General features: G+C 36.6%; 2 long non-coding RNA genes across 2 annotated transcripts; one reads left to right on the top strand and one right to left on the bottom strand.

Annotated features, from left to right (window-relative positions):
- Nucleotides 1-10,728: 10,728 nt before the first annotated feature.
- LOC143682813 (uncharacterized) lies at nt 10,729-75,972 on the bottom strand. The gene is made up of 4 exons (XR_013175291.1): nt 75,713-75,972; nt 72,203-72,318; nt 30,456-30,593; nt 10,729-11,024 (listed from the first exon to the last, which is right to left on the bottom strand). It is a non-coding gene; the product is annotated as an uncharacterized LOC143682813 (long non-coding RNA).
- Nucleotides 75,973-76,084: 112 nt separating this feature from the next.
- LOC143682814 (uncharacterized) lies at nt 76,085-80,960 on the top strand. Its single transcript, XR_013175292.1, has 3 exons — nt 76,085-76,368; nt 78,058-78,199; nt 80,759-80,960. It is a non-coding gene; the product is annotated as an uncharacterized LOC143682814 (long non-coding RNA).
- The last annotated feature ends 63,219 nt before the right edge of the window (nt 80,961-144,179 follow it).

A 144,179-nucleotide genomic window follows, 5' to 3' on the forward strand; every position in this document is an offset into this window, starting at 1 on the left:
TCACATAACCATTAAATCACATATCATTGTTTTCAGACATACTGGGCACACAATATATAGTCTTGTTTCTTATAATGTTGAATATAAAGTAACTTCAAGTTCCTTTCTCTAGAATTATGGAAAGTAAACGCATATCCATGTCGATTCCCTGAATATTTTAAGTAGACAAACTACCACTCTTGATTCAGAAAAATAAGTTGCAACCTAAGAAAATATCTCTTCTGGAACTAGAAGGAAACATTTTAAAGCTTTTCCTGTGCAGGTCAGTAGCTTTAACAGAGCGAGCAAGAGAGGAGTCTGTGGTGACCAGTAAGAATTCATAATGCAATATTTCATTCTTACTCCCACGTTTACGGGTGTCCATCCCCTCTGACCCAGGACAAACAGATTCACATGTACAAGGGTGCATCGTTATAAACGCTAGTGCACATGTAATTATACATATTTAGTTATAGACAACTAAACATTGAGCACACTAATCAACAGTGAGATGGATAAGTGAAGAAACTGCATGCCTGTTAGAAAGAAGGAGGTCTGAGACAAGTGGTTAGATAAGTTCAATGGTTTTAGAACATATACACAAATATTTGAGACTTCCTATCAAGAGGTAAATCCAATTCTCTTCCCCTTAAAAATGAGCGGCCTTATAAACTTTCTAAAGAGCAGAATGCAGGGGAAATGACACTACATGACTTCTGAGACTAGTTTAGAAAGGGCAGTGCAGCCTCAGCCTGGCTCCTACTTGTAACACCCTCCAGGCTGCAAGGAAGTCCAGTTCATGTGGAAAGGCCACACGTAGGTGTTCTGGCCAACAGTCTGCACGGTAATCCTGGTGGACAGCCAGCATCCATCTCCAGCCATAAGAGTGAAGAAACCACCAAAAGAACTCCAGCCCCATCAACTGATAAGCAACAGAACACAGCCCAAACTACATGAGAGGCTCCGAGTGACAACCGATTAGCTGAGCCGTGCTGACTCCCAGCACCGTCAGACATGATAGTAATAAAAGATCATCACTTTTTAGGTGTTTAAATTTGGAAGGATTTGTTATAGCAGCTATTGGTAACCAGAATAATAAGTGAAGGTGATTAAAATAGAAGAGTTAAAAGAGTTATATGGGGTGTGATTGGCAAAGGATAGGAATAGGGCTTATTCTGAACTATTATTTCTCCATATCTGCTTTCCTTGAAATTGGAGAAAAGCTGATTTTTAAATTATTGTTTAGTTATCTTGTTTCTTCCCATTGAGTAACAGGAGCTTCATATAAAAATGATTTTTTTAATGTTTTATAAAAAAGAGAGATCATGTAGATTTTTATAACACAACAAGTTTTTTTATTACTCATTTGTTGAGTAGGGTACATTGCCTAATTTTGGAATACAATTCTTGTTTTACATTTAAATTAATAAGCACATCTCATGAACACATCGTGTTTACCATAACTAAGCCTAATTATTTTTATTCATGTTAAGCAACATTTATTAAGCATTTACTAAATGCTGGATAGTCTTCTAGAGATATAACAGCTGATAAGATATAATCATACCCTCAAGATGTTTGTAAGAGAGGCTAATTATAGAGACAAGTGAATGAGTGGTTATGACACATTATGCTACATCCTAAGAGCATAACTACAGGACAACTGATCAGCTCTCGAGAAACATACGGAATGTAAAGGAATTCCTAGAGGATTCATGGCTAGATTGATACCTAAAGGGGAACTAAGAGTTTCCAGTGAAGGTCTAGAGTTAGGTGGGGACATTTGGGAGAAGAGTTAGCAGGATATACTGACCTAGATGCAAGAATACAAATCAATGCTAGCAAGTATGGGGTCTCACTATGGTTGGGGCAGGAGTAGAGGAACAACAAGACAATACCGGGGGACTTCTCATTTATGCTAATAATTTTGAACTTTGTTCTGAGGACTTTGAGGAACAATTGAATGCTTTCAAGCAAGGGAAAAACAAGATCAAATTTGACTGCAACATGGAAAATGCATTTGAAAGAGAAATCACTAGATTTTGCAAATCAATTAGAACATAGTTGCAACAATTCAAGTGAGACAAGATAGAGGCTAGAGCTGGGTAGTGATATGGAAAGAATCACCCTGTGGGGAGGCCACAGAATATTTTTCATTTACAGCCATAGAGCCCCAATTCTGGAAAAAAAGCCATTTAGATGCAGATGAAACAGACAGAAAATTGATAACCTAATTTCAGGAGGGACAGATCCAGGGTATGTATTTTAGAGTACCAATGCCTATCCAGAAAGTGATACCCATGTGGCATTCTAAATTGAATGCCATGTGCATTGTAAAAGTAGGCAGGTGTTTTGATAAGCTAGCAGCAGATTTCAGCCACAAAAAGTCCCTGTTAATGAGAAATCTCTGCCACACCATAACTCATAGGAAAACAAAGATTGGTATATGTGTGTGTGTGTTTATCTGCGAGTCAAATGAATATTCATGCCTCCTGAGTTACTTTAACATTTTCACAGCCTGACCTTGGATGAAGGGGTCAGAGCACCACTCATTAAAAAAATGATAATCCTTTCCATCTGAGCCTACTTGGTATTGCAAATTGGAATCTGTTCAGCCCCTTTTGAGAAAGATTCCTCAAATTAGGACAGTACTAGGTGTGAACAATGCCAGTGTGCCTCAAATGAAATCAATACCTAGAGATACAGGAATTTATTTTTAAACATCACTTGTGTGTAAGTAAATGCATGTGTATATGATGTAAATACATTAAATAATTATATTGAAGATACATATGCATATCCACTGATGCATAAATATAAAGAAGGAGTAACTGAACCACTGAAGAACAGAATCTGCTTCCGTATAAATTCCGTATAAATTCAACCAGGAATTAAAGTGACTTTTTTGCCAACAGAGTTGCTGAAGGATAGGACAACTGCTTTCTTCTGCTGTTACCAGAACAAATTAATATTACTGTGGGGAGACAAAAGGAGAAATGGTTTGCAGTAATTCATACAATAAATAAACATATTGCTGGACTTATCTGTAGCTATTGCAATTGAACCAAGAATGCTTAATTTAAATCCTTTATGTTAATTGCTGAAATTGCCAGGGAATCATTAGGAATAAGTATTTATAGACATTCAAAATGGAAATTTAATGATGCTGTAGATTCCATATTTGTATTCTTCATTTCTCTTTATTTAAAAATGTTATTATGAGTAGAGTTTAGTCTAGGTTTTAGGAAGACAAGTCTGTATGATCACAGACCGGCAATCTGTTTGTTGGAGTCAGGAGTAAATATTCAGTATGACTAGAGAGCAGAAACTTACTATTTCATGAGACATTTAGCATGTTTTAAACTTTTAGCTACAAGTTTTGTTTTACATTAGTCCAACCTACAAGGAAAGTGAGCAAGAAACAAAATGTAGTCCACTTGCTATTTTCCAGACATTGTCACATTTCCTTATCACGATACAGTGAGTTGGTTATGATTATCATCATTTTCAAATGACTAATCATAGTCTCCAAAAGGTTATGCCACTTGGTCTTCTGAACAATAAGTTCTAAAGGTGGGAGTTCAAGTAAGATCTCTCTAGATTGGTTCCATAGCCTGTCTCTGCAGGGATATGAGCCACCTCTCCCTGCTCACCTCTCCAATCTCAAAAGGTAGTCAAGCTATTCATTTTTGCAGTTTGAGGTACAAATGTAAATAACCAGATGTAAATAACCAGAAACTGAAATTTGCAATTCCAGAATTGCATAGTTTTTGAACAAGAGTACACATCTCTTGAGCCAAGGTGAAAATCAATTTACTGTGACATCAGTCATAATAAACAGATACTTAATGGTCATGAGATTAAATGCATATTCAAACCAAACATGGCCCCTTTGCCATGTTTGAACTCTTGTTTGACTACCTAGAACAATACAGTCAATAAAGATTTGAACATCTCCCTTTTGAGTTTCTTTTGTAGTATCATCTTTTCATTCTTTTTGCTATAGTAGAAGTACCTAAAATAAAACAAAATTAAAACAAAATTGAATTCAAATACAAAAAAAGATAAATTATTACACCCAATTTAACATAATTTAATTCTTTTTAGCTTGGGTTAAGGCACTTCCCTCTTCTTTTCCAGGACTTCTTTTTTATTCTTGCAGATCAATTAGATCCTTTTACTCCATATACCCTTGGATCTATGACTGTTTCTTATCTGTGGGTACTCTGTCAACCATACCAAAACTGTTATTCTCACGTTTTGGGCCCTGATGATAATGTTTGGTTTGATTCTTTGCTTTAAATCATAGACAGTCTTCAGATTGAGATAGAAGTTGCTTTTTATTTTCAACTCAAAATATCCTTAATCTCTATTCATAGAATTTCTATGAAATAATATAATACATGAAGTGGACATCGAACCTAAGGCGTCACTCATATCCCAAGCGTCTCCTGGTTTTAGCACTGAAAGTTCATGTGCAGGAAAATTCTTCAGTCTTGGGAAAGATGGGATCAATATCATTTTCAAAGATATTTTTCATGTAATTATTTGCTTTTTTGAATAATTGTAAAGTATAGACAGAGTTGAAACTATCATCATGAGTTTGCAATATTGTTTGCATCCCAGTTCCACTATTCGCTCTGTGATTTAAGGTACCATGTAGACTTTTGGTTTTTTAATTTCTTCCTTGATAAAACAATGCCATTTGGCAAAATCAATTATCCATATACCTGTGCAGGTTTGAATCTGTTATGTGCCATAGAAAAGCCTATGTCCTCTTAATCCACTCCTGTGGGTTCAGACCTATTGTGGGTGGGATCTTTTGATTAGGTTGTTTTCATGGAGATACGACCAACTCAGTTCAATATGGGTCTTAATCCCTTTGCTGGAGTCCTTTATGTGAGGATAAAAGACAGATGAAACTCAGAGAGGTGAGAGAAGCTATGAAAGAAATGCCCAGAGATGCTTGGAGAGAGAGAGAGCCACTTTGAAACCAGAATCCAGAAGAGTAGGGTCAGCAGATGCTGCTGTATGCCTTCCCATGTGAAAGAGGAACTCTGGATGCCAACAGTTTTTCCTCAGACAAGGTATCTTACTCTTGATACCTTAATTTGAAAATTTTCATGGCCTTAGAACCGTAAATCTGCAAACTAATAAAACTCATTGAAAAGCCAACCCATTTCTGCTATATTGCATTCCAGCAGCTTTAGCAAAGCAAAACAATACCTATCACAACTTATTCATATCTAATAAATTCTGTGTACTCAGAGATATTAAATGACTTGCTCAAGATAATTATTCTCATGCCTGTTACCCTTGTATTACATCTTCTAGCTTCTGTGGTTCTGTAAGGTTTTCCGCCCATATATTATTTTCAAACATCATAACCTTTCCTTGCTGTTCCCTAAGCATCATCATCCATAACTTCCATGGTGGCCTCCACAGATGTCTTCTTCTCCAAGCAGCAGTCTATGTAACCTAAGAGGAAAGGGCCCTGAGATGGGAGCTGGCTCACCTGAGCCACCGGGCTTTGTGATTTGCAACCCGGGTAGCCTAGACTTCTTTTGTTTTACTCTCTAGGGCTCTCTAATTTCCCCAGTTGTTGGAGGGGTGATGGAACAATATCTTCTCTCATAATGTCCTTGCATTGTCTTTTCTCATACAAATATTAACATGGAAAATGAGCAGAATGGTTATTAGAATATTATTTTTGAAAAACACATGAACAATGGAGCATTGTAAGGCACCAGGATGGTAAGTCATCATTATCTAGAGAAAACCCAAGGAGAAATAGGTTGAGAAAACTTAGCTTAGATATAAAGATAATTGCAAAACACATACAGCTTATTATTAGCTCTTTAAAAATATCTACTGTGCATGTTCTCATCAAAATGAATTATTCAGAACTCCTGAGAGTTCTCGGCCTTGTTTAGAGAAGTCAACTGTATATTCATGGAAGTCCTTTAGATTACAGCCTTGTGAGGTCTATTGTGGTTTGATTTATCATGGTGTATGGTCTATCATAAAGTAAACTCTGCCATTCCATAAAATGGGCTAATATTGAGGCATCAAGATTCTCATTCTTCTTTTTTTTTTTTTTTTTGCTTTGTATGAATTGCCATCAGCTGATTGAACCAAAGTCACTGAGAATTGAGTTAGGGACACATTAATATGAATGTGAATTAAGTAGCATGCATTAAACAAGCTAATTGGTAACTAATGAGATAGTTAAATGCAAAGGAAAGGAAGATAATGAACAAAGTAGGAATGAACAAATTACTTTTTATGTAATAACTGGGATGCTCCTGAGATTAAAATGTTGGTTTTGTTAGGTGCATTTAGCAAGTCACTTCAGAATTTTCATATGATAGCAAGATGAAAATGCATGAATGTAACACCATACAGAGAAATAATTAACAAAGTTTTTGGATCCAATTTAAACTGTAGTTTCCTTCCTGATTCCAAAATGTTTTGAATTAACTGATGAGCTCATACAGTGAAATGATATAGAGAGGAGGCACCAAGAGTGAATTATACAAAATAAATTTTGTTCTGAAGAAAGAGCTGACACTCTCTGTGTAATCAGAGTTCTACTCCACAGGAAGCCCTCCCCACCCACCTCAGTCAACATTGCCAAATTCTGGTATTTATAATGTTTTTTTTTTTTAAGAATATATTTCAGTCAGAAGGGTTTATATCAGAATAAGCCATTACATTGTAGGGAGATGAAGAATGAAGTTCACAACCTTTCTGTTTTATCTTTTATTACACCCCGCCTAAAACTAGCTCCTGGGGTAGGGCCTATTTCTGCAAGAAATTCTTTTCACTGATCTCTTCTTTTTTGCTCCTATAATAGTCTGCATTCAAGAGCATGTAAGCACCTAATGTGCATGCACAGAAACTTCTTCATGGGAGAAGGATCTGGCTTCAGAGACCTGTGGGCTTCCACTTGACACCAGGAATTCTGAAGTGACTGCACTCAAAAGAAATCATTCTCTTTTGCAATGTCCTGATTTTAAAGGACAATTCACAGTTTATTTTAAGAGGCTTCAGACTCTAGGTGCTGGGTCAAGTTTAACTCTTCAGTTTATAGTTGGTTTATAGAGTATTACTTTGCAATATATTACCATGCTTATACGCATTATTAAATAACTCATTAAGTAAATCCTGCCCGATGTTCGCTATATATTATGCACACACTTTCTTCACTCAGTCCCTCTGTATGCATATATTCAATGCGAGATTTGAAATATAAATTGAATTCCTTGACAAGCCTTTTTACTCAATATTTAGACTACTAAAATCTCTCTATATATTTCTACACGTAATTAACTAACAATATATACACACTTGTAAATATATACAAATTTTCTTCTGATGTCTCACCTTAGTTTTTCTTTTCAATATTTCTGCCTAGTTCAGGCCAATCGTTACTCATTGAACATCTGCCACTGTCTATATGAACTTTATGGTCTAGAAGTGTCTATATTTAAAACTCCTCAGCACAAATCCCTCTACTTTTTTTTGACTATTATGTAACAATTATGCATAAGTAGATGGTAACAATTGCACAGGTGTGCTAGTTGATAAATGAACTCTCTGTTAGCATGCCTTTCATGATTCTATTTTCCCCTCATTTTGTCTTCTGCCATCTTTTTTGGAGCCTTTGATTTCTCTGTTGAATTTGACAAAATCTTCTGTGATTTGAAATTATTTCATTTGATGTCTGAGGGGTTTTTCAAGCGGGCCAACGTGGTTTCATGAGCATGCCAAATGTCTGCCCTCTGTTCTGTAACTATAGCCTATGAAACATTTGTAATAGGTTTACCATCTTAATGAATCACTAGATTAACTTGTTTCATGAATTTAAAATGAAATAATTTAGTGAGGAAGGAGTTTCTTGATAAGGTTTATCAAATATTATCTCACTAGTCTAAAGCATATTATCTGAGTTTAGATAACTTACAAATAGATATAAATATTCAGGTGGACAGGTCACATCAAGTCAATTAGTTTTAATAGAACATGACCATTATGTATTTTCATTTGATTATCATGATTTTTAAAAATAAAGTAAGCTAATATTTTTATATCCATTTTGCCTTTAAGGACTCTGAGTTAAAAGGTCATTTGCCTGAGGTTTCTGCTGCAAGAGAGTAGAATAACCAGAAAAGAAGACATTTGATAACAACTAAGCATCATTTCTTTAAAATCCAATAACAAAGTTTTTCTGTGAACGAATTTTTCAGAGCCATCTAGATTTAAAATTCCTCAATTATTTCAGTCCTACTATTGCACTGTTTGACAAATGGACAAAGGGAGATATTCATTTACAAAGAACATTAGTTTGGAATGTGGCATGTAGATCTCCTTTGGGAGAAACATCCACCATGATTTGTACAATTTATATTTCCTTCTCTGTGTTCCCTTGTTTCCTTTCCTCTCATCCTTATTGTTTTATTATAAAAAAACTTTTACTAAGCACCCAATTTAGTTGAAGTATGAACTTAGGAACTAGAGATAAAAAGTCGAATGGAAAAAAAGAATCTTTGATCTCAAGAAGCACACATTCTAGTTGGAAAGGCTAATAATTAAATTGATTATTCCACAGAGAGTACAATGGGAACAAAACGTGGAGGGTTAGGTGGTGTTTTAGTTTGCGAAAGTCACCAAAATGCAATATACCAGAAATAGGTTAGCTTTTAACAATGGGGATTTGTTAGCATAAAGTTTACAGTTCTGAGGCCATGTAAGTGCCCAAATCAAGGAATCACCAAGATGATACTCGGACTTTGAAGACAGGCTGCTGGCATTCTTAGCTCTTCTGTCAAATGGGAGGGCACGTGGTGTGTCTGCTGTTCTCTTATTTCTCTCCTGGGTTTCTTCCAGGTTCCGGGTTCAGAGGCTTCCTCTCCATTTCTGTGGTTTCTCTGTGTCTGGCTGTTCTCTCTCAGCTTCTCGGTGTGCTTCTCTGAATTTCATCTCTTATAAAGGACTCCAGTAAGAGGATAAAGACCCAGCTGGCAAATGCATCAACTGAAATAACCGAATCAAAAGGTCCTACCCAGAGTAGCTCTACTCCCATGGGAATGAATTTGCTTTAAGAACATGATGTTTTCTGGGGAACATATAGCTTTATCCGTCACAGGCTGGGGAGAAGAGAGAAATCGAAATCAAGTGTTGTGTGTATGTGCGTGGATGTTAAAGGTAAATTTTCACATCTGTTTCATTATGTCTTTCTTAGATAGGTGTCCTTAAAATGAATTATATCTATTGATGGTACATTATCTCATTGTACTTCATTTATTTTCAGTCACGGTCGTGGCGGATAATTGGGTAAAGATCAATTTTAGATTTTTTAAGCGAAACAGTTCCCTACTTTGGGCTTTCTTTCCATTTAAAATAAGCTTGGAAAGAAATGAAAAACAAGAGAGGAATTTTTTTTAACCCTTCACTGCCACTATTACACCAGAAAGCATTTCTTATAGGAATCACAGCCATACTAAGTCTAAGGATTATGAGCCCTTGGAGAATTAAAAACTATATTACTAGGAAGCACCCCAAATTTATTTCCATTTTGACTCTGATGATGCAACTTATTGTGCCCAGAAACTATGATATTTAACAATTTTGAGTAGTCATTTTATGGACTGTTTTGTACTGTAATTTTGAGAAAGAAGACCTCAGGTAGCATGCAATAAGAACAAACATGAATTGAAGATGAAATATATACTTTCAATTAAAAGAATCATTATATGTTGTAGGCATCTGTTCTAATTTGCTAAGTGCCAGAATGCAATATACCAGAAACAGAATGGCTTTTAAAAAGGAGAATTTAATAAGTTGTTAGTTTATGGTTCTAAGGCCAAGAAAATGTCCAAATTAAAACAAGTCTATAGAAAGGTTCAATCAAAGGCATCCAGGGAAAGATACCTTGGTTCAAGAAGGCTGATGAGGTTCAGGGTTTCTCTCTAGTGGAAGGGCATATGGCAAACATGGCATCATCTGCTAGCTTCTTCTCCTGGCTTCCTGTTTCATGAAGCTCCCCGGGAGGCATTTTCCTTCTTCATCTCCAAAGGTCGCTGGCTGGTGGACTCTGCTTCTCATGGCTGTGTTGTTCTGCTCTGCTCTCTCTGAATCTCTTACATTCTCCAAAATGTTTCCTCTTTTTAGGACTCCAGAAACTTATCAAGAGCCACCCAAATGGGTGGAGAAATGTTGTCACCTAACCCATTTTATCAACCACCCTTGATTAAATCACACCTCCAGGGAGATAATCTGATTACAGTTTCAAACATGCAGTATTGAATAGGGATTATTTTGCCTTTATGAAATGGAATTTAAATGAAACACAGCTTTTCTAGGAGACGTACATCCTTTCAAACCAGCACGGCATCTTTTCTTCTGAAGACTTTGCCTGGTATTTTGTGCACCACGGTACATTGAGGTTGGCTTTACAAAGAAATGTATGTGAACACAAAATAGGCCAGGAATTAAAATTTATGGCCACTATCTAAAGTGGTGCCCTTTAGGCTATTAATGGAATTTTATCACTGGAAGTAGTTTTTGAAAATACAAAAATCACTATTAACTTCATGTGAGATCTTTATACATAAAAATATACATGGCTATTGAAGCCATGTGAAAAATGTACATTTGATTGCTGTGTTTTCAACGAGTACCTCTAGTAGAGTATGTCACTAAAAATGCCTGTTCCCCCAGTTTAACATTCAGAGAATTCCAGCATTTTAAAACATGTTATTGTTACATTCGTTTATTTATATTTATCCCAGAAGAAATCTGACAAGCAGAAGAAATCAAAATCAATGTATATGAGAACCATGACTACTGATTCTTTTTCCGATTATGTAAAAACCACTGAAGTCCATATAAAGTGATATTGTCAGTAACTAAATTATACTCCTGATATGGATTACAGGAGTACTACAGGCATTTTAGCCTTCATTTCGTTATGGTTGCTATTTTTAATGAAAGGAATCAAGGAGGTCTTGAATTCTTTGAGCAATTCTCTCTTCCCCTTAAACCTAGAAATTAGAAAAATGCAAGAAAATTCAGTGACATCTTATCACACTAAGTTTAGAGACTCAGGGTTTGCCCCTGAATTTTATTTAAATGTATATTTGACCCAAATGATATCCTTAAATGGTTGGATTATACATTTAAAAATACTTTTAAATAATTGATATGCATCTATTAGTAAGTAAAGTTCTAGAACCCATCAAAAACCTGTCCAAAATTATACCCTTTGAGAATGGCAAAGATAAAATTTAAATCATATACTTAATTTCTAAGATGTGTGACCTTTCCATTTTTCTCCACTTCCTTTCACCTCTGGTCTTTTGATTACTGACCAACCTGGTAAAAATAGTGCTACTTTATGCAAAATGTTGGTAACAAGGTATACATTCCTGTTACTTCTTGCACGTAGGACAAATTATGCCATGGGCCATTGTATGCACTAATAAGGTCAGTGAAAACAATGTCTTTTGAATATTGAGTTAGTTCTATACCATGCACCAATCTTGTGGCAGGCATGAAGAAATTGTTTTGAAATTTATTTTACATTCTTATTCAAAAGTGTTTTCAAATCAAACATCCTTCAGACGTCCTTTAACTACTTTGCTGGGGCTTAAGAAAAATGCAAAGCAATACACTTTCAGGTGTACACTGTACAGTATAATTTGCATACAAATGCATTTTTACTGAAATAGATCAGGTAGGGTTTTAAATATGCCTCTACATTGAACTTTGAGGCATCTTGTAAAGTTGAATATAATATAAAAGTTTGTAATTCTCCCTAGTCTCACATACTCCATATGGAATAAGTTTCTGTTTTTCGGGTAGTAGGTACTATTCACTAAAGATGCTGCAGAAAGAATCATACACTTTAAACAACATTAATGAATCAGATTATTTAATATCACTTCATGCTCATGCCTAATCAGGACTTTCAAACTCAAGTACTAATATCTGATGCATATTAACGTGGGAATCTTAATGGAATAAGGAAATTGGAAGAGGTTTTCCTCAATGTCACATAAGATATTAGCAACAAAACATAATCCGGGTTACAGAATTTTAGCATTTTGATATGACTTACAGTATTAATGCATAACAATGATATGAAAGATAAGAAAAAATAATATGTAGGCACCTGACAAACTTTAGATGCAAATGGGGCATTTCTAAAAGTATCAGAGAGGCCAGATAGCCAAAGGGGAGACAATAGCTAAAATATCTTAAGTCAAGGTAATTTCAGGGTCAATAAAGCTGGTGAAGTGAATAACAATAACTGAAAACAATTCCTATAAGTTTACATTATTTTTAGAAAATGATAGAAAATAAAAACAAAGTTGTATGTGTTATTCTCTCAGATACCTAGAATCTTACTATGTTTCTAAGTAAATAGCTAATCATAGATTTGAAAAGTTGAAAAGACCCTATCAATTTGAAAGAGATTAAATTTTAACTCTAGATAGGGGAAATATTTAAAAACTTTTAATGGGCAGGCCATGGTGGCTCAGTAGGCAGAGATCTTGCCTGCCATTCCAGAGACCTGGGTTCCATCCCTGGTGCCTGCCCATGAAAAAAAGAAAAAACCAAACAAAAGAGACCTACGAGACCTATGATGGACGCAGGGCAAGATGGCAGCGTAGGAGGTGTGTGACTTAGTTTGTCCTCTAGGGAAGCTAGTAAATAGCCAAGAGCTGTCTGAAATAAGTGTTTTGGGACTCCCATGACTGAATATACATCTTACACAAGTTTGGAACAGGTGGGAGGGCTGAGATGACACTGCAGAACTGTAAGTCTTCCAAGCCATGGGGGTTGGCACCCCTTCTCCACTGGCATGACGGGCTCTTCTGGAGTTACTTCCCTGTGGGAAAAAGATGCAGGAGCAAGGGAAGGTAGCTCAACCAACTTCCTACTGTGGAATTAATCAACAAATTTGGATGGCTGAATACAAGTTCTGAGCACACATAAACCTGGAGCAAACATGAAAGGAACCTGAAGCTTTTATCCTGACAGAAAGGAGGCAGGGCTTATGGAAAAACAAACAAACAAACAAAAACCACACAACAGCCTTTGGAGTTGGTTGAGCTCAAAATATTGGAAAAGAGCTGTACCCCAAGAAAAGAGGCACATAGAGCTGGGTACAAACTCTGCTTCTTGATTGGCAAACCCAGAGGTCTGGGGTGCAGCTCTAAAATAAATTTTTTTTAGCTTCCCATTAAACAAAACTGAAGGCATTCTCAAGTTTCTACACTATCCCATGCAAGGGCAGGGTTAAGGTATGTCTGAGAAATGAAGTAACTAGTCGGAAGAAGGAGATAATTCCCTAAAGGGCATATCTTCCCCAAGAAAATACAGGGAAGGGCCCAGTACAAGTGGCAGCTCTCATTTAGAGAATTCAGAACCCAGGGGCTGGAAAACAGACACAGTTCAGGCCCACCTTCTGCCTAAGTCTTTGTCTCAACCATGCCACTGGCAAGGACCGAGTTTCTTGAAAATCAAAGGCACCACACCACTTTATGCTCGTGGAGAGCTATGGGCTGACAAGTGCCACCTCCTGGGCAGGATAGGACAACCACAGATTCAAGAGGCCACATAGGAAAGATAGGCAGCTGCTGGGTCTCATCATAAGGGAAGCTTGATGCTGATTACATGCTCTTCCTGAGTGCTGGGCCTGTTCTGTCTGGGAAAATCTGATTGGGGTTGATCCTATCTGCAAGGGCAAGAGCAAGAAAAACAAGAGCTAAAAAATTCAGTTAAACAGAAGCTATCTAGAGGTCTAGAATAAGTTGACCTGTACATCAAAGAACAGATAGAGAACAAAGCCATTTAACAAGAAAACCCTAGGTAAAAGAGAGAAAATGACCTCTAGAATAAACTAATCAAGGAAACCGGATGCCTAGACACCAGCAAAAATGAGTCATATTATGAAGAATGAATATATAGCCCAGTCAAGGGAACAAGCTAACATTTCAAATAACACACAGGAGTTGAAAAAGCTAATTAAAGATGTTCAAGAAAATCTTCTAAATCAAATAAAAAATCAAGTCAACAGGTTGAAGGAAAATATGTCAAAAGAGATGAAGAATGTAAAGAAGATATTGAGTGAACATAAAGGAGAGCTTGAAAGCTTGAAAAAACAAATGGCAGAACTTATGGGAAGGAGAGGCACAATTGAAGAGATGAATGGAGACCTACAACAGCAAATTTGAAGAGGCAGAAGAAAGGATTAATGAACTAGAAGACAGGACATCTTAAAGACTACACAGAAAAGAACAAAGAAGGAAAAGAATGGGTAAATATGAGCATGGTCTCAGGGACTTAAATGACAACATGAAGTGCACAAATATACATGTTATTGGAGTCCCAGAAGGAGGAGAGAAGGGAACAGGACCAGAAAAACTGATGAAAGAAATAATCACCAAAATATTCCCAATTCTTGTGAAAGATATAAAAATACAAATCCAAGAATTGCAGCATACCCCAAACAGAATAGATCTGTATAGACCAACTTCAAGACACTTACTAATCAGATTATCAAATTTCAAAGACAAAAGAGAGAATTCTGAAATTAGCAAGAGAAAAGAAATCCACCAATTAAGCTCAATAAGACTATGTAGAGATTCCTCAGCAGAAATCATGGAGGTGAGAATGTATAGTATGATATATTTAAGATATTGAAAGAGAAAAACTGCCAGCCAAGAATTATATATCCTTCAAAACAGTCATTCAAAAATGAGGAAGAGTTTAAATATTTTCAGACAAACAGACACTGAGAGAATTTGTGAACAAGAGACCTGCTCTATAAGAAATGCTTAAGGGACCACCACAAATACATAGGAAAAGACAGGAGAGAAAGGTTTGGAGAAGAGTGTAGAAATGGAGACTATTAGTAAGGGTAATAAGAGAGCACAATATTGTAATTATAATGAACAAAGCTGAGTGTGAATATAATTGAAAGAGGAAGGCTAAGGGCACTATGACATCAGAAGGAAAGAGAGGATAAGAACTAGGATTGTATAACATAGTGAAATCTAGAGTGGCAATGATGCTGACTAAATGTACAACTATAAGAATGTTTTTACATGAGGGAGAACAAATGAACATCAACCATTGCAAGGTATTGAAAATGGAATGGTATACGGAAAAAATACAATCAATGCAAACTGGGGTTTATAATGAACAGTAGCATTGTAATATGCTCCCATTAATTTTAACAAGGGAAACATACCAAAGCTAAATGTCAATAAAAGCAGAATTGAAAAGAGGGGTATGCGGTTCTTGAGGTTGTTATTGCCATTTCACTTTTTAATTTTTCATCCTTCTTTTTACCCTCTTCTTTCTTTGAGGAAGAAATGGAAATGTTCTCATGTGGTGGCAGTGAATGCATAACCATGTGATAATATCAGGAACCATTGATTGTTTGCTTAGGATGGGTTGCATGGTATGTGAATAAAACTGTTTAAAAATAAATAGAAAGATATAAGTGCTGGAGAAAATGTGGAGAGAGGCACCTATTCATTGTTGGTAGGGACGTAGAATGGTGCAGACCATCTGGAGGGCAGAGTGGTGGTTCCACAGGGGCTGAAGTATAAGGTAGCCATATGATCTTGAAACCCCATTATCAGGTATATATTTGGAAGAACTGAAAGCAGGGACATGAATAGACATTTGCACATTGGTGATGATAGTGACAATATTCATGATATGAAATGGATGGAGGTAGCCTAAAGGTATATCAATTGAAGAACGGAAAGGTAAACTATGTTGTATACATTCAATAGAATATTGAGCATTGCAAGGAGGAATGAAGTTGCAAGGGAATCAAAACTAGTTGAATGAAGCTTGAGGACATTATGCTGAGTGAAATAAGCCAGAAACAAAAGGGCAAATATTATAAGCTCACCAATACGAATTAACTTAATGTACAAACTCTGAAAACTGAATTTGGGGGCATAGGTTATCAGGAAATAGAACATGGGCAGAGATCGGGCATTTGATGATTAAGGAATAAGAAATGTTCAGTAAGGCTTATTGTAAAGGTTCCTAGACTGTAAGCTTTTGCAATACCCACATCTATCCCTGAGTTGTTAATTCTAAATTTGGAACTTTGGGTATCTATGTGATACCTGAAACTCAGAGTTAGAGTTCTGCAGCTTTGAAAGTCAGCATTACCAGGTACAACAACTATTAAAGAAGCCAAAAAAGAGATCAGACCTCAATTAGAGATATTAGTAAAGCTGATCTGGTTAGGACTAAGGGAAATCAAAATGCAGTTTAAAGAAGGATATTGACAGTGTTTTACAGCTTCAACTTCTGTGTGAGACCAAAGGAAAAGATATTTAGTTGGGACAAATTTATATTTTCTGTAGCACATTATCTAATTTAACCTGTTTGGTCAGTTTTTTTCAAACAATGTAATTACATGGATCCTTGAATAGGGAATGAGATTTTTTTTGTACAGGTTAATGTGATACCCTGATACTCCCACAGTAATTTGGGCAGGGGAGAAAAAAGATTTTCTCTTTTGCTCCAAAGTGGCTGCTCTCTCTAAGCCAACTGTGCTAATAAACTCACTATTCTCCCCTTCTACATGGGATATGACACCCGGGGGTGTAAATCTCCCAGGCAACATGGGGCATGACTTCCAGAAATGAACCTGGCCCTGGTATCTTAGAAACAAGAAAGACTTCTTGACCAAAAGGGAGGAAATAGTTGAAACAAAATAAAGCTTCAGATGCTACAAGATTTCAAGTAGAGTCAAGAGGTCATCCTAGGCATTATTCTATGCATTATATAGATATTCATTTTTAGTGTCTGGTGTACTAGAATAGCTAGAAGGAAATATCTGAAATTGTTAAACTGTAACCCAGTAGCCTTGATTCTTGATGACTGTATAATTAGACGGCTTTTATGATATGACCATGTTATTGTGAAAACTTTGTGCCTGCCACTCCCTTTATCCACTGTATGGGCAGATAAGTAAGAAAATAAAGACAATAAATTAATAAATAAATAATGGGGGGTGTTTTGGTTTGCTAAAGCTGATGAAATGCAATATACCAGAAATGGATTGGCTTATACAAGGGGGATTTATTAAGCTACACGTTACCATTTTAAGGCTATGAAAATGTACAAATTAAGGCACCAAGAAGAGAGTAACTTCTTGGAGGAAAGGCAACCGGCATCCAGGGTTCCTTTGTCAAAAGGGAAGGCACATGGTGATGTCTGTTGTCTTTCTCTCCTGGATTGGTTTCAAAATGGCTCTCTCAGCTCCTGTGGGTCCTTCTGGCTTCTACTGGGGCATATTCTTTCTTCAAACATCTGTGCTTTCACCAAAATATCTCTCTCCTGAAGGACTCCAGTGAGTGGATTAAGAACCACCTTGAATGTGTGGGGTCACTTCTCCATGAAAACAACATATCAAAAGTTCCCAGCCAACAATATGTCTGCCCCCACAAGATTGGATTGAAAGAGCATGGCTTTTCTGGGGTGCATAACAGTTTCAAATCAGTTACCACCCTCTGGATCCCAAAAAAGACATGTTCTTTCCATATACCAAATACATTCGTTTCATCAGAATACCAGAAAAGCCTTAAACCGTTTCAGCAAAATACAAATACAATACAAGGTAAAAAAAAAAAAAAAAAAAAAAGTACAAACTCTTGTAAAGATCAATTATAGGCATGGGTTGTTCTAAGGCAGAATTTTCCTCCAGCTGTGGACCTGTTAAACTTAGAACAGGTTCTAAATTTAGAACTTATGTACTTCCAATATGCAAAGGAAAGACAGTCATAAGATAAATGGTCCCATTTCTATAGGGAGTCATTGGAAGGGAAACAGGGATCACGAGACCTAAACACTTCTAAAAATCTGCAGAGCAAACTTCATTGGATATTAAGGTCTGAAGATCATTTATAGAATGACATTTGACCCTCTGGGCTTGAGAAAGTGACAATCCCACCCTTTCCAAGGGCTTATGCAATGGCCCTGCTCTCTCCAAACACAGGAGTGAGGGTTCTAACATTGGAAAACACTGGGGAAACCACCTTGCTCTCAATCCTCACCCTGCTCAAGCATCTGAGTGGTCTGGACTCTCTACAATCTCTAGGGTATATTCTCAACCCTTTCAGAACAGTAGGGTGGTAGCTGGGCTCTTCCCAGTCCTTGGGGAATGTGCCTCACCCCCTCTGAGGCCTGGGGAAACAAAACTGTTCCTGAACATTGAGGCGGAAGGCCTACCCTTTGTCTCTGGGGCAAACTCACCCTCCCCACTTGCATGGGTAGTTCCACACCCCTGGCCTGAGATTTCTTGACTCCAGACCTTAGCTTCCATGATTCTGCCTTTGAAATAATTTTTCCTTCAATTTGTACCTTTTCTGTCTCCTTAAATCCATACTGGCAGTGATTCTTTTCATACACAGCTGACAATTTTTTTTTTTGTCTTGACATGCAGCATATAGGAGTCAAAACCATCAGACAATAAGATTTTCCACAAATCCTTTCTGGATAACTTCATTTCCAATCCTGGCTGAAATGACTGACTGACTGTTTCCATGCTTGACTATATCCTCATGCAGGGCACTATTCCCTAGGGACTCATTTTCCTAAAGCTCAGAATTTTCTGAACCATCTATTTCTGGTTTCTTTGTACCCAAGAATTCAGTTCTTAACTTATCCATTTCTTCTCACATTTTACTATAAGCTACAGGTCAGAAACCAGGCTGTATTTTCCACATTTAGTTTGGAGATTTCCTCAGCTAGATATCCAACTTCATCACCTTCAAATTTTACCTTCCATCCAACACCAGGACTCAATTTTGTCAAATTCTCTACCGTTTTAAGACAAGGATAGCCTTTCTTCCAGTAGGCAATGACACATTCATCATTTCTGTCTAAGGCCTCATCAGAACTCTTTAGAGTCCACATTTCTATGAGCCATCTGTTCAAAGCAATTCAGGCCTTTTCTATCAAGCCTATAATAATTCCTCCAGAACCTTCTCCTTATCCATTATAAAGCCATTCCAGCATTTTTAGTATTTGCGAATCACAGCACCCGTACGAAATGTCTTTTGGTTTGCTAGAACTGCTGGAATGCAACATACAGAAATGGATTGGCTTATACAAGGGGAATTTGCTAAGACACAATTTACAATTCTCAGACCATGAAAATGTTCAAATTAAGGTACAAACAAGAGGGTAACTTCTTGGAGGAAAAGCAATCAGAATCCAGGTTTCCTTTGTTAAAAGGGAAGACACATGATAATGTCTGCTACCCTTCTCCCCTAAGTTGATTTCAAAATGGCTCTTTCAGCTTCTGTGGGTCCTTCTGGCTTCTATTGGGGCATATTCTTTCTTCAAGTATCTGTGCTTTCACCAAAATATCTCTCTCCTATAGGAATCCAGTAAGTGAATTAAGACCCACCTTGAATGTGTGGGTTCACTTCTCCATAGGAACAAACAAATCAAAAGTTCCCTCTCAACACTAGGTCTACCCCCACAAGATTGGATTGAAAGAACCTGGCTTTTCTGGGATACATAACAGTTTCAAACCAGTACAGGGGGAATGATGGCTATGGGATATTTGGGATGTTCTTTTTTTTGTTGGAGTAATGAAATTGTTCTAAAATTTATTTTGATGATCAATGCAAAACTATATGATGACACTGTGAACCACTGATTATATACTTTAGGTGATTATGTGGCATATGAATATATCTCAGTAAAATTGCATAAAAATCCTATGATATTTAGCTGTGGTCCCATAAAATGACTATTGCTTGATTTTTGCATTAGCAATACTATAGACTGACTATTCAGAACATCTATCAATATTGCTTAAAAACTTGTTTAAATGCATGATTGAACTGACTAGAAGAGAGATATTCTAAAAGGCCACAGATCACCAAGAAAGAATGTATGTTGGTATAGAGTGGACCCTGGCAATTACGTATGCCTGGGCTGTGTTCCTATATCACATGAGCCCCACAGGATTAGCTTTAGGGTTATGTATGCAGGGAAAAGAAGACAGAGCCTACAGCTTGCATAAAGTCAGAAACTCTGAAAGAGGACACACTCAATTAAAAAAAAAGGATCTAGGAAAATAATACCAACTTACGGAAGGAATTAAAAAATACTAATAATGCCCATACTTTGTTTAAAGGTATTTATCTATATTATTGTGGATGTTGAATTTGGTTAAAGGGAATAAGGTCTCCCATTAGAATTCATTCCCTAAACTCACCCTAATATGGGTTTGAGGCCAGTATTCTCAGTCTCTGTGTGACCTGAAAAATCCCAAGTCAAATAATAAGATGTTGAACAGTATACAAGTGCTCTTGATAAAATCATAGGCAAATCTTCTCTCAAAGGAAAGTATCTCAACAAAGTCACAAAAAATAGAAGAGAGCCATCATGAGTTAGCACTCCCAGCAACAACAATTTCATACTCAGTTTAGAATAATAAGATACTGATTACAAACATGTAGTTAGTATATTTAAAGAACTAAATGAAGATGGAGCAACAAGAAACTATAAAAATGTTCAAGAAACAAATAAAAGAGCTACATAAAATCTTCTATTAAAAATGAAAAACCTAATAACTGAAAATAGAAACTCAACAAATATGCTAAACCAAGATAATTCACAGATGAAGAAAGAATAGTGACCTGGGAGATGAATCTAAAGAATTTAGTGAGATTGTATTATGCAGAAAAAATGAGACATGCCATATTAAAAAAAGAGATTAACAATCAGGAAAATTTGAGTGGAAAGGGCAAGAAGTTATCTAACCACACTCCTGAAAGAGAGAAAAGAAAGAAAGGGGGGTAAGAGAGGAGTACTTTCAAATATTTCAATATTTGAAAATATAACAGGTGAGAACTTTCCATAACTGAAGAAAGGTATGAATTTTCAACCCTCAAAATGTTGAAAGGTTCCCAACAGAATAAGTTTCTATTAATCTATACCTATACACGTTGTAGTGAAACTTGAATATTTATGGAAAAGAGAAGATGTTAAAATTAACCAAAAAGAAAACACAATTAGATCAAAAGTTGACTTAATGACAGCAACAATATGAGTCAGAAAGGAAGGAATAATAGTTTCAATGTCCTGTGCAAAAAAAATTAACTGAATAATATAGCTGGAAGAACTATAAAGAAAGAGAATGAAATAAATAATTCTTTTGTCTCGAAAAAATTCAGAGATTTTACAATCAACAAATCCTTGCTAAAGCACCTTCCAAGTACATCAGGAAGAGAAAATATTTTCCAGGCGGACAGTTTGAGATGAAAGAACAAACATATCTAAACAAACATGGCTTTTTGAAATAACACCCTAACCTAATGTTAAAATGGAACAAAAGAGAAGTAAAATACAGGAAAAGGTATAATTCTGAAAAGGATTAAAGACCCTTTATTTCAGTAGTAGGTTGAAGACATTGTGGTAGACTGATTGATGTACCTCAATAAAAACGTGTTCTTAATCTTAATCCATGCTCCTGTGGGTAGGAACCAGTTTAAAAATAGGACCCTTTGAAGACTTATTATCAGTTATGGTGTGGACTCACTTGTCAATAGTATCTTCTAAGAGTCTAATTAGGTGTGCAGAAACTAAAATCGGGGTGGACCTTAATCCTATACTTGAGGTTTTATAAGTAGAAATTAGAGAAAGCCACAGAGAAAAACCAGAAGTCAGCAGGCCAGGAAAAGCAGGAGCTAGAGATTGCTGCGTTACCACAGACAGAGCAGCAAGTTAGCACCAGAATGCTAGAGACACTGTCTGAGAGAACGAATGGCCTCATCAACACCTTGATTTTGGATTTCCGCCCTCTCAAACTATGAGCCAATAAATTCTTATTGTTATGTCAACCAGTGTGTAGCATTTGTCGTAGCAGTCCTGGCAAGCTAAGACAGATATGGATTAACTTCAGACTTTGTTGGATTGTATGGTATGCTAAATTTCAAAAGTGACCATTAAAAGTATTAGATATAGCATTTATTTAAAGTGAGCAGAGGAGAAATAACTGGATGGAAGAACTTAACTCCAAAAAGGTGAGACTTTAAGACATATATAGACTTAAAAAATGCAAATAGGACAGTAATTTAATAAATGCAAATGGATTGTACTCTTCCTTTGAAAACTTCTTCAGAGCTGATTCTAAAAACTCCAATCTCACATGGCTCACAAAGAAGGAAGATAAAGCATAGTCATGGAAAGAGGATATAAGAAAAGGGGAAAGATAACATCAGACCAAAATCAACTAACTGAAAACTACAGTAGCTAAATTATTGAAAATGACTAGTAGGAAAAATATTTTGTAAAAAATGGATACATGCTTCCACTCAAAAGGTAGACACAAACGCTATACATTGTTCACACCTAATAATGTAACTTCACATATATAAAGAAAACAAACAAACAAAAAACATGATGGAACTTCAAAGTGAAATTGGGGGCAGAATTGCAATACACGTCTCCCATTAATTCTTATAGTAAGAAAATAAAGATGGCATGAAAATAGACAGTATGGGTCAAGAATTTTTGTAAGTGCAAATAACAAGTTTTATTTCATGGGTATTTGTTGAATCCCTCAAACAAGAATGGAAGGACACACAGTATTTTGTTCAAGCACACTGACTATAAACTAGGCCATAAAGAATCAAAGAATCAAAGTAGTACAAAATAGATTCCTTGACAAAAATGTTCTATGATTGGAAATAAACATTATAAAATAACTTTAAAACTCTTTTTAATGTGAGATTTAAAAACATATTTCTAAATCACTCAATTATCAAAGAGTAAGTCATAATATAAATTAGAAAATATTAGAAATGCCTAAAAGGGGTAGAAAAAACTTGTGGCTTTAAACACATATGTTCGAAAAGAAAAGAGACAACAATTAGTAGGCTAAATGTTCTATTTAGGAACTCAGGGAAAAAATAAATAATAATGAAGCAAAGATGAAAAATAAAAATAAATTAAAATACAAAAAAAGAAAAAAAAATTTGAAAAATAGAGAAGATTAATGAAGTTAGATCATATGGTTCTCAGAGGAGATTAATGGAATTGACAATGCCTTGAGTAAGATTGATTAAGCAACATATAGAAAAGGCTCAAGTAATATTAAGAAAGAAAACAACTACAAATGTTGCAGAAATTTTAAAAAGATAATGAAGGAAGATATGAATAAATTCACGGTAACAAATTTGAAAATTTAGTCAAAACAAACTTCTAGAAAAATGAAAATTACCAATACTTAATCAAAAGATAATAGAAAAATTGAAAAATTCTGTATTAAAAAATTTAATTGGTAGAGAAATCTTCCCACAAAGATTATAATGTAAATACATATATATATGTATATATATTTATACAGTAATTCTGAAAATCCAAAGAAAACTTAATTGGATAGTCTATAAAATTTTTCAGACAATAAAAAGCAAGTAGGGAATACTTTACTGCAAATTTAATATAGCTATTTATAACTTCCATTCCAAATCAGGCAAGGACAGTAACAGAAGGAAAATAAACAGATCAATTTTAGTCATAAAAACAGAAACTAAAAGTCCTTTTAAAAAGTAGGAAACAAACAATATTTTTAAAAGATTATACCATTATATAAGGGATGTGATATTGCTTTAGGCTTAGAAAATCTACTAATGTTATTCATGACATTTACAGATTAAAGGGGATAAATCATTCACACATGCCAGTAGAGGCAGGAAAGAAAATCATGATTAAAAAAGCTCACATAAAGGAATGGCAAGAATCTTCCATAAACTGACAAAGTTTGTCTGTACAAACTTAGAGCAAACATCATACATCAGTGAACTCTTAGAAACATTATCAATCAGGAACAAGACTTAGATGACCACTGTTAACATTTCTATTAAAAGTTCACTCTCCTGGACTTCTCATCAGTGCAATTGGAAAAGAAAAATGAAGAAAAGAAATAGACATTAAAAAAGAAGAAATGAAGATCAGATAGTTTAGATCAGGTTTGGAAAATGACAGCAGACCAAAATTGGCTTGCCACCTGTTCTAGATTGCTAGCTACTGGAATGCAACAAACCAGAGATGGATAGGCTTTTAATAAAAGGGAATTTACTGCTTTAGTTCTTCAGAGGAAAGGCAGCTAACTTTCATCTGAGGTTCTTTCCTACATGGGAAGGCTCAGGGTAATCTCTGCTGGCCTTCTCTCCAGGCCTCTGGGTTTCAACAACTTTCCCCGGGGTGATTTCTTTCTGCATCTCCAAAGGCCTGGGCTGAGGTGCGAGTGCTGAGATGAGGTATGCTGAGCTGCTTGGGCTGTGCTATGTTAAGCTCTCTCATTTAAGCACCAGCCTATTAAGTCAAACATCATTTATTGCAGCAGGCATGCCTCCTAGCCGACTGCAGATGTAATCAGCAACAGCTGAGGTTCATGTACCATTGGCTCATGTCCACAGCAACAGAACTAGGTGCCTTTACCTGGCCACCTAGTTCTCACACCACCTCTTTTTGTAAATGCAGTTAATTGGAACACAGACATGCTTATTCATTTATGCATTATCTATGGTTGCTTTTATGCTACAATTGTAACAGAGACCAATAGCCTAAAAAACTAAAATATTTACTATCTGTCCGTTTACATAAAAAGTATTTTAACCTTTGATCTAGAATCTAAAATTATGAGAAATAATAAAACACTTTCGCAAGTTTGTCAAACATCAATAAAAATGTATTCCTTTGTATCTATAAGCACTTAAATACACTTATATACAAATACATGCACACACAGTCACAAAATATGTTACAAATGGAAGCAATCTAATAGAATTTCTGGAATTATATTTTGAAGAAAGTAATTAACAATTAATCAAAGATTGTGAAGTTCATTGATGGAAAAACTAAACAGTGGAAAACTTGTCTCTATTGTCCCAATTCCAGTTGTTTCTTTATTAGAGAAGTTGTGGATTTATAGAACAATCATGCATAAAATACTTGATTTCCATAAACCACACAATTATTAACACCTAGCATTGGTGTGGAACATTTTTTACACATGACGAAAGCACTTTTTAAAAATTGTATTATTAACTATAGTCTATGGTTTAAGTTAGGGTTCACTGCCAAATTCAAATGTGATTGTAATCAAAACTGCAACAGAGGTTCTCCTGGAATTTGAAAATGTATTCTTAAAAGGTTTACAAAAGAGCAAAGGATTGGAAATATTCAATGAATTTCTGAAAAGAAAAAAGTTGGGAGATATTTTCCAATCAAATAACTTATTACAATACAATATTTAAATAAAAATGCTTCTGAGGCAGGAATAGAAAAACAGAAAAATAGGACAAAAAGAATAGACACATAGAAATATAGAAATTTGATCTGTAAAGAATGTGTCATTAGAGTTCAGGGAAGAAAAGATGTACTACTTATGAAATACTACAGAGAGAATGTTTATCCATAAACGTGCACAAAATCAATTTCAGACAAACAAATTAAATGCATAAGGCGATATCTAAAATATCTATGAAGAAAATGTTGGATAAATATTTATGAAATTAGGGTAGAAAATTATGTCTTTAAAAATACAAAATGCACAAAACATAAACGAGAGAATTCATACATCTGATTTGATTAAAACTAAAAATGCCTGCTTCTCAGTGTATATCATAAAAAAGGTGAAAACATAAGCTTGCTATGGAGAAGTTATTTCCAAACAAAATGTTAGTGAGCTAATAATATACATAGTTAGTTTTATATAAAGAGCCATACCCTAATTGTAAAAAGACAAAAGAAATTTCAATAGGAAAATCATCCCAGCAGAGGAAATAAAAAATGGCAAATAAACTTGCAAAAAATGTGCTCAACCTAATTAATTATCATTTAAATGTGCATAAAATTATACAATTTGGGCTGCGTTATATTCTCACCAGTCTGGCAAAACTTGAAAGACAAAATAACAGGTGTTGTTGCACTAGGGAACCTCAAAAACTCTTGTATCCTGTTGTTGGGTATAAGAATTGATATGTCTTATCATTCAGTTTCATTCCTGGATACACACCCCAGTAAAACTCTTATCAAATGTGCTGTGAAACATGCACAGGAACGTTTAAAGCAGCAGTGTGCATTGTTACAAATTCCTGCAGACAGGACAACTAAACGTATTACCCATCAGAATGAATTGTCCAAAATCTAATGGCAAGTGAATAAATCCAGTCACACAAGAGTATATACAGTATGATCCATGTATAAAATATTCAAAATCATGCAAGACTAAAGAAAGTCATGTTTAGGAATATGTATGTAGTGGTAAACAGTGAAGAAAATAATGAAATTGTCAGCCTAAAATACAGTTCAGTGTTTACCTGCTCAGGAGAGCAGGGGGAGATACAATTGATAATGTTCTGTTTCTTACCAGGAGTGTCTAGAAGCTGCTCATTAACTTTATTTTAATTTATACATATTGGTTAGTTATGCTTTTTTGCACAAATGATGCATTTTATAATGAATAGTTGTTAAACATGTGGAATAAACTAAATATTTATTTATTTATTAGCATGCTCCTAAAAGGGTGCAATTTAAAGTTTGATCCCCCAGGAAATCAAAGTTTATCTCCAATATCACATTCCAACAATGAGCAAGTCATTTAAAATCCCTTCCCTTCATTTCTATGCATACATCCATACACACACACTGTCATCAACAATTTTTTTGGATAGCTGAGTGCTTTGATGTGGCATTCAACCTCTAAATTTTACATATGGTTGGCTAAAAAAGAAGAAAAACAAATACGACCACATACCATTTTGTAATTCTTTGTTTTTCAGAGTCACATTGGAAAATGTGCTGTATCTATTAACCTTTTTGCAAAGAGCAAAAGGTAAGCTAGTTAACATTTGACAGCTTCGCAGAGTCTATCGACTTCTAATGAAAAATGCACTCTACCTCTACTCTCTGTATACCTGCCAGTTGCAGAGTTTGTTACAAGCAGAGCCATTACTATCCCTGTGTTTTACTTCCCCAGCCCCCATATTCTGCCAGTAAATATAAATGAAGCCGTAACTTGGCTTATTATCACATGAATGTTAATTCGCTCACTAAGTAATCCCATATTAGAAACCAACTCCAGTCACTTGTTAACGGTTTATTCTTTATGCAAAATGAATGCATAAAGTTCTTACAAGTAACTTTTGATAGTAATCTTCTGGATTGTCTAGAGTTAGCTAGCTTGCCTTTCAACACTAAACAAGAAAAGGCTAATGGAAACACATTCTTCTCTGGTTTTGGAAATTATCCAGCAGCTTCCTATAATCACAGAATGATTAAGAATGATGATAGTATCATGGAGTATTTGTGCAAGGGACAACAATGATGCTGGTGCAGTAATGATAACATGGTGGCAGGTTCCCAAAAGGAAAAAGATGAGAATAGTTTCCAGTCTAGAGTGTAATCAATCAGTAGGTGGATATCCTCCCTAGCATATAATTAATACCCTGGGATTTCACTCAGTAATTGGCTATTACATAAGCCTTAACTGTTTACTTGTCAGTTGTTCAAAAATCCCAGAACTAATTGTCAATCCTTTACAAATGCAGGCAACAGGGTTGCCTCTCTTTCCCAATTATTTTGAAGTGATTTGTATAATTCATAGCATTTGTGTCAGAATGATTTAAGCTTCAGGTAATTGCCATAGTTAGCTTAAATATAAACACATATTTTATATTTAAAATTTATATCTTATACATACTATATATATATACTTTTTATTTTACGTAAAAAAGAAGTCCTGAAATTAGTTTCCAAAGTTAGTTACTTCTGCAGCTGAATAGTTATCAGTGAGGACTCAGGTTTTTCCCTGTCTTTTAATGCTGATGTCCTTAGCCTGCTGAAATCTGTCCTTAGAATTGTCCCCTTCTATTCATGAGGGACCCACATACCATGACCTTAGATGATAATTTGCAAACAATTTTAAGCCACAAGCTATTGGATTTATTCTGTGTTTATATCCTTTCCAAGAATGGCACTCTAGCCCATGCCCCTGCCCCTCATCCTGCAAGAAAATCCCTCTCATGTTTTGATCAGGTCACTCCATTCCTACATCAATTTCCAGTAAGATGAATGGATTGACTTAGGATAATTCAGATTTACTCCCCAACTTCCCATGAGTTGGGGAGGGATGCGGCCTTCCCTGAAAGGTAGGATGTTCTGATATAAAAACAAACTCAGCATCATGGTGGGCTTGTGGCTATTAAGTAGGCAACCAAGAATGGCTGCCACATAAATGGAAAGGTCCTCTGGAGCTTTCTGAGCAGGGCCTTTGCCTAAATCTCAATTAAACCCAATCATCTCTGCTCATTTGACATCTATTACTTTATTTTCTTAATGATCTCCAAGAGAAATATCATTAAAATGTGTTTTTTAACAATATATACTGAAATCCTTAAGCCCTCCAGTAAAATCATTTATTCTTTGATTTAAAGATTAAAAAGAATACTTTAAATTATAGATTATTTGTAAAAGATCATAACAAAAGCAAAGAAGCCATTTTCTAGACACTTTGTAATAGATGTCACAGATGATACATAGATTTTTGGCTTCCCGTGAGAGGGAGGAAAAAACAGGGAAGAAAGAAGGAATCAGAATTTAAAACAATACATTTAGTATAAGAGGAATCCAACAAGAAATCTGGGAAGAGAGACTGAACAGACATTTGACTTTTATCTATTCATTATTCTTACCTCATCATGATTTAAATGGAAATATGTACTATAATCTGACTGTGGGAGTTGAAGGTAGAGAAATATGTGACAAAGAACTTGCTAAGGTTCTAGAAATAGATTTTTCTGTGCTTGCATGCATTTCTTAGGAGTGTGTTAAGTCTGTAAGTGGCTTGAACTGTGTATAGAGGAAGAGAAATATTGAGGAAGCAGCTTATTATTTATGGAGTGTCCATTGAATATCAGGTACAGCACTAGAAATTTGTATATACCCTTTTAAGTATATCTTGCATAATAAACTTGAAAGAGATGCATAATTACTGCCATGATTCAGACCAAGAATTTGCCCATCGGAAAAACTATGTAACCTGCCTAAGAGGTGTGTGTGTGTGACAGAGCTAGGACCAAACAAATGCCACTCTGGCCACACAGTTCATGCCAGTCCCAGGCCGTGTGAGATCCCAGCCCTCTGCTTTAACCTGCCACATTACCAAAAATGTCCAGGGGAAAACGGGGTCAAATAAGTAAAAACTCTTGGAAATGATATATTTTGAGTGCTCAACATTGACTAAATCAGTATATTGAGTAATGAAATAAGAGTTTTTATTTTAAAATTTTTAACATCTACCAAGAGGCTTTATGTAGAGCTCCTGAAATTAAATTTCTATTCTTCCTAATTGCTGTAAATAAACAGTAAGAAAGCAAGAGGCGAGTATATTTTTTAAATATCAAAACTAGATGTAGACATATCTTGCTTCTTAACATATTCTTTTTTATCTGTCTACCATTATGAAACATACACTTTTGCTAAGATGCCTTTTGACCCATATTTCCAATAAAAGAACTAAACACACAGGAATATGTACGTTGTAACTTAGACTGTTGAGAATAGAATGATGGGGAGGTTGTGAGTGGAGGAAGGTGACGGTGGTGACAATGATGGAAAAACACATCAACAGGAGGCGGTGGCTGGTACTTTTCCCACATGTTTCACATTGGAGCCCAGGGACAGGGGCTGGGTTGCTCACCACACCACACAGCGGGAAGTGTGAATCTGAGCACCACTGAAAGGGGAAATTTTTCCCAGTTTCTCACAATTGCCAAAACACCTGTGCAGCAAAATGCCTCTTGTTCAAAAATCAATATCTGAATGTGCTCTTAATTCTCATGTTCAGAGAGTCTGTTGGCCTGATGTATATTGCACTGTGGGAAAACATACATAAGCCAAATACTAAGAATAATTTAGAATATACTAACACAACTTATTGAAGGGTCCCACAAATGCATGACTCAAGGTTCATTCATTTTCCTACACAATGTTATTTTCTTCATTTGCTAATTCCATTGGACATAAGAACTGATAGGGACATTAGACCCGGTATTTGAAACTACTGCATTTATGGAAAACAAATTTAAGCAGATAAAATTGCAGTGAGAAATATGAATAAAAGCTACCTGGGAAAAGAATAGTTACTTGTAACAAGAACATATTAAGAGAGCATGGGGATATTGTCCATTTTAAAGTTATTCCATTAGCTCAGCAGGCAGAATTCTCGCCTGCCATGATGGAGACCCAAGTTCAATTCCCAGTGCCTGCCCACGCAAACATTAATTAATTAATTAATTAATTAAAAATCAAGTGATTCCACTAGCTTTAAATTCTAATAGACTAATATAGGCATTCAAAAGCCTTTTACTGGCATGTGACAAAACTGGCCAAAATGAAAACTTTCTCACCTGGGAACATATTTTCACCATGAAAGGGATTAAAGGATTGTTCTCTACATTGAGGGAGAACACATCATTAGGAGTTCAGTTGTCCAATTGTATTCCTATTTATCGGTCTTTGCTTCCAGGTCTTCATATATAGAGGACCTGTAATATAGAGGATATGGTTAGGAGAATCCCTTCTGGCTTTTTTGTCTTTTATCTAAAAGGTCTGTTATTAAATTAACTCAGCTGGAGAGAGTCAGAACCAACTCCTGAGAAACAATTCCTCTTTACCACTCCTATGGCCCTCACACTTTAACTTATAAGCATATAAATTCTGCTGGGGACACGGTTTTTATCTGTATGGCTCATTCAACAAATACTCATTGAGCATGTAACAAGTATCCTAAGGATGTAAAGGCAAATAAGTCAATCCAGGGCTAGTCTACTTGAGGAAAAGATAAGAAAGCAGGTGCAGGTAAAGACAGGAATGGTTTCTCAAAAACAAAAATTCAGTCATATCAGAAATTTGAATGGGAAATCAGCAATTCTGCTCAGATTTCACAGAGGCAGTGCATTTAGGATAAGCCTTAAGGGTAGGAATGAAAGGAGGAAAAGGATTCTTTAAATAGACAGCACTGGTGAAGGTGCTACATCATTAAAAGTATGGCATGTCTAGAGAACTGGAAGAAATTCAGTATGCCCAGAGCATAGGATAAGCCGTGTCAGGGCATTTGCATTTTGTCCTGCCCTTGAAGGTAAACCACTGAAAAAATTTAAATTTGGGTTGTGACAAAATCAGATTTCATTCATAAGGGGGTAAGATCACTTTGTAGCCTTACAATAGTGTCTATACATGAGGCAAAAAACACTGAGTAATGTACTTAGTAAAGAGAACAGAAAATGCAACATAAGGCATAAAGGTGATTATTTGGGCATAAGCAGTGCTAAAGTAGATTCTCTGTATGGTTCAATAAAGATGTAGGCTCCATTTCTCTCTGAGTCTACACCCTGGCTTCAGTGGGTTAACTTTTCCTTGGAGTGGCTTCTTTCATGGTACGAAATGAATATTGTCAGTAACTGAGATTGCACACTTGTTTTTTTAGCATTTGGGGAGATGGAGCATTTTACCCCACAACTATTAGACAATGATTCTGAGTTTTTCTTTTATTAACATAACCTGAACAATGCAGCATGAGGAACAAGATTATGCTCATAGGTTTATGCCAATCACATTCCATGCCTGGAGCTGGGAGTGGTAAGGATCCTTGTCAAATTTAGAGGATACTATACAATGGATCGACTTGGTTTCCAAAATAAAATTATAGGTGTAGTAAAAAATAAATAAATAAAAGAGTAACAAAGAATCACTGCTGGATAGGTAATCAACAGATGTACATAAAAGAATATACAATTGTCATTGTCCAGGCAAGAAATGACAAAAACTTAAATTCATGTATTGAGGGTAGAGATAAAGAGCAATGGACAGTTTTGAAAATGTGCCAAATGAATGAATTCGACAGGTATGGGAAAGGGGGAAATGAGGAATGACTACCAGTGTGGTGGTTTCAGTAACTGGAAACTAGATATTGGCATAATTCAGGGTATTAAAAGCAGAAAGAGTATCAAGTTTAGAAAAATGAGAGAGGGACTGAGACAATGAGTTATTTGGAATATATTCAATTTAAGGGCAAGTCCAAACTGACATGTCTAAGAAGTGATTGAATAGGTGGATATGAATCTCTAAATGCAGATCTTGACTGAACAAGGCCATAGATAAAAGTAGAGACGAATGATAATTCACATGAAAGCAGTGGATGAGAAGAATGGAGGTAGATTTGTTGAGTGAGAAGAGAAAAGAGCCAAGTTTAGAGCCCTGAAAATATTACAATTTAAGTGACTGATTGAACAACAGTAAAGTAGCACTGGAACTGAAAAAGAAATCAGTTCACAGAAAAACCCTAGGAGAGTGTATAGGATTTTAATGTAAAGGGCTGAAAGTTTCAGGAAAAAGAGAGTGATCAACTAGATACTAATGATTTTAGATAATAAGTGTTATAAAAAAGCATGTCTGAAGTAGAGGTGAGTTATTTTAGATAGAATGTTCAGTAAAGGCCTATCGGAAGAAATGATATTTGACTTGACACTTAATTGAACAAAGTAAGGAGACATTCAAAATCTCAGGGGAAGGGGCAGATTTTTCCAGGTAGACATAACAGCAAGTGAGGTGAGCTTGTCATGGGTAAAGAATGGCAAGAAGATATTATAGCTGGATCATACTGTGATACTTCTAGAGAGATAGGCAGTTTTTAGTGAATGGAGGGACCAAGGGGCTACAGAATTTATACAATAAACTTAACTTATATGTGATGGGAAATTGTTTTAAGATTTTGATCATAAAAGTAACATAGGAAAAGTGAGGGAAGATGACAGAATAGGATAGATCAAGTTCACCCCTGCTCCAAGAAACAGCTAGAAAAGTGACAGAAAAATGAGACAGTGATCCCAGGGTGTAATTCTACAACACATAGTGGGGCCCTGGTTGCAAAAGTTGAGGAATTGAGAGGCTAAGAACTGAAGACCATCTGGCTAGTACAAGCAGCCTAACATGCCCCTTTTCAAATGGAGGCCAGAGCCCTCAGCAGTGCATAGACAGGGAATCAGACCATTTGATTCTTACATCCTACCCCACCTGCTCTAAACATGTGCACATCCCTGCTGTGACACCCCAGCTCTGTGGACGTGCACATCAATGCCTTATCCCCCAGACTATGCACATGCACATGCCCACATACTTCCCGCCCCAGGACCTGCACATCTGTGACCCAACCTCTCGACCACTGCACCTCACCCACCCCACCCTGCACACAGATATTTGTGCCCTGAATCCCACACCCTGACACCCACGACCCCCTCACTCCACACACCCAGCCACAGCCTGTCCATGCACGAGTCCCTGCATACCTGCAGAGACCCCTAATCTGCCTCCCACCATGCCCTGCCTCTGTGATCCCCATGCCATGCCCTGCTCCTCTGCTCGAAGGTTTGCCTGAGCTTCCTCCTGCCCACATGATTCCTCCACCGCACTCCCACAACCCTGTGCTCCAAGACACAAGCATAGCATCCCCAGCTCATGCCTATCGCTGCCCTGTAAACCGTCACCACAATGATGTGCCCCACCCCATGCCCCACATCCTGACCCACACCCATCCTGCAAATATAAACCTTTAGACTGCTGAAGGAAATCAACTTCCAAAGTAACCCTACCAAAGTAACCTTCCAGAGTAACCCTACATGCCTCAAAGGCAACAGAAGATCACAAAGCATATGAAGATGAAGCTAGATATAGCCCAGCCTAGTGACCAAATAAAAGCACTGGAGGAGATGCAGATTTTGGAACAACTACTGAGAGATGTTCATATAAGCCTACTAAATAAAATCAGTGGGATGACTAATGACATAAAAGATACTGAGAAGAGACTAGAAGAAAGTAAAGATGAACTTGAAAGAATAAATAGAAAAATACCAAATATCACAGAGATTAAAGATGTTATAGACCAAATAAAAATATACTAGAGACACACAACAAGAGATTTGAAGAAGCAGAAGAAAGAACAGGTGAACTATAGAACAGTATATGGTTAACACATAAAAAAGCAAATGACAAAAAGATGGAAAAATGTGAATTAGATCTCAGGAAATGATGGAGAAAACAAAGCACAAAAAGATAAAAAATCATCAGCGTCCCAGAAGGGAAGAAAAGAGTAAATGGCTAGGAAGAGTAGTCGAAGATATAATGGAGGAAAATGTCCCAACACTTATGAAAGACATAAATATGTAAATCAAAGAAGCTTAACAAACCCCAAATAGAATAAATCAAAATAGGCTTTCCCCAAGACAAATACTAATCATTCTGTCGAATGTTGAAGAGAAACAGAAAATCCTGGAAACAACAAGAGAAAAATGTTCTGCTATGTACAAAGTAATCCACATAAGACTGAGTTTGGACTACTCAACAGGCATTATGGAGGTGAGAAGGCAGTGGTATGATATATTTAAGATTCCAAAAGAGAAAGACTTCCAGGCAAGAGTTCTGTACTCAGCCAAATTGTCCTTCAAATGTGGAGAGGGTGGGCCATGGTGGCTCCATAGGCAGGGTTCTTGCCTGACATGCCAGAGACTCAAGTTTGATCCCGGTTCCTGCCCATGCAAACAAAATAAAACAAAACAAAACCCATGAAGGAGAGATTAAAATTTTCACAGACAAACAAATGCTGAGAAAATTTGTCACAAAGAGGCTAGCCTTACAAGAAATACTAAAGGGAGTTCTGTCAGCTGAAAAAAAAAAAAAGACAGGAGAGGGAGGTCTGGAGGAGGACACAGAAATGAAGAGTACTAGTAAGGGCAACTTACAGGACAAAAAAAAAGAAGAAATCTATTTATAGATTTCACAAATAAAATCCAAGGTATAAGATGATGGATTCAAGAAATGCCTTTACAGTTATAACTTTGTAAATTAATAGAGTAAATGTACTAATTAAAAGATACAGATTGGCAGAATGGATTAAGGATTATCCAGCTATACACTGCTTACAAGAGACTCATGTTAGACCCAAGGATACAATGAACTTAAAGTGAAAGTATGGAAAAAGGTGTTTCATGCAAGCTGTAACCAAAAGAAAGCAGGAGTAGCCATACTAATATCAAAAAAAGAAATAGACTTAAAAGTAAAGACATCATAAGAGACAAAGAAGGAGACTACATATTAATAAAAGGGACAATTCACCAAGAAGAAATAACAATCATAAATGTTTATGCTTCTAATCAAGGAGCTCCAAAGTACATGAGCAAACATTGCCAAAACTGAAGGGAGTGATAATCGTTTCAGCTATAATAGTGGGAATCATCAATACACCACTCTTCTCTATAAACAGAACAACCAGACAGAGAATCAACAAGGAAATAGAGAACTTAAACAATTTGATAAAGGTATTAGACTTAAGAGACATATATAGGTAAACACCCCCAAACACCAGGATACACATTCTTCCCTAGTACTTATTGAAAGTTTTTTAGTATAGATCATATGCTGGGGCACAAAACAGATCTTTACAAATTTAAAAAGACTGAAATTATTCAAAGCACTTTCTCTGATCACAATGGAATGAAACTGGAAATGAATCATCACCAAAACCCAGAAATTTCATAAATAGATGGAGATTAAATAATGCACTCTTAAACAACCAGTGAGTCAAAGAAGAAATTGCTAGAGAAATCAGTAACTATGAGAAGCCAAATAAAAATGAGAATATGACATATCAGAACTTATGGGATGCAGCAAAGGCTGTGCTGAGAGGGAAATGTATTGCCTTAAATGTCTATGTTAAAAAAGAAAAAAGGATGAAAATCGAGGACTTAACTGCTTACCTGAAGGAACTTAAGAAAGAACAGCAAACTAATTCCAAAGCAAATAGAAGAAGAGAAATAACAAAGATTAAATAAATAAATGAACTGGACAACAAAAATACAGTAGAAAGAATCAATAAAACCAGAAAACAACAATCGATGAACCACTAGCAAGGCTGACAAAGAAAAAGAAAGAAGAGAGAGGATGCAAATAAACAAAATCAGAAATGAGAGCACAGTCATTTCCATAGACTATGAAAAGTAATAAAACAGGAAGATACTATGGACAACTATGCACCAACAAACTAGACAACTTTGATGATATGGACAAATTCCTAAAAACACAAACAAGCTACACTGACTCAAGAAGAAATAGAAGACCTCAACACACAAAATTGCAAGTAAAGAGATTCAATCAGTCATCAAAAGTTTTCCTACAAAGAAAACCCCAGGGTCAGATGACTTCATAGGACAATTTGATTAAACATTCCAAAAAGAACTAACACCAATCCTTCTCAAACTTTTCCAAAAAATTGAGGAAAAGGACCACTACCTAACTCATTTTATGAAACTAACATCACTCTAATATCAAAATTGGGTAGACATGCTATAAGAAAGGAAAACTACAGGCCATACTCCCTAATGAACATAGATGCAAAAATTCTCAACAAAATACTAGCAAATTGAATCCAATGACACATTAAAATAATTATACACCACGACCAACTCGGTTTTATACTAGGAATGCAAGAGTGGTTCAATACAAGAAAATTAATTAATGTAATACAGCACATTAACAAATTGAAAGTAAAAAATCAAATGATCATCTCAATTGATGCTGAAAAAACATTTGGCAAAGTTTAACATTCTTTTCCTAAAAAAAACACTTCCAAAGGTAGTAGTCAAAGGTAACCTCCTCAATATGATAAAGGGTGCATATGAAGAATGCCCTCTGTCACCACTAGTATTCAACATTGCAGTAGAAGTTCTAACCAGAACAATCAGCCAGGAAAAAGAAACAAAGAGCACCCAAATTGGAAAGGAAGAAGTAAAACTCTCATTATTTGCAGATGACATGACACTGTAATTGGACTATTTGAAAAATCTCCAACAAAGTTATTTGAGTTTATAAACTAACTCAGTAACATGGCAGGATATAAAATTAATGTGCAAAAATCAGTAATGTTTCTATTATACAAGCAATGACCTAACTGAGAAGGAAAAAGAATCCATTCAAGACAGCAACTAAAAGAATCAAGTATCAAGGAATGAACTTAACTAGGGAAGTAAAACACTTGTACACAGAAAACTACACAACATCAATAAAGAAATCAAAGATCTAAATATGTGAAAAGACATTCCCTGCTCATGGGTAGTAAGTTTAAATGTAGTTAAGATGTCAATTCTACCCAAATTGATCTACAGATTCAATGCAGTACCAATCTAAATTCCAGCAACCTACTTTGAAGACTTGTAAAAGCTAGTTATCAAATTCATTTGGAAGGGGAAAAGATCTCAAGTAACTAAAAAATCCTAAAAAAGAAGAATGAAGTGTGAAGATTAAACATGCCTGATTTCAAAGCTTTTAATAAAGCAACCATGGTCAAAACAGCATGGTACTGGCACACAGGTAGAAGTATTGACCAATGTAATCGAATCAAAACCACCAAATCTATGGTCATCTGATCTTTGACAAAGCCCCACAATCATTGAACTGGGGCAAATAGTCTTTTCAATAAAATGGGCATGGGAGACCTGAATATCAATAGCCAAAAGAACGAAAGAGGACCCTTACCTTATACCCTATACAAAAACTAACCTAACATGGATCAAGCACCTAAATATAGGAACCAGTACCATAAAACTCTTAGATGAAAATGTAGGGAAACATATTCGAGACCTAGTAATAGGAGGTAGCTTCCTAAACGTTACACTCAGAGCACAAGCAACAAAGAAAAAGTCAGATAAATGGAAAGTTCCCAAATCAAATGTTTATGTGCCACAAAAAAACTGTCGAAAAGGTTAAGAGGCAGCCAACTCAATGGAAGAAAATATATGGAAATCACATATCAGATAAAGGCCTGATAATTTGTATATATCAAAAAATCACAGAACTCAACAACAACGGAACAAACAACCCAATCATAAAATGGGCTAAAGATATGAATAGGCATTTTTCTGAAAGGCAGATACAGATGGCTCAAAAGCACATGAAGAGATGCTCATTTTCATTAACTATAAGGGAAATGCAGCTCAAGACTACAATGAGATATCACCTCACACCTATAAGAATGGCTGCTATTAAACAAATAGGAAACTACAAATGTTGGAGAGGATATGTAGAAATTGGGACACATGCATTGCTGGTGGGAATGTATAATGGTATAACTGCTATGGAAAACAGTCTGGTGGTTTCTCAGAAAACTAAATATCAAGTTGCCCTATGGTCTGGCAATACCACTACTTGGTATATATACAGAAGACCTGAAAGCAGTATCACAAACAGACATTTGCATACCAAAACTCATAGCAGCATTACTAACAATCTCCAAAAGATGGAAACAATCCCAGTGCCCAAGAGATGAGTAGATTAACAAAATGTGGTATATATATATACCACATTTTACATACATATATACATATATATATAATGGAATATTATGCAGGAGTAAGATGAAATGATGTCCTGAAACACATGACAAGATGGATGAACCTTGAGAACATAGTGCTAAGTGAAATAAGGCAAATACAAAAGGATACATACTGTATGATTTCACATTTATGACCATGGTAAAGGTAAAGTCAGAGGATTATAATATAGAAGATAAGGGGCCTAGAGATACACAGAGGCTAGAGATGGGTGAATGGTTACTTAATGAGGTTGAACTTAAATGTAAGGGAAAAGATAGATGGGAATGCAGTTCATTAGTGGGTTTATAAGTAATATTGCCATATTGAAGGTGAACATGATTTAAAAGGGTTGTAGAGAACCATATGTCCCACCAATTAACATTACAAATATAAATAAGTTCTTACATGAACTACTTCAAAGGTATGAATCTTGTACAAAGACTTCATAATATTAGGACATAGGGGAAAAAGTGTTATTGCATGCTGTGACTTTTTATTAACAGGAAAACATTAACAGTACCACAGCAACACCAGGGGTAAATAATGGGGGAAGGGACAAGAGTTAAGGGGGATTTCGGGAGCAGGAGCCCATCTTGCTGGCTGCTGAAGCCCTGGCTGGAGGACAAAGGCCAGAGCTTGGGTGCAACCAATCGCAGCCAATGCTGCTAGTTATCAGAGCAGAATGGGTTGTTAGTTTATTGGAATAGGAAAGCTGCAAAACACTGTAGAGTGTTCTGGTGTAAATAAAAAGAGGGAAAAAAAGTTACTCAAGTCACCGCTGCAGGATGTTGGGCCACCGTGGTTCTGTCTCTCCCCAGCAGCCATGAACTGGACTTCAATATGTGCAACCAGCCCTGGTTTCCATTGTTTGTGTTTTTTTCAACATATGGCAAAGGTTCAGGTGAACAATGTAGTGGTGCTGGATAACCCTTCTCTTTCCTACAACCTTGTCCAGTTCGAGATCACCTTTGAGTACATCAAGGACCTTTCTGAAGGAAGAAAAACATTTCTAAGCTAGAAAGTTACATTTAACCCAAGAGCAGAAATGTATAAAATGCTTAAATAAATTTCCAGGACACTTAATCACTGGTTTCTAAATAGTCTGAAAGAAGACTCTTTTCAGGAATGTGTTGAAATCAAATTAAAATAACTCCACATCGAAACAGATACAGAATACACTCTGAACTTGAAACACAAAAGTGGGCTGGGAAATAAGAGACTTGGAAAGGAAAATTATCTATGTGGGCTCTGCAGAAAATGAATAATACATCCAAGTTTTAGACTCTGTTTTAGTGGGTTCTGTTCTTGCAGGAGGACATATGTTTGTATTTCAGGGTGGCCTTGGTTGCAGAGGCTGAGGAGCTGAGAAGCAGAAACCTGGAGTTGATGCAGAGGTGCTGAGCCCTCAGGAGTGCACAGACAGGAGCAGGGGAGTAGGCCATAAGCCAGGGCTCATTCCTTGAATGTGCTACCCTCACCAGTGTAGCCCCTTGACTGGCAGCTCACACCATACCCCATGCACCCGAATACCATCACTCACTCTCTAAGCACCCCAGCCCACTACTCCCCAGTGCACATACCTGTCCCACATCCCTACCCCAAATGCAGCCCAACCCACCTCTCCTGCACCCCTCCTGAGCACTACCTCCTTCTCCCTGCCCCCTGTAGGCTGTTGCCAGCACATAAAGACTGCAGGCACTAACCTCCATACCTAGGCTACCCCTGCCCCCCTGCCCATAGTGTCGCACCACCCCACCCCACCCCCTCCTCAGCTTCTGCACATCAGTTTACGGTGCTCCTGATGCTGCACATGCACATGGGTCCCCAATCAGGTCCTTCAGTTCTGGGAACTTCAGTTTAGGCAGTCCAAGAACTGTGCATACACATGGCCCCCAGTCACACTTCCCAAATCTGAGAACGTCCTGGCCTGTGCTGCTGGATCACATCTGCCCCCAATCCGTGAAGGCATAACACTGACCTGCTGCTATAGCTCTACACATGTGCACCAAGAGCCCCATGCCTTAGACCAGTGTACACCATGGTTACGCCCCCTGGACAAGTGCACCCACGTACATACATCCCCCCTGGCTGCTGGGCACCCACGTTCAGAAGCATCAACATAACATCCCCAGCCTGCACCTATACCTACCCTGAAACAAATCATGCCACTGTTGTGCCCCACCCCGTATCCTGCTCCCTGCTGCACATCCATCCTGTGAGCAAGGCCTTAGACTACTTAAAGAAATCAACTCCCAAAGTAAATCAATCCAAATATTTACATGAGATGAAAACAACAGAAGATCACTAAGCATATCACAATGCAGACAGATATAGTCCTGCCTAACAACCAAATTAAAACACCAAAGGAAACACAGAATCAAAGATGGTCATACAACTCTACTTAATAAAATAAGTGGTATGGCAAATGACATAAAGGAGATCAAGAACACAGTAGAAGAGCAGAAAGAGGAATTTGGAAGAATAAACAAAAAAATAGCAGACACCACAGAGATTAAAGACTCTGTTGACCAAATAAAAACCATACTAGAGGTGCACAACAGTAGATATGAAGAGACAGAAGAAAGAATAAGGGATTTAAAGAACAAGATAACTGACTTTCAAGACTTAAAATAGTAAATGGCCAAAAGATGGAAAAATTTGAATTGGATCTCAGGGAAATGATAGACAAAACAAAATGCACAAATATAAGAATCACTGGTGTCCCAGAAGGAGAAGAGAGGAGTAAAGGACTAGGAAGTGTAGTTGAGGATATAATGGGGGAAAACTTCCCAACCCTTATAAAAGACATAAATATATAACTCAAAGAAGCCCAATGAACTCCAAACAGAATAAATCCAAATAGGGCTTCCCCAAGACACATACTAAACAGTCTGTCAAATGTTGAAGAGAAGATGAAAATTCTGAAATTGGTAAGAGAAAACCAATCTATTACATACAAAGGAAACCGCATAAGACTAAGTTCAGACTACTCAACTAGCACCATGGAGGTGAGTTGGCAATGGTATGATATATTTAAGATCCTGAAAGGGAAAGGCTTCCAACCAAGAATTCTGTACCCAGCCAAATTGTCCTTCAAAACTGAGGGAGAGGCTAAAGTTTTCACAGACAAAAAAGTCCTGAAAGAATTTGTCAACAAGAGACTAGCCCTACAAGAAATACTAAAACGAGTTTTGCCAGCTGGAAAAAAAAGAAAGAAATAAATAAAAACAGGAGAGGGAACTCTGGAGGAGGGCACAGAATTTAAGAGTACCAGTAAAGGTAATTTAAAGGATAAAAAGAAAAAGAGGGAAAAGAATAGATAGATCTTGACAAATGAAATAAAAAGATAAGATTGTGGATTCAAGAAATGCCTTTTCAGTATTAACTTTGAATGTTAATGGACTAAATTTACCAATTAAAAGATACAGATTGGCAGAATGGGTTAAGAAACATAATCCAGCTATATGCTGCTTTCGAGAGACTCATCTCAGACACCAGGATACAAATAGATCGAAAGTGAAAGGATGGAAAAAGATTTTCCATGCAAGTTGTAACCAAAGAGAGCAGGAATAGCTATATTAATATCAGACAAAATAGACTTTAAATGTAAAGACATCATAGGAGAAAAAGAAGGGCACTGTATACTAATTAAAAATTCAATTCACTTAGAAGATATAACAATTATAAATGTTTATACTCCCAATTAAGGAGCTCCAAAGTACATGAGACAGACATTGGCAAAACTGAAGGGACCAATATATATTTCACAATAATAGTTGGAGACTTCAATACACCACTCTCCCTTCAGTTAGAACAACCAGACAGAAGGCCATTAAGGAAATAGAGAAGTTAAATAACTTGATAAATTAATTAGACTTAACAGACATATATAGGTCATTGCACCCCAAAGCACAAGGATATACATTCTTCTGTAGTGTTTGTGGAACATTCCCCAGGATAGATCATATGCTGGGGCACAAAACAGTTCTTTTTAAATTTAAAAAGAATGAAATTATTCAAAGCATTTTCTATGATCACAATGGGGTGAAGGTGGATCTCAATAACCACAAAAGAATGAGAATATTTACAAATATAAAGAGATTAAATAACACACTCTTAAACAACCAGTGGGTCAAATAAGAAATTGCTAGAGAAATCAATAGTTAACTGGAGATGAATCAAAATGAGAATTCAACTTATCAGAATTTAAGGGATGCAGCAAAGCTGTGTTAAGAGGGAAATTTATTGCCCTAAATACCTATATTAAAAAGCAAGAAAAAAAAAAGAAAAAGAAAAAATCGAGGACTTAACAGCCCACCTGGAGGAAATTGAGAAAGAACAGCAAACTAATCCCAAAGCAAACAGAAAAGAGAAATAACAAAGATTAAAGCAGAGATAAATGAATGGGAGAACAAAGAACAATAGAAAGAATCAATAAAATTAAAAGTTGGTTCTTTGAGAAAATCAATAAAGTTGATGGGCATTAGCAAGACTGACAAAGAAAAAAAGAAAGAGGATGCAAATAAACAAAGTCAGCAATGAGAAGGGGTGCATTGCAACTGACACTGAAGAAATAAAAGAAATCATAAGAGTATACTATGAACAAGTACATGCCAACAAACTATACAACTTAGATGAAATGGAAAAATTCCTGGCAACACACAAACAAGTTACACTGATTCAAGAAGAAATAGAAGATCTCAACAAACCAATCACAAGTAAAGAGATTCAATCAGTCATCAAAAATCTTCCTATGACGAAAAGCCCAGGGTCAGATGGCTTCACAGGGGAATTTTATCAAACATTTCAAAAAGAACTAACACCAATCCTGCTCAAACTTTTTCAAAAAATTGAAGAAAAAGGAACTCTACCTAACTCATTTTATGAAGATAATATCATTTTAATACCAAAACTGGGTAAAGATGCTATAAGAAAGAAAACTACAGGCCAAGCTCCCTAATGAACATAGATGCAAAATTTCTCAGTAAAATGTTAGCAAATTGACTCCAACAATGCATTAAAAGAACTATACACCACAACCAAGTGGGGTTTATACTAGGAATGCAGGGATAGTTCAATGCAAGAGAGTAGATTAATGTATTAGAGCACATTAACAAATCAAAAGGGAAAAACCACATGATCATCTTGATTGATGTGGAAAAAGCATTCAACAAAATTCAAAATCCTTTCCTGATAAAAGCAATCCAAAAGATAGAATCAAAGATAACTACATCAATATGATAAAAGAAAATTATAAAAAACCAATAGCCAGCATTGTACTCAATTGAGAGTGACTGAAATCTCTCCCCTGTGGTCAGGAATGAGACAAGGATTCTCACTGTTCCCACTATTATTCAATATTGACTAGAAGTTCTAGCTAGAGCAATCTGGCAGGACAAAGAAATAAGGGGCATCCACACTGGAAAGGTAGAAGTAAAACTCCCATTATTCGCAGATGATATGATACTATTCTTGGAAGAGCCTGAGAAATCTACAAGAAGTTACTTGAGCTAATAAACAAATTCAGCAAGGTGGCAGGGTATAAAATTAATGTGCAAAAATCAGTAACATTTCTATATACAAGCAATGAGCTAACTGAGGTTAGCTCAGTTAAGGAAAAAATTCTATTCAAAATAGCAACTAAAAGAATCAAATACTTAGGAATGAACTTAACTAGGGATGTAAAGGACTTGTACACAGAAAACTACATAACATTGCCAAAAGAATTCAAAACAGGTATAAATAGGTGGAAATATGTTCCCTGCTCATGGATAGAAGGCTAAATATAGTTAAGATGTCAATTCTTCCCAAATTTCTCTACAGATTCAAGACAGTACCAATCAAAATTCCAACAACCTACTACGAAGACTTGGAAAAGCTAACTACCAAATTCATCTGGAAAGGAAAGAGACCTTGAATAGCTAAAAACATCCCAAAAGAAGAATGAAGTTGGAGAATTAATACTTCCTGACTTTAAAATCTATTGTAAAGCCACAGTGGCCAAAACAGCATGGTACTGGCACAAAGAAGAAGCAAAAACCAATGGAATCAACTCGACAGTGCAGAAATATACCACCAAATCTATGGTGAACTAGTTTTTGACAAGGCTCCCAAATCCTCTGAACTGGGACAAAACAGTCTTTTCAATAATTGGGCATGGAAGAACTGGAAATCAATAGCCAGAAAAATGAAAAAGGAACCCTATCTTACATCCTACACAAAAAATAACTCAAAGTGGATCAAACACCTAAATATAAGAACTAGCACCACGAAGTTTCTAGAAGAAAATGTAGGGAAACATCTTCAGGGTCTAATAATAGGAGGTAGCTTAATAAACTTTACAAAGCACAAGCAACAATAGAAAAAATAAATCAATGGGAACTACTCAAAATGAAATGCTTCTGCACCTCAAAAGAATTTGTCAAAAAGGTGAAGAGGCAGCCAAATCAATGGAAGAAAATATCTGGAAATCACATATTGGACAAAGGTTTGATTTCCTGTATATACAAAGATATCATGCAACTGAACAACAAAAGAACAAACAGCCCAATTACAAAATGGGTAAACATATGCATAGGCATTTTTCTGAAGAGCAGATACAGATGGCTCAAAAGCACATGAAGAGATGCTCATTTCATTGATGTAAGGGAGATGTAGATCAAGACTACAATGAGGTACCACCTCACACTTATAAGAATAGCTGCTATTAAACAAACAGGAAACAATAAATGTTGGAGAGGATGTGGAGAAACTGGGACACTTATGCACTGCTGGTGGGAATATATGGTGCAGCTATGGGAACTTTGGAAGACTGGTGGTTCCTTAGGAAACTAAATATTAAGTTTCTATATGATCTAGCAATAGCACTACTTGGTATATACCCAGAAGAGCTGAAAGCAATGACTAAACCGATTGCAATGGTCAGGTTTATGTGTCAACTTGGCCAAGTGGTGGAACCTGTTTCTCTGTTTGGGCAAGTGCTGTCCTGTCTGTTGCAATGAGGACATTTCATAGAATTAAATCATGATCATGTCAGCTGCATCCACAGATGATTCCATTTGTAATCAGCCAAGGGGAATGTCTTCTGCAATGAATGATGCTTAATCTAATCACTGGAAGACTTTTAAGGAGGATCCAGAAGAGACAGGGTCTCTTTCTGCTTCAGCCAGTGAGCCTCTCCTGTGGCGTTTGTCCAGACCCTCCATTGGAATCGTTGACTTCACAGCCTGTCCTGCTGATTTTGGACTCTGTGTTCCCATGGTTATGTGAGACATCTTTATAAATTTTATATTTGAGAGTGTTTCTTGCTGGTTCTGTTTCTCTAGAGAACCCTAACTAATACAACTTGGTACCAGGAGTGGTTCTTTTTTTTTGTGAGGGGGTTGGGGAGAAGGGCCGGCCAGCTGCCCCCACTTCCACCCACGTCCCCCAGGAGTGGTTCTTAAGAAACAGAATCTTAAAAATGGGTTTTTATGAATGGTTTTCTACTCTGACTGGACTCAAAGGCACTAATAACTCTGATTCTCATAATCAAAATGACACTGCCAATCCATGGAATGAGCTGGCAAAAGAGATAGTCAAAATATCACTGTTCAATTCTCCTAATGCTTCATTTGTGCAAAGCCAGGCTCTGGGGGATAATGTTTTTGAGAACTTTATGGAGTTTTGTGGAAATAAGAGGTATAGAGATGTTGACTGGTTGTTGTTAGATACACTGGATACATTAAGGAGTGAAAAGGATGGACTTAAGACTTCAAACGAGAAGCTAAAGCACCATCTGACAAAAGTAGAAGTTTCTATGGGTATCCTGAAGGAAAACCTTATTTCCTATAGCCATAAGCTTGAGATTTCTGAAATCAGGCTCAGAATTTCATTGTTAGAGTAGCAACTTCACAACATAAACTGAAATCTCAATGTTGCATGGAGTTTGCTGTTAAAGTGAGGGCATTGATTGGAAAGGAGTGGGACCCTGAAAAATGGGATGGTGACGTATGGATTGATAATGATGTTGGGGGTGAGGTTGAAACCCTAGGTCATGCTGAATCTTCTCTATATAACCCTGTAATAATCTGTCCTGAGGACATAGCCACCCCACCTCCAGCCTTCCTTGAGGGGTTAGCTATCCAACCTCTTCCTGAAGGGAGTAACCCTACAGTGATTAATCCAGTTTCACTAGATGACACTACAAATGAATATCCTGAAGCAAATGGCTTGGAAGATATTTCTAATTCTTTTCATGACCCACCCACACCACCCCTCATATCTTCCAGACCTATAACTAGACTAAAGTCCCAACAGGCCCCTAAAGGTGAGGTGCAAAGTATCACACATGAAGAGGTATGTTATACTCCAAAAGAACTGTGTGAGTTTCCCAATTTATACAGAGAGAAATCAGGGGAATATGTGTGGCAATAGACTTTAAGGGTGTAGGATGATGGTAGGAGGAATATAAGGCTGGATCAGCCTGAATTTATTGATACTAAGCAGGGATTTTGCATTCAATGTTATAGCATGAGGGGTTAGAAAAGGTATTAACAGTTTGTTTGGATGGTTGATTGAAACATGGATCAAAAGGTGGCCAACATTACCTGAAGCTGAAATGCCAGAAGTGCCCTGGTACAATGTAGATGAGGGGATCCAGAGGTTTAGAGAGATTGGAATGTTAGAGTGGATTTATCATGCAAAGCCTGCTCTTACACACCAGGATAGTCCAGAGAATGCACATTTTACCAGAGCAGTGAGAAATAAATTTGTGAGACTGTGCCATCATCCATGAAGAGCTCTGTAGTTGCACTTGTCCGTAGGTCAGATATTATTGTGGGAACTACTGTCACTGAGCCAGAATACTTAAACACAATGGGGATGACTGGATCCCTAGTTGACAGAAGCCAGGTGGCAGCACTTAATGGCCAAAGACAGGGTAGACGTGGCTATTATAATAGACTGCAAACTCAAAGCAGGAGTCAGAACTGTATGACTTGCAGAGATTTTTGGCATTGGCTAGTAAGTCATGGGGTACCTAGAAATAGAATAGATGGGCAGTCTACTAAATTCTGATTCGAATTGCATAAACAAAAGAGTTCTAGGTCAAGTGAATGGAAATCTAACCTGAATTACAGAAACACAGAGTCATGGCCCCTTAATCAATTTTCAAGCTTGAGACAGTTTACAGACCCAGAGACCCTTGAATGAAGGTAGGCTAAGTCCCTTTGGGGGAGAACCCTGTTACACTGCCACCAATTTATACTGTTAATCTTCCTCCAAGCCTCCCCCAAGTAGAATGATGGCCTTTTACCAGGATAACTGTGCAATGGGGAAAAGGAAATGATCAGATATTTTGGGTATTACTAGAAACTGGTTCAGAAGTGACATTAATTCCAGGGGACTGAAAACATCATTCTGGTTCACCAGTCAGGGTGGGGGCTTATGGAGGCCAGGTAATCAATGGAGTTTTAGCTCAGGTCCATCTCACAGTGGGTCCAGTGGGCCCCTGGACCCATTCTGTAGTTATTTCGCCAGTTCCAGAATGCATAATTGGAATAGACATACTGAGCAACTGGCAGAATCCCTGCATTGGCTTTCTAACCCATTCAGTGAGGGGTATTATAGTGGGAAAGTCAAAGTGGAAGCCACTAGAATGGCCCCTATCTAGCAAAATAGTAAATCAGAAGCAAGACCAGATTCTTGGAGGGATTGCAGAGATTACTGTCACTGTTAAGAACTTGAAGGATGCAGGGGTGGTGATCCTCACCACATCCCCATTCAACTCTCCTATTTGGCCTGTGCAGAAAACAGATGGGTCTTAGAGGATAACAGTGGATTATTGTAAGCTCAGCTAGGTGGTAACTCCAATTGCACCTGCTGTTCCAGATGTGGTATCATTGCTTGAGCAAATACATCCCCGGTACCTGGTATGCAGCTATTGATCTGGCAAATGCTTTTCTCTCAATAGCTGTTAGTAAGGACCACCAGAAACAGTTTGCTTTCAGCTGGCAAGGTCAGCAATATACTTTCACTGTCCTACCTCAGGGTTATATCAACTCTCCAGCTCTACATCATAATCTTGTCCACAGAGATCTTGATCATTTCTCCCTCCCACAACACATTACATAGGCCCGTTATATTGATGATATCATGTTGATTGGACCTAGTGAGGAAGAAGTAGCAACTGGTCTGGATTTACTGGTAAGGCATTTGCGTGTCAGAGGATGGGAGATAAATCCAACAAAAATACAGGGGTCTTCCACCTCAGTGAAATTTCTCGGTGTCCAGTGGTGTGGGGCATGTTGAGACATCCCTTCTAAGATGAAGGATAAGTTGCTGCACTTGGCCCCTCCTACTACCAAAAAAGAGGCATAATACCTAGTTGGTCTCTTTGGATTTTGGGGACAACATAGTCCTCATTTGGGTGTGCTACTCTGGCCTATTTGCTGAGTGACCAGAAAAGCTGTTAATTTTTAGTGGGGACCTGAACAAGAGGGGCCTCTGCGACAGGTCCAGGCTGCTGTACAAGATGCTCTGCCACTTGGGCCATATGATCCAGCAGATCCAATGGTGCTGGAAGTGTCAGTGGCAAATAGAGTTGCTGTCTGGAGACTTTGGCAGGCCCCTATAAGAGAATCACAATGCAGACCCTTTGTGATTCTTTTTGAAGCAAAAGCCTTACCATCTGCTGCAGATAATTACTCTCCTTTTGAGAAACAGCTTTTGACCTGCTACTGGGCCTTAGCAGAGGCTGAATGTTTAGCCATGGGCCGCCAAGTTACCGTGAGACCTGAGTTGCCTAGCTTGAACTGGGTGTTGTCTGACCCACCAAACCATAATGTTGGGAGTGTGCAGCAGCATTCTATTGTAAAATGGAAACTGTATATATGAGATAAGGCCGGAGCAGTTCCTGAAGGGACAAGTATGTTACACGAGGAAGTGGCCCAAATGCCCATGGTCTTCACTCCTGTCACATTACCTTCTCTTTCCCAGACTTGAGCTATGGCCTATTGGGGAGTTCCTTACAGTGAATTGACTGAGGAAAAGAAAAAGGCTTGGTTTACAGATGGTTCAGCACGATATGCAGGTACCATCCAAAAGTGGACAACTGCAGCACTACAACCCCTTTCTGGGTGTTCTTGAAGAACAGTGGTGAGGGAAAATCCTCCCAGTGGGAAGTACTTCAAGCAGTGCACCTGGTTGCTCATTTTGCTTGGAAGGAGAACTGAGCAGAGGTGTGTTTGTATATTGACTCATGGCTGCTGTTAATGGCTTGGCTGGATGGTCAGGGACTTGGAAAGACCATAATTGGAAAATTGGTGACAAAGAGGTCTGGGGAAGAAATATGTGAATAGACCTTTCTGATTGGTCTAAAAGCATCAAGATATTTGTGTCCCATGTGATTGCGCACCAAAAGGTGACTTCATCAGAAGAAGGTTTTAATAATCAAGTGGATAAGATGACCTGTTCTGTGGATGCCACTCAGTCTCTTTCCCCAGCAATTCCTGTCATTGCCCAATGGGCTCATGAACAAAGTGGTCATGGTGGTAGGGATGGAGGTTGTGCATGGGCTCAGCAACATGGACTTCCACTCACCAAGGCTGACCTGGCTACAGCCACTGCTGAGTGCCCAATCTGCCAGCAACAGAGACCCACACACAGCCTCTGATATGGCACCATTCCCCTAGGTGACCAGCCAGCTACATGATAGCAGGTTGATTACATTGGACCACTCATGGAAGAGGCAATCATTTTTTCTAACTGGAATAGACTCATACTCTGGATATGGGTTTGCTTTCCCTGCATGCAATGCTTCTGCCAAAACTACCATCTGTGGGCTTACAGAATGCATTCTCCATCATCATGATATTCCACACAACATTGCTTCTGATCAAGGAACACACTTCACAGCAAATGAAGTGTGGGAATGGGCATATGCTCATGAAATTCTCTGGTCTTTCCATGTTTCCCATATCCAGAAGCAGCTGGATTGGTAGAACAGTGGAATGGCCTTTTGAAAACTCTATTACGGTTCCAACTAGGTGGTAATATCTTGAAGGGCTGGGGTAATGTTCTCCAGGAAGATGTATATGCTCTGAATGAGCATCTGCTGTGTGGTGCTGTTTCTCCCATAGCCAAGATCCATGGGTCAAGGAACCAAGGAGTGGAAATAGGAGTGATACCACTCACTATTTCCCCTAGTGAGCCACTGCAAAAATTTTTGCTCCTGTCCCTGCGACCCTGAGCTCTGCTGGTCTACAAGTTTTAGTTCCAAAAGGGGGAGTGCTTCCACCAGGAGAAACAGCAATTATTCCATTGAACTGGAATCTAAGACTGCCACCTGGTCACTTTGGTCTACTCATACCCCTGGATCAACAAGCCAAGAAAGAGATTACATTATTGGCTGGGATGATTGACCCTGACTACCATGGGGAAATAGGACTGCAGCTACACAATGGAGGTAAAGAAGAGTTGTATTGGAATATAGGAGATCCCCTAGGGTGTCTTCTAGTATTCCCATGCCCTGTGATTAAAATCAATGGAAAACTGCAAAAATCCAATCCAGGCAGGATTACCAATGGCTCTGAAACTTCAGGAATGAAGGTATGGGTCACTCCACTAAACAAAGAACCATGGTCAGATAAAGTGCTTGTTTAGGGTAAAGAGAACATGAAATGGGTAGTGGAAGAAGGTAGTGATAAATATGACTATGACCATATGATCAGTTACAGAAATGAGGACTGTAATGCTGTTTTGTTCATGTTATACATCAAGTTTAAGAATGAATATTATCCAAGGATTTGCACCCTATTCTGGAGAGATTTAGTGTGTTTCCAGTTATATGCAGGACAGTTGAGTATTGTTAGGTGAAAAAAAAATGTGTTTTATTGTTTTTTATTTAGGAATTAGGTATGGTCTAAGGTGATATGTATAGCTGCCAAGTTGAGAAGGGGTGGACTGTCATGGTCTGGTTCATATGTCAACTTGGTCAAGTCTTGGTACCTATTTGTCTGGTTGGGCAAGTGCTGGCCTGTCTGTTGTGATGAGGACATTTCATAGAATTAAATCATGATCATGTCAGATGCATTCACAGCTGCTTCCATTTGTAATCAGTAAAGTGGAATGTCTTCTGCAATGAGTGATGCTTAATATAATCACTAGAAGCCTTTTAAGGAGGATTCAGAAGACACAGGCTCTCTTCTTGATTCAGCTGGTGAGCCTCTTCTGTGGAGTTTGTTGACTTCACAGACTTCCCTGTGGATTTTGGATTCTGTGTTCCCATGATTACGTGAGACACTTTTACAAATTTTATATTTGCGAATGTTTCCTGTTGATTCTGTTTCTCTAGAGAACTCTAATTAATACACTGATGTTTATTGCAGCATTATTCAGAATCACCAAAAGATGGAAATAAACAAACCAAATGCCCATCAACAGATGAGTGGATCAACAAAATGTTTATATACATACAATGGAATATTAGGCAGCAGTAAGATAAAATGACATCCTGAAGCACATGACAAGATGAATGAGCCTTGAGAACATAATGCTGAGTGAAATAAGCCAGACACAAAAGAATAGATACTGTATGATTCCACTTTTATGACCAGCATAAAGGTCATAAAGGTCATCAGAGGCTTATAATACAGAATATAGGGACTTAGAAATATACAGAAGCTAGAGATGGGTGAACCGTTAGCTAATGAGGTTGAACTCCAATGTAAGGGAATAGATAGGAGTGGTTCTCTAGTGGGTCTATAAGTAATATACCATATTGAAGATGAGCAAGATTGAAAGGGGTTGTATAGACATACATGTCTCACTAATTAACACTAGAAATATGAATTAGTTCTTGAAAGAATTACTTCAAAGATATGGTTCTTGCACAAAGGGTGTTGAAGTCCAGAGTACAAGGAAAAAACTGCTATTGCATGTTATGGGCTATGTTCAAAAGGAAAATATCAACACTACTACAGCAACAACAGAGGTAAATAGTGGGGGGAGGGACAAGAGTTAAGATGAGTTTTAGAGTTCCTATTTGGTGAGGGTGTGTTAAGTGTTTTCTTTCTCTTGGGAACTATGAGATTATCTAAAGTTGAGAATGTTTATGGACTGTGGACTTTGGACCCTCTACGTGATGCCTGATGAATGCAGTTGGCTGAAGGATGCACTAACTAAGAAGTAGATTGGTGAACGATGGTGTATACTTATGAATGAAGGTAGTGCTGCTACAAAAAGGAACAAAGTCGTGAGGCATACAATGATGTGAATGAACATGTGGGACATTTGGTGAAGCAAAATGAGCCAGAAATAAAAGAACAACAATGGTATGGTCACCTTTACAAAATGCCTATAAGAAAACAGGGACCTAGATGTGTAGACACATTAAGTACAGAGTTGTGATTTCGAGAGGCTGTTTTATATATATATATATTTAGAGATAAGAACTAAGCTGATCAGTTTGGGGCTAAAGTAATTCAGAAAACAGGGGTAAGAAAGACAGTGTCTATATTTTAGAACCACATATACTCTTTGAGACCAAAGGAAGAAAGGTTTGTTTGGTCTAGAACTGAAATTTTCTGTAGCCCATAATCTAACTCAACCTATCTGTATAGCTCATTTGAACAATTGAAACCAGGGAGCCCAAGAATACGAAAGAGGTCCTTTAGTCCTGAATAGGTTATTGTAATGCCTGGATACATCCTAGAGTACATTAAGCAGATAATCAAAAAGTATTGGAAATGTCCCTTGAAGGATGGGAGAAAGAATATGAAACTGTTAAACCTTACCATCAGGGAATCCCCGAATACTGTGTCAAACTTTAGGGACACCCAAATCAATAGGCCATGCCCTCGATCCTGAGGCTGACTCTTGTGAAGCTTATGTTGGTAGCAGAGAAGCTTAGACTGCCTATACGAATGCCTAAGAGTTACTTCTGGAGGACCTCTTTTATTGCTCATATATGGCCTCACTCTCTCTAAGCCCAACTCTGAAAGTGAAATCATTGCCCTCCCCCTACATAGGACATGACATCCAGGGGTAAAAGTCTCCCTGGCGACATGGAAATGACTCCCAGGGATGAATCTGTCCCTCACACTGTGAGACCAACAATTTCATCCTGACCAAAAGGGGAAAAAGAGTATAACTAATAAAGTATCAGTGGCAGAGAAAGTTCAAATAGAATCTGGAGGTTGCACTTACACAAACTTCAGATTGACATTGCTACCTATCATAACTTGCCAAACCCCAACCAGGACCATTCCAGCCAATCTGGACCATTCCAGAACACCTAGGGCAATATGTAAGATTCCACAAGGGTTCCTTCCATGCACAAAGTAACTTTCCAGAAACTATAACCTCCAGATAGGTCCCTGGTCTAGATAAGTCCTGAAACTTAAAGGATCCAGCCTCTCCAGAACATTAGATAGTTCCATTTTCCTACCCCATATTATTGACAGACCCTTCCAATATGAAAAATTTAGAATGGCCATAGCCCAAACACCCCTAAAGAGAGGGACTGAAAGATCAAAGGTGATGATGGAGTTATGCAGTAAGGATAGGATTTAACAAATGAATATGAATGCTGAATCATTAAATTATCTCTTTTAGTCTCCAGTGTCTTAGAGCAGCTAGAATTTTACTTAAAATTGTGGAATTGTAATCCATGTCAAACTCTGAAATATGTCTACAACTAATTATGGTGCTGTGCTTTAAAATTTATAGCTTTTTTGTGTATATGTTATTTTTCAGAAAAAAAGTAAGAAAAAAGTGGATTGTTTGATAATTAAAAAATATTTAAGCCTTCTAGCTTCCTATATTCTGGAGCAGCTAGAAGGAAAAACCTGAGAAGATTTTCCTGTAGCTACTTCTTTGAGAGTGCTTTGAAAATTATTGCTTTTTTATTTCTTTGCTTTGTGTATATGCTATACTATACAATAAAAAAGTAAAAAAAAATAAAAAAGAGTTAAGGGAAACTTTGGACTTTCTGTTTAGTGAAGATGTGTTTGTTGGTTATTTTTCTCTTGGGAACAATGAAATTGTCTAAAATTGAAAGTGTTGATGGACTGTTGACATTAGACATTAGACCTGAAGCCCAGTGTGTGGATGTGGCTGAAGGATGCACTGACTTAGAAGTATAATCACAAAGTTAGTGTAGACATATGATGGAATATTGTACTGCTACAGAAATTAATGAAGTTGTGAGGTATGCAATGTTGTGAATGAACCTGCGGGACATCTTGTAAGGCAAAATAAGCCAGAAAAAAAGAGTAAATATTGTATGGTCTCATTTAGAAAATACTTATAAGAAAATTGGAGCCTAGATTGTAAGCTGTTACAGCAGTCACTTGTAGTCTGGAGTGGTCATTGTTATTTCTATATTTTGAGAGGCTGTGCTATATATGTATAAACTAATAGTTAGAGAAAATGTGAAGCCAATCAGGTCAGGATTAAGGTAATTCAGAATATAGGGGTAAGGAAGGTATTGTCTGCATTTTAGAACTTCACCTACTCTATGAGACCAAAAGAAGAAAGGTTTATTTTTTCTAGAACCTAAGTTTTCTGTAGTACATAATATAACTCAACCTGTTTGGATCGATAATTTAAACAACCCAAACACAGGGAGCTCAGAATAGGAATGAGGGCCTTTAATCCTGTATAGCTTAATGTAATGCCCAGATACATCCCAGAATATGTTAAGCATATAATCAATAAGTATTGCAAAAGTCCCTTGAAAAATGGGAGAAAAAAATTTGGAACTTTTAAACTTTACCACCAAGGAAACCCCGATACTGTGTCAAACATTAGGGACACACAGGTCAATAGGCCAAGCCCTTGATCTTGAGGTTTGCTCTTGTAAAGCCTATTTATGTAGCAAAAAGCTTAGCCTAAGTACAGGTATACCTAAGAGTTATTTCCAGATGACCTCTATTATGGCTCAGATGTGGTCTCTCTCTTTGTAGGCCCAACTCTGCAAGTGAAATCATTATGCTCCCCCTGCACAGAACATGACATCAGGGGTGAAAGTCTCCCTGGAAATGTAGAATAGGACTAAAGGGCCTGGCCATAGCACCATAGTATCCACAATGCCATCCTGACAAAAAGGGAGCTAAGAAGTGTAACAAATAAGGTATCAGTGGCTAAGAAAGTTCAAATAGAGTTGAGAGGCTACTCTGGAGGCTACTCTTATGCAAGCTTCAGCTAGACATTGCTACCTATCATAATTTGCCAAACCCCAAAGAAAACCATTCCTGCTAACCTTAAAGAGCACCTAGGGCTGTATATGACATTCTACAAAGGTTCTATCCACTAGGTTTACTTTTCAGAAACCTCCAGCCTCCAGAGGGTTTCCTAAACCAGATAAATCCTTAAACACAGAGGGGCAAGATTCTCCAGAATATCAACTATTCCCATCCCCCTATCCCATATTGCCCCTTCCAATATGAGAAAGTTAGAATGGGCATAGTGCAAATATCCCTAAAGAGTGGGAGAAAGATCAAAGGATTAGATGGAGTTATACAGAAAAGGTCGGGTTTAACAAATGAGTATGATTGCTGAGTCATTATATTGATATTCCTTTTACTCTTCCATGCCTTGGAGCAGCCACTAGTAAAAACTTAAATTTGTGGGATTGTAACCCATACCAAACTCTGAAATCTGCTCTACAACTAATTGTTCTAGTGTGCTTTGAAATTTATTGCTTTTTTGTATATATGTTATTTTTCACAAAAAAAAAAGAAAAGGAAAGTCAATTGTGATGATGAATGCACAGCTATATGATGATACTGTGAATCACTGATTGTACACTTTGCATGGTTACATGACATATGAATACATAATATATGTCAATGAAATTGCATTAAAATTATAAAAAGGAAATGGCCCCAAATTGTCTATTGCCTCTTGCTTTACAAGCTTCTTCTTCGCTTGTATACTTAACAAATTTCCTACCTGTTTACTATAAAAAAAAGAAAGAAATTACTCCTTTTTCAAAATAATATGATTTGGATTAAATAACTTTGCAGTGAGTATATGATAAATACATATATATGGATATAGAGTACAGTAATAGATAGCAATGATATTGTTTAATTTTATGGAAGATTGTTTAATTTTAATCAAACTTTAGAAAGTGATTTTAATAATTTGAAATCAAAATAGACTAGGGGCTAAAAATGGCTCAAACATTTTTAATGCCTCTTAAATTATTGTAATTTTATTTTATTTTACCCAACAAGAGATCATACAGTTTTAAGTACAGTAGTTTGATGAAGCTGTTTTTTAATTAGTGTTTATTTGAACTGTGATAGTATATTGAGAATGCCATGACAATTTACATTTGCATAGTGAACAAAATATATTAAAAATTTTATAGATAACATAATAATTAATATGGCTTATATTAATTTTTGAAAATATGTGGAGGCTAAGAAAAGTTATACTTGTTCTAATAATTGCTGATCAAAAAAATAAAAGAAAAATGTTTCCTTAGTACGGAAGAAATATAAATCTATATTCCAAATATATGTTTTTCATGTCTTGATCATTTTATGGTGGTTTAATATGTTTACTAGTTAATATTTTATCTATTTGTGCCAGTATTATTTACTTTAAATCCCATGCTTAATTTGAAATCTAAAATGAGTTTATTTGAAATCTAAAAAGTTGATAAACGAAGAATGAGTGGCTACCACCATGAGCCAACAAGGTTCTTTACATTCTTTTTTCTTTTATTCCCCCTTTTATGTGCCTACAATCCTTTTGTATTTTCCTTTTAGGGTATCTTCTGATGAGGAATTAGCTTTGTGTTTGAATCTTTTAATTTTTTTATATGGATACAGAGAAATCAGGGTGCAACCAGATTTTGGTACCCAAGGAAAGAGGATTATTGTTTCACGCCCAAACTTTGTGTTTTAAACCCTTTCTCCTTGCTGGAAGGATTTATGAGCTCAGAGAGGTAGGTAAAAATGATTGGGTCCGAATTTTTACCTTTTTCTTAAATGAAAACAGGATGGTAATCTGAGAAGTTTAGATTTTATGAAGGAACATGATAAAGATATTATCTCTAATTTCAAACACTTGTTCCTATCATCTCTTTTTTACTCTTCTTTGCAGGGTTTCTCCAAGGTCTATTTAAAAATAGTGACACAGGTGAAGAAGACAAATGGCCGAAAGCTAGAGAATAAACAGAGTGCAAGAAAGTAGAGACAGAAGGTATATACAAGACTTTCAAGGAACCTGTCAGTAAAGAGGACTACAAAGACCAAGGGATAAACAAGGCAAATTTGAGGTCCATATGACTTAGCAACCAAGGTGCTTTTATATAGCGGCTCCGTAATCTTTAATAAATGGTAAATTTCTCTAATACCTAACTAGAATTTAAACCTCCTCTACCTTTTTTAATCTAGAAAAGATATGAGCACATTTATTTAGGAAGACAATTAAAAAGAGGAAGGTGCTGATAATATAGGGCAGAGAGAAAATAATTAATAGGTTATAATACTTGTAAAGGCAAAAGGCGATGGATCCAGGACTTAGGAAGGGAGAAAGACTTCTTTTCTATTTTAACAAACAGGGGAGGATGGGCCACGTGGCTCAGCAAGCAGAGTTTTCACCTGCCATGTCAGAGACCCGCATTTGATTTTTGTTCCCAGTGCCTGCCCATGCACAAACAAACAAACAAACAAAGCATAAGGGAAGAGAAGAAAAAAATTAAAAGGAACAGATTCTTTAAGTTTGCACATTTTAAAAATGAGGTTAAGAACATCCAATCTGATGCATTTCAATTTTCTTGAATGAGTAGCAAGCAGTATCATTTTTTGAGACTGGGGTGTAGGAGGTTGTCTCCAGATATTTGAGATCATTTCAGAGGTTTTTAAATTGTTATTTGGAGAATGCAAAAATGAGCAGAATGAGAAAACATAAAGGTTATGAGGATTGTTTGAGAAGACACATGCATTTTGTAGAATAAAAATGGCGTACAAAATGACCTAAATAAGAAATAGAAAACAGAATATCTGAGATTTAATCTTTCAGGAATCAAACACTTCTAATAATGGTAAGATCTGTAGTCTCACCTCATAATGTAGTACCGAAATGGAAGAAAATTGATTAGAGATGAAGAGATGAAAGTATCAAGGGTATATTGTTTGGATTATCCACACTAACTCTGAATAACCATAGGCATGGCTTTTGAAGTGTGTCCAATCACATTTATGATTTGGCTGGGTGGTAATTAGCCTTAAAGATGGACCTGATGATTGCTCCTTCCTAGTATTCCCCTAGAATCCTTTTATGCAACCCCCTCCCACGTGGAAAAGGATGGATCTGTGTAATCACTAGAACATTGTAGAATTAACTATACATACACAAGTCTCTCAAAGAAATTGTCAGTGAAGAGGCCTAAAAATTATGGATAAAAGACGAAGAGAGCTTGAAGTCCAAGAGATTGTGAATGTATGACTTTTGAAGTTACATCATAATGACACTGCATTCCCCACCAGTTTTTCTCTTAGAAAATTTGATCTAGAGGAAGTTACCATGTTGTGAAGACACTCAGGTAGCCCTACAGAGAAATCCACATTGCAAGTAACTGAGGCCTCTTAATCCTAACAAAGTCAGGCCTAACTTGGAAATCATGTGATTAAGCCTGTTTAGCGGTGGGTCTTCAACTGCAGCCAAACTTTCAGATGACTGCGGCCTTGGCCAACATCTTGACTACAACTCATAAGAGACCTTAAAAAGAACTACCCATATGAGGCACTTGTGGATTACTGACCCACAGAAACTGTTTGAGATAATAAATGTTTCTTATTCTTTTAAGCTAAGTTTTAAGATAATTTGTTATGCAGCAATAGATAATACAATGTTTGAAATCTGAAAGAGGATTGCTGTCATAACAAATAAGTAAAGATGTAGGAGCAGCTTTGAAACTAGGCAGTGGGCAGAATCTGGGAAGAGTGAGTGGCATAGCAGAGAAAACATGCAGTGCCTTGAACAGGGTACTAGTAGAAGTCTGATGCCTTTTGAAGATACTGCCCATGAAGTCTTCAAGGGAACTGGAGAAAATGTTATTGGAAACTGGAGGAAAACAGATCCTAGTTATATAGTGTTAGAATTTTAACAACACTGACACCACAGTAATGTGGTAGATATAAATTGAGTGATATAGCTAATGGTATTTACGGGCAGAATATTTCAGGTATCCATGTTTTTGTCTTTGCAATTTTTTTTTGATATTTATATCAAAATGTGATATGAGAGGGAAAAACTAAAGAAAGGACTATTAAATGAATAGGATCTAAGTCTTACTGGTTTTGAAAATTGTCATCCTCTCCAAAGAGCAAATAACATTAAAATAAGAAATGACTTTCAGTAAAAATAAAATCCAAGACATTCTTAGGAACACCTGGTCTAAAAAACTGAACTTATGACTATAAAATCCTTTGCTAAGAAATCAAGAAGGTCCAAGATAACCCATTAGAGTAGCTTTAAGGCAAGCACTAGGGATTTTAAACCTAAGAACATGTGTCCCTTTACACTTCTTGCAAAAGTCTGTAAATAAGGGCTTATCTCCAATATTTATGCGTTTTTTGAACACAGGAATGAACCCAAATAAGATTGACAGGAGAGCCACAGACTTTTTAAAGAGAACTATATTGGGAGAAATACTACCAGCCTGGAGAAAGTGGCAGAGACAGTACAAAATGTAAAGAAACTTTAGAATGTCATTCAATCTTTTATGGTCTGGAACTGGGATGAGAAAACAAGACAGCTGCAAACACAAGTGCTTTTTCATGGAAAAAGGAGGAAAGGAAGAAGATCAGAGGAGCTAACAAGAGCCCATGGGTCAGAGCCAATGCAAATTATTACCAGGACTTGAATATTAATCAAAGAACTGTCAACTTGTACCCAGGTGGGTTTCAGAGCGCCTATGGACCAGTAACTCTTATGTACCTAACATTTTCCCTATTTTGAATGAAATGATCTCTAGAAGTTATTCTGTGGCTTTTCCACCATTGCTGGTTGGGTATCTGAAGAACAGATAGCTTGTCTTTTTGATCCTTTCCTCCGATTATGGTTTCACAAATGTGTGTAGTGCCCTTCTCTTGCATAATACTGATTTATATAATCACTAGGGTTTTGCAGAAATAGTGGAGTGTGACTTCCTAGACTAGATCATAGAAGGCACTCTGGCTGCTGACTGTTTTTTCTCATGGATCACTCATTGGGGGAATCAGGCTGCCATTTCATAAGGACAGTCAAACAGCCACAGGAAGATCCTCATGGTGCAAAACGGAAGACTCCTACCAAAGTCTGTACTAATTTGCCAACCATGTGGGTGAGTCATCTTTGAACTGGATCCTCCAAGCCAAGCTCAGCCCTCAGGTAGTTACAGCCTGGACAACATCATGAGAGACACTAAACCAGAAGCATCCAACTATGTCATAGCTGGATTCCTGACACACAGAAAATTGATATAATAATAAATATTTATTGCTTTTTTTGTGCCACTAAGTCTTGATGTAATTTCCTATGCAGTAATGCACAACTAAAATATTTGAATGATTAGTGGATAAGAAAATGATGGATTAAGAGGATTTCAAATTCCAAGGATAATGGTCTCTTCCAAGAATCTATGAAAAATTCCATCTCAGGTGCCTAGATGAAGAAATTTTTCTAATCAGGAAAAGTCAGTGTTTCAGGAGTCTACAAAACTGGCACAATGGCTAAGGAATACATTTTGTTACAACTGTTTTGAATATTTTTACAGGTTGAAATGAATATGTGGTATGGTCTATGAGGTATATTTAGGAAACTATGATCATCCCTTCCCTTGTCAGTTAGAGTTAGCCAAAACTTATTTTTTCCAAAGAAAAATTTCATTTCACTGAATGAGGTAAATTGGCCTCACCTTTATCAGAGGACAGAGTAATTTTCCGAGAATTTGGGTGTCATTGTTTGACATTTCATACTTATTAAAATAGTGTTAGTCAAGTTGTGCACACTAATCAGTTAAGTATGAAAGAACATGCCTTTGCACTTTACCAGCCTACCAGAAAGAAACAATATGAGAATTCAAGCAACTTTTCAGAGATTTTAACGTTGAGCTGTTCATTAGTGTTTTTCAAAAATTTATATAATGCAAAAACATTTGTGAAGGGTCAACTGAGAATTCATTCAGACTTGTGTTTCCTAGCTATTTTATACAATTTAGCAAGAAAATATACATAAGCACATATAAAATTTTAAATATAAATCAAGGTCTTCATGAACACTAAGTGGTATATTGAAACTTGACTTAAAATTTCTCCTTTTAGTGATAAAATCTAACCTCGTATTGAACTAATATTTTAAACTTGCCTGTGGTAAATTCTCAATCCATACCTCAGATACACTGTATTAGAATTTCCAAAAAAGGACCCTGAAAATCTGTATATTTTATACACCCATTGCAATTCTTATGATTAGGAAAGTTTTGGAAGCACTAGAAAAATTAGACTATCAAAGAGTTGAGTACTCAGACCATGAAAATTCAGCTTCTGATATAAATTGCTTAACATTGTGCTATCAATCTATATTGTAACCTTTTAATATAAAATGCCATAAAAACTACATATATGTGTCTGTTATTGGATATATTCATTGAGTTGTTGTACCAGTTATGTTACATAAAAAATCATCTTCATCTTAGTGGTACAAAACTATAATCATTTTATTATGTTTATTGATTCTATGAATCAGAAATCTGGATAGGACACAGCGGTGCTGGCTTCTCTCTTCTCCATAATATCTGAGGTTCCAGCTGTGAAACCTAAACAGCTAATAGCTGGAATGATCTGAAGGCTTTTCCTCTCATATCTGTGATGTCTAGTTTTATAAAACTAAGTGACTGAGTTCAGCTGGAAGTTGTGGCCTGAGTACCTACGTACAGTATTGCCATGTGGCTTGGTGTTCCTCAAAGTCCAAAGTGTCTCAGAGTAGTCATATTTTTTTTACAGAGTGGTTCAGATTTCCAAGGGCAAGGCATCCAGTGAACAAGGCAGATCTTGCATGGTCTTTTCTGAAATAGCCTTGAAAATCACGCAGCATCACCTCTTCCATATACTATTAGTTACAATCAATGCATTAGATCCAACCTTCATGGGAGAAGTATTAAAGAATTTGTGGCCACCCTTAAAACCATCACAGCGGTAAAGAGAAATATAGAGATCCATGTGGGAAATTTCTCTCTTTATCAGGAACAGAAATACCTGTTATTCTCTTAAACAACTTATGTTTTACTTGTGAATCATGTAACTAATATGTATCTAATTTTTTTCTATCAGGCATACTTCCTATAAGGGCATAGGAATTAATAGCATACAATTTGTACACAATATTTTGTGAGGTAACTGTATTAGGTTCCCCAGGTTGCAATTACAAATTATCATAAAGTGGTAGCTTGAAACAATAGAAATGTATTTGTTCACAGTTCTAGAGGCCAGAAATCCAAAATCAGGATATTCAGCAGGGTTGGTTCCTTTTGGAGGGTCTGTTACAAGCCTCCTCCTAGCTTCAGGCAGTTGCCAGCTGCCAATGGTGTTCTTTGCCTTGTAGTTGTAGCACTCCAATCTCTGGCTCTGTTATCACATGGCTGTCTTTTTCTGCATATCTCTATGTGTTCTCTCTCCTTTTTATAAAGTCATCTGTCACTAGATGTAGGACCAATAGATTTGCATATAAATAAAAGAGTAGGGGGATTTGGGAAAAGATAATTCATAAGTATGTCCCATTATCTTTTGGGAAAAAAATAATGACCTACATTGGTCACTGCGGGGTGACCTACTAACCAAGAGGCCATATGGACTTGTTCAGGGGAGGTGTGTGACATGAGTTGCAGAATCTTGGGGTGGAGGGACTATAATAAAGAGATAGGTGGATAAAGAAACTTAAAACTCCATGTGGAGTATTAAAGGAAGAAAACAACTGAATTGGTATGATGGTTTGAAGCTATATTTACCCCCAAAAAGATCATGTTCTAAAATTTAATCCATTCTTATGGGTATAGACCTATTGGGACCTTTTGATTAGGCTATTTGAATTGAAATGGGACTCATCTTATTAAAGGTGGGTCTTAATCCTCTTACTGGAGTCCTTTATAAGAGAATAAACAAAAAAAGAAACACAGAAAAAGGCCCTAAAGAAGTTTAGAAAGAAGGACACACCAAAGCTAAGAGAGACACGAGCTAAAATAGAGAAACAGAGAGAAGCTCAGCAGAATTTTAAAGCAAGGAAACCCAGGAGAGAAGGACTACCAAATGATGCCATGTGCCTTCCTGTCTGATAGAAGAGGCCAAGATTCACTAGTAGTTGGTCTTCAGAGTACAGGTATTATTTTGCTGATGCCTTGGACATTTGCATGGCCCCGGAATGATAAACTTATAATTTAAATAAATCCCCATTGTAAGTGTCAGCACAATTCTAGTATATTGCACTTTGTCAGCTTCAGCAAACTAAAATAGGTAGAAAGAGCAAAGAGTAAGACTACAGTCTAGTGACCCTAACAGACAAAGGAAAATTTTCAAGAAGGAATCATTAGTTGTGTTACTTTCTTAAGTGAAATCAGGTTAAGAATTGGAAATTGAACATTTTTTTTTAATAAAGCTTAATATAGGATAACTTCTACCTCTGTCCAAGATAGAGTAACAAACTGGGTTTGCCTTCTGAACTGAAACAAACAAAAATGGACAAACTATATGCAGACATGGTTTTGAAAACACTGGGCATCAGGCAATAAAGGACAGTGATCACTGAAAAACAGGAAACAAACAAGATGGGTCCAACAGTTGTCCCAGCTTATTTACTTGAGAGGGTTTGCAAGTTGTGGCATAGGAGAAGAGGAACCACATGATCCTATCGAACTTCTTGAGTTGAAGAAATGAAGTGAGAGTCCTAGAAGACTAATGCAGCTACAGTTTCCAGTAGGGAACACAAGAGAAGAAACTGTTGCACATAGAAGATAATTCTGGAAATTTACAGACATCCCCACTCCCCACCATCTCAGGAATTCACCAGAGTATTGACAAGCACATGAGGAACCTACCTAAGGCCAGTGTAAGCACAACCCCCAAATAATCACAGTGCCAAATGATCACAGAAGATTGCAAAGAGTGTCTATTCCCACAAGCTATATTGGTATATTCTATAAACATGGGACATTGATTAAAGTACAATTACCTTAGCAGTGAGGATAAATTAGCTCTAGAATAAACAATGCTTGTGTTGGGCCTAACAAATCTAAAACCAGAAGACCTGATGGGATAAAACTCTTTTCAAACAACCAAACTGTTTCCCACAAGAAAACGCAAGTATATTTATAGGGTGAAACATATCTAGCACCCAACAAATGAGAATCAGGTATATAAAGGAGCTTGAAAATATAAGCCATAGTGGAAAGAAAAACCGATCAATTAAAACTAAGCTTGAACTGAATCAGATGTTAGAATAGCAGACAGGAGATTAAACATTCATTAAAATAGTATTCCCATTAAAAATGCCTAGTAGAGATATATATGACACAAAATTTAAGATCCAAATTGAACTTAAAAATATGAAAAACACATTATTGGAGATGACCCACAAACTGAATGGGATTGACAGATGTTTAAACACTGTAGAAGAAAAGATAAATGAACTTGAAGATATAGCACAGAAACCATCCAAAATAAAATACAGAGGGAAAAAATAAAGGATAAAAAATGAACACAGCATCAGTAGACTACTAATATAATGTAATAGGAGTCTCTGTAGAAGGTATGGGTAAACAAAAAAACTTTCGAACAAATAAAAGTTAAACATTCTCAATTTTATGAAAACCAGGAAGGAGCAAAAATAGAAGAAACAGCAAATTTGTCTTTAAAACTGACGGGAACTAGAAAACAGCAGAAAAATATCTTTAAAGTACTGGAAGAACAACAACAGCAACCACCTAGATGTCTGTATACAGTGTATAAATACCTCAAAATGAAGGTAAAATATATCCTGTTTCAGACATTAAGAAATTAAAAGAATTCAGCACCGGAGACATATACTACGAGAAATACTAAAGGATGTCCTCTAACAGAAGAGAAATAATACCATGTAGAATTGTGGAAGAACACAAAGGAAAGGAAAGCACCAGAAATAGCAACAACATAATAAATATAATATGATCTTTTTCTTATTATTTAAATGTCTTTAAGTATATTGGCTCATTAATCAAAATTAATAAATTATTTTGAAGGTAGTAAAATTTGTAAAATAAAACATATAATAACAATAAAAAAGCCAGGAGGAGAGAAATTCAAACATATAATTGTGAAATTCTACATGTAATGTGGTATAATATCCCCTGAAGATAGACTGTGATAAATTATATAGGTGTATTATCTAACTTAAGGAAACTATATAAATCCTTAAAGATCCACTCTAATAACAAAACATAGGGATATAGTTAATAAATCAACAATAGAGATAAAATCACCCAAAACTTCAAGCCACTTAAACACAGAAAAAAGAGGAAAAAGGAACAGATGAAAAAAATTTTTAAATAGATTACTGACTTAAACATAACCATATCAAAAAATCATATTAAAAGTTAAATGGTCTAAGCAACCCAATCAAAAGGCAGAGATTGTCAGCTTAATTGAAACGCAAGACCCAACTATTGTTGCCTATGGGAAAGTTACTTTAAATGTAAAGACATAAATATGTGAAAAGTAAAAGGAATAAACACCTTTGCTCCCTTATATTAAACCAAAGAAAGCCAGAGTAGCTATATGGATGCCCAACAAAGTATATTTTAGAGAAGATAATCTAACAAGGGACATAGAATGTCATTTCATAATTGTAAAGGGGTCAGTTCATCAAGGGGATGTAACAATCTTAAAATGCTCACACACCAAATGAGACAGTCTCAAAACATAAGGAGAGAAAATATTTCTGCAAGGAGAAACAGGCAATTCCACAATTAAAGTTGGATATTTCAACACTCTTATCAATAACTGATAGCACAAGCAGACAAAAAAGCAAGTAGGCTATAGAGGACATGAACAATACTCTCAAAGAAATGGACCTAACTGTTATTTTTAGAATATTCTATCAAAAACAACTGAGTACATATTCTGTTAAAGCACACATGGTATATTTACCAAGACTGATAATATTGTGGGACGTAAAACAAATTTTAATAAAGTTGAAAAGATTTAAGTTATAGAGTCTGTTTCCTTACCATGATGGAATTAAATTAGAATCAATAGCAGAAAGATTTCTAGAAAATCACACATACTTTAAAACCAAAAAACATATTTGTAAATTACTTGTGGATCGCAGAAAAATTAAAAGGGAAATCTAAAAGATTTTGGAGTGAGCTTCAATGAAATCACAGCATATCAAAATGTGTGGGCTATCACTAATCAGAACATAAGGAGAAACTTATAGCACTAAAATGGCTGTACTAGAAAAATGAAAGTCTAAAATAAATGGCATCCATTACCACCTTAAACTAGGGGAAAGAAAGAGAAAATTAAATCCAATACAGACAAGCATAAAAAATAAAGATTAGAGTAAAAATCAATGAGGTGTGAATCAGAAAAAAACAACAGAGAAAAATCAATGAAACCAGAAGTTGCATCTTTAGTCAATAAAATTGAGTAATATCAAGAAAAAGGAATCAGAAATAGGTTATAAATAGAAACAAAAAAGATGACATCACAACAAAATCTCCTGATATGAAAAGGATAATAAAGGATCACTATGAACAGCTTTATATCAATAATTCAAACAATTTAGATGAAATATACAAGTTCCTTGAATGACAATACTACCAAATTTTTCTCAATAAGAAATAAATAAACTGAATGGCCCTGAATCTATGGTTAAATCCGTTTTCATAAGGAAATTCCAGGCCTACATAGTTACATTGTTGCATTCTACCAAATATTTAAGACAAAAGCAATAGCAGTAGAAAACAATACCAATACCAATACAAACCTTTCAGAATTTAAGAGGAGGCAGTAACTCTAAACTCATCTACAAGGCCATCATTATTTTGATTCCAAAACCAGATAAAAGACATTACAAGGTAAGAAAACTACATTCAAATATCCCTCTTAAACATAGATCCAACAATTCTAGACAAGATATTGGCAAATCAAATCCAGAAATACTTAAAAAGGATAATATAACTTGAAAAAGTGGGAGTTAGCACAAGAATGCAAAGTAGAATTTACCATATTATCAAAATAAAACATAAAATCCATAATATATGATTCTTTCAAAATACCCAACAAGAAGCATTTTTAAAACACAACATCCATTTGTGATTAAAAAAACTCAACAAATTAACAATTGTAGGGAACCTTCTCAACCAGATAGAACATCTATGAAAATTCTACAATTAGCATCATATTTAATGTTAAGAGAGTGCATGGTTTCTCACTAAAGTTGGGGAAAAGACAACAATATGCAATTTCATCATTTCTATTTACCATTGTACTAAAGGTTCTAGCCTGGACATTGAGGCAAAAAATAAAAATGTTTAAAATAAATGGCATCCATTACCACCTTAAACTAGAGGAAAGAAAGAGCAAATTAAATCCAATACAGACAAGCATAAAAAATAAAGATTAGAGTAAAAATCAATGAGTATGAATCAGAAAAAAACAACAGAGAAAAATCAATGAAACCAAAAGTTGTATCTTTAGTTAATAAAATTGAGTAATATCTAGAAAAAAGGAAGAAGAAATAGGTTATAAATAGAAACAAAAAAAGATGACATCACAACAAAATCTCCTGATATGAAAAGGATAATAAAGAATCACTATGAACAACTTTAAACCAACAATTCAAACAATTTAGATGAAATATACAAATTCCTTGAAAGACAATACTACCAAATTTTTCTCAGTAAAAAATAGATAACCTGAATAGTTTCCTAAAAATAAAAAATAAAATGTTTTTATTTTTAGGAAACATAACAATCTCTATTAAAAAATTTGATGGAATCTAGAGCAAAGGAACTAAAATTTACAAGGATACAAGATTAGTATAAAGCAATTAATTACATTTCTATACATGAATAGCAAACAGTAACAAGTTGAAATAAAAATATAATTTTTAATATCATAAATATTTGAAACTGTTATGGATAAATTTGACAAAATATTTAAAACTTGTACCTAAAAATGACAAAACATTGTTGCAACATATTAAATAAAACTTAAGGAAACAGAGAGATACTCCAGGTTTATAGATGGGAAGAATCAATACTGGTAAATGCGAATTATCTTAAATTGGTATATAGATTCAACACAATACAAATTAAAAGGCTTGTAGGATTTTTTAGGGATATTGACACATATTTTAAAGTTCACAAATAAATTAAAAGAACCTAGATAGTCAAAACAATTTTGAAAAATCAATATTCAGTTAGAGGATTAATACTACTTGATCTCAAGATTTATTGCAAAGTTCCAATTACTAAGAAAGATTTTGGCATAAAATAGATAAAGAAATTGGTGGAAGAGCATAGAGGCTCATAGAGAACCCAGTAATAGACCCACATATATATGGATAACTGATTTTAATAAAGGTGCAAAGGCAATCTGCAGAAAACAGGGTAGTCTTTTCAACAAATGCTGCTAAAACCATTGGATATCCACATGCAAGAAAATAAATGTCATTTCCTACCTCCAAACTTATGCAAAAAGAATAATCTAATATATCTAAAATGCATTCTAGCCCTAAATTAAAAACCAAAAACTATAAAACTTGTAGAAGAAAGTATGGTAAAATTCCCTTTGTGATCTTTAAAAGAAGAAGCCCTTTGTAAAAAGCTAGAGAACAACAAGAGAGAAAGCATGAGATTCTGAGAGAGCAGAGAACACTGCAGAAGTATGAAGCAGAGAGTCTACCAGTCAGTGACTTTTGGAGAAGAAGAAGGAAAATGCCTCCCAGGGAGCTTCATGATGCAAGAAGCTGGAAGAGAAAGTTAGCAGACTTTGCCATGTGCCTTTCTAGCTGAGAGTGAAATGCTAAACATCATCGGCCTTCTTGAACCTAGGCATCTTTCCCTGGATGCCTTAGATTGGACATTTCTATAGACTTGCTTTAATTGGGACATTTTCATGGCCTTAGAACTGTAAACTGTAACTTATTAAGTTCCTCTTTTTAGAAGCCATTCTGTTTCTGATATATTGCATTCTGGCAGCCAGCAAACTAGAACAGTTGGCAAATATATATGAAAAGTGCTCAATATTATTAGGCATTATGGAAGTGACCAATTCCAACCAAAATGAAAAAATTACTGTACTCAGATTAGAATGGCTAAATCAGAAATACTGACTGTATTAAATGTTGGCAAGGATGCAGATAAAACAGAACTCAGCTACTATTTTGATGTGTAAATGGCACAGTGATTTTGAAAAACAGTTTGGCAGTTCCATGAAATGTTGCATATACACTTCCCATATGACTCAAAGACTATACTCCTAAATATTTAACCAAAAGAAATGAAAGCGTGTATTGGGGATTGAGTCATGTCCCCCACCAAAGACATGTTCAGATCTCCATCACTGGTCTTGTAATTGTGAAACCATTTGTAAATAGGACCTTTGAAGATGTTATTAGTTAAGGTATGCCCAATCTAAAGGAGGATGTGCCTTAATTCAATATGGCTGAAGTCCTTAGAAGCAAAGGAAGTTGGATATGGAAGGAGAAGACATGGGGAGTGGCCAGAAGCTGGAAATCAACAGAACCTGGAAGAGAATGGAGAAGTTGCCACTTTGCCTGGTGATAGGAAAGCCAAGCAACCCCAGGGATTGCCAGTCAGCCAGAAGATAATCACCTGAATGGAAGCAAGTCTCTGAAACCATGAGCCAATAAACTCCTATTTTTAAGCCAATCTATTTGTATTATATTTGTTTTAGCAGCCAGAAAACTAAGACAATATATTTCCATATAAAGACTTATATGCAAATGATAGAGCAGCAATATTTGTAATAATCAAAAACTGGAAACAAACCAAATATTCTTAAACAGGTGAATGCATATAAACTGTGGTAATTCCTTAAAATATAAATGTTATATTGACAATATAAATGTATAAACTATCAATATACACAATGCTTTAATCATGCTGAATTTAAAAAGATATGCAAAACTAATTTATGCTGTAATATCCCATTTATACAGAATTCTAGAAATAAAACTAATTTGTAGTGCCAGAAAACAGATCAGTGGTTGCCTGGGGATAGGTAGTTCACAGCAAGAGGGAAGTGTGAATTACCAAGGGGCAGGAGAGAACTTCTGGAATTATTTCAATTGGGATGGCTTGACATTTATATACACACGTCAAAACTTATCAAATTGTATAATTTTAATATGTGCAGTTTATTGTACCTCAATTATAATGAAATAAAACTTAAAAGATTAAAGAAGTAATTGTTGACATTCTGCTAGAGTGTAATAGAGGTCAGAGCCCAATTGCAAAGAGAAGGAAATCAAATGAAGTAAACAATGATCAAGTGAGAAAGAAATTAACTAGAAGAAGGTACAAGGTTGAAGACGGAGGTGACTGGGGGGTGGTGGGTGATGAGGAGTTTATATTAATTATGGTTTCAGCTTGATTCTTTCCAAATTGTTAAATGAAGAAACTTAAGAGACCTTTTACATAGATAGAGAAAGAGTTAAGGTAACAAAAGGATGGTGGAATAACAAGACTAGCTGTAGTAGTTAGGTTCAGGTGTCAAACTTGGCCAGGTGATGGCAATCAATTGTTCTGTTGCTGTGGAATTAAATCATCAGCATGTGAATTGCATCTATGGCTGATTATATCTGCAGTTGGTTAAGGGCAGTGCCTTCTGCAATGAGTGAATTTTAAAAGCAGAAGTCAGAAGACAGGAGCTCATAGGAGCTCAGACCCAAAAGTTTGGAGATGCAGAAAGAACACACCTTTGGGAAATCCTTTTGATCCCAGAAGTTGGGAGGGAAGACCAACAGATATTGCCATGTGTCTTCCAATGTAACAGTGGAACCCAGATGGAAAGATAGCTAGAAACTAAATTTGTAACTAAATAAATCCCTTTTATAAAAGCCAGTCCATTTCTGTGATATTGTATTCCAGCAGTATTAGCAAACTAAAACACTGTCGATAGTGAGAAGCCATTAATACCTTTAGCCCTGAGTGGCCAGAGAGAGAAAACAATGTTACCAAAGATGAGAGCCGGAATTCTGGAGACACATAGCCCAGTGAGAGCTATAGGCAAGAAAAGATGGAACTATGGCCAGAGATGATGATAAGAAATAGGCAAGAAGTACCACAGATTCCTTTCACCCTTTAAAGGTGTTATCTGAACTCATTTGGAAACCAGCAAGTGCCAGGCATTCAACGTGGTCAGCCTTCAAACATAGAAAACAGTTTAGAAAAGAACTTAGAATGGTTCAGGGTACAGCAGGGAATGGAGTGGGCAAATTGAGAGTGACATGCATAGAAAGTTTCACTGTGAGCTTGTTGTTTAATGAGTGATATTTGAATATGTTTAAGTGTTAAACAAGTAAACAAACAAACAAAAAAAGACAGGAAAATGGAAGAATTTTAAAATAAAAAAATGGAGGGAACCATAAAAAAACAGCAGATCTTGTTGTTTGGGAATTAGCTAAAAGTAAAGGATTCTCTTAAAATATGAGAACATGAGTTCTAGAAAACACTGATCTTTGCCGCTTCTGCCACTCACTGCATGCCCTTTTCCTCTCCATGAACACTTTATGCTATTTCGTCCATGTCTCATGTCCACAATTGTTTAGAGCCACTACATTTAGTGAAGAGTCATGGATGATCTCTCTTTCCCATCTGTAATTACAAAACAATAGTTAAATTTCTCTAAATAGTAAATCACTTAGCAATGAATGTAAAATTATCGGTTCTCACTAATGGATTTTTTAAAATGTGATTTTGAATGCTATTTATACTAATAGTGAAATTTTTTGACATTTTAAAATATAGCTATAAAGTTATGAATGAAACATTTGTATTAAATGAAGAAACTTAAATATCTTTGGAATGGTTTTAAGTTCTGAAAAATATGTTAAATGGTAAAGTTTGAAGTTTGATTTGCCCAGTGAGAGGGATTCTTTAATAGTTATTCAGTGAAAATTATGTTTAAGTAATTCCTTAATAGAGTAGTAAGTCTTATTATAATAATTTATTATTCACCAGGAATGAAAAAAGAGAGAAAAATTTGCTACAAGGAATATAATGATTTATTAATTACACAATACTGACTTTCTAAAAATATAACCATTCAGAAAGTGTCAAGAGAAGTATTTATTAACATGCAGCAATCGGTAAAAAGTAATTGGGAATGTTTCGTTGTTGTTGTAGGGTATGATTCTAGTGCAGCCTGCCAGCTTTCCCTGGGATAAAAAATATATGTTGTGCTTTAGGACTAGATGTTGTTGAACTGGCAAGATAAACACATCCCCTAGCAGATTACTGCCTGTACGTTCTTTCCTTTAATACCTAGAGCATATGTAACTATTCCCTCATGACAAGGGAGCATATTTTATGATATCCAGCTCACCATCTATTTTAGTTTCCTTAGCTGCTCAAGCAAATACCATTCAATGGGTTAACTTAAACAGTAGTAATGTATTAGCTTATGGTTTTGAGGCTAAAAGAAAGCCCAAGTCAAGGTGTTATTGTGGCAATGCTTTCTTCCCATCGACTGTGTCCTGGAGCTGGCTGCCGGTGACCCATGACGCCTCACAAGGCAGAGCACATGATGAAGGTGCCTGGTCTCTTCCTCTTCTGGGTTCTGTCAAATTTCAGAATTTTTTGCCTTTGGTGACTCTTTTTCTGTCTGAATTTCATTCTGCTTGTGAAGGATTCCCTATTAGGATTAAGACCCACCCAGACTGACTTGGGTCATCCTTCTCAACTGAAGTAATCTCATCAAAAGTTCCGACTTACGATGGATTTATACCCCTAGAAATGCATTAAGTCTAACAACATGTTTTTCTGGGGTACATATAGCTTCCAACCACCACAGCACCTTTCCTCCCTCAGGCCCTGAGGCATATCTTTTCCTGATGGGGAGGAGCCAGTAACCCTTCATCTCTGGCTCAAGAGGAACATCCATTGATCAGAACAGCTATGGCAGGAGGTCAGGACCACTGGCCATGGTGCACCCACAGACCAACATGTGCTAGTTGAAACTGCCTTGCTTTTTCTCTTCCCTATGTGAACAAATGTTTTTCCATTAGAGACTTGTGTGTCATGCTTTTGCTGGTGACCTTGACACCTGTATTGGAGTGGTTTGACATGTCATCAGTGTCTCGCTCTTTCTGACAGTTTGGCACAGCAAGCAGGATACTGACAGTTCAACAATCTGAGACTTTTGGTTAATAATATGTAATTATTTTTATGCATTTTGTAAATTTTTATAACTTTAGCTGTGTTAAAGAGCATCTATTTGATAATTTAAGTTTATTTAATTTGTATGGAAAGAATATTATATAACTGCTTTCTAAATCATGATTAATACTGACTCAGTGACTAATATGTTTGTGGATGATTCAGCTGTCAAGAAGTTATTTAAAGAATAAACGTAATATACAGCAGGATTTTTCCAGGGGGAAAACATCTAATCTTCCATTGTCTAGAAAAGGAAGAAAGGAAGTTAATTCCTGAAGAATATTAGAACCGTTGTTTGACATGTCTTCAGTGTCTCACCAATTGTATCAGTCATAGTCCATAATGCCTCTTATGGCCATATGAATTCCCAACATACAATTCTTTAAATAGATTCCTACATCCATGAGATATCCATGAGATGTGGTCCAAAATCCTTACTGGGATTAAGGTCTTCTAAAATCTATCATCTGGAATTCATCAAGGCCCACAAAGGACTCAGATCCTCAATTTAATGCAGAAAAATCCTCCATTAACAAAGTCATCTGTGTTTTTGGCAGTTTTCCATCAGCTTCCAGGAAGGTTGGATGATTCTGAATGGGGCTTTTTAGCAACATTTGAAGGCTTCAAGACACCAACGCACTTGAACATACTGGTCTTGTGATAACAGGATTCCAAAACTCCAATCACAGAGAATGCATGATGTGGGTCCCAAAACCAACAGCAGAAGACTGTTCTGCTGCCACATAACCAGGACTACCAACATCCTAGCTTCAGAGGAGTGTTTTCACAGCTCCATCTCCAATTTGACTCACCTTACTCCATATATCAAATCATTCTGACTCACCTTACTCCATATATCAAATCATTCCTAGTAATATTATCTATAGGACAGGGTTAGCAATGTATATTTAGTAGATTTTACTGTCAGGCATCCTTCTAATTAGTCACAAAAATTATTTTATTAAATTTTCTCAATCTTAGAGTGAGTTTCAATCATTGCATTTAAAGAACTTTTGAGTTAGAAACTTTAAAGTCACAAACTCATTTAATGATGGTGCCAAAAAAGGAATTGTGTCAGATTCCAAAGCATCTTTCTTTCGTATTATTCTACATACAAATTTCTTTCTTATCATTGAATTTGTTCCAAAATGTATCAGCTAGTGGTAGCACATCATTGTGAACATAATCAGCAGCACTGGTTTATGTATTTGAAAGTAGTTAAGAGGGGAAATTTTAGGTTTTAAATAGCTTACTGGAATAAAAAGTTTTTTTTTTTAAAACATAGAACTGCACAATATAGGCAATGAACCCTAAGTTAAACTGTAGACTATTAAAAATGTTCTTTCATCAGTTGTAACAAATGTACCACATCAAAACACGGTGTTCATAATAGAATGGTATTTGGGAAGCCTGTATTTTATGCATGATTTTTTTTCTATAACCCCACAACTTCTCTAATAAAAAATGTATCATTTAATATGTTGGAAAATACATTATAATAAGGTTAATACCATGCTGACAGAAAAAGTCTGGCTATTGGTTTGGTATCATTTGACCCCTAGAAAATTCTATCCCAAAATATTTTTATTTAATCATATAAGATGACAAAGCATATGAAAGGTCTAATTTTGATTGTTTCTTGCTTTTTCTTGTTCCTCTACATTCCTTCTTTTTGTCTGAACATTGATAAGATTGTGCATTTGTCACCATGAGTCAACTGAGTGCTAAAACATAGATTTTTGAGTTAAGGTTGTTTCCCTTTATTATTGCAAAAATAAAGCCAAAGGAATAAAAAAACACAGATCGCTGACAGCCAGGAAGAAAGCCTTACCTTGTTGACACATTCATTTAAACTTTTTCCAGCCTCGAATTGTAAGCGAATAAATTTCCATCGTTTAACCAGACTCATTTCTTGATATTTGCATGAGCAGCCAAGAAAACTAAAATACCAGTCAAACGTTGTGAACAGTTTTTTACCAAAACACTCCCTCTCTCACAACTTGCATGAGTTCTTATTATCTTCTCCTGTAGAGTGAAAAAAGTATATACACACACTGACAAGGAACACGGGACTATTCACATGCTTGATCCTCTATACTTTTTTGAATGAAAGAATGAATGAATGAATAAATGAATGACTGCAATGTCTTATAGAGTAGATGATGTCATAAAGAGCTTATGGTTTCCCCTTATTCTATCTTCTCTTGGTTTACTCACTGTGGGGAAATGCAGCCACCATGTCATGAAGTCACTAAAACAACCCTATGGAAAGGATCATGAAGTGGGACACTGAAGACTTCAGCTAATAGTCTCTAAAGAACTGAGGCTGCCTACGAATATCCATGCGTGTGAGCAGAAGATCCTCTAGCTTCAGTCAAGCCTTCAGATGACTGTAGTCCCAGATAATACCGCAAGTTCAACTTCATGAGACGTCTTGGATCAGAACCATCCAGCAAGCTGCACCTGTTTTTCCAACCCACGGAAACTGTGAGGAAAACAAAAAAATCACTGCTCATTGTTTTAGGCTGTTTTGGAGTAATTTGTTATACCACCATAGTAACTAATTAAGCACTGAAGGGAGATTTTATTTTGAAATGAGTATACAGGGGATGTAAGGCATATTGTCAGAAACCATTGTTCTAAATCCATACCAACTTTTCATTTGAATATATGAATTAATGACCATTATATAAAAAATATCATGGCACTTTCCATGGTGTATTTGGGTGGGATGCAAAATAGAAATTATAGCTCAGACTTACATCACCATCATTACTGTTCTTACCAAATAATATTAGCAACAATCTATTTTCAAATGATACTCATGTAAAAATTTTATGAAGTCACTGAATAAAATATACTTGCCTCTTATGGATTCAGAGGATACAGTATTCTCTATGCCATACCATGTCATAACACACTGCATGTTATCTTTTCGTCCCTCTTTCCTTTGTTTTTATTTAACTAAGGTCTATATTTTGGATTATTTAGTCCAGAATAGTAATCCACTGTGAATTAATTTTCACTAGCAAAATATGTGTTTTGGTGCTGCATGTGAACCTGTATAGCATGCCTGTTTGAGTGCTATTACTATTGGTTTACAAAGCATATATTCAAGCTCAAATGCTACCCTTTCTCTCCTTTCATGTTTTTTAAAAATTTAGCTTAAATTAGATATCGTATTTAATTTTCTATTGAACTAGGTCATAACAAAAAACTTTCTTAAAATACGGAAATATTTTTATAATTAATACAATAGCTTTGCAAAGAGTGAGTAAAGTCATAAAATAAGATGGACTATGCTGTGTGTTTATTTAAAAAGTGCTATTTTATGTGTTTATTTATAAGAGTAGTTATCAATAGTCTCCATATTTTCAATACTTTTAACCAGAATAAGAAATAAAAATGACTATACTTTTTAGAGAAGATGCAAATAAAATGCCTTAATATCCTTTTTCAAATGTTCATTAAATTGGAGCAGTGATTCTTTTTATTCTTGTTTTAGATAATGGCATTTGTATAGATTCCTTTTTCAGAAATATGAGTCTAACCTCTAATATTCAAACAACAAACTAATCATCATTAACTAGAGAGAAAGCTTGTCATTCTCCACTTTCCATTTCTACATTAATCCGGATTTAATTTGGTAGGTCTCTTCTATTTATCCAGAAATCGAGACTTGAATTTTTTTTAACTTGTGAAGGAATTCTAAATATGTTTACATGGCAAATAGAAAAGTTGCACATCAAATACATCACAAAAACACTCAACTATGGGTAAACTCCATCCTGTGCTGTAGGGTAACTATATGCATGTTTGTTATATTATTTTAATTTGCATATCTTCCGTGTATCCTTAAATTAGATTCAGGATTTCATAATTTCACTTTGAAATTCAAGGCCCAGATTTTGCTGTGTGAGGAAGTTTCTGAATAAGACATCAAGTTTCTAGCCATCAGAGGATAATTTATTGATACTTGTCAAAAGGAAGTATCAGTCTAACAGAAATCAAGACAAAAGGAATGCCTGATGAATTTTCTTTGAAGTGCCTTTTATAAAAGTCCTTGGTAATACATATTGATGAACTCCAAATTGTCTTGCCTGAAGGGAAAGGAAAGTAGACTGCTTTACACTGTCTTATAAATATTCATCAAAAGAATAAGACTTATGTTTCCAGGCGTGAGGTGAATGATTACGGTTGCATGATTGCCTTGGAATCTGGATAATTAGTAAAACAGCCATTGACAGTTTCAGAATTTTAAACTTGGTGTCTTGCCATCACCTCATTTGGAGTCAGAGATAAAGCAGCCTATAAAAAGGTAAGCAGATTTAGGGGGGTGATGAATTGATACTAATCAAGTTCTAGCCATAGGTTGCTTCTAGTTTTAATTTATTTATGTATTTAACTGAAAATTAAAACCCAAACAATAGATTTTTCTTTTACTTCATTTTAATTTTATTTGTTTTAACTTGGTCATTCATTTTGGTCTAATGAAACAGTACCACTCTCACTGAGGATGATTTGCTGGGACCTGTCTCAATTAAGTGTCAATCCAGATATTAAGTGATAGATAATGACTTCATTCCAATGGCTAGAGAAACTCATTTTGTTTGAATAATTTTTTTATATTTTTGTTGTTATTTTGCTTATAAAGACCCCGTTTGAACTAGGCAACTAACCATGTGTTTCTTTTCCTTATCAAATCTATATGGCTAAAGAGCCAATTTGATTAAATGGACATAGAATTTGTGTTTGGATGATAAGTATGGTTCATATCAATAATAAAAAAAACCTATCATTTTCATGCTGTCAACCAATTCCTCCTGATCCTTGTTTTATAAGCCATTTTTCCATGAATTAGGAGGAAAATATTCTATTCTTGTGAAGCATTAACCTTTACAGTGTTTAGCCCTGAAATGCAATTAAGCAAAAATAATGTCCTCTTTGAAGGAAAATAGTTGCTCACTTTAACTAACTGGTACTATCTCTGTATCAGTTGAGTTGCACTGTTGAGTGCAAGAAATGTTCAACAAGTGTTTGGAGAATGTTTTCTTTCTCTTGAGCAGAAATAAGCACCTCATTCTCCATCTACCAGCTTATATATGGACTCAAAGATAAGAAAGTAGAACTTAAACTAATATGTTTCCAGGAGTACAATGAGATGGAGTCAACAACAAAATAATAAAAGAATAAGAGAAAGATAGATTGAGAAAATCGTTTTCCTGAAAAATCTTTAGGTGCTGTCCCAAAACTGTCTCCTTTTTGCAAGGTAGGTTTTATTGCTCCAAGATCATAGCCAGAATTTGCGCTCAGCTGCATTAAATGTTGAATGACAACAATGATCATGAGGGAATTGATATTCTTAAAAAGATAATTGGATAGTTTGGTAAAGAAAGTTGGCTTTTTACAAAAGCAAAAGAATCATCTTGCACTCTCTTTTTTCCTTTTATTTATTTTTTTTTCCATCTTGCACTTGGTTTACTTTGTTATATGATTCATCTGATTCAGATTCTATGAAAAATAGTTGGGAAAAAAAGACTCATAAGGCATACAGTGCCAGCAGTCTGGAACATTTAAACTGATCATACAGAACACCTTGACGAATTCAATATGGAATAGATACAAACCCAAAACAGCCTGTGAACCGAACTGTCAGTGTCTCTGAGGAAATCTGTTATTTTTATTTTATTTCTGAGAAACCAGCACTGAGAGACTCACCAAAGTGTCTATGATACCATTTTTATGCCATTTTTCCAAGTCTCTAAGGAACAAATCTCCATTTAAGATACAAATGGAGGATTGCAGGAAAATAAGCAGGGAAGAAAAAAGAGATCTGACAGTAAAATATCTAAAATCTTACTTTATTTGCCACATCAACCTTATACTAAGTAATGTCAAACACTGCCTCATAGTATGCAGCCAAGGGTGCGTAAAAATATAGTCAGAATATTGCAACTGTCCAGATGTAGAGAAACACAGGGGAAGGCTGCTATCTAAAAGAAATGGCTAAAATAAATATTTGGAAAACATGGGGGGAACACATCTCCCACTAAATCACAGCCCTAGCAGGACTTCTCTTAAGGTGCTGTATCTGTCCCAGACCACAACGTCTTAGGAGAGACAGAATTTACAGTTGTCATTAGGCAGCTGTAGGAGCAAAGGAAAGCCACTGGTATTACCGACTTTACAAAGTTTTCCCAGATGGTGACTGAAATGACACATATCCTGCTCAGTGGTTCAGTGAAGAAAATAATGTGATTTCATTGCTGTGTGTGTGTGTGTGGGGGGGACATTAAAGGGGATGCAGGTGACACCTGCATTCACAAAAATGAAAAATATAGAAGATCAAAAAACGTGAAAAAATATGTTTAGCCCCCCCCACATTGGTTCCAAATTAATATCAATTAGTACAACATACTGTCATTTATAAATTATGCACATTTAATCAGGCATGGCTTTGTGGTAAACAAGGCAATTGTATTCTTTAACTTGGACTGAAATTTGATGGAAGTTTTGCAATAAGTGTAAAAACTCCTAAGGCACAGAAAAAGCATATTTTTTGATCCAGAGAGTCCATTATAAGACATTTATGAAAAGAATATTAGTAGGAAAATGTGTCAAGAATGTTTATCACTGCATTATTTAAGATACTCAAGAACTAAAACAACGCAAATGATTAATGTAGTAATAAATAATGCCTAATGTACAGATTGGTTAAATACATTGTGTTTAATCCATAAAATGGTATAACATTTAGATGATAAGAATATTTTATAGCTGTATATTTATATATATGAAAAAAATCACATTAAGTAAAAAAGGTATATATGTGTTTGTATCTGTATCTATCATCTATCTATTTGTCTATATCTTACAGATGGTGTTTTGGATTCCTAGTCTGATCAAGGAAATACCATGGAACAATGGGAATTTATTTGCTCATGGTTTTGAAGCTGGGAAAATAGCTAAATTAAGGCATCATCAAGGCGTTGTTTTCTCCTGAAGATTGCAGTGCTGTGGGGCTGGCTGCTGGCAATCCTTGGCTCCTTTGTCTCATGGCAATGCACATGAAAGCATCTCTTGCTCTTTCACTTTTCTCCTGGGTTTCATTTCAGTTTCTTGCTTTCTGTGGCTTTCTTTCCCTTTCTTTCTCTCTCTCTCTCTCTCTCTCTCTCTCTCTCTCTCTCTCTCTCTGTGAATATCATTCTCATATAAAGAACTCCAGTTGTTCCCGTTGCTAGCTGCTGGAATGCAATATAGCAGAAACAGAATGGTTTCTAAAAGGAGGAATTTATTAAGTTGCAAGTTTATGGTTCTAAGGCCATGAAAATGTTCCAATTATAGCAAGGCTATAAAAATGTCCACATTAAGGCACCAACAAGAGGTTGCGTTCATTCAAGAAAGGTCGAAGAAGTTCAGGGTTTCTCTCTCAACATGGAAAAGCACATGGCGAACATGGTGATGCCTACTAGCTTTCTCTCCAGGCTTCTTGTTCAATTAAGCTCCGTCTCCCAGGGGCATTTTCTGTCATCTCCAAAGGTCTCTGGATACATGGGCTCTCATGGCTCTCATGATTCTAAAGCTTTTTCCAAAATGTTTCCTCTTTTAAAGGTTTCCAGTAAACTAATCGAGACCCAGCTAGAATGGGTGGAGTCACATCTCCCTCTAATCAAAGGCTAATGCCCACAATTGGTCATGTCACATCTCCATGGAGATAATCTAATCAAGTTTCCAAACTAAATTTCTGAATAGGGATTAAAAGAATTGGTTGCCTCCATAAATGGATTAGGATTAAAACATGGCTTTTCTAGGGTGCATAAGCCTTTCAAACTGTAACACCAATAAGAAGGTTAACACCCATATTGATTGAATTGTGACATACCTTAACTGAAGTAACTTCATTAGAAGTTCCTACTTACAGTGGGTTCACACCTACAAGAGTGGATTAAATTTAATTTAATGTTTTTTTTCTGGAGTACATAGAACTTCAAACCACCACACTTTACCTTTAGAATCCCCAAAAGACATGTTCTTTCTATATGCAAAATGCATTCATTCCATCATATATCCCAAAAGCCTTACATCATTTCAGTAAAAATGACTAATTACAAAGCCTCATCAAAATCAGTTCTGGGTGTGGTATATCTTGGAACATAAATCCCATCTGTCTGTGGACCTGTGAGATATAGACACATTTTCTGCTTCTGATATACAATGTAGGGATAGGAATAGGATAAATATTTCCATTCCCATAGGGAGAAATTATGGGGAAAACAGGGATCACAGACCCCATACAATTCCAAAACTCTGCAGAGAATACTCCATTAGATTTCAAGGTCTGAAAGTAATCTTTGGAAGTATGTTTTGTCCTGTGGGCTCAATGAAGCACAGCCTCACCCTTCCCATTGCTTGCCTCACAGTCATGCTGTCTTCGAACATCCATCATCTCCAAGCATGGGAAGGGTGATCAAGCTCTCCACAAAGGCCAAGGCACAGGCTGCATCATTTCAGAGCACTGGGGTATCAGCAATTTTCTTGGATAATGGGGAAGAGTTTCCAAGGAGACTCACCCTTTCCACACACATGAGTGGGTCTGTTTTCTTGTCCAAGAAAATCTCTTCAGTCCAAACTGCAGCTTCCAAGTGTCTACCTTTGAAGTGAATTTTCCTTCAATCTCTCACTTTTCTGTCCCTTTTATTCCAAGTTGGCAGACGTATCATTTATCCAAACTACACAGTACATAGGGGTCCAAAACCTTAGACAAAAGAACTTCCCCAAATCTTTCCTGGATGACAGCATTTCCAATCCTATCTTCCATGGAAATGGCTGACTGGTTCCATGGTCAGCTAAACCCTCACATGGAACACTATTCTCTGGGGACTTGTTTTCCTGAAGCTCAGAATTTTGAAGCCCGTCAACTTAGTTTCTTTGTGCCCAGGTATGCAGTTATCCACTTATCATATTCTGTTCACATTTTACTACAAGCTACAGGGAGAAACCAGTCTGCACTTTCACAATAAGCTTGGAAATCTCATCAGCTAGATAGTCTAGTTTATTGCTTTCTTGTTCTGCCTTCCATCCAATGTCAGAACTCAATTTTAGGAAGTTCTCTGCCACTTTAAAATGAGCATCATTTTCCTCCAGCTTCCAATGACACATTCATCATTTCCCTCTAAGGCCTCATGGGAAGTACTTTTAGCATTCATATTTCTATTGGAATTCTCTTAAAGAAATCTATGACTTTTCTATCAAGAACCTCGCAATTCTTCCCGACTATAGCCATTCCAAACTCCAGAGCTGTGTTTATAGTTTTGATATTGTAATCACAACACCCAACTCTTCTGGGACCAAAATTTTATTTTCCAGGCAGCTCAAGCAAATGACATATAATGGTTTAGTTTAAACAATGGGAATTATTTGCTCACAGTTTTGAGGCCAAGGAAATGATCAAATCCAGGCATCATCAAGGTGGTGCTTTCCCCCTAAAGACGGTTGTATTCTGGGTCTGACTGCCAGCAGCCATTGGTTCCTCTGTCACGTGGTAATGCCCATGGTGACATCTCTTCATTTCCTTCCCTTTTCCTGAGTTCTTTTCATCTTCTTGGTTCTTATGGTTTTTTTTTTTTTTCTCTCTCTCTCTCTTGGTCTGAATTTCATTCTCTTACAATGGACTTAATAAGACTAAGACCCATCCTAATTAAAGTGGGCCACACCTTAACTGAAGTAACATCATTAAAAGTCTACTTACAATGGGTTCACACTCACAGGATGGACTAAATTTAAAAACATATTTTTTTCTGGGGTACACAAAGCTTCAAACCATCACAAAGGGATATAAATTAAACTGTTAAAATAGTTCTCTAATTACTTAATTTGTTTCTTTTGCTAATCTGCATCTTTGTTTTCTCTACATGAATATATATTAATTATGATAATTTCAAAACACACAGGAAATAATAAAAGAAAAATGCCAGTCTATTTTAGTTATGAAAGACTGAATTCTTGGGAATCTCCTCTAAGAATTCTATCAACATTTAAGGATAAAACACTAAATGTATCCAATTGTTCACATGCAATCCTGCCCAGAAGCTAACTTTTGCAAGCTTTTTGCTAAATCTGTCATTTCTTGCTTCAAATGGACTCAAACAACATTTCAATCAAAATAGTTTCCATCACAGCACCCACATCAGAGCTGACTGCCCAAAGATAAGTGGAGCAGCATTATGCTTGCAAAAATACTATGTTCCTAGTCAATTCAGACCCTGTTTTCTGGAGCTTCCTATTCCCCATGACACCTAGCAGAATTCTAGACATGAAATAATCCTTCAAAAATATGTTCTGACTGTCTTTCAAAAATGAGAGTGAAGAATTGCTTCTCAATAAGTTACTTTGTTTCAGCATTTTACTAATTGATAAATGCGTTCACTATGGTGGTCTAAAACTAGATAATCTTCAGATCATGAAGCTACCCATCAAAACAGAATCAAGGGCATGTTAGTTTTTCTCTTAAAAATTAATAAAACCAGGGTATATTGAGTCAGAGAATTTGCCCTGGAAATGTCAATATCAGGCATGTGATAGAGAATAGGACACAGAAGTGACAGTCAAACTGTATTCAGTCTGGTCATTTATCAAAAGTTCCAGCTGCTTTGTGCATAGTGTATTTTTGATTCTACAGGAGAATTCAAAGTAATGTCATTTTCTGAATTTAATACATTCTCCAAAATCCTTATGTGCATGCTAAGATTTTAAAATGTGGTCTTATATATAAAGGAGGAATATACAAATATAAATTAAAAATATCTTTTATTTAAAATGGAAAATGGGTTATCAAAAGTTTAGATAAATATTTCAGAGGAGGAAAATATTATTCTTGATTTGGTTGCTTATTTTAATGAAAGATTCTTGATAACATTATAGAATTGCTTAGGACCCAAAGTTTAAGTTAATAGATAGTGTTTTAGTTTTCTGCCTCAGATATTGTAAATTGCTTCAGTTAATTATAGAAAATATGTTTTTAATTTTATATATACCCTTTTAATACTAAGATTTTCACTTTTAAGAAAAAAATGAACGACATATTGATTCATATGTATTTTGGGGACCAGAAGGTATTGTCTCCATAGGGTACCAGATGTTGCAATCTTTCTATTTTCATTTTTCAAAAATCTAGTCAACACTTAGTGTTATCATTATTAAAATAAGATAAGAATTTCTATTTTCTTCAGAGGAAAGTATAGGATATTTATTTCAATATACAAATCACATCATAGATTAAGTATATATCAGTCAGAATCATGTTCTTCTGACATTGTTCTGACATGTTCTCATTTCCTCTGTATTTCCTTCTCATCTTTTAGTTTTTAGCAATTTGGCCTGTTCTCACCTCAGCTTGCCAACCTGTGCTGCCTACTCTTTGGTACACACTTTTTCTGTCAGAGGAAGCACCCTGACCCTCAGGTCCGGGCTCTTTATCTTAATATCCATCTGTACCAATTTCACCCTTACAACTTCAGCCTGACTTATTTTTAGCCAGTCACAAAAATTGAATTTTTATAATTCCCCCAAATTGAGAATTTTTGTCAGAAATGCTACAAAAGAAGTTAGAAATATATTAAATCAAGAAATATCTCAAGAAAGGCTCCAAAGGTTGATTATTAAAAGAAATTGAAAAAAACGTTCAAAACCATAAACTCACTGTCCCAGAAGCCTTTGTGTAGGAGCAGCTTTAATAACTGCAGAGATATAAATGCTATAAGCTTTATATACAAGTTCACTCAAAAGCATCGTTATTTACATTCCCTAAACACTTACTTGTCTTTAAAGATTTCAATAAAAAGTTTTATATTAAATTTTGGTTTTAGTTCCTATGGTTGAAAATGACTAACAATAAAGAAAAAAATTAATATGAGAAAGCATTTTATTCAAAATTCACAAAACTAGAAAGAAAAAGTGTCACATCTAATTAAACTTTTAGTTTTTTTTTAATATTGGAAGTGTATACTTCTGAATTTATTAAAGTGTAAAACTGAACTAATTCTTTTGGGACTCCTTGAACTTAAAAATTCTTTATAAAAATAGATTGTGTAAAACCTAAACAAAGGTAAATAGAAATATGTTATACCTTCTCCATTTATGTTCTACTCTTTTAGAAACATTGCTGAAAATTACCTCTCAGGATAATGCTACCTCTATTCAATCACCCAAGACTGAATACCAATGTGATCTCTGGAGCATCCTCAGGTCATAGACCTGGTTCATGGAGAAACAACTTCCCTTTGCTTGCACTCCATTTCTATTCTAACCACCTAAACGGATCAAGTAGATAAGCAATTACAGACTTGCTATGCATGGGACCTAACATATCGTCTTAGCTTATTAGGGCTGCTGTAACAAAGTGGCACTAACTGGGTGATTTAAAACTACAGAAATGTTTTGAATCACGGTTCAGGTAGCTGGATGACCAAGTTAAGGTGTCAGCAGGGCCATGCTCCATCTGAAGTCCGTAGGGATTTGGTGGTAGTCCACCGACCATGATGTTCCTTGACTTGTGGCATAATTCAATCTATGCCTCCATCAGATGGTCATCACTCTCTCTCCCCATCTATTTCCCACTCATTGTGTGTAAGTGTCCCTTCCTTCCAAGGATACCCATCATATCAGATTAGGACCACCCTGAAATGATTTGCTCTCTTCTTAACTAATAACATCTTCAAAGACCCTGTTTCAAATACGATTACATTCAGGGGATAGGGTTTAGAACTTCTCTTTTTGGAGGACATGCTTTAATCCATAGACATATCTAATAATTCCTTTGACTAAAGCAGCTGAATCCATGAATCCATGCTCAGAACTGCAGAATCAAGATTGTCCTTTGCATAAAACATGGCCGTTGTTTTGATTGCAATACTGCTGTCAGCTTGCAGAGCTGATAAAAGAAGTAGCCCTAAAAGGGCTCTGTGCTTTAGCACCCAGCTCTGTCTTCATCACTCCCCACCAGAGGAGGTCACTTTGGATCTAGAGGGATAATAACCTGTTTGTACTCAACCTGGAGTGGATGACTGATAAAAATTGATTTTCAAAGAAAATCTAGACCTAATCATAAGTTGTTTTTTTTTTGTGGTGGAATATTTTCTTATTCTATTTATTGTGCTTGCTTTGAAAATGTTACAGTGCCATGCCTATTTCTCACAAATATTTCACTCAGTCAGTGACCTTTTCTCTTGTATTCATAAACCTGTACCTCATTATCATATGCTTGTATAATGTCATGTGCCTGATGCTTTGCTTCCTTTCGTCTAACTATTGAGAGAAGAGAAGGACACCATCCTTGCCTTCAGAAAGAATAAAAGGGACTTGTTCATAAGAGTAGTGAATTAAATGGAGACTATCTGAAATATGTGTGGGAAGAGTGATGCCGAAAGATATGCATGAGACTAAAAGAAATAAAATACAATTATATAAAGATAAAAAGAGTACAGTGATGATATGAAGTAAATATCTAGAAAACATATTTTATTAGTTCAATATTGAATATATGAACTTTCCAAAATTGTATATAATAGGTTAATTAAAGAGTCTCAGATGGTATGGCTATTTACATAAATAGTTTTTATTTACCCCCCAATTACTGTATTTTGTTTCGTTATGTAGATTTCCCTTTTATAATACCCTAAACACTTATTGGGCAGAATTCAGAACTTTCTGATATTTTTTACTTAAACTTAGTCCAGTCCATATTAAATTGTATTTCATAATCACTTAGGAAACTTCCCCCCCAGCACAGGCTGGAGGTATTTAAAATTGGGCAGGAAATGGTGTTATGCTTTCTCTCCTCTTCCAATTCAAGCATGTTGAAGGGTAGAGAGATCTCAGTCAGGCTCTGGGTCACTTCTAGCTCATCCAACTTCTGAGTCCAACTCTTCAAGTTGGGAGTTCTGCTGGTTTGAAATGATGTTATGTGCCCTAGAAAAGCCATGTTTTAATTCTAATCCCATTTTGTAAAGGCAGCCATTTCTTCTAACACTTATTCAGTACTGCATGTTTGAAACTGTAATTAGATCATCTCGCTGGAGATACGATTTAATCAAGAGTGGTTGTTGAACTGGATTAGGTGATGACATGTCTCCACATATTTGGGTGGGTCTTGATTAGTTTCTGAAGTCCTATAAAAGAGGAAACATTTTGGAGAATGAAAGAGATTCGAAGAGAGCAGAGAATGCTGCAGCACCACGAAGCAGAGAGTACACAAGCCAGTGACCTTTGGAGATGAAGAAGGAAAATGCCTCCTGGGGAGCTTCATGAGACAGGAAGTCAGGAGACAAAGCTAGCAGATGATACCGTGTTTGCCATGGGCCGTTCCAGCTGAGAGAGAAGCCCTGACTGAATTCGCCATATGCTTTGTCACTTGAGAGAGAGACCCTGAACTTCATCGACCTTCTTGAATCAAGGTATCTTTCCATGGATGCCTTTGATTGGACATTTCTATAGACTTGCTTTCATTGGGACATTTTCTTGGCCTTAAAACTATAAACTAGCAACTTATTAAATTCCCCTTCGCAAAAGCCATTCTGTTTCTGGTATATTGCATTCCAACAGCTAGCAAACTAGAATAAGAGCAGAGAAAAAGGAGAGGGGGGCAGAGGTGGTACTTAATAGGTATGTTTTGGTGTTGGAAGTATCTCTGATTGGCACTCAGATTTGACCTGGTTCAGTCTGTAGCTAGAGGCCTTCACAGAGGTGACTGCAGTCTCTTTGGACAAATGTTCACCTGCCCCTACCTTCCTCTGTCATAAGAGAAAATTCTGGAAAGAAGAACATTCTGGGCTGTCTTTGACCCTTTCAGAAATCATGCAAAAGAATCCTGTCCAGTTGTGAGATCATTTTGCTTGACCTGGTAAAGCCTTATTCAGTCTTCTGAGCCCTTTCCATCTTCTAACCTCCATAACCTTTCACTTGGTAGAAAGGGGAACACTTGTGTTCCTCATCTACATCATCTAAGTGCTGTAGGGTTATTAGAAAAGATATATTTCCATCTTTTGCTCCTCAGTTTCCCTATCATGGTCTTCTCATGCTCTTCCAGCCTAGTTTTCTCAAGGGACTTCTCATCTTTAGAAATCTATAGACTTGAGGAAGGCTCCAATCCATGCTCTTTACATAGCTAAATTAAAAGACCTCTTTCAAATGGTCTACCTTAAAGCTGGTAAGACAAAATGCCTTGTATGACTCCTTGGCCTATATAAAACAAATCTTGTGCATTGCTACCTATTTTAAAAATACACAGCTCGCGCAATCTAAACAATGGGGAAATCTTCATCTATTCAGCATCTGCGTGACTACTGAGTTCTGAGACAGCTAGAGTGTCAGTCAACCCAGGGCCTTTTTGGTTTTTAAAATATTATCACAGCAGTGTCTGACAGTAGTTGAACAAAATCAACAGGAAAAGAAATAGCTATTATTAATAGTAATGTGTTGTATATTGGGAGGAACTCTGTACCAGGAGAAGGAAAAAAAAAGTCTTGAACTGTACATGCTGAGGATCATTGTTTTGCATGTAGTAGGAAAGGTAAAGGTAAAATGCTGCCCTATAGTGGAAGATTTAAAGGATCTTTTCTTTTTTCTTTCTATGGTCTATTTTTTGAAGTGTCAGGGATCCAGGTATATATTCATATCAGGCCTTCATTTGTGGGTCAAATGAAGCTACTAGGTTCTGGGAACTGGGCTATAAATTGCGTCTGTAAGCACACCATCCTAATTCACCTTTAGGAAAGGTACTATTAAGTCCATAAATTGAAGGCAAGGAACTTCCATATTTTGTAGGGTGTGAAATAATCTATGAAGGTCTTCCTTCCCGTGAGGAATGAGAAACAGAAATAAATAAACAAATGAGGTGAGGAATCTTTGAAATAAACTGTAGAAGAAAGAAAAGGAAATTTATTTCTAAGACTTACAAGGTAAGTAAAGCTGAAAATTATTACTCAGAAAAAAAACAAACAGCACACTTTTAGAGAGCTCTGGGGCAGACATTATAGAACAAAAGAAGACGGCCTTAGTAAGATGGAGAGAAGGGCATGGAAGATGGGTAAATAGCATTAGGTTTATAAGAAATTATCTCAGTCAGAGTAAAAGCAAAGGTTTTACAATGATCTACAAGATCTAACATTTTCTTGCTCCTTTTTAACCCTCTGATCTCATCTACTGTTTTCTCTATTCCTAGTTTGGCTCCAGACATTCCTGTCTCTGTAGATATGCCATTGATGTCCTCATATCAGAGTCTTTGCATTTGATACGCTCGGCACGGAAAGTCTCTTCCCCAAACATCCACAGGGCTAGAAAACTGTGAGGGGAGAAGAGGCATAAATAAAATTTCAACAAGATGAGCTGGGGAAAAGGAGACAGGTAAATGGCATTAGGATTATAGGGAATCAAAACATTTAGTAGTCAATGTAGCTCTTTATTGGAGTCAGTGAAGAGCATAATTAAAAGAAAAATTATGCTAGTAATTTGGAGAGTAAATGTGAGAAACTCTAATGAAACAGTAAAGAAAAAACTAGGTCAAAATGATGGAGAGAACATGAAAGAAAAAGAACAAGGATGAATATCTTAAAACTATAGACTTTCCTAAGAAAGAAAGTAGGACAACTGGAATAAGAATGTAAAATTTAAAAACATATTCATATTAAAAAAATATATCGCTGACATAGTAATAAAAATAACAGATTATAGACAGTAAAGTATCAGAGATGGAAATACTAATTGCAGAGGGAAAAGAAAATTAAGAGGAATAAAAACTTATTTTAATTAAAGATACAGTATCTATGAAGACATTATACTGACAAGTTCTCAGTTGCTGGCCCTGCAAAATTTTTGGCTGAGAAAATTGAAGAGGTCATCCTGAAGCATCCATCAACACTCCTATCTTCATCACTACCTTATACTCGACATTGCCTCCTATTGTTAAGAGCATGGATATTTCATGCATAAAAAGGCTCATTTCATCCCGTGTGCTAGATCACACGCTTGCCCACATAAACAAAGACACTGTTAGAGCAATTCTGCTCTCAATTTCCTACATTATCACTTTGTTCCACTCTATGTGATCATTCATTTCAGCATTGAAAGCAAAATCACCAAGTCCCACATTCACCTCCAAATACTGCCCCGAGTGTTTCTCCTGTAGATACACTTTTGTAAATAATTTTCTATTTTATATTATCTCCAATTTTCTTCCTCCCATTCTCTCTTGAACCCGTTTCAAAAGGCTTTCACCCCCAACATATCAAAGAAAATTATCTTAACTAATTTCTAGTATTTCTAAATCGAAGTCACTTTTCAATCTTCATTAAACTGTCAGGAACACATGCCAAAGTATATTGCAGTTTTCTCTTTGAAATATTTCTTTTGGTTTCCAGGGCACTACACTCACCAAGCTAAATCATATATATCTTTGGTTCCACACACGTAGTATTTTCTGCTGGTTCCTTTTCACCTTCATAATTTCAACATGTAAGAGTACCCCAAGGCTCATTCCTTACTATCCACACCTATTTCCTTTCTGAAAATTTCCCCTTGCATTTAACAAATGCATTTTCCAGTTCCTCAGACTAAAACAGTTTGATAATTCTTGATTTTCCCTTTTTTCCTCAGTACCACATCCATTCCAGTGGTTAATTCTATCAGATTTACCTTTACTTTTTTATCCAGATTCTGAGGTCTTCTTTTCAGTGGCACTGCCATAATCTTTGAAAAGCCAACATCAATTCTTGCCTGGAAAATAGCAAAATTGACTTAACTCTTTTCCCAGATTTTGCAATTGCCCAGTTACAGCATGTTTCCAACACAGCAGACACCGTAACCCTGGTAAAAAGTTAGATTTCATCAATCCCTCCTAACAACACTCCAATGGCTTTCCATCTCATTCAGAGTAAAAGCAAGTCTTACAGTGACCTACATGGGCCCAACATTTTCTTGCTCCCTTTTAGCACTCCAACCTCATCTGCTATTTCCCCTGTTCCTAGTTTGGCTTCAGCAGTCCTATCTCCATAGACACACCATTTGTGTTCTCATATCAGAGGCTTTGCACTTGATATTCTCTTTGATTGGAAAGACCTATCTCCAAACATCCACAGGTCTAGCTCTCACACTTACCTCAAGTACAACTCATAAGTCATCTTTTCAGTGAGACATTCCCTGGCCACCTCAGGTAAACATTTTCGCTCCTCACTGGCATTGTATAACTCCCTTGATTTCTTTGCTTTTCTTTTTCTTAGCACTTATTCACATTCTAGCATATTATGCGTATTTTATTTATTTACCTTGCTTATTGTCTGCTGACTGCCCCAAATATAGGCTACTCCTAGTTCTTTACTTTCATTTAACTCACTGATGAAAACAATAATATTAACCAACCTTCATACTAGATTTACAATGATACAGGTTGACTACAGATTCAAGAAATCAGGACAATCAACAAAAGAAAGAAAGAGTTATCAAACAATTCTTTGGCTATATGAGATTTATTATAAAGAATATTTCATATTTCATTATTATTCACAAATTTTCTGTTATACATCCTTTTTATCAATAAACTATATATTAATCTTGTCCTTTGTATAAATAAACTATATATTAATCTTGTGTATGTATGCATATATTTTCCTTTTCTTGGGGAGCTGATTGTTATACATTTATCAGAACACTGCTGCTTATAATCCACTCTCAGTTTTGTTATTCAGTATAGACCACTGTCAACCTAAATTGCCCCACCTTTGTTAAGTAGCCCTGTTTGAGAAGTCCCTTCTAAAATAATCCCAAGATGGCTTCCTCCCAGGTGGAACACATATGGTTCATGGGAAACAATCTCTGCACTGCTATCACTGCAAAAGACACTTTTTCCCAATACTTTCTTTTCTCTCCAAAAACTGATTCCCTACTTACAGACTAGCTTGGTCACATTTAGATTCCTGTGAGCTGGACATCAGTTTAAAACATCTCCCAAAGTCCAAGATGAATATATCATGTTTCCTGTGTTTTCTCCTTGAAATCCCTCTTCTATGGCTAGAAGTGTAAGGAAAGTACCCTCTTCCCTCTATTACAGGGATAGGAAGGAAGAACTGAATTTACCTAGATGATATAAAAAAATAGAAAATACTAAATAAATATAAGAAATGCTGTGTACAACTCTAAGATAATTACCATAAACCTGCACAGAGGATAGAATGAGATAATAAGTTAGCCATTGTATATGACACTAACAAAACTTTGAAATAAAATACCTGTGAAAAGTAAAACTATAGACAAATAGCCCGAGTGAATGCAGGTGAGGAACACTAAATAAATAGCAAATAAATTCAGCCATTTATTAAAAGAATCATTCACCATGATAAAGTAATTTTTAGTTCATTAATGCAATAATGAACATGCAATAATGGTGGTGATAATTATAATAATGCTTACGATAGCAGTTTTAGTTTCCTAGGCTGCTCAAGCAAATACCCTGAAATCTATTGGGTTAAACAATGGGAATGTATTTGCTCATGGCTTGAGGCTGGGATAAAGCCCAAACCAAGTCTTCATCAATGTAATGCTTCTTTCCCCAAAGTTTGGCACTGGCTGCCAGTGATTGCTGGCCCTTAGCTTGTCACACAGATCAATACATATGGTGGTGGCTCCAGGTTTATGTGATAAACCATAGCATAAACTCTTCTGGGTTCTTTTGATGTTCCGCTTTTTGCTTCCTGTGACTTTCTCTGTGTCTTAATTTCATTCAGTTTACAAAGGACCCCAGTTATAGGATTAAGACCCTTATTGGGCTAGGCCACACCTTAACTGAAGTAATTGCATCAAAAGGATTCACACTCACAGGAATGGTTTAAATTTAAGAACTTTTTTGGGCTATATCCAGCTTCAAATCACCATGATAGCTGATATTTATTGAGTTCTTATAATATGTCAAATACTGTTTTAAATATTTTATATATATTAAAATATTTATTCCAAACAACAGTTCCTGATATGCTCTTATTTACTAGCTCCATTTTACAAGTGAGATAGCTGAGTCCAAGTTAACTGAGCATGGTAATTATCTTACAGTTGTACATAGAAACATGCTCTGAGTCACACGACTATTAAGTGGCGGAGTTAGGTGTCTGAGTTGATCTTCCATAATGAATGTACAATAAGACGTGTAAAGAAAAAGCATATCATTATCTCAAGAAGAAAAGACATTGGAAATCCAAATCAATTAAGTAAAAAGAAAGCTTTGTAAGCTATAACTTTAAAAAACAACACAAACATAATTGCATGACATGCTTAAGAATATCTCAAACTAAGAGCAACATCTTCCTTAATGGGGAAACATCAACACGACATTAAATAAGATGAAGATGTCTGTTATCTAATTTCTAAAATTCCTTCATAGGAATTTCACATAAAAGGAAAATTAAGTACAAATATTTGGAAAAAAAAAGAAAAATATATTATTACTGAGTCATTGCGTTTATGTATCTTGAAAACTCAAATTAACTTCTCAAAACACATGTCTAAACGTAAAAGTTTGTATTTATCCACAACAGCAGTGATGGCAACACTTTGATCACATGGACAAAATGTTAAGCATTTAGAAGTAATAGTTCTAACTAAAAATCTGAGTCTTTCATGAAGAAAGCCATGATAATATTTTGAGATGTGAGAGATAATGAGAAACAAAAAGAGATTTTCAAGTTCATTTGTAAAATATGCAAGTAGAAATAGCTGTTTTTCTTAAAATAAGAGTAATGGAGATAGGCTTTTACCTTCTGCTAAGGAAAAAAGTTATATAACTACAACAATTAAACTCAACCTAAACACAATGGATTAGTGGAATAGAACAGCTTAGAGACAGATTCCAAGAAATTGCTATTAAGTTTAGGGTCCCCAAGGATCATCTATATATGAGTCCTAAGTGAACGTATTCTCAGTCTGGTATTATTAATAAGCACCCAAGGTGATTGTGATGTATATGGTCTATGTTTATTTTGATGTATGATAAAACCAAAAGAACAGAAACATTTTTCAATGACGTTGAAAAGTTTGGCTATTAAAGAGAAAAGTTATATCCTCACCTTGTGGAAAGGACAATAATATACAAGTAGGTTAAAGGATTACATATAAAGAATTCAACCAAAAGCAAAAGTGAAAGCATACAACCCCATGGTTCCCAAACTACCCCCAAGGAATCCTAGGGTTCTGCAGTTAATGCAAAGGAGGTACTGTGCAATATTTTAAATTTTTGAGGGAAACGCAGTATATTCAACATCTGTGAAACATGACACAAACTACTAACTCCAGGTAATTTATAATTACCTCATTAGATTGTGCTACATCCCTTTAATTGCCCTCATATCTTTTTATCACAATAATTGCTGGGGTAAAAGAGATAATACAATGCCATACTCCATGTGTATCAGGAAGTGAGGGTGGCAGTGTCCAATTTGATTCCAAAATTTAAGAAGTTGTGCAGTACTCAGTACACACATCCCATTAGTAAGCAATTGTGGTTATAAGGATGAAATAAAAATGTTTTTAATTTATGTGTGTTTTTTTTCCCAACAGCTAAGTTGTTAGTAAGCTATAAATACTTATTAAATTGCTTACACCTAAATATTTAATAAACAGAAGAAATATGTATTTCTTTTGGCTTAGTAGTACCCTGAAAAGTGTACTAAGACCCTACGGGATCCGTGAACTGAGAAAGTTTAGAAAACTCCTGGCATAACTTACAGATAGAAAAAAGAAAATAGATGAATTTTTAATTGATCATTGTATGAGAGAAGTCTTTCTCAGCAACAGAAATAGCAATAAAACATTAATAGTTAAACTAATATTTATGTATTAAATACTTAACTACATAAGAACTTGTCTTAAGTGTTGATATGATTTATCCCTTTTATTTATCACAAATCTTTTGAGGTAAGTTTTATTTTAATCTCAATTGAGATCTAGAGTAATTAACTTTCCCAAGATGGCATAACTAGCTTATATACAAATTCAAGTACTAAACCACAATGGTACATAATACAAAATAAAAAGTTTGATAGAGTTAGCTATAGAAATTAAGACTTAGGCCATTCAAAAGCATAATTACCAAAATTAAATTACAAATGAACACCTACAATAAAATATATGTAAAAAATAGGATAGACTGTTATAATATAAACAACACTCGTTAGATATCTAGAAAAGCTAAAAAAATGGAATGAAATCCATGAATAAATAATTCATAAAAGAAACAACCCAGGAAATGTCAAATAAATATGAAACAAAAATTAAACTTACAAGTAACACAAAAATTCAAATGAAAATTATAACTACAGCAACATTGGTTTATAAACCCCAAAACAGCAACAACAATACATTTTCACCTCTGTGTTTGTCACAGATCAGGTATTGCAGTATAATGAAAAATGTGATATGTCCTTGTCCTCAGTTCCTAGGGAAGCAATCTCTGAATCTGGAATTTTGCATGTTAGTAGCCTCTTTTGCTTATTGTAGGCCCACGACCATACCTGATTCTTCACCTTCTAATGAGGACAGAGAAAGGCCAGCCTCACCTGTGAGACTTATTTCTCTACAAATAAGACCAGAAAGACCAACCATATGATTAAGAGGTTAAGGCTTCCGGCTAAGACATATAAGCCCGCCTTCCCTCAGGGAGTGGAGGAGGACTGCAAATTTGTCAAGTGAATATGGGTTCTGTCAATCTTGTCTAGGTAATGAGACCCCATAAAACTCAGGGCACTCGGAACTCTTACAAGCTTCCATGATTGAGAAGATACATCATCGTGCGAGGAGGGTAAGGTGTCTTGAATCCACATGGAGAGGACACAGAAGTTTGCTTTCGAGATCATCCCACACCTCACCCTTTTCTTTTGGTTTCTTCTTTTCTTTCGACTTCTTCTTTTTTGTATTATTTTACTACTATAAAACTATCATTGTAAGTATAGTATTTTCAATTAGTTCTGTGAGTCATTGTAGTGAACTATTGAATCAAAGGGGGCAGTAGGAACTTCCCAAATTGTAGCCAGTTGGCTAGATGGGCAAGTAACCTGGGTCCCAAACTTGCAACAGGTGCTCTTCAGAGCAATGTTGTAGGTAGTTGCCCCTAATCTGTGGAGTCTGCTTTAAGTCCAGGTGGTAAGAGTGAGAATTGAATTGAGTCACTGCAATATTTTCAGTTGGTCTTTGCAAGTGCTGACTGGAGATTTTGATAGACTTTACAGGTATTAAAGGATATTTTTCAATAGAATAAATATTCTGCCTATTTAACTTGCAAAATGTTAAATATTTATAAATTTTCTCCACAAATAATTATTGCATAACTATAGGTATCTAATCATACTGGTTCTTAGATACCCTGCAGAACAGAATAGATAACCTGATGGGGATTAATATCTAGGGAAGTTAGCAATGCTCAGAAGCAGTGAGATAGGTATACTCATCATTGCCATTTATTGGGCAACTGGATACAACATTTCTGGAAAACAATTTGATAGTATGTGTCAAAAGCCTTAAGATAGACTTATCCTTTAATTGATTAGACTTCTGGGAATCTTTCCTAAGGAAATAACCAGAATGGTGGCAAAAGTTTTGCTTTCAGGGATCTTTATCACAACATTATTTATTAGTACAAAATTTTGAAGGAAGCCATGGTCAATATCCAATGAATGGTTAAGTGAATTATGTTAATCCACAGATTGAATAGATAGAATATTAGGCAGTCAATGAAAGCCATATTTTTGAGGAATATTTAACAGTGTGGAAATTGAATTTTGTGAAATAGTGGGGAAAAAGCAAAGATAAGAGTCATTAACAATGAAGTTTTACAATATCACTAAAACCCCAGCAGGGAAAATAAAAGGCATACTGTTGAAATTCAGTACTAACATCAACATACACATATACAAGCACCAAAATTATTATACTATTCGAAACTGTTATATCTCATTGTTGGGACTGAGTGACTACAGGTGATTTTCAATTTTTTTTCTCATATATAATTTCATCTGCAAACATTCTTCAGGGTACATACATTGCTTTTATAAGGTAACTTGCATATACTGATGTGACCAACAATTCAGAGAATTTAATACAAATATACATGAGAAATCAATGGCTGCAAAAATATTCCCATGTAGTGGTCAGTCAGTCCTTTAAGTTTATAGCTTAAAGGACTTCAAAAGTAATAAAATTAAGCTTGTATAAGACCCAATTATTTAAAATTAAAAGATAATTGCGGCTTGGGGCTTGCCTAGCCCGACCGCACTGGGATCTCGTCCTCGGATGTGGTTCGGCTGGAGAGCGGCGTCAGCCGAGACCATGGGGCTCGAAGGTTTGGAGGGCGCACGAGCACAATAAACCGAGACTAAAGAATAATAGTAGTAATTTATTGCATAGGGCTCGCGGGACTTAGCTGGCTGGCAAGGCTTACAGGCTAAGACCCCGACAGGAGGAAACACAAAGAATATATAGGGTTGGTGAGGGGGAGTTAATTAGGGGTGAAGAAACTTTGATGGGCAGCTGGTATGGTGTCGTATAGGATGTGGATTGGTTAGGAGGTGTGTTGAATATTATAATGGGTGGTGAGGTGAGGAGTGTACATGGTCTAATGAAGAAGAGGTGAAAAGGTGGTGCGATATATGCTCAGGAGTTGCTAGGCAGGGGGTTAGAATAGCAAGGCTTGCAAGAACGAGAGATGTCTGGATATGTTAGGGCATGTTAAGGCAGATAAGAGGCAACAGTTACAAATATATGCAGCAGATAATTATTTATTCAACATTTATTTACTAATCGCTATTTACAAGACTGTGTATCAGTTAGAAGATGGTAACTTAATTAGACTATTATTTCATAATCTAATAATATAGAACAAAAATAATATTGCAGACTCATTGTATAATCAAATAATATAGCCTAAAATTTCATAGACCATTATTTTATGGTAGTCAATATTTTACTGAAGCACAACTTACTGGACACAGAAAAGACTCAGTTGGTCTCCTATGCAAGGGGATAATTAAAGAGAAAAAAATAAATTTTTCCTCTGAAATAATTATTGTATATTTTCCTAGGGATGCCCACCCTCTCTGGATAGATAAGGGGAAACTCAGAATGGGCATATTAGATTTCCTGAGAAGTTCATTCAGAATACCCCTGAGCAAGACAAGATTACAATCAACAAGATTGTGGATGACAAGCCACCAATATTAAATCAATGCTCATGGTAGTAACATACCCTATAGGGAGGGTACAAAGAGAATGGGTAATAACATCAGGAACCCTAGGCAACTGTTGTATCCTGAGTTGAGATGGAGCAACTGGAGAAAGACTTATTTGAAGGGTACCCTGAGACACAGCTTCAGACATTGCTGTAAGGAAATAGAAGCTAGTCCACAGGACAAAGGCAGGTCAGTCTCTCTAATTAAAAAATGAACTGGGTCACAAATAGTGTCAGGCTCAGCACAAAGCAACCATCGGGTGAGATGAAAGATGCATCTCTAGGTATTTGCTAGTTGGAAAATATGGCTTCCCACATAAGCTTCTTCATTTGAACCAGAATATAGGGCAAATGTTGTCACTTCTGAATTAAGCCCAACACAAAATTGCCACCATAATAAATAAATAAATAAATAAATAAATAAATAAAGTCCTAAACTTTCTTCTAATGAATTGTCACTTTAATCTGTTCTACTTTACGTATAATGTCTCTCTACCACCACTGCCACCGCCATTGTCAGCAGCAGCAGTAGCAGCAGCAGCATCGCCATCTTACCCATTTCTGTCACAGCCTTTTGCCCTCTAAATCTGAGCTGCAAGAAAATCTGGTTAAAATTTAAGGTAACTTTGCCAAAAGATAGAAGATAATGCTATTCATTGTGGAGAAAATGCAGGGCAAATTTGATACAGATTCACCTAGAAGTAGAAAACAAGCAGAGAAAATGTTTATTAAATGGAACTGTCATCTTACACATCGACCAACAGATAGGGTTATATTTTAGAGAAAAAAAAAATCATTGAGGCTATCAGTCAGTACAAATCAGCTCTCAAAACAAGCAAACAGATACTGAAATGCAGCTGTAAAAGAAGAGAATCAAAAACGAAGGAATAATGTTCAGACTGTGAATCACTTTAAGGTAAAAAAAAAAAAAGGCTTACAAATTTGTGATTCCATTTGGCTGCGATGCTTTTTCTATATGTTATATTGGCTTGTAAGATTTTCTTCCATCAGAACTTTAAAAAATAATTTCTATACTGAAAAGAAAATATTTCTACCATATACTTTCATTAAAATATACCTCATGGCTACCTCTAACCTTTTCTTCCCTTTGAATTTGTTATTCTGGCTTTTTCTTAAAGGTTTCCAATAAGTTTTTCATTCCAAAATTCCAAGGAATACCTTAAATAACCTTCTCTTGTGCATAGCATCTATTTTAAAACAATGAATCTCCATCATAACAGAGTTTTGTAACCAGATCCCAATATTTTGCATTGCTTTTACAGCTGCTTTTAAAACATTTTTTAATCTTTTATTTAGAAATAAATAGTATTTACAACTCATACTGTTTTAGGAGGAAGTAACAATGAAATGATGATTACGCGCTTTTTAAATATACCGGTCTAAACAGGAAGAAAATGTTTCAGAAGAGAAAAAATAAAACCAGCATTTGAGAAAAAACATCTGAAAAATTTATTCAATTCAAAAGTCTTCCATGTTCTTTCTCTGAAAATAATAACTCTCCATTCGGTAGACTCATTCTCTATCTCTTTCTCTCTCTATTATCTATCTACACATTTCACCTAGGTAAGAATAGTGAAGAGAAATAGATATTCTAATATTAAAATATGGTTCTGAAGATTACTTAACCTCTACTTACCTTTATGAATATTAACAACTATGATGGAAAATTAGTGTAAAAATCCTAGATCTCATTGTTATTAATGAGAAATTGATATGTTCTTGTTTTAGCTTTCCAAGCTGCTTAAGCAAATACCATGAAATATGAAACAATGAGAATTCATTAAATTACATTTTTGAGGCTAAAGGAAGCCTAAATCAAAGCATCATCAAGATGCCATCACAGCCTTCTTTCTTCCCAAATCCAGTATTCTAGGCCAGTGATCCGGGGGTCCTTAGCTTTTCACATGGCAAGGCACATGGCAGCATCTTCTGGTCTCTTCTTCTTTTCTGGCTTCTGTTCCACTCTCTTGCTTCCTGCGACTTTCTCTCTGTTTATATTAATTTCATTCTCTTATAAAGGGCTTTCAGTAAAAGGATTAAGATCTGTTTTGATTGATGTGGGCTACACCTTAATTGAAATAGCCTCATCAAAAGCTTCTACTTACAATGGGCTCACATCTACAGAAATGAATTAGATAAAAGAACATAGTTTTCTCTGTACATGCAGTTTTAAACCACCATACTGCAACCTCTGGACCCCAAGAGACAGGTTCTTTCTAAATACAAAATACATTCATTTCATCATAATATTTTAAAAGCTTCCAGTCTTTTCAATAACAAAGGTTCATCAAAAACAGTTATAGTTGTACACAATTCCCCTCTGACTCTGGGGTATAATTTCCTTCTAACTATGGACCTATGAAACCTAGAGAACAAATTATCTGCTTCCAATCTATGAAGGAGGGACAGCCCTAGGGTAAAAAGATCAATTTCTTTAGGGAGAAATTGGGAGGAAATTAGGGGTCACAGTTCCTAAGCAAATCTGAAACAATGCAGGGCATGTGCCATTAGAGTTCAACGGAAGGATGTTTTTTACTCCAGGCATGATGAAGCAGCAGCATCACCCCTTCCAAGTGCTAGCCCAACAGCCGTACTGTCCTCCAACACCAATACTGGGGTGAAGATTCCATGATCTCTGAAAATTAGGATGGCAGCACATTTCCTGAACAATGGGGAGAAGCCCTACCCTTCTATGCAAGCATTGGGACAGACTCACCCTTTCTACGCAGATGAGTGCATTTGCTCTCTTGGGCTGAGAAGATGTGTTTGGGCCAGGCCTCACCTTCCATGGTTCTGCTCTTGAAATGATTTTTCCTTTAATCTGTTCTTTCTCTTCCTTTCAGTCCAGGCTGACTGTGATTCTGTTTACACAAATTATGAAAAAAAGAAAAACTTGGTGGATTGTATGCAGTACACAGGGGTCCAAACCATCATACAGAAGAATTTCCTACAAATCCTTCCTGAATTACTGCATATACAGTCCTGATTTCCATGGAAATGCCTGATGGGATCCATATTCAATTAAATCCTCAGATGGAGCATAATTCTCTGGAGGCTTGCTTTTCTGAAGCTCAAAGTTTAAAACCATGCATTTCTGTTTTCTCTGTGCACAGGAATGCAGTTATTAACTCATTCTTTTCCTCTCAAATTTTACCATAAGCTATAAGGAGTAAGCAGGCTGCAATCTTCATATCTAGTTTGGAAATCTCATCGGCTAAACATCCAAGTTCATCACTTTTAATTTCTGCCTTCCATCCAATGTCCAAACTCAATTTTGCCAAGTTGTCTGCCACTTTAAAACAAGGATTACCTTTCCTCCAGCTTCCAACAACACCTTCCTCATTTCTAAAGCCTCAACAGAAATACCTTTAGCATCCATATTTCTATGAACACCCTCTTCAGACCAGTCTAGGTCTGGGTCTTTTCTATCAAGAGCCTCACAATTCTTCCAGCTTCTACTGTTTTCCCAAATCCAAAGCCATTTCCACATTTTCAGTATTTGCAATAGCAGCACCCCACTTTCCTTGTATTAAAACCTGTATTTGTTTCCTAGGCTGCTCAAGCAAATACCATGAAATTTGTTGACTTAAACATTGTGAATTTATTAGTTTACAGGTTTGAGGCTAAAAGGAAGTCCAAATCAAGTCATCATTATGGTGATGCTTTCTTTTAAAAGACTGTAGCTGCTGGTGATCATTGGGTCCTTATCTTCTCACATGGCATCATTTCCTGGTCTCTCCCTTTTTTTCTAGGTTCTATTTCAGCTTCTTGTTTTCTCTTTGTTTGTCTGAATTTCATTCTCTTTTAAATGACACCAGTAATAGGATTAAGACCCATCATGATTGAGGTGGGCTACACCTTAACTGAAAAGGTCAAAGTCCTACTTAAAATGGATTCAGACCCACAGGAACAGGGTACATACAACTTCAAACAAGCACAATTTCTTTGTCTATTCTTAATATAGTCATAAAATATATGGTTTCAAAAAGTGTTTTCTATGAATGCTTAGATGCTTGACTACAGAGACTCTTGAAGACTCAAATAAGTTGTGTCTCACAGTCGACTAATACTTTAATCATATGCTCTGCTACACCCTTAGGTCAGCCCTTAAATGTCTATTTAACTCATAATGTTATTAAATTAAAATTATATTTTGTAAAGGATTTTAGCAGAGAATAATCACAATACTGTGTCAGAAGCAGAAAATAATAAAATAAATGATTAAAATTGGCTGCAGTTATTTGAGAAGATTTATGTAGACTTATTAAGATTCAGAAGGGAACTTTTGGGTAAATTTATAGGCTTGAAAAGTTAATGGCATTTATTCTATATGTCTACATTTACTTATTTATTTTTATTTATTTTTTATTTTTTGCATGGCCAGGCTCCACATTTATTTTTAATACATGTTTTTGTGATTGTGTATGTATGTGTGTGGCAGCTTCTCTACAAAGATCCTCCCCATTCCCCCTCCCCTTCATTAACTATGCCTTTTGGTACTTGTGTCCCAGGTAGTGCCCTCTCACTCTGAATCTAAGATGGCCTTGTGTAACAAATAGAAATTAGTGGAAGCAATGCTGCATGACTTCTAAGTTAGATTATAAGAAGCAATGGAGTCTTGGTCTCTTATAACTCTTGCTTTAGAGAAAGGTAATATCTGTGTAAGAAGTCTGTCATGGTCAGGTTCATGTGTCAACTTGGCCAAATTGTGGTACCTGTTTGTCTGGTTGGGCAAGTGCTGGCCTGTCTGTTGCAATGATGACATTTCATAGAATTAGATCATGATCACATCGGCTGCATTCACAGCTGATTCCATTTGTAATCAACCAAAGGGGAGTATCTTCTGCAGTGAGTGATGCTTAATCTAATCATAGGAAGCCTTTTAAGGAAGGTTCAGAAGTGACAGGCTCTATTCCTGCTTCTGCCGGTAAGCGTCTCCTGTGGAGTTCGTGCAGACCCTCCATCGGAGTCGTCAGCTATGCAGCCTGCTCTGCAGATTTTGGACTCTGCATTCCCACGGTCACATGAGACACTTTTATAAATCTTATATTTGAGAGTGTTCCCTGTTGATTCTGTTTCTCCAGAAACTCTAACTAATATATCTTGGTACCAGGAGTGGTTAAGAAAAAGAATCCTAAAAATGGTTTTTTATGAATGGTATTCTACTCTGACTGGACTCAAAGACACTAAGGACTCTGATTCCCATAATCAGAATGACACTTCCAATCCATGGAGTGAGTTGGCAAACGAGTAGTCAAAATATCACCATTCGATTCTTCTAATGCTTCACTTGTACGAAACCAGGCTCTGGGGAATAAAATTTTTGACACCTTTACAGAGTTTTGTAGAAATAAGAGGTATTTTCTATAAGAAATAAGAAGAGATGTTGGTTGGTTGTTGTTAGATACACTGGCTACATTAAGGAGTGAAAGGGGTGGGCTTAAGGCTTCAAAGGAGAAGCTTAAGCACCATCTGACAAATGTGGACATTTCTATGAGTATCCTGAAGGAAAATCTAATTTCCTGTAGCTGTAGACTTGAGATCTCTGAAAAGCAGACTCCGATTCTTATTGTCAGAGTAGCAACTAACAATGTAAACTGAAATCTCAATCTTGCATGGTGTCTACTGTTAAAGTGAGGGCATCGATTGGAAAGGAGTGGGACCCTGAAAAATGGGATGGTGACATATGAATTGATAATGATGTTGGGGGTGAGGTCAAAACCCTAGATCATGCTGAGTCTTCTCTAGATAACCCTGTAATAGTTTGACCTGAGGGCATAACCACCCCACCTCCAACCTGCCTTGAGGAGCTGGCCACCCAACCTCCTCCTGAAAGGATTAGCCCTAGAGTGATTAATCCTGTTTCACCGATGAAACTGCAAATGAAGGCCCTGAAGCAAATGGCTTGGAAGATATTTCTAATTCTTTTCATGACCTACGCCCACCACCTCTCATTTCTTCCAGACCTATAACTAGACTAAAGTCCCAACAGGCCCCTAAAGGTGAGGTAGAAGTATCAGACATGAGGAGGTACATTATACTACAAAAGAACTGTGTGAGTTTTCTAATTTATATAGACAGAAATCAGGAGAAAATGTGTGGTAATGACTTTTAAGGGTGTGGGATAATGGTGGGAGGAATATAAGGCTGGATCAGGCTGAATTTATTGATATGGGCCCACTAAGTAGAGATTCTACATTCAATGTTATAGCTTGAGCAGTTAGAAAAGGTATTAATAGTTTGTTTGGATGGTTGGTTGAAACATGGATCAAAAAGTGGCCAACATACCTGAGGCTGAAATGCCAGAACTGCCCTGGTATAATGTAGATGAGGGGATCCAGAGGCTTAGAGAGATTGGAATGTTAAAGTGGATTAATCATGCAAAACCTGCTTTTACACCCCAGGAATATCCAGAGGATACATCTTTTACCAGAACAGTGAGAAATAAATTTGTGAGACTAGCACCATCATCGCTGTAGAGCTCTGTGGATGTACTTTTCTGTAGGTCAGATATTACTGTAGGAACTGCTGTCACAGAGCTGAAATCCTTAAACACAATGGGGATGACTGGATCCTGAGTTGGCGAAGCCAGGTGGCAGCACTTAATGGCCAAAGACAGGGTAGACATGGCTATTATAATAAATAGCAAACTCAAAGCAGGCATCAAAGTTATATGACATGCAGAGATTTGTGGCATTGGCTTGTAAATCATGGGATACCTAGAAATACAGTAGAAGAGCAGTCTGCTAAATTCTTGTTCGAGCTGTATAAACAGAAGAGTTCTAGGTCAAGTGAACAGAAGTCTAACCTGAATTACAAAAATACAGTCATGGCCCCTTAATCAATTTCCAGACTTGAAACAGTTTACAGACCCAGAGGCCCTTGAATGAAGGGGAGGCCAGATTCCTTTGGGGGAGAACCCTGTTACACTGCCACCAATTTATACTGTTAATCTTCCTCCAAGCCTTCCCCAAGGAGACTGATGGCCTTTTACCAGGGTAACTGTGAATTGGGGAAAAGGAAATGATCAGATATTCTGGGGATTATTAGACACTGGTTCAGAATTGACATTAATTCCAAGGGACCCAAAACATCACTCTAGTCCACCAGTAAGGGTGGGGGCTTATGGAGGCCAGGTGATCAATGGAGTTTTAGCTAAGGTCTGTCTCACAGAGGGTCCAGTAGGCTCCCGCACCCATTCTGTAGTTATTTCCCCAGTTCCAGAATGTATACTTGGTATAGACAAGCTGAGCAACTGGCAGAATCCCGACATTGGCTCTCTAACTCGTGCAGTGAGGGCTATTATGGTGGTAAAGGCCAAGTGGAAGCCACTAGAACTGCCCCTACCAAGGAAAATAGTAAATCAGAAGCAATACCAGATTCCTGGAGGGATTGCAGAGATTACTGCCAGTCTTAAGGACTTGAAGGATGCAGGGGTGGTGATTTCCACCACATCCCCATTCAACTCTCCTGTTTGGTCTGTACAGAAAACAGATGGGTCTTGGAGGATGACAGTGGATTATCATAAGCTCAACCGGGTGATAACTCCAATTGCAGCTGCTGTTCCAGATGTGGTATCATTGCTTGAGCAAATCAATACATCCCCTGGTACCTGGTATGCAACTATTGATCTGGCAAATGCTTTTTTCTCAATAACTATTAGTATGGACCACCAGAAACAGTTTGCTTTCAGCTGACAAGGTCAGCAATATACTTTCACTGTCCTACCTCAGGGTTATATCAACTCTCCAGCTCTGTCATAATCTTTTCTGCAGAGACCTGGATCATTTCTCCCTCCCACAAGACATCACACTGGTCCGTTATATTGATGATAACATGTTGATTGGACCTAGTGAGCAAGAAGTAGCAATTACTCTAGATTTACTGGTAAGGTATTTGCGTGTCAGAGGATGGAAGATAAACCCAACAAAAAATATAGGAGTCTTCCACTTCACTGCAATTTCTAGGTGTCTAGTGGTGTGGGGCATGTCAAGCTATCCCTTCTAAGGTGAAGGATAAGTTGCTGCATCTGGCTTCCTCTACGACAAAAAAAGAGGCACAATGCCTAGTCTGTCTTTTTGGACTCTGGCAACAACATATCCCTCATTTGGGTGTGCTACTCTGGCCCATTTATAAGTGACCAGAAAAGCTGCTAGTTTTGAGTGAAGACCTGAACAAGAGGAGGTTCTTCAACAGGTCCAGGCTGCTGTACAAGCTGCTCTGACATATGATCCATATGACCCAGCAGATCCAATGGTGCTGGAAGTGTCAGTGGCAAAGAGATGCTGTCTGGAGCTTTTGGCAGGCCCCTACAGGAGAGTCACAACACAGACCCTTGGGATTTTGTGCAAAGCCTTACCATCTGCTGCAGATAACTACTCTCCTTTTGAGAAACAGCTTTTGGCCTGCTACTGGGCCTTAGTAGAGACTGAATGCTTAACCATGGGCCACCAAGTTACCATGAGACCTGAGTTGCCTACCATGAGCTGGGTGCTGTCAGACCCACCAAGCCATAAAGTTGGGCGTGTGCAGCACCACTCTATTGTAAAATGGAAATGGTATATACAAGACAGAGCCAGAGCAGGCCCTGAAGGCACAAGTAAGTTACATGAAGAAGTGGCCCAAATTCCCAGGGTCTCTACTCCTGCCACATCTCTTTCCCAGACCAGAGCTATGGCCTCTTGGGGAGTTCCTTACAGTGAATTGACTGGGAAAGAGAAAACTTGGGCCTGACTTAAAGATGGTTCAGCACAATATGCAGGTACCACCCAAAAGTGGACAACTGCAGCATTACAACCCCTTTCTGGGGTGTCCTTGAAGGACAGTGGTGAGGGGAGATCCTCCCAGTGGGCAGAACTTCAAGCAGTGCACCTGGTTGTTCATTTTGCTTGGAAGGAAAACTGGCCAGAGGTGCATTTGTATACTGACTCATGAGCTGCTGCTAATGGTTTGGCTGGATGGTCAGGGACTTGGAAAAACCACAATTGGAAAATTGGTAACAAAGAAGTCTGGGGAAGAAGTATGTGGATAGACCTTTCTGAGTAGGCTAAAAACATGAAGATATTTGTGTCCTATGTGAATGCACACCAGAGGGAGACTTAAGCAAGGGAAGGTTTTAATAATATAGTGGATAAGATGATCTGTTCTGGGGATACCAGTCAGTCTCTTCCCCAGCAACTCCTGTCATTTCCCAAGGGCTCATGAACAAAGTGGCCATGGTGGTAAGGATGGAGGTTTTGCATGGGCTCAGCAACATGGACTTTCACTCACCAAGGCTGACTTGGCTACAGCCATGCTGAGTGCCCAATCTGCCAGCAGCAGAGACCCACATTCAGCCCCCAATATTGCAACATTCCCCTAGGTGACCAGCCAGCTACGTGGTGGCAGGTTGATTACATTGGACCACTCCCTTCATGGAAGGGACAGTGATTTATTCTAACTGGAATAGACACATAGTCTGGATATGGGTTTGCTTTCCCTGCACGCAATGCTTCTGCCAAAACTACCATCTGTAGGCTTACAGAATGCTTTCTCCATCATCATGATATTCCACACAGCATTGCTTCTGATCAAGGAACACACTTCATAGCAAATGAAGTATGGGAATGGGCACATGCTTATGGAATTCTCTGGTTTTACCATGTTCCCCATTGTCCAGAAGCAGCTGGATTGATAGAACGGTGGAATGGCTTTTGAAACTTCAATTATGGTGACAACTAGGTGACAATAGCTTGAGATGCTGGGGTAATGTTCTCCAGGAAGCTGTATATGCTCTGAATCAGTGTCTGCTGTATGGTGCTGTTTCTTCCATAGCCAGGATCCATGGGTCCAGGAACCAAGGGGTGGAAATGGGAGAAGAAATGGAAAGGGGAAATAGGATCACTATTACCCCTAGTGATACACTAGGAAAATTTTTGCTTCCTGTCCCTGAGACCCTGAGTCTGCTGGTCTACAGGTTTTAGTTCCAAAACGGGGACTGCTTCCTCCAGGAGAAACAACAATGATTCTACTTAACTGGAAGTTAAGACTGCCACCTGGTCACTTTGCGCTACTTATGCCACTGGATCAACAAGCCAAGAAGGGGATTACATTATTGTCTGGGGTGATTGACCCTGACTATGAGGAGGAAATAGGACTTCAACTACACAATGGAGGTAAAGAAGAGTTTTCTTGGAATATAGGAGATCCCCTAGGGCGTCTTTTAGTACTACCATGCCCTGTGATTAAAATCAATGGAAAACTGCAACAACACAATCCAGGTAGGACTTCCAATGGCTCTGAAACTTCAGGAATGAAGGTTTGGGTCACCCCACCAGGCAAAGAACCATGGCCAGCTGAAGTGCTTGCTGAGGGTAAAGGGAACATGGAATGGGCAGTGGAAGAAGGTAGTGATAAATATGAGCTTCGACCACATGATCAGTTACAGAAACGAGGACTGTAATGCTGTTTTGTTCATGTTATACTGTTTAAGTTGTAAGATATCAAGTTTAAGAATGAATGGTGCCCAAGGATTTGCGCCGTATTCTGGAGAGATTTAATGTGTTTCCAGTTATATGCAGGACAGTTGAGTATTGTTCAGTAAAAGAAAAAAAATGTGTGTTTTATTGTTTTTATTTGGAAACTGGGTATGGTTTAAGATGATACATATAGCTGCCAAATTGACAAAGGGTGGACTATCATTGTCAGGTTCATGTGTCAACTTGGCCAAGTTGTGGTACCTGTGTGTCTAGTTGGGCAAGTGCTGGCTTGTCTGTTGCAATGATGACATTTCATAGAATTAGATCATGGACACATAGGCTGCATCCACAGCTGATTTCATTTGTAATCAGTGAAAGGGGAGTGTCTTCTGCAATGAGTGATGCTTAATCGAATCATGGGAAGCCTTTTAAGGAAGAGTCAGAAGTGACAGGCTCTATTCCTGCTTCTGCTGCTGAGCCTCTCCTGTGGAGTTTGTCCAGACCCTCCATCAGAGTCTTCGGCTTCACAGCCTGCCCTGCGGTTTTGGATCTGCATTCCCTCGGTCACGTGAGACACTTTTATAAATTTTATATTTGCGAGTGTTCCCTGTTGATTCTGTTTCTCTAGAGAACCCTAACTAATATAAAGTCCATTACTCTATAAAACTGACATACTTTGAAGAAAGTTGGCTGCATGGACAGGTCATGTTGAGGAGGAAGGAGGAATAGGGGCATTAGAAAGTACCCACCAGCTCCAGGCTGTTCAAGCCATATCATTTGAAAAGTCTGTTATGTGGGCTAAGAAGTCTACTTGGGCATCTCCCAAGACAGCCTTTAAGGAATTTCAGTCCAAGCCACCATTTTACTGCAACTAATTGAGAGGCATCAAGCAAATACCAACCAGCTGGACCCAGGCAACACCCAAAACCAGGAAATGTGAGAATAAATTGTTGTTTTAAACCACTAAGCTTGGGTATTTTGTTATATAAAAATAGAAAACCGGAAGTTTCCTTTTTCCATGTTAAAGGTGCTGTATCAACACTAAATTCCTTTCCTCAAGTAAGATTGAAAGACCATAGAGAAAGGAAAATATCCTTCTGATTTAGATAGGGAAAAATGAACAGGAAAAATGGCTGGTCAGCATGATGGCTCATTTCCCAGGCAATTTAATTGCTCCATAGGCAATCCTATCGAACCATTTTATGGATGCAATGTTGATGAACCAATATCCAAAACTTTAAAATGTCTCTATTTGGAAATTAAGTTTTTTGATTTATAAACAGAGCTTCCAAAACTTTTAGAAAAGATCTGAATCTTAACAAAAGTAAAATATTAGTGTATTTTACAATAATCTCTGTGTCAGTGACAGGTCATAGATAACCATTCTGATATATTTATTTATGTATGCAAATACACACCTTAATGTAGTCATTTTTCAACACAAACCTAATCCTGTACACTAGAGGGATTTAATGCGGTTCATATGAATTAGTATCAGATGATTCAATTTAGTCCAACTTCTTTTTGGGGAGACCATGCCTTTGTTTATCTAAAAAAAAAGTTAGAATGTTTCATGTTTTCTTAGAACATAAAATTAAATTCATTATCTCAGAGGACAAATTCAGATTTAATAAAAATAAATATGGCTGCTCATTCATTCAAAGAAACACTCTCTCATTTTCCTCCAGATGCTTCAGTAAAGAGAACACTAATCTAATTATAGTATTTAAAAAAATAAATTGTCTTTGTGCTTGCTGTAAAATAAACAACACAGCTGCAGGGCCTGCCGAGCTTCACTTATTAAAGAAAATACCTTTTGATGATTAACAAAGGGAGATTTATCTGAAACATGAATATGCTCACTGAAGTCTCCTGGATGGAAGGGATTTTCAGAAAGGGAGGATTTCAATGAACTGAGGGAAATGTAAACCTAGATAATTAGAGTTAGATAACTTTTGCTCTCTTTTGATTTACAGTATTCGCAGGGGTGAAGGGTAGGGGGTAAAAATGAATAAAGGAAGAAGAAAAATATGGTTTCCTGAAAAACAAATATCAAATTACTTTTTGACACAGAACTTTTATGTTAAACCCTTTTGGGTAAAGTGACACAGTCACTTTAAAGGGGTCTTGCCTAAGTTAGGCACTGAAGTGCTTGGCCTTTAAATTGGGGTGAGGTTTAGCTACAGAACCTTAAGTAGTTAAGCGTCAGCTGTGCCCACCCTTTTGGGGTTATCAGGGCAATAATAATGAGAAAGTTTCCATTCAACTAGGCATCTGGTACTAAGTCAGCTTGGATAGCATACAAACTGGAACAGTTGTGAGAGCAAAAGGGACACTTTCAATAACTATGCAGGAGTAACAGGCAAAAATTGTCATCCCCAACATGCAGGATACATCGTTACCCTACATATAAAAAAATGTTAGCTCTTGGCAGGGTCTCTCCATGTATCACATCACAGGACTAAATGTGTCCCTTGAGACCAAGTCTCTCATTTTATAGAGAGAGGGAAGCCACATAGTTCAGGAGTGGCAGAATAGAACACAGGTTTTACAGTGCTTTCCAAAATTACTACAGCCAAAGACTCCCGTAACTGTCTACAAAGGAGCTTGCCAGTAGAGATGTTTTGTCGATATCTGAACAGAAGAGCCTGTGAAAAATATAAATGTTAAGTTGTAGTACTTACAGATCTAGCCAACAATACCTAATAACTGAAAAAGGGTAAATTTATCACATTCGCAAACTATTTGTTTGGAAAACGAGGACTGGGAAGGAGTGAGTCCTAATAAAATGAGTCATAGAACAGACTTCTGTGTGTGTGTGTGTGTGTGTGTGAGAGAGAGAGAGTAGGCACATAGAAGAAAATGTCTAGTGCATTAGGAGGCACCTCAATAGCAGCAGGATAAACGCTGAAACACTCAAAAGCCATTTCTCATCTCATAAAGCTTATCAGCTACCTTTGAATTATCCTCCTCTTGACCAAAAATACAAAATATGTACAGCAATATATCTTTTGTTGTTGTTCTATAAATATCCTTATTGGATTTCTTGTCTTCATCTCATGTTTCCTCACCAGAATTCATAGACTACAATAAATCTCTCCTACAAATATTTGAAGTTCACTGCAGCACATTTGTAAGTATGAATTGAAACTAAATAAATCTACAATGTACATGATTTCTTTGATGATAGTGCTACATTTTCTACGTTCTTATCCATGCCCATAGACACCTTCAATTGGGAGCATGCACAGCAGGGATACTTATGGAAGCACAGAAAGTAGGTATCTACACGGAGGGGCCTCACAGTAACCTGGAAAAGGTCATGCAAACTAGTTGCACAAGAAGAACAGAAACCACATATAATCAGACCCTTATATAAGATACCTGGCAGGTACGTCAAGTAGTTTATTTTCTGTTCCTCTGCTGTGATGTTAGGGAACAGTTCATGAGATGACCCTCACTTCTGACATGAAATGCAAGGTCAGGGGGTTCCTAAGACCAGTAGAAGAACTCATTGAAAGCTGTTATTCTCACAATTACAGTATGTTACAGTAAAAGATACAGATTGAAATCGGGCAATGGAAGAGGTACGTAGTGCAGAAACCAGCAAAGTTCCGAATATTGGGCTTCCGGTTGTCCTCTCCCAGTGGAGCCATAGACAGAATTAATGCTCCTGGGAACTTTGTGTGAACAGAACATATGGAAAACTGCAAGCCAGAGAAGCGCATTTGAGTCTTGGTATCCAGAGTTTTTACTGGGGCTCTGTCATGTAGATGAGGTCGGGTGCCTATAGCTGAGCTCAGTCTCCAGGCCCAATAGCAAAGGAACTGAGATACTGTATGAGGCAAAGCCTTCACTAGTTAGACTGGTATGGCCCAAGGCCCCAGATAAGCAAAAACCCTTTTATCAGGCAGGACTTTCTGGGGCTTAGAGATCACTTCCTGGGAGTCAAAGGCAAAAGATCATCAAATTAATTCTGTTCTGCACACCTCCACAGGAGAATCCCTGAAATGCTGCTCTAGGCTCTGTGTTGCAGAGCTCTGCTACCCCTCCTCCCAACGCACACACTCACTACTTCTCCCTGTCTTTAGGCTTCGGTGCCCCTAACGAGAGATGGACTTGTAAAAAAAACTCCTGTTCACATTTCTAGGGGAAGGAATTGGTTTAGTTTATCACCACAATCTGCGTGGGAGTGAAGCCTTTGCCAGTGGCCCCTTCATGAACTCCTAAGTAACCTGCAGTTTGATGTCCTTGGATCTGGACACAGCCCCCTCATCCCATCAGCCTTGGACAAAAGCAATAGAATACTAGGTATGTACCCAAGGCAGTCCTCTCCAGTAATTACCTTAAATGGTTTCATTTGCATAATAAAATTTATAACTGTCAAAAAATATTGATTTATAGGGTTTCAGGTAAGAAGTGCCCAGTAGGAAGAACACCTGAATTTGAGGTCAATAATAGAGTAGTTTGAGCTCTAAAGTCTGCCTGAGAGAACTTACCCTTTTGCTTCAGAGCCACTGTATTGACCGTTTGGCTTCAAACCTTATGTAAGTGATGTTTCCAATCTAAGTTTGCCACTGAGGTTCAGAATGATGGCAAAATTCAGAACCAATAATTCTTTTGCCACTCAGCAGGTATAATATCTGCCTTTTAATTATCTATGGCAATGAAAGGAATTTGAAAGACTATGTCCTATCACGAAATGTCAAAAATAACATTTATTTTCTTTTATAATGATGAAAAATGGCTACCTTGAGTTATGACTAAACTGAAAAGAAAAATGAATTAGTAAAAATCAAGATTTGTGCTGATTACAGCCTCAGGAAAATTATTTCCATTCTTAGATATAAATTCAAAATATACCAATGAAGGACCTAGAAATTGAGGCAGACATTTTTTTTTCTATTTTTCTTTTTGGTTTATTTATATTACTTTCTATCGTAGATGTAATAGGAATTTCGCCTTCTGTGAAGACAATTGGGAGTCTTTTCATTTACCACACATTCTGAATGAGACTGATGTCATCTGGAGATCAAAAATCAGTGAAGCAGCAGAAAGCATTAGTGAGTGAAAACAATTCACCATGTGACTATCTATCCCACATTCTGAATTCAAGAGACTTGGCAAGTCTATAAAACTGTCATGTGTGAGCTTTCTTTAATGGTCATATTTTTTTACTGCCAGATACATTAATTTTCAATTGCATTTCAATGGGGCATTAGTGATAACCAGTTAAACAAATCCAAGATCCTAATGGATATATATATCACAGTCTTCTTCTTCATCTTTAAAGGTAACATCAAATTTATACCACATTATTCAGAAATTCACTTATTTATTTTCTGTACTTTATGGGTACTGCTATGCCTCATAAAATTTCATATTCACTTAGGATCTCTTGCTTGGAACATAATATTGTGGTTAAATTAATTTGCATTTCTCTATTATAGATACTGTAGATATTTAGCTTTGTTATTTTTTTATCTGTATGTGTGTGTGTGTTTGTATACATATAAACAGTTTAGAAGATTTTCCAAAATAGAAAAAAATATTCAATTTCTACTGCATTCTACAAAACGTCCTCAGTGATAGGGATGGATTAGAGTAGGGAACCAGGTCATGATCTGATATTTTACCAATGAATTTTTCATGCAGTTGCAGAAAATGGAAGTGGTTTGGGATTGAGCAAGTCATGTCCTATAGCTCCCCCTGCCCTACTCATCAGAACAGCAGATCATAGAGGTCTGAGGTCACTGTTCAGTGCTTTGGGGGAGTTGATTAAGCTGATTGCTCCTCTAGTTTCTTTGAGACTATAAGATTTATGAAGGCAGATATTTGGTCTCATTCATTCCACTCTGTTCCTAGAGCCTATGTTTGCCCAACACATGCGCTAGTTATTTAAGGAATACTTCTTGATTGATTGGAAGAAAGTAAGACCAAATGCTATTGCCACTGATCTGAGAAGGAGAGAGAAAGGAAATATAATGCATTGTTGAGACTTTCTTCTCCTCTAAGCTTCTTTCTCACTTGAAAAGAATCCTCTTGGGATAAGTGGGCCACACCTGGCAGCTTAACCACCACTCTTTTGAAGACAGAAAAAGAAGTGATATCTTTTTGAGGCTTTCTATATCTCCACCATCACTAACAAAAAAAATGAACAAAAAAAGGAAGGCCAGGTGGGAGAGATAGCAGCGAGATAGCAGAGAGATCTGAGCGCCTTTAACAGCTGAGAGTAGAGCTAGACACCTCAGGCCTGGTAACCGTGGAGTGAGGAAGGAGGCTGTGCCAGGCACAAAGAACTATCTGGAAAGACAGGCCAATGTGAGGACGGTGCCTCAGATGGTGAGGAGCTCATGGACTTTGCTTAGCTCATGGGCCCTGCTGAGAGAGAGAAAAAAGCATCTCCAGGTCTTGGAACCCTGTAGCTTCCTTGACTTGTGTTTTCCCAGGAGTTATAATTGTGTCAAAGCAGAGAGTTAGTTGAGTAAACTTTTCACTGACCTCACTTCTGAACACTGTCTTTCCAAGAGCAGAGATCCAGTAACAGAGAGGAGAAACAGGATCAGAACAAGAAAGCTTTCAGCCTGCTGTTAGTTGGGAGGTGACAATACAGCTTTCAGGTACATAAAAATTCTTAGTGAAATGGCAAACGTTATTCAAGAAAACAGACCAAGAAAACTAGATCTAGACTGTGTTTCAAACAAATTTATGATATTTGTGATCATTAAAATTCCTCTGATGTTGCTCAAGTTTTTGGATGGGGGGCTTAGAGCACTACAATCTAAGCAGAAGACAGCAGCTTGAAACTGTATTTAAATATAATAATACTTAGATTAAATTTTACAAATGAAGAAATACCATAAAGTTGCCCTGATTGACATTTATATATTGAGATTGAGAAAATACAGATTCTCCTTTTCAAAAAATGTTACTTTGTTTTTTTGGCATGGTTTGAGGCACTGAAGGTACTATCACTGATTAGTTGCTATATAAAATGATGACTATAAACAACTAGTTTATAAAATTATAACGAAAGTCATGCTTAAAAGCAAGTAGACAGGGAATCGTATTGGACATGTAAGGAACTACTTCTAACTAAAATGTGCTCAAGATCAAGCATCCGTAAATTTATAATGGAAGTCCAGGTAAAAATGTGGTTTGATTTATATACTGCTTTCTCAAGAATACAGTTATTGTATGCATTGAGTTTTTTTTTTTTTTTCTTTAAAGTTTAACGAGTTTATTGCTTGAGAGAAAGAAACAGTGAAAGCAAGGGGAGAGCAGGCAGGTGGGAGCCAGCGAAACCTGCAGCAAAAAGAAAGGAAAAATGGCTCCATGCATTGAGTTTTTTTGCTTGTTTTTTTTTTTTTAAAGAATAAAGAACTCCCAACCCAGAAACATGTTTTCTGAAAAAGCATTAAGATGAGGAGAGAAATAACCATAATCAAGCATAATCTTTTCATTGAGCCTTCCCTGGCCATCCTTTTTTTTTGTTGATCTTAAAATGAAAAATTTATTTATAAATAAAATTCAAACTGTTTCATCTTGGAACAATTTTAAATTGTATTATGCTAATCTCCCCAATGAAGCTATTCAGTATATTTTCATCAGTTTTGCCTTGCTTTATAGTATTAACTGTATTTAATAAAATTAATGATGATTACATGTAGACTCTTTTTTTTCTATTCTTTTTTTTTAAACATAACAACATACAAACATGAACATTCTTACCATATGATCATTCCGTTCTTGGTATATAATCGATAACTCACAATATCATCACATAGTTGTATATTCATCACCATGATCATTTTTTAGAACATTTACATCAATTCAGAAAAAGAAATAAGAAGAAAAAGTAAAAAAAACCTCATGCATACCACACCTCTTACCCCTCCTCTCATTGACTGCTAGTATTTCCATGCATTGAGTTTAATGTTATAGAGTATCAAGGAAAATATGCAAACACACTGGCATGAATTGTCAATATCCTGATGCATAGATATTGAGAATAAAAATGTAAACAGTACATGAATGTACTGATTGTACATTAAATGTACTTTAATCAAATGTACTTTGATTAAAGTGTTAAGTGGGGCAGACCACGATGGCTTAGTAGGCAGAGTTCTCACCTGCCATGCCAGAGACATTGATTTCTGGTCCCTGCCCATGCGAAAAAAAAAAAAGTTAAGTGATGCATACATTGGACCCCATCTTTTTCTTTGCTTAAGCAATGGACCGACTAACTTCCTGGCTGTGGAAGGTAAATAGGCATCTTTGCATAACTCGCCACAGATACTCTGAGACAGTCATAGATGACTTTATACATAAAAAACAACCTATCTACCTGTCACATTTATAAGGTTCTGTCTTTAGATATTTTATGTATCTTATCTTGTAGTTGGTCAGTAGATGTTTGTTGAGTTGAAATGACTCCATATACATGTAAGCATCTGAGCTTTTGGGATATTTGAGGGAACCTGATGCTTCATTCCATCAGTGTTCACCTTGCTAAGATGTTTTCTCTTTTTCTTCTTCTTATCTCTTCTGTTGCTTCAGCTTTCAGCATGATCAGTTTATACTGGCTACAATTTAGAAAATATATTGTACCTATAAGCCTGCAGGTTGAAAGAGATGGAAGCTATATTTGTATGTGTGTGTGTATGTATGTGTGTGTGTGTGTGTGTATGTATGTGATATATGTGTGCATATGTATAATTTCAATCATCATTCATGGTAGTTTACATTCTCTTTACATACCAACCATCCTATTTACTGATTGCAGCTAATATCAGATAAATGCTTAAAAACTGAATTCTGGATTCAGACCCAAGTTTCCTGGTAAACCTTAATACATTTAAAGCAATTATTCTTGTTTCTGTTTACTGAGGCTTTAATACATTCTTCCAATTGATAAAATCAAGGACATAATAGATCAGGTAGCTTGATTTTCCAGCAACTACCAAAATACAAGAGAAAAGTGGCACATTGTTTTGTGTCACATTCTAGTACATTTTTGGCTGATGATATTTTAAGTTTCTAGAAAGACAGAAAGAAGGGGGAAAGGTCTTTTAGTCAGAAGGAATTGTGACTGCCTGGCATATTCAGTAAGCTGAAAACCATGGCTGGAGCACATAGGAATGTGAAGAGCTGGCAGAATGCGATGGTAGAGAGGCAAATGATTCAGCACTTGGGAGTTGGAGCTTTCTTCTTTGGGGAAAGAATTTATGCTAGAGTTTGTAGTCATATTTTAATACTACAAAGATTCACTCTAAGAAAGTATAGATGGTATGCTGGTGCAGGGAAGTGTATTCTGGGGGTAATTATAACTGAACTACTGCATTAGTCTAAACTGGTAGTGAAAGAGGACAGAGAGGAGGAAACAGGATGAGAGCCATTTAATACATAAACTGACAAAGACGCCCGTGTTTCTGGCTCTCTGACCAAAAATCAGATGGTAACTGAGGACATATATGGAAATTGTTAATTCAAGGAAAAGAGGAGAACAGATTTATGGAAATAAGAGGTAGAAAATGATGAGTTCAAAGCCATGTTAAGTTTGTGGTACAAGTAGAGAATTCAGGTACAAATGTTCAGGCAACAAGTCACTTTGTTGATATAATAGACAGAAGTCTAGGCCAGGGATAATGGGACACAATGCAAGGGATAAGTGATGAGCATATGAACAAATGCAGGGGGGATGGTGAAAACGATGCACTTAAAAGACATATTGAAGATAGAATCAGTAAGACTCATGCCAATTGATTTAACATTAAAAAAATTCATTGTTCTTATTAAGCATCAGAGACACTACAGTTAAAAATATGTAAATCCATAGGTACAACTTCTAACCTTTAACAGAACTGTAATTAAAATCTAGTTTTATAGAAATATTTTCTATAGTACCCCATTAAATGTAAACTCTAGGTCAAGACACATGTTCATTTTAGTATTCTCAGCACCTAGTATTGTATGAATAGCTCTAGTTTGCAAGCTGCTGGAATGCAACATACCAGAAATGGAACAGCTTTTAAAAAGGGGAATTTATTAAGTTGCAAGTTTATAGTTCTAAGGATGTGAAAATATCCAAATTAAAGCAAGTCTATAAAAATAGGTGTCCAGGGAAAGACACCTTGGTTCAAGAAGGCTGGTGACATTCAGGGTTTCTCTCTCAGCTGGAAAGTCACCTGGTGAGATCTGCTAGCTTTCTCTTCAACAGCTTCTCCAGGGCTCTGTCCATTCTGTTGGTCTGTATGTTCTGGTGGCTCTTACCAAAATGAATCACTCTTACAGGGCTCCAGTAAGAAACCCCATCTTGAATGGGTGGAGACACACCTTCATGGAAACCATCTAATCAAAAGTTACCACCCACAATTAAGTGGGTCACATCTCCATGGAACCAATCAAAAAGCTCCAGCTCGGCAATGTTGAATGAAGATTAAAGAATTTGGCTTTTCTGGGGTGCACAGTAGATACAAACCAGCACAATGGTCAATGCATGTTTGTTGAAACAAATTGACACCTTTGTGCCACAATTTTAAGTGCATCATCCATTTATTCATCACATACCTACCGAATGTGTGTTATATGCCAAGCACTGTGTTCATTATTAAGTATATAAAGGTAATGATATAATATGCATATATTCAAAAACTTCAGACTGATATAAATACAAAGATAGAAACATATTTATGATAAGTGCTATGGCAGAAGTAAGTACAGAATGATATGGAGTCACAGAAGACAGACATATCATCCCACTGAGAGGTCCATGGCTGACATCCTGTACATGATAGCATCTGAGCAAAATCTTGAGGCTTAGTTGACATTAACCAGGTTCGTTGGGGGTGGGGGTGTTGAGCAGGGAGAAGAGTTACAGGCACGAGAATCATCCTGTGTAAGTAAGGTCTGGGATCCTGGGAGAACAAATCTCTGATTAACACTGGCAGATCAGGGAGAAGATGGAAGCAGGGAGGGAAGAGAATAATGAACCACGAATAAAGCAGTTAGGGACAATATGTTCTCAGTGCCATGCTGAGGAATTGGAATAAGAGAAATATAAGAGGAGTAACCATTTTCAAAGTATAGACTATGAATTTAACATCGGACATACTGAATTAGAGATACATATTAGTCAGCGTAGGCTAACAGCTGTAATAAAGAAACATTTTAGTGTTCGGCACAATATGAATTTATATTTCCTTAATATCACAGTCCCATTATAGGTGTGGTGGGAGAATCCATGCTCAAGGTAACCGCTCAAGCACCAAGACTCTTTCCACCCTGTGGCTCTGCCCTCTTCCGGATCCTCAAGTCTTCTTTATGGGGCTGGTGAGTAAGAAAAGAGTAGGAGGATGAAGATTACATGGTTTTATGGGCCATGAAAAGGGGCATGTATCACATCAATGCACATCCCATCGTGCATCAGAAGTCAGTCACATGGTCATATCCAACTAAGAGGGAGCCTGGGAAATTTAGTCTAGCTAGGGTCGGGAGGAAAAAGTGTTTGATGAACAACTTATGCAGACTCTTTCTGTGAGATTGGCAAGCCAGAATAAAAAGTAGATAGCTATGTTTAAATATATTTATATATGTGTGTGATGTGAATCTACACAGATGTAGTTTAAGTAGAAGTGCATGGAAACTTCCAGGATGATGAGTGGATTAAAAAAATCTCAAAGGGGCTCCAGCATATTATGGATATACTAACAGAAGAGTGAAAAATAAACTAAGCATAAATGGCCAGAGAAGTAAGTGTAAATCTAGGAGGAAGTATATCCAAGGGAGGAAAGAACATCACGAGGGAGGGAGTAGCCAAAAGTGTTATAAGCTCCAGGGGAGTTAAGTAAGATGGGAACCACTGGCCTCATTCTTAAACTTTAAATACTTGAATTTGGTATGAATTCATTATTCCGTTTAGATGGTTGAGTTCTGTAGGAAGGGGACTATAACTACATCTAGAGCAATAAATTGCCTGGATTTATGACAGTTTAACTTATTTAAAAATTCAATATGATAAAGTTTCCTGCATAAATAACTGCTGAGATTTCAAAATAGCATGAACAAAAAGTTTAAATTTATATCTAGAGCTAGTTTCCTCATGTGTGATTTTTTTTTGCAAAAAGAACAAAGAATGCAAAAGCTTCTAATTCTGTTGAATTTTCATATTTATAATATCTTTTACATACATTCTACAGTCAGCAGCTCTCCTAGTTTCAGAATATATGTAAAATATATTTGCATATATATTTCATATGTGTGCATACATATATATATATGAATTGCCTCATGGCAATGTATAATTAATTCTAAATAGGAACATATTTAAGCAAATTATATAAATTCATTGATAAACATCTGAGATCTGTGATTTAAATAATGAAAACATTTCAGGAGAAATGCAGATAGGAGATGGGAACATATTATCTGTGCTAAAAGACTGGTTTTAAATATTTAAATATTAATAATAAATGCTCTGAAACTATAGGTATATATTGCCTGACATTCAAAATAATATAAAGAAATGTTTTTCAAATGGTCTTTTGTTAACAACTGCTCTTTATTCAGAAAAATTCTCACACAGATTCTCAGCATATGAAATAGATACAAAAGGAGTTCCTTTATTTCATGGTTCCCTCCCACGGTGACCTCCAAAGGCTAGGCTGAGACATTCCTGGGTCAAAATAGAAGACTTGTGAAAGATGTAATGTGATTTGGTAGGGACTACCACAAGGAGAACGTGATGGTGGCGAAAATGTGGGGCCGAGATGTTCCAGTACTCCAAGTAGGAATGATTGAAAGCAAGAAATTAAGAAGCTGAATGGTGGCAGACCCTCACACAAAAAATAAATAAACAAAAGAAGCTGGTGAAGGTTCCATATTGGTGCTGAGACAGACCAGAGGGCAGGTCCAGGCCTGGAAAAAGCTAACGGAGAGACCTTTGCTGCAGATCCAGACCGCAAACAAAGTAGAACAAAATGGGGATTAACCAAATAAAGCACAGTCAGATATCTAGAAACAATTATTAAAACTGAGTAAGATGAATGGAACTTCTACCCTTAACTATCAATACCATGTGCCCTCAAATGTTCTCACTTCAGATTCAAAATCTATTCACTCAAAATGTGTTAACTCAAAATATATTAAGCATCCATGAGCAGGGCTCTCCTTTAGGTGGCAGGGCTATGAGATGAAATCAAACACAGTGTCTTCCAGCAAGAATCAATAAAGAGGAATAAACCTCATGGAAGAGGAATGAGTTCATAAAAAACATTGGCAATGGGGAAAGAGTATCATTAGTTAGTGGAGTACGAAAACAGGTTTCCAAGTCTGATTGGTGGGCCAGGGATTGTTTTCCTGGCAGAGGATGCTTAAACTGAATAGTGATATACTAACAGTGAATATATAGGTGAATTAGACTTCAGCAACTGAAACACCAACACTGATGATGACAGCAAACTAATAAAATCAATAAAGAAAACAAACTAAAATGTATTGATCTCTTAGCATATGCAAGTCCCTGCACTATACAGCTTGTGTGGATTGATCTCATTGAATATATACAAGAAGTCAATGAATTATGTCTACATACATGTGATGATATTGTATAGACAGGAAAGAAATTAAGTCTGTTAAGTATCTTGGCCAAGGTAATAAAACAGTACCTTAGCAAGCAGGCCAGGATAAAGGCTTAGGCAGCTTGGTTCCATGACTCATATTCTTAGCCATAGCAGACTGTGAAATACTTCTGATAATAATGGAAGCTGGGGAGGCAGGACTCTTAGGATACTTGTGAAGAAGAAAAATCCTATTGTTGTTTCCATTTCCTTCTAAGTGATGTCATCCTACTAAAATGACCTTGAAAGACCAGAAGATATGATTGAAAACACAAGGATGAGTATGCAGAGCTTATTATATGAATTAGTATCTTTTTTTTTACAGTTTACAATTTTGAATAATATTAAGAAGAAAATTTTCCAAACATTTGAATTGGTGTAGCTTTTTCTCCTGCCATTTTAAGACAAAGAATAAATAAAAGACAAAGAACACAAAGAGGTTGTGTGTTTAATGCCTTAAGGCTCAAATCACAAAGACTTTTGAAAATTATTAAATCATGAATTCTTTCTTACACTTCTCTTCAAAGCTAGTGATTTTCAATGAATATAAACACTCCAATGATTAAGGTATTGCACAAATTCCTGTATCTCACCAACCCCATCTTCATCTGGTCCTAATTTCACTCTTCATTCAACTTAGATGGTATGGCCATCATGATAATCTCTTCCTTGATCAGTCTTCAACATTGCTCAATTTATTGTGTCACTTTACTTGCCTGTCTGAAACACATTCTTAGATGACCTACTGTCTACCAACGATAATCTCCCAAGTATATGCTCTACTTCATCTCTTCACATGATATAGCACTGTTGATATAGCACTCCATCTTCTTTGATACACCATCTTGTTTTGGTTTCCACAATTTTACTATCTCCTTGTTGTCTTCGATAGCCCTGACTCCTCCTTCTTGGCCTCATCTGTTCATTTGCTTTTCTCTATATACTTATCCCTTGGGCGACTTTTTACTAGAATGTAAAGTGTGTGAGACATTTTCTGCTTTCAGTCTTTTTCCCTAGTGTGATTTCTCCAGCACCTAGAAGAGTGACTGGCATGATGGGGCTGGTGATTTTTCACTGTTTGCTGAATGGATGAATGCTTCTTCTCCTTCATTTCTGAAGTGCCCCTCATGCAGTGTTCTTCAAGCCTCCTTAATACCTTCACTTCATTAGCTCTGATTCTTTTCTCTGTATGCATCAATGCAGCCCTGGTTTACATCTATCTCTTCCTCCCTGTACTCACTCTCCTGGCAAATCTCTGGTAAACAGGCAGCTCCCGAAGAACTCAGTCATCTTCTCTGAACAAGCAAGGTGAGAGAAAAACAGGACATCACCATTATATAAAGCATGATCACCAACCTCAAGTGCTCACTCTATATATCGAACAATTCTACCACATTTTGTTAGTGAGCATATTCTACTTTCTCCCGACTCACAAATACCTGTTCATTTCTATCTGCAGAGCCATTTCCCTGATACTTTTCTCACCCGAAACTACCAGACTCCACACAGCAAAGCTCATTTGGTGACCGAACACACCCATTAAGTTGTATTCTTCTACCTTCAATTTTCTCCCAGAGGTATTCTGTGGTCAGTCTTGAAAGTAACTATTTTTCCTCCACTCTACCTGGAGAATAACAATTTAGAGTTTTATAATTTTATGAGCTATGCTTGAAGTTATTTTTTACTGAGTTTATAAGTGATCTCAAAGTGATGATAATCTATTTGTGAAATATGTATATATATTTGTATGATCAATATTCCTCTGACAATATGTGTTAAAGAGAACTCAAACTTCTTAAATGTGCACCCCTACAGATCTCATTAGTTTATAATCTCATTGAGAAAATGAATACTTATTCAATTATATGTAAAAACCTAGTATAAGTCAAAATTATATCTCATTCATATGCTTGAGCTAAGAATCAATATTTTATATCTCAAAATTGTATTTCCTTCTTTTCCCCATCAAAGCTCTTTGAGGACTTTTGTTTAAACATCTCTTTTTTCCTAATACCACATAATTTATTAAGCCATTAGTTACTATTATTACCAATATAAATAATGTAAAATGACATTTTAAAAGATAATGGCATTTAATCTTCTAATAGATTTACCATCTATCAGAGATAAAATATCATGTAAATGGTAAAATAGACTCATTTCATTGATAAAATTAATCTGTTAGTGGTAATATAACTAACTAACTTTACAAACTGGAAAATTGGTGAACCATTATATGATTAGGAACACTTTTCCTGCAAGTTACATTAATGCATCTTGAACCACCTTTAGTGAATAAGGGTAATTTATTGGCTCACGTAACCAAGGTAAGGACAGAGTTGTAATGAGAGCTCAGGGACAAGAATTCCCTTCTTACCTGCTTATCTCTTTCTGCTGAGTTTTCTTATGATAGCTAGCTCAAAGCTACTGGCAGTCTCCATGCTCAAATTCCCTAATATGTGCAACCAGAGAGGAAGTGACAGTTCCTCCATACTGAACCAAGTTCATGAATACCAGGAAAAGATTCTTCCTGGTCCTGTCTGAGCCAGATGCTGACTTCGGTAATAATAAAAACCATGCACAGGGTATCCGAATTTGTAAGAAGATGGCAGCTTCCTTTGGAAACTCCTGATTAGTACTGGGGCAGAGAAATTGTTGCACTGTATTGGGGGGGGGGGAGGTGTGGAACACATGTGGTGAATTGCTGCACCTGGCAGACAAAACAACAGATGTTGTTAACAACCACTTGTTCTACATCTTCCTATTTCCTAATGTGCAGACCATTGTCCCAGAAGCTTGATTGTCTTTAATTGTACAAAAGTAATTCCACAATTTTACAAATGCAGAATAATTTAACTAATATAAATTGCCAAAATTACAAAGGGAGGTAAAACTCGGGATAGTTTTGAAGGAAGGCTGTTCATTTGAAGCAATTTCAGTGGGCTACAAGTCTTTCTACAGACATATAACTCTGTGATGAAAACTAACCCGAGACCATGTGGAGTTATATGAAGATTTTGCTTTCAGGAATTTTACATGTGCTCAATAAACTCAAAAGAAGTTGTTACTAGCTTAAGAGAAACTCTGATGCAAAATGAGATAAAGAAACATTGTTACTGAGACAAGATTCAGAAAACTTTATCTTTCAATCTGTTAAAATAAGCAACATGTTTTTCCATTCCTACTTTGAATATATGATAACTCTTTATATTCCAAAAATTAATATTGTTTTCTTTTTGAGCTGAAATTTTGTGAACTAATTATGTAAGGCTCTAGAGGTCCAAAGAGGGGTTTCAAGGAGGTGTGAACCAGCTGCAAAAATAATTAAATAGATTAACTAAAACACTAGGTTACTCTTTATTTTCTTGTTGTTACATGAAAATATATTATTATATCTTTAATTTAATTAATTTCTAATTAACACTTTATTCACTGAAACCAATAATGAATGAATAACATGATATATCCATACATATGCACACCATGTATATACATAAAGCATACAATGGTGATTCATTTCTATGGAAGCTCTGTAATGGAAGGGGATTTTGTCTGTTTTGTTCAATGCCCGATGCACAGAGCAGTTCCCAGCCCTTAGTACGTGCAAAGTGATTGTTTTTGAATGAATTGCTTAATCTTTGTTATAGTACAATTATAAATATTTTAGATATGTATTAAAACTTATCCTTCCATTCTGATTGTGGACATCAGGTTGAGCTCAAGTTAGTGAATATAAATGAAAGGAAAATAAAATATAAAGGAACTTATGGCTCTTTGCTCCATTGAACTCATGGAATTTTGTTCTTATTTTCATATTACATTTTTAAAAATCATGGGGCAAAAAAAGCCAGTGTTGAATTTAACTAAGTAGAGTCCTATACTTGTCCATCCTGAAAACAAATCAGGCAACACAGATATATTTTGTTAGAAAAAATCCTTCTTTTTCCAAGCTAAATATTTACCTGAACTTTTCACATTTTCCTAACAGAGAAGTCAATTATTAGAGTTTGCTATTTCATCCCCCATCAAAAAAAAAAAAAAAAAATTAAGTCACCAGATTGGAGAGACTTTTGAGGAGCCATGTTTAACTGGATTGTATCTTTGAGTTGTCAAAGAAAATTACCTTTTAAAACAAATGTTATCCAGCCCAGAAATACTGATTTATTTTCTGCTATGTTAAAGAAAGTCTTGAAAGAATTGGCAACTATGTCAGTTGCATTCTGCATGCAACTGGACAGATGTCCCTCAGTGAAGCCAGCTCCTAGTTTTCATCTATCATGTGTGCATTGTTGCTATCAAAGAATTTCTCTTTTATGAGCCCATTTGGAACCTGGAAAAGATGTCAATGTCTCCAAAATGGTGATAAGTTTTGTTGCCAAGGAAAGCTTCCACTGGAAGACAAATCTTGGTGTTCTGTGCACAGGTGGAGCACCTGTGATGCTTGGCAACACATCTGGTTTGGCTGCTTTCTTGAAGAAAGGCACTCCACATGTCATAATGACTCACTGCCTTCTATATTGACATGTAATACTTTTACAGACTTTGCCAGCAATTCTGAAAAAAGAGGCACCTTTATGAGAGCCAAGGATTTAAATCATCCTTTTCAGTTTGTTTTGTCAATGGATGGAAGTAGACTCTAAACTTCTTTACTACACCACTATGTGTTCCAAGAGCAAAACCTTAAGTGCTTGATTGCATTTGGGGAAATTGTTTTCTTCTTTTCTTCCCTGCTATTTTTTGGAAGGAGGGACAGGTGGGGGTAAAGTTGTATAAAGGAAAACCTACTCAGAACCACCTGACAAGAATGAGGTCCTCGATGGCTTAGCTAAAAGAAGTAGATTTTAACAACTGCATATGGTAATATGGAATATGGTAAATTATTCAAGAGAAAGTCCTGAATTATATAGGATGTATACATTTTACTAGAATAAAAATTAAAAGGTAAAACACAGGACTGGACGATATAGTGAATCCTATTGTAAACAATGGACTGTACCTAACAACACAATTATAAAAATGTTCTTTCATGAATTATAACAAATGTACTGTACTAATGCAAGGTATTAATAATAGGTTGGTGTATTGGAAAAAAGTACACCATGATGTAAAACTCTAGACTATATGATGTCATAGGATGCTCTAATAATGGATTTCTCTGTTGGGGAAATTTAATTTCTGCTAAATATCTAGCCCTAGAAAGTATGTTTTTGTTTTATTTTTTCTCAAAAAATATATCTGTATCACTCTATTTGTTTTCAGGATGGACAGGTATAGATCTTTACTTGGTTAAATTCAATAAAGGTCCCACATTAATGAAAAGTATTAAGAACTTGGGGAAGGAATGTGGGAATGCTATTTCTTACATGATTTTCTGCAATCTTACTGTCATGGTCAAGTTCATGTGTCAATTTGGCCAAGTTATAGTACCTGTTTGTCTGGTTGGGCAAGTGCTGGCCTGTCTGTTGCAGTGAGGATATTTCATAGAATTAAATCATGATCACATCAGCTGCATCCACAGCTGATTCCATTTGTAATCAGCCAAAGAGTAGTGTCTTCTGCAATGAGTGATGCTTAATCTAAGCACTGGAAGCCTTTTAAGGAGGATTCAGAAGAGACAGGCTCTCCTCCTGCTTTGGCCGGCGAGCCTCTTCTGTGGAGTTCATCCAGATTCTCCGAGTTCATTCGAGAATCGTCGGCTTCACAGCCTGCCCTGTGGATTTTGGACTCTGCATTCCCACAGTCATGTGAGACACTTTTATAAAATTTTATATTTGCAAGTATTCCCTGTTGATTCTGTTTCTCTAGAGAACCCTAACACACTTACAAATTCTTAATTAAAAAAATTAAATCAGAAAAACAAAACACTCTCACTGCCTTCAACCTCCACTACAACAAACAATGAACTATTTCATCCCAGCTACCAGCCATGAACCAAAGATGGGAATTGGGCAACTATCCCAATTTTGTAAATGCTAGAAGAAGTAGTTTTTAGTCTGCATTGCGAGTGATACAGCCTTGCCAGATTCTCTGTAGGGAAAAGAATCTAAAGACCTCTGGAAAAATTATAGAGTCCTTCCCAAGGTTGTTTTGCCCAAACAACTTAAATATTGAATTCTGGGTTTGTGATCTTCTTTCTGACACAGAGAACATCATTTTGGCAAAAATTCAACATAGATGACTCCAGGAGAAAGGATATGCCATGACAGGATTTCAAATCAGGAAGTCAGAGAGAGTTCAGTTGTCACTTGATGATGTAAACTCACCTGGCAAAGCCATTTAGGAAAATGTTGATCCCATTCATATGCCTTTATGAATATGGTTATTTACACAAGAAGCCAACCCCTCTAAAATACTAAAAATTAAAATTAATTAAATATTAAAGATAATATACATGTTTTCAAATCAATGGTAATGACGTTTTTTAAGTTGAATAGCATCAGCCTCTTGTTGATATTTTCTTTGGGACAGAATTTATTTTTTCATATTTACAAAATTTGGGTATATTAAATTTTTCAGTAAATGGCCTTTAATTATATTTGTATGTACATGAGCACAAGAAAGACAGAATTCTTTATAAAGATGCTGTTCAAATTATGTCTTTACCAATATGCCTTCTAAATCATTCCGCAATTCAATTAAAATTGCAAAACTCTAGGGAGAAGTTCTAATCACCCATCATCCAGCTTCCTCGAATGGTAGTGTTTTACATAATTACAGGACATTATCAAAACCAAAAATAAGTCCTTTTTTATTAGTTTTCCTGATGGAAAACAACTCTCTTCCATGACTGATTTTCTTATTTCCACTATGTAAAACTCTAAAATTTGACCAACTCAAAAATAATCTGTGTTACATTTTTGAGCACTTAAATTTCTTTCAGAGAGTATATTATTTCCCATGTTTAAAGATTAAATTTAATCTTTAAATAATTTAAATAATTTAATCTTTAAATGACATCCCAATTCACAGCTGAGTAAACTGAGGCATAGGTAGGTAGAGTTACTTGCTTAAAGTTACACATATAGTATCAGGGCCAGAATTATGAAAGAAATTGTGCCTGATTTCAGAATTTACAAGCTAAACTACACTCTTGAATGATGATCCTCTTCTAAAAATGCTTTCCTCCTCTGAAAGTGTTAAGGATTGGTTGGTCATCTCTCATTATGAATTAGATTAAACTGCTTACCTGCTTTCTTGCATTCCTCTAAAATCTAACTAAGATTATCTCCCCTGTGGAAATGAAGGAAATTTGGGAAGGAAAGAAGAGAGAGAATCTTGTTTACTAGGCCAGCAGTCATGCAACAGAGGGAAGTACTCCGGGCGGGTTGTTTCTATGGTAGCTGGTGATGATGATGTTGAGGAACAGAGACAAGAAAGTGGCAGATATCAAAGGGCAATATCAAATATTTCAAAATATTGTCCAAAACAGGTTCTGAATTGAGGAAAAATAATTAAAATATTCTCATCATGCTTTGCCTCTTGCAATGTAGGGCTTAACCCCGAGATCTAGTCTCAAGAAATTCTATCAGCTCTTTAATTATTCATGCCTGCTTTTCTGCATCAATACTAGCTTTGATTATCCTGGCCTCATGAGCTTTTGACCTAAAGTATAAATATCTTGAAAAGTTTAGCATTATGCATTACCTTGATAAAAATTCTCAAATTATGCATCCTTTTCTTTTATCTTATTATCACACAGGAAGTCTGACTATTATCCAGGCTCATATCCTACTTTTGCTGACCCCTCTCTCCACATCATAAGGAAAGATTATTTGGATTACATTGGTATTTCATCTAGACCTAGAAATGGTTATACAAGTTTTTGTCTGTGAGGATGCATTTTGAAATCCTAACAGTTGCTTTCTAAATCACTTTGGGATTCAAACTTTTCAGAAGGTGGGAATTACCTGCACTCTTTGGGTTTGATTGCAAACACCTTATTCCTTAAACATTTTATCTGCAGAGTAGTTTATGATGGAGAAAAATCTGTCGTTTCATTTTGAAACTCTCTTCTTGGATAGGTTGTAGTGTACTTTTCAAGACAACCTTCTCCCTCCTTCTGTTCTTGGCAGATGTCTTAATTAATCTTCCATTCATACTAATGAAAGTCTAGGCTGCAGAACTCACCCAAACTCTTTAAAAAATATCTTCACCAAAGTGAAGTTAATAACCTTACAGCATTTGGAAAGCTGGTATGGAATTTACAGAAGAAAGCTATAGAGAGACACAGGCCTTCTCTAATAAAGACATTGCTTATTTCTACTGCATAGTTTTTCTTACACAGCTTTATAGACCTTCTCTGTCTTAAGGGTACTAAGCCCATTCAAATGCCCTATTTTTTTCTTCTAATTGCTTTTCTGCCACTGACTTGTTAGCAAGTCTCACCATCACACTCACACACACACACACACACACACACACACACACACACACACCTATAGAGACACATGCACACCACCTTTCTCCCCTTCAGTATTTACCTCCATCTCAGCATGTCCATCTGCCTCACGTTGTAGGAAGCACACTGCTCCTTTAAAAGCCAACAGATATGTGCATATTTGAATCCTCATGCAAAATTTATCTCTGTCACTTTTACCTTCTCCTTTCTTTGTGTTCAGTGATATTCAGCACTTTTTGCGAAGAATGGCATGAAAAAAAAAATAGGTAGACCAAAAGAGTTGCTTGTCTCCAGCGACTTGTCCAAGCAGGTACTGTGCTCCTTTAATATGCTCATCTAATTTGCTCACTAGCCCAGGCCTGGAAGGAAAGGATCTTGAGGAACTTTTCTTCCTTGGGCTTAGCCATCTGCTAATGTGGGCCTGTGCCAGTAATTTACAAGTAATGGTTTACAGCTGTGAACCCTGGCTCCTGCTCTGTTTTGGTCATTTAGTAATTACAACAGTTTCATTAACATTTAAAGGGAATAGCCCGCTCAAGCTCAATATCAATTAGGGACTATCTGCAACTGTGTAGTTCCATTTTCATATTTGCATTTGACATTTAATATTCTGCACACATAAATTCTTGGTCATGGAAATGCATTGCCACAGAAGGTCAAAATTAATCCAGAGCCCATCTCTACTTAGCTCTAGTAAGCTTTAGGAAATATTTCTGCGGAGAGAGGGGACATAAAAGGTTATTTTGGGGCAGTTTTACACATCTGAACATTTAAGTACTTTTTCCCACTACTAAAGTTAAGGTTAAAGAGTTCTCCTCAATTCTTGTTATATCTTCTGTATTCTGGGAAAATTCTAAACTTATCTGAGGTGGATTTGCATAGTATTTAGCAGAAAGATGACATCTATTACTTGCAAATCTTATATAACTGCAGTGATATTTAACTTTAATATTTGAGAGTATTGGGGGTGCTGTGGATTTCAATATTTAATAAATAGAACTAGACTATAATTTTTTCTAAAGTATTCCTAAAACCACTTACATCTCAGAAGAGGCCTTAATCTCTAATTAAGTTGTGGAATAGGGAGGTCCTTAGCCTAAGGTTTATCTCAGAAGAAACACAAAAGCCCAATGAAAATTTACATTTTATGTGGTTGAGGATGGTTTTAGGATTTGAACCCTGATGGAGATTGGATAAGTAATTTTGGTAAGGGACACAGTAAGAAAGATGGGGCAAATTTCAAATGAGCAAAGGTATTTGAAAACGGAGATGAGCATGAGAAGCTCCCACCGGGGAAAAGATGTGGTTTAAGAATATTAGGGGCAAAATACAGAGAGCATCTCTTAAGAGTGGGACTTCTTTTTACTCTTGATTTCCAGGGTCTGGATGTGAAATGGAGTGAATTATCTTGCAAATACCCTCAAGGGTCAGAGGTAGGGAAGGGTCCACTAAATTCAGGAAGAGAGATAAAAAGTGTGCTGAAAGAAATCCTCTGGGTTCAGCGTAATTGAATTATGTGCTGTTACATGAAGATATGAAACTCTAACTTAACTAAACTGATAGAGTCTGCATCTTCAGATGCTTGGACATGTTTTGATTTGTTTGTTATTTTAAAGCTAGTTGGAATCTTGTCCTACTTAAATGGTAAAGTGATTTTAGAGACAAAGAGAAAATTTAAAAACAAAAAATCTATAAGTCCTAGGGCCTTGAAAGAAGTCCCACCTCCCACTTTCACCATCTCAGCCTCAACCAGGTACTTTTACGAAGTAGAAAGAAGCAGCGCCAGCCAGTAGGGAAATATCCACCACAAAGGTGGTAGATACTTTTGCCTATGCCTCAATGACCAATTCCTGAGACATTGGGGATTTATTAGGCAAATAGTAGGAGAGCAGATGGCCTATGGCCCCAAAAATCTGTGTCCTCAAACTGCAGTAATTCTGATAGTTGTATTAGAGAAAAAGATGGGCAGGGTTTAGGATAATGAACACAACCAGATGAGGTAATTTGAGTGATCTAATTATTGAGCGTTAGCAGGTTGGTTACATGCTGAGATAATGTATGTGAGAAAATGGCGGAATGAGGTATAGGTGACTTGTAGGTTAAAGTCTAAGCTACTGTGCATGTCAGGCACACCCGTTTTGGTTGGATACAGTCTCGGTTATTGAGATAATTTTGGATATGAGGTTGGTTAGTTCTGGGCTGACCTAAGACTCTTCATTAATAAATATTAGGAGCTGTCTTGAGTGATTATGAGACTCTAAAGTTGAAAAAACAGATAACTGGGTACAAATGAAAGTTAGTCACAAGGTTTTTACAATCACAGGGGCAGAGGGTAAAGACTATACACTCATTATCAGAGATCAAGACAGCTGGATTACAATACAGAAATCTCAGGTATTTCCTTCTGTCTACTCCAATATCTCAGACAGCAAAAAGGAATAGCTATACAATGACTCAGTAATCAAAATCATCCTTTAAATACTGATCTCTTGGTTACATGGGGACACTTGTTCTGTCTCTTTAATAATATGATTTAAATTGTCTTCAATATTTGCATCATATAGCATATGTAATATGCTAAAAATAAAGAATATTATATGAAGTAAATAATTTATGGTCAGTGTCATTCAGTATACATAAATGACGTTGTTTCACCTATTTCCTCCACAGCTCTAGAAATCCTATGGCTTGTCAGACCAAATCCAGAAGGCATTTTCTGTCTTGTCATAACTACAGTCACCTTCATATTACTATGCATCTCCAGTTAGGTTTTTGCAGTTTTAATTAGTCTTCCCAACCAGAATATTGGCTTTACAATGGCAGGGTCAGAATCTTCTACTTTTTTATAATCACAGTTAGCAACTGAGGTGTAGGAGATTATCAACAACTCTCAAAGAGTAATGACATGATTAAGCAGGCTAAAGAGGGACTTGTGATTAGGGAAATTTATCAGAATTTTTTTTTTCCTTTGAGAAAATCCAGCCTCTGAGACCAGAATTCAGTGGCATGATTTTAGCTCCTGAAAAAACTAGAGTGTTGAATTATGCAAGATTCCAGACATAGGAATTAGGAAATCAGACCACTTGGTAGCATTTAGGACCAGAAGACAGGTGCTCCTCTTTGCTAGGTCAGATTAGCAATTTATTCTTTTGGCTCATGCTTAAGGAGAGGGAAACTTAGTGTCTCTGTTGGGGCTTGAGGTATTTGAGGGTTCACCAGGTGGTTAGAACCAGAACCCAAATATTATATTGTGGAAAGGACAATTTCCAAACAAGCATGCGGGAAGTCAGCATATCAACATAGAGTCCATGGATCAATTAGCTGGCCCTAATACCTTCAGCGTAGCCAATCACAGGTGACAAGTCAGGGCTGGTGAGCGCTTGTGATAAACAGGTTCTATAGCAGCTAGTATAGAAAAATCAATTCAGAAGCTTAGATTGTGAAGAACAAATATATGGTCCTTGGAAGAAACTGAGAGAACTGATAGGAAGATTGCAGGGGCACAGAATTGTGATGAAGGGAAAGGGAAAAAAGTTTGAGACCCAGAAAACAGAGTATGAAGTCATGGAAGGAATGAGACTGGCCTATATTTTGGGTGGATTTGAACCTACAGGATAGTGGCTTTGACAATGTTGTAAGGAGACCCAACATCACCTTGAGCCTGCGTGACTGACCCAGTGTAATCTTATTTACAGTTAACAAAGCAAAATTTTTGAAAATTACAAAACTATTTTCAGCCTGTGAGCTCTCTATCAGACTAATTAGCTGCTGGGCCACATCAATGCAGAAATCTCAACAGTTTAACACAACCTCTGCTTATATGTCACTCGTGTGCGGTCTAATCATGACTCCAGGCACTCAGTGGTCTGGGCTCTTTCCAGCTTTGACTCCTCTCTCCCCTGCATTCAGACACTGGTTGGGGAGACAGAAAGGAGTTTCAGTTCCCTTGGTTAGGCTAGAAAGCATCCAGAACTCAACTGCCTGGCCACAGTTCACAGCACAGGAGACCGAGAAATATAGTCGAGTCGTATACCCAAAAGCTAAAGGAAATTGGGTTTAATAAGCAACTAACCTTCTTTCCCTTGCAACTATGGAAGGCAGACTTGACTAAAGAAGGAAACATAGAGGAAAAAGACATGTGGTGCCCATTTCACAAATTTTATTTCAGATCACACACCTAAAAAGTCTAAGGTAGATATTATAATCTCTCATTCCACAAATGGGTAGCTTGAAACTCAGAAAGTTGAGTAGGTTAAGTACTGTATTGGTAGTAATTGACAGAGCTGTGTTTTAAACCCAAGGTTATCTGATTTTAAATAATTTGGCAAAAGGGCTTTGATCAGTGATCATGATATAATGGGGGAAAAGTTCAGATTCAGACAAATTTGAATGGGCAATGAGCAATTGCTGTTTGCTGATTTGTTTCTCATAATTAATAACTTCTCTAAATCTGTGTTCTTTCTGTGAAATACAATGCACAATTGTAATATCTGCAGTTTTTGTGCTGACCAAATAAATAATACACTGTTTCTAAAACTTGGCTCAAGCATCCTGGGATGCGTAAAAGAAATACAGATACCTTGACTGCTTCTTTGAAATTCTAATAGGGTGGGTCTAAATTGAAGCCTGGAAATTTGTATTTTTAACAAATGCCCTGAGTGATCTAGAGTAACATTAAGCTAAAGAACTAAAAATTAGCATTGTTTTTTTATTACATAATTTAAAGCTTAATGGCTGTTGTTACTATTATTGAAGCTGCCAACCTGGTTTATTATTTTCCACATATCTGCTCCTGAAGTTATTATCACTACTCCCTGCCTACTTATTAAGCTACTCATTTTTGTGCATGTTGCATATTCTGGAGCCCTTTCTAAGCTTGGGTGGTAACTTATCTATAAAGTTTCGGACTTTATAACTTGAGGCTGGGCCCCCAGTTGCAAGCTTCAGAAATTAGATTTGGCCAATAAGTAGAAAAACAGTTTATTATATGATATTGGGTGATTCAGATTCCTGAGGGAAATGAGGCAGGGTGCTATAGAAGGAAGAATTTGTGCAATATCCTACCTCAGAATTCTACAAAGACTCTACTATTGCTGTTTCCACCAAAACTAGACTCCAGCTGTTGCTGGTTCATTGTATTGCTTGTTCCTGGGTCATTTGCTTGAATCTTAGCTACAAGGGAGGCAAGGCAAGTGATAATCTTGTGATTTCTACCTCTTCTAAGACTCATAAGGTGTGAAATTCCCCAAACAAGAAAGAGGTTCAGAAGTTAGGTGATAAGAAAAATGAGAATTGTTCACCATACCAACCCTCTGATGCCTATGCCAACCTATAGTCAGACTGAATGGATGATCCAAAATTAAAGACAGATGAAGGCAGAGCTGTATCAAATGACGTCAGAAAATAGGAAATGTGTCTTTAAAATCTCAGAAGCTAATGTAGGTGCCATTACCATTTATATATTTAATATTTGTTTGCTAAAACATTTAAATCAATGGATAATTGAAAGAAGGAAGGCAGGGAGGAAGGAAAGAAGGTGGGTTTCATCTGCACTTTCCTCGTGATTGAAATTCTACATTATTCATGACCCCAGAGGAACTAGATTTTTACCTTGCAACCAGTTCCTCAATAAACATCCTGCAATGATTTCTCCCATTCTTACCAGGAAAAAAGGAACTCTAGATTGCCCATGTCAGGTGAGGCTGGAGTTCCTTTGCAGTTCCTCTGGCTGAAGTGTAGGCACTGACTATATTTCCTTAGAACCTAGAAAACATAGCCTTCTCTTGAACTCTTCATTCAAAGTCTGAGGCTGCATCATATCCCACCTCTACACCTCCTATCTCATACTATCTCACACAAGTATTTAATTCCTAGGTTGCAAACCTCTGTACATGTTCTATGAATTCTGATACAAGCTTTAATTCTCCCATTACTGCCTTAGCTGAGTTTTGAAGACTACTTTTTATGTTTAATTTAAAAACTGATGTCACTTGTCTGACAAAAAAATGAGGACCCCAAACATATAATCTACATGAAAAAAATATTGCTTTATTTTTGTATTTCCATGTTTAGTTTTATCTTTGCAGTCACAATTTTTTCTCTAAGGTGGATGATTTCAATAACTTATTGAAAATTTGACCAAAATTCAGACATAAAAATAAAAGAAACTATGCCTTTAATAGAAGCTCCAAAAAGAACACAGCCAAAATGCTATTCTGTAATGATAATGATCAATTTAGGGAGTCACCTGAGTAAACAATAATGAGAAGATTATTTGTCTAAGAGAATTGGTCCTCAGAGAAAGACTGGGCATCCTGTTATCCCCTCAGAGCACTTCATGCCCATTTTTTCTAAATGTAGAGAGGGTGATTGCAGTTTAAAAATATAGAAGATTAGGCCAATTACATTGGGGAGAGAAAACTAAAAATCAAATGGCAGCCAGTAAACCTTATAATCTGAATTGAAAATACAGCCTAAAGCACTGGTGATGGTCTTTCCCAGGTTAGAAAGTTGCATTTTAATTATCAATTATGTTGGAATAAAATTTTCTGAAAAACCACAATGAAAGTGCTGTTTTTCCCTTAATCACAATAAAAAGTATGCTAAAGGAGCGTAAATGCATCATAATTTTCAACAATTCTGGGTGTGTTAATAGGTCAATATTCTGTGGGAATTTAATGTTGTTGCAATTTTTGATGAGGTCAACTCTTGGAAATTCAAGATGAATGCTTTGATCTGGCCATGATATTTTATTCACTCCCACCCTTTTTTTTTTGCATTTTCTCTGTATATAATTTTATGGATTTATCTTTTCATTTTTAAGAATAATGTAGCCAAGCATCTTCTGGCTGCTTCCTGTGACTTTATTTTTGAATTTCATTCTCTATAAAAGGGCTCAAGTAATAAGATTAATTTCCATCCTGACCTAGGTTGACCACACCTTAACCAAAGTTGCCTCATCAAAAGGTGCTATTTAAAATGGATGCACACCCACAGGAACAGAATAAGTTTAAGAACATGTTTTTCTGGGGGTACATACAGCTTCAAACTCCCATAATGAGTTATTAAAAATATATTAGGTGGAAAAACAACAAAGAGTAACCCAATGTCCTTCCATGCTGCTAGAATTCCTTTGTATCATTTAAATATGTCCTTTCAATCCTTTCCCCCCCACACATCCTTCTAAAAATGATTAAGCACTATATGAACAGTTACATATATTTGAGTATCTTTTCAAATAATTTCTTTTATTTACTAGAAACTCTTAGAGATGGTAAATTGTATAATAGCATTTGTCCATTCTACTGACCCTTGACAATATTTTTGAAAAAGAAAAATTAATTTAGAGAAGAAGTGAAATTGTTGCCTTAATTGGTTTGGGGATAACCTATGTATGTCATTAATAATTGGTATACTTCGATTCCTATCACATAGATTTCAATAATAAAGGGTATATTAATCTAAATGGACAAAATTTGGCCACATTTGGATAATGTTCTGTGGGTGTTTGTTTTTTTCTGGTTACCTTGCAGGGGGGTTGTTTTTAATGGAAAAAAGAATGAACATTTATATTTTACAGTTATGCCAATCAGTCAGCATGGGCTCAGCTAAACTGTGGAAACAAGCACCCCACACCCAGTCCCCAAATCTCAATGGCTTAACAAAATAAAAGTTAGTTTCCAATCACTCAAAGTTCTCTTTGGCGCAAGGCAGTTATGGTGTTTCATGCCCCCTTCAATTGTTAGGCCCTAACATCTCAATATTAGGCCTTTTCCGCAATAAACATCAAAGGGGAAGAACAAATTAGAGATTCAGCTCTGGCAATTAAGTTCACCACATTGAAGTGACACATTTCACTTTTACTCCCATTTTTATAACCAAAGCAAGTTTCAAGGCTAAATCTGTCTACAAGGGAGCTGGGAAGAGCATTATTCTCTGTTACCAGAGGGAAGGAGTGCTGAAAATACTGGTGAGTAGCCTTAATGTTGACCACAGCTTCTCATTGATATATATCTATATAATAATAAATATACAATATAATAAATATATATATATAGTAAAATAAAATATATGACATGGGCAGGATCCAGGAATCGAACCTGGGTCTCCAACATGGCAGGCAAGACTTCTGTCACTGAGCCACCATTTCACCACCCTGATTCTCACTGATATTTTTGAATGGATATTTTTGGCAGGGAGGTGAAATAATACCTTAAGGAGAAATTTCCTTTTTAGATTCATATATCCTTATTTATTGAAATCTAAGAAGTCTAACATAAATTCAGGGTTTTGATTTTTTTAACCTTAATGATACAGATTTTTTTTCTATTTGCTGTCAAGTTCTATTATTGGTTGAAAGGAAATGAGCACTTGATCTATTTCTCATAGTATCAATGAGAATGACTCAATATTACTGATGGCTTTGAGAGTTAACAGTCAGTTTCATCCTCATCAAGATCAATACCGATGACACTGGGAAGCCAATATTTCATTAAGTAAAGTCAATAAGGATGATACAGATCTATAAAAAATGAGAAAACAAGATCTACAGCAATTTCATTAAAACCTACAAAACATATAAACAAGATTTATGTGAAAATAGCTAATCAAAATGGCTAGATATAAATTGAACTCACAAGACAATCTTCAAGGTGAAAAACACTTCCCCCTTTTGTTCATTGCTGTTTTTAAAAGTTCTATTACCGGCTCTTCCCGTGCCTGTGGAAGCAGCATCTTTACACACCACACTCCCATGTTTTAAATACGCTATGGCTGATTAGACACATTATAGGAGCCAATTTACTGGGTGGCCCAAACCAACCAGACTTTCTCTTGAGAATATGAATATTGAGATGTCAGTGATGGTCTTCGGACTTGAAACTCTCAATAATGGCAATGCTGGGCTATGTGCAAGAGGTGGAAGCCTAGGAGACTGGCTGACAGGACGAAAGGGATAAAGCAGATCCTGAGAAAAGCCAAAATGACAGGGAACTTCTGGGTGCTGAAAGATTGGTATTTGGTAAGCCTTAGGCCTGGCTGCGTTGTGTTTCTTGGGTGAATTACAAAAATCCCTCCTATTTAAGTTAATTTGTGTAGGTTAAGGTTCTTTGCCAAAGGAATTTTGAGGAAAGCACCCATTGAAAGCCAAGGTAGTTAGCACACACCAGTCTGTGATAAAGGTCCTAAACTCCTTGTTACAGAAAACACTGATATAAATTATCTTCTATTTGCATAGGTTTGACTGCCCTGAGATCACTGCGTGACTACCGTCTATCTAATCTGAACAATATTGGTAATAATAATGAAAGTATATCAAGCTTTTACCATGGCATTTTTTTAAAGCATGTTGGATCAACTATCTCATTTAATCCTTACTTCAATACCAGGAAGCAGAAGTTATCATTAACCTTGTATTTAAACGAGAAGATGAGATACACAGGAATTTACAAACTTTCCCTAGGTTATATAAAGTAGCGAGTGGTGGACTCAAGATTTAAAACCCTGTCCTGAGATACAAATCATCAAATTCTTAGAATGAGAAACATCTATGGTGGGGTCATTACCTTGGTCACTCAGTACCAGAATTGTAACACTCTGTTGTATTTTCCATATACAGTAAGTGTCTCATTCACATGACTTTCTGCAAAATGTTGACTTGCTTTTATAATATGTGGCAATTTAATTAAAAATAGCCGCCTCTCTTGTATGCTTTCATTTGCCCTCTTCTGAAGAGACTGTCATTCTTATTGCTTGTGGAAGAAACTGAGGCACAGAGAGACTGCTTGGTGTGACATGCTAAGTCAGCCTCATCTCTAATCCAATTCTGCTAAGACCCTTTGCAAGGATGAGTGCCTACACAACTTTGTCTTCAACATATTAATGTATATAGCAATCTAGCCATGTGGCAGACACTTCAGCAAGAATAATACCCGGATTCTGAGATTTGAGCACCAATTATCAGGAGGTTCAAAGCACTGATTTATCCCAGTCCCTGATCCCCCTCAAGCCTTGTACTGAGCTCTAATGATGAACAATTGAGGAGCTGCATCTTTTCTCGTGTTCATTACTCTCCAACAAGATCTTAACTTGATAAGGCCACCCTGAAAAGGCTAGATCAGCTTCAGACAGGGTAACAGGTACATTTATCAACTGCTTATGTTTGCTGAGTCAGGGATTGCTGCGGTTTTTAACTTCTTTTTTTTTTCCTACTAAAGAAGTAACTTACTTACTTTTTCTTTTTTTTTTTTTTTCTGTTTAGGGAGATTGCTTTCGATTCATGATAGCATTTTCCATTATGGTACCTGGAGAAGGTGTTTAACCTTTTCTCTCAGTCTCTAAAATCATCTTTCCAAAAATTGTATATATTATGCAATGGAATAAAAAAATTTGCACTATTGAATCTACTTCTAAAATACTAGCATATGCCTAATTAATACAAGGATATTCTATAAATCATAGGTGCCAAGGAAAAACCATGTAACTGGGGAAAACTTTACAGAGAATATCAATCAGATACTGGTACTTGTCATTTAAGTAGAGCACAATTCTCTCAAGTTTTAAAAGTCCTTCACAGTGCCAGGCACAGCATTTAGAAACATTAACTCCTTCAGCTCTCAATCCCCAGAAACAAATTCCAGCTCATTCTTTTTCTGCAGCATAGTTTCTTTTTCTACCCTCCCTTTCTCCCTCCTTCCCTCCCCCTCTCTCTTTCTTTCTTTTTATGAGTGGGGGATTGTTTTTTACAACATGTTGTAAGTCCAATGAATACATTCAAAGGAGAGGAAATGCTAAAAACAAACAAGCAAAAACACAATGCAACGTCCTTATTTGGCAGCACTTAGTCTGGCTAATTACTGGGTACAGGTAGGAAACATGGCTAATGGAGCTTAGCAACAGATGGGAAGCCAGTACAAAGCTGTGGGTTCTTCCTCTCCCTGTGCTGTGACTTCCTGTGGTGTTGAACAATTCATTCAACCTGTTTTTGATTCACTTCCCTTTCACTAAATTATGGATAATAATGCCTACTAGGTATGTCATACGTAGTTGAGAAGAATAGCTCCTAGGAAGATCACAAAGCACTTTCAAGAGTTGAAACGCTCTGCAGGCACAGGCCCCACAGAATGAAGCTGAACAGGAGGCGATGCCCCTTTCAGTCAGGTCATATGTTCCCCATTTAAAACCAAAATAAATGCAAATCTGAAAGTGACTTTGCATTTGCCATGCATCCCCTCTGCCTCTCAGGCATTCTATCAATAACTGATTGTAACTATGCAAATGATACCTTTATCTGTGGCACATGCTGGAGTTTGTACTGCAGCTCCAGCAGTTTAAAATGCTTGATGAATCCAAAGCTGATTGGCAGTTCCAAACTTGTCTGTGACCTAATTTGTGGTCAGGAAGTAAATGTAGATTTGAATAAGGGCAAAACCAATGACAGCAGGCTTTCCTTGAGGTTTTCAAAGAATTGAAGTTTGGTTGCCAGGGATTGAAAAAAGAAAAAAAAAGAAAAGAAGGGCTGCATCTGGGATCTGGATGGAAAGCAAAATTCGTCAAATGCACCAGGAATGTTGAAGCTCTAGAGAGCTTCACTGAACAAAAGTAATCCCAAGATAAAAGAGTGGGAACTATCTCTGCTGCAGCTGAAATGATTGCAGTGGGATAATGGGTGTGGATGATTTCCCTATCGTTACTGAGAAGGGAAATCCGCTCAGACCCTGTGCCAGAGAGACAATGATTTACCTCAGTCATTCCCAGGTGCTTTGAGTACCAGAATCGGCACTAAAATAAAAAATATAAATACATAAGCCAAATGTTAGATTATGTGGGGATGGGAAAGAAATCCGAAAAAGAAACTAACATTTATTGGTAGCTTGCTGGGTTGGCAATATCATAGTATATTACAGACCACAGAGGTCAAGTGACTCAGTCTAGTTCCCTGGCTGGTAGGTGGTGGAGCCGGGAGAAAAACACACAGCTTCCCCTCTTTTGACTCTCCAGGCTGTCTTTAGGAGAAGTTCTCTGGATCTACACACCCACTGCTGGGAGGGAGAAGAATGCCTGACCTGTGAGGTACACCAGGCCAGAGTACAAGGGGAATCTTTTGGTTGACTTACCGAGCCTCCTGCTGTTTGCAACTCAGCAAATTTGCTTCGTGGAAAGCTCAGTTGTGGCCCTTCTTCTGAGCCACCTCTTCTCTGAATGGTTCCTGCTAGCACTGTCTGTTTGCTGTTACTACTTCTCAGTGATCAACAGCCATTTTATGTTTCTTCTCATTGTGCTTTACTGCACCTTTGTAGTCTTTCTGCCCACTTTCTATGTGCAGCTCACCTTCATGCTATTGAAGGGCTGTTGTGTTTGTGGCCAGTTATTATGTTCTTGAACAGCCCTGTGAGATGGAACTTCAGGGGGCCATAAAAGAACATACATTAGCCTTAACCATCATTACCTTTCATATTACTCTTGTTGCATATTGCAAAGTTGGGAAGTTCAAGCCCAATGTTGTCAGTGTTTTTGTTGTTGCTGCTTTGTTTTTAATCATTGGGTTAAAAAATGCT

The sequence above is a fragment of the Tamandua tetradactyla genome, chromosome 5 (genome assembly GCF_023851605.1).
Source record: "Tamandua tetradactyla isolate mTamTet1 chromosome 5, mTamTet1.pri, whole genome shotgun sequence".
In the NCBI taxonomy this organism is placed as follows: Eukaryota; Metazoa; Chordata; class Mammalia; order Pilosa; family Myrmecophagidae; genus Tamandua; species Tamandua tetradactyla.